Source organism: Dicentrarchus labrax, unplaced genomic scaffold, assembly GCF_905237075.1.
Source record: "Dicentrarchus labrax unplaced genomic scaffold, dlabrax2021, whole genome shotgun sequence".
Classification (NCBI taxonomy): domain Eukaryota; kingdom Metazoa; phylum Chordata; class Actinopteri; family Moronidae; genus Dicentrarchus; species Dicentrarchus labrax.
The window spans coordinates 24,103,833-24,248,011 of NW_026136719.1; the positions used below are offsets into that span (position 1 = coordinate 24,103,833).

Consider the following 144,179-nt stretch of genomic DNA (forward strand, 5'->3'; position numbering starts at 1 on the left):
GATACTAATTAAGGTTCTGTTCCATTCAGGTCAAACAGAGTCAGGGTGCTATTGTGCATGTTGGTTCACTGGAAAGGCTCTGCTACACTAAATGGAACAGAACCTTAATTAGTGTCATTGGCAACACCTGTGTTTACCTTACTATTTCGTGTCCAAATGGCTGCTGTGAAATGTCTATTGGAACCAACTGGGAAATAGTCATGCCATGCCATGGTCAACAGAACTTACACAGTAAGAATTGAATGGATCTCTGGAAACATGTTCCTGAAGTTGCTTTAGGTGAGAATTTACTCAAACACAATGTTCAGACTTCATCATTGCTGGACACGTGATATGGATGGGTGTAAAAAATATTCCACCACCACTATTCTCTCAACCCCTTGTATTTTAAATCCACAACAATTTGTCTTTGTTATTCTCTCGACCCCCAGTAACAATATTAAACCCTCTCTGGTTCACCAGGTGCTAATATGATGAAAATGTTAATCCTCTCCTATAGTGCTGAAGGCAGCGTGAATTGATGCCAGCTGTGTGTCGACAGCTGTGTGATCTGAATACACTACTTGAATGTGCTCTTTCTCTTCTCAACATAAATGAAAAGATATTTTTCTTCAAGCTGATGGCCATGTGCTGGATTTAATGCTACATCAGCCCACGGCTATCTCTGTATGCTTCAATAGAAGGATTTTAACCACTAAAGGGCTATATGAAGGCCATCTGCCTTTCTCATTAGTGCCAACTTTCCTGTGTTTCTGCCTCCAAAGGATAAAGGTCTGCCATGGGAGATGGTTGTATGATATTTTTGATTCTTCTGGGTTAAGATGAAAGTTCATGTGCCATGATGTATCTTAAGCATATAAATCTGGCAAAGGTCACAGGCACTCTAGCTCAGCATTTTGTGTCACACCTGCAAGTCAGAAAACAAAACAAACACATGTACAAAAAAACTCACACACACAAACACACAAAATGTGTATATTGACAAGGCTAGCCAGGGGTATGGTTCCCTGGCTGTGTTCCCCTGTCTTTATGTAGAGCAGTGAGTTTAGCCAGCAGATTAGGAAGGAGGAGGTAACTCGGGTAGAAGAAGATGATAAAGGGGGAAGATTTATAGTAATAATCTTGACTAATGGAGGAAAGAACAATACACAAATACAGTCTCACTAGACAGTAAGTTGGTATTGAAACGTTTCAAACTGAAGTTAGAAATCTCTTTCTTTTATTTTAATTTTACTGACTTGGCCTATCCGAGGCTTTGTGGGAAGCTGATCCAAATATCATGATGAGTTATGATGACAACATCATATTCAGTTTTCAACCTTGACCTTGAAACAGTGAACAATTTTTGCTCTGAGAACCTGAGACTTCTCTAACGCCTTGCAAAAGTAAAATTTGTGAGCTGCTCACTCAGTGAAAATAACCAATGAACATAATGCCTGAACTATGTCTTGTTTTTGTCAAAGCCTCGCTGTAAAGTTCATGACTGTTTGTACCTTTGCGATATAATAGATGAATGAGGCCAGGAAGGCGGGTTTTGTTGCAGTTAAGCAGTGGAAGATTTTGAGAAATGCCTTCTTTCATTGCAGGACAGTTTTGAACTGTCTATCTTCATTGAAAATTAAAATTACAAATTATGTTGCCTATGTGGAGCAAATACACACAACAAGATTGCACCAAGATTTGATCCCTGATGCACACTACTAAAAGAGCCAATCGCAATCTGAAGTCCCAGAAATCTGTATTAAACAAGTATTTAAACTATGCATGTGCAGTTCCGGATATGTATTTTAAATATATAGAGCCTATCCAGACAGATGCAGCACACACTAAATGTCATCAAAATGTCATTTGTGACATAAAATACAGTATACCATAATATACCATAATGTCCAAGAACAGCAGGTACTATTTTCTCTGGGAATTTTGGATAGATTTATAGTCCCAAGGGAGTGAAAAACAGAAGTATGAAGGTTGCTTAAAGTAGTTGCTCTTCACATTTGGATTGCATGGGGCCAAAAGTGTCAGGGTTTTTGAATGTTGTTACAAAATGGCATAACTTTATATTGATTTTGTTCAACAACAAAATCACAGATTGAGTGATGTTTAAAAGCCCATTGTATAGAAAAGAATCCGGAGTTTAACTAATATCCGTTTGCAATCAGCTCAAAGAAATAAACAGGTCAAGCATCCTTAACTTTATGTTTGTACAAAGCCGGGAGCTGTTTCAGAGATAACAGATGCACCTAAGGTTTTTTTCTCTTCTATCAGCATTTGACCTGACTGAACTTCTGTTTCAAAATGCACTATGGTACCTTCATGAAGAATGACTGACAACTGGAACAGACCTTGTTTTTAACGGCATATTGGAGTTTTAAAGCAAGGAAGCGAAGCTCATTAAATCTGTTTACCAGGTCCTTGGGGTGTGCAGAGGTTGTTGAAGGTTACAGTTACCAAATTTAATTTATTTATTCATTGTAGATGAGGAAATATGCAGTATTTGTCAATTGAATTTACAATAAACACAAAACATTAATAATCAAATACATGGGTGTATTTAATATGAAATGTGTTCAATTTGAAATAAAAACTAAGCTTTGTTTGTGATCATGGTCAGAGAAAAAGAACCAGAGAAAGAAATGGATGATATTTGTTACACAAGCTTGGAGAGGCAAGGGCTGGAGAGAGGAGGGTGGGAGATGGAGGTGGAGAAGACCTCAGGAGTCTTGGCTAGCTGTCCCTTGGCAGCTGAAGGCACTAACATGAGTAAGGCTCTCTGTTTCCAGAGAAGGCAGAAAGTGGGAGAGTGAAATACACAGGAGAAAAGGGAGATGGAGAATTAAACTGAAATAAAGAAAATGGAGGGATGGGAGAGGGGTGAACCCAACACAATTAGGCTTGTAGTTTTATTTTTACAGAATTGTGTCTCTACTGATAGACTGCCCGTGACACACAACTTCACAGTTGAAATACTCCATCATTTTTTGCCAGACACAACTCATTTGCTCATTTACCTCAGTCTTAGATCACATTAGAGTTGAACTGAACCATGTCAAATGCTAAAATAAATCAGCATTTGCTCTACTATCTTTGGCTGAACACAAGCCAAGCGCGCTGCAGTAATGGGAGAGAATCATTTGGGTCAGAGTGGTTCAGAGCAGCTGAGGTTCCAGCTTGCAGCGGATTTTATCACCAGCAGGGGGCGAACAGCAGCCATATACACAGCATCAGCATCCGCACCCCTCTCCTCCAACACCCCACCTGGCTGCACGCGTTTGGGCGCACAACCACACACATCCTACCTTTCTCCCATGTGACAGAGAGAGAGAGAGAGAGAGAGAGAGAGAGAGAGAGAGAGAGAGAGAGAGGAAGAGAGAGAGAGAGAGAGAGAGAGAGAGAGAGGGAGGGAGGGAGGGAAATGTGATTTCGCTGGAAGGCCAGACAATTAGTGGCTGTTGGAGGAACGCATGACACTCATCTCAGCTGAGAGGGGAGAGCAAGACTGACAGAGGGAGGCAGACTCTCGCACACGTGGGGAGAGATAGAGAGAGGGAGAGCGCTGGCTTTTATTTGAATTCTTAATCACCACCGAGGCTGGGAGGGGGGGTGGAGGGTGGGGGTCGGTGAAATGATGTGCACTATCATGTGACACTCTACCTGCAATGTTTTCATTTCAATGTGTCCGTCTTCATTTGTCCCTGACTGTCAACGTGGAATTAAAGCCTCAATTAGCAAAATGTCACACAAGGACAAATTAAAGCAGTTGGATAAAATTGCCTCTCCTCCACTGCCCTGCCATTTCGTAGCGAGGTTAAGTGTATTTTTTTTTTTAAATTCAAAAATGTTTTTCACAGCAGGGAAATTCATCCACGTGCGACTCCACGACGGTGATGGTGTTTTAATGTACAGGGTGCATCAGTGACTAATCTGCAGCGGGAACGAGCCATCATGTATGACGACATTCCCAGAGAGAGACGTAATTAGATGATGTGTGTGTGTGTGTGTGTGTGTGTGTGTGTGTGTGTGTGTGTGTGAAACTCTGCTGCGTGTGGCGCACAGATGGGAATGGTCTTCTGTAGAGACTGGAGGTTGGGCTCGGTGCGTTTGACAGTACAGATGAAAGTGCGCGCCTCGTGTCCCGCAGGCATGCCCATAAACCCATGCACGCGCGCATAAAAGCACTGGTGCGAGCGCTGACGAAAAGCTAAAGCAATCCCCCTGTAGCCCTAACACTGTTCTTCAGTGTAGCTCTGTAGTGCTCAGGGTTTGTTGGCCTATTACATCACTCTGTTTCCATCGGGATGTGTAGTTTTTTGCAGTGGTGGGATCATACTAGTTAGTTATCTAGCCGATAGTATACTTACACACACACACACACACACACACACACACACACACCCTTCCCTCCTTTTCCTCTTCCTTCCCTCTCACTCAAGGCATCTCGCGTAAGCCTCTCTCTCTGTATGTGTGTGTGTGTGTGTGTGTGTGTGTGTGTGTGTGTGTGTGTGTGTGTGTCTGTGGGCTCAATTATCTCAGCCCGGCTCAGTGAGCACAGGGAGAGAGAGAGAGAGAGAGAGAGAGAGAGAGAGAGAGAGAGAGAGAGAGAGAGAGAGAGAGAGTTTTGAACAAGGGAGGGATAGACATTCTCCAGCCGGGGAGCACAGCCTCAGTCTGGGCAGCCAGGAGTAGCAGCAGCGCTGTCTGTCTCCCCATCAGCACCACTACCACTCGTCTGGACTGGGCGCCCCGTGCTGTGGCACTGTGTACGAGCAAGAGGTGTGTTAGTGTCTGAGTGTGTGTGTGTGTGTGTGTGTGTGTGTGTGTGTGTGTGTGTGTCAATCGTGGAGCAAATCAAACCCAGCAGCTCGCGACATTAAAAGGCAACATCTTCGGCCCCCCATAACGCGAACAGGGGAGCACACAGAGGAGCGAGAGGAAGGTGGCATGGAGGAGAGGTGTGTGTGCGTTAGTGCGCGGAGGCAGGGCAGTGGGATGTGGCGTCTGACGGACGCGGAGAGATGCTGTGAGCTCTGGTAATAGCAGGCAGCGAGGCTGCGCACCGAGCCGCTCTCTCCCTCCCCTCCCCAGCTGCTCTCCTCGCACCGACCATTCGCTGAAACCGGGGAATCGGCTCCACACGGCTCGCTGTGCTCACTACCGCTGTCGTCCTGCACGGGAATTTAACACAACCAGGTATGTGCAGCGCCGGAGCCCATTTGGGCGCTGGATTGCGTGTTTGCATAGCGGGAGGGGGGGGGGGGGGGATCTTGACTGTTTGACTTCATCCTCTATCTCTTCTTGTTGCTTCCCTCCGCTCCCTCTGTGGCCCTGTCAGTGGATTAATGAAACGTTATTTGGGAATGATGCGGTTAGATGGCATCATCTGTCGATGTAACTGGGGTGAAAAATACAAAAAGATGGAAGGTGTTAATGTTATTTAATCGTTTCGTTAAGTCCAGGTGAGATACAAACACTGTCGATTCCACAAATGTCCCATTGCTCTCATTCACACCTTTCCTATGTGTTTATGCATAACGCTCAACATGAACGCATGTGAGCAATGCTGTTGTTTCACACTGAGCAAATGCGATGAGACTGGTTCTCGCCAAAGAAATGGTAATATTTTGATTTATGAGGAGAGACAATCTGTTGTGATGTTGGCTGCTTTCCTAGGGCTGCAGGCAGATATTTTACTGTTGGGAAACACAGGTTAGTAGAAGGGAGGCAGAATGTAGCGGAGGATGGGCGTGAGGGCAATATGATCTGAGGATGCACACACCCTCACATGCTCATCCCCCCGCTGGTATGCTTCGCTCGTCTCTCAGAGCAGCAAATGCATACTTAAAAGCAATCATGCACGGAGGCATGCCATGTCGCACATGTGTGTGCACGCACGGCTGCACACACACAGACGCACAGGCATGCACCCACGCCCACATGTGTGCACTAATCCACACTCGGCCATAATCCATAATCATGTGTTCTGGAGACATGACGTAACACATGAGCATCTCTCATCTATATGCATCCGTTTCTAAAGGTTTGCACAAAATATTCCCCAGTCCCACCCAGAAAGATAAAAGAACGAACGCCAATCACAGCATGTAGTCGGCTATAATTGCTTGCAGCATAATAATCCCAAATTGGCATACTTGCGTATTCATAGGGAGAAAAGAGCAGATTGTACTGTTGTAAGAAATAGGTTAGCATGCCTCCAACTGACACTCATTTTCATTAAAGGAGAGTGGCTGAGATTGTACCACTGTGAGAAATGGAGAGTTTTAGAGTGCTGTGCTAATCAGATGCATTAGGAAAAAAAGGGGGAAATAGGTCCCTGGGCATTATTGCAGGGCCTGGGGAAGCAGTGCCTCAGAGCACAGGGAGTGGGTGTGGCTGAGGTGCTCCCCCTTTCTCTGAGTCTGACTCACAGAGGGGAGGGGCTCTACCTCAGGACCACAGGAATTCCCAGATTTTTTTTTGTCACATCTATTTTTTGGATGCTCTGCTCACAAAACAAGTAATTTTACAACATACTAGACATGTAGTTGTCTTATTAAGTTACATAATAAGACATTGGAGCAGTTGGAGGTTCAGTGCCTTGCTCAAAGCCATATAGCCTCTGAATTGTGAATGGTGGAAATATATGGATAGAAAAAAACAAAAGCATGTATATTCATATGCCTTGCACAGTCCTATAGAACATATGCATGCTTGGACATGTCATGTTTATATCTAAACTCAATTATATATTGCACCAGGTCATGATTTAGTAACCTCAATAATAGCTACCTATTAAAGGGGCTGTATGTCCTGGACAGGGGCAGAGGTGTGTAATCACATGCTACTTACATAAATTAACCCTAGTCAACCTATTATAAAATCCAACTGCCACTGTCCACTTATCTCTACTTAGGTGCAACAGAACGAGTTCTATTACACTGAATTTGCTTATGCTACAAATCACGGATGAACAATTATAGCAGAGATATTGCAGATCTAGATAACCCAACATGTAATCTCATTCACACATGTGCTCATCATGGTGGCTCGGAATAAATGGTACCATTTCATTTGTAGCCCATCTGCTGCTGAGTCTATTCACAGAGCCATTTCCTTGCAGGTTCTGTGGTCAGATTGATAAAACATGCACAAGTGGGATATGGTGATCTAGTTATCTGTCATTCTTTTCTCCTAATTCTTGCATCATTACGCTCTAATGGGACGATACAGGCGATACCTAGTGGGTATTATCAAGTCATTTGCGTATCAACTCCAGCTCTGGAATAGGGCGAATGCTTCATTTGTCAAACCTTAACATGCAGATGTCAGGATGTTGGCTCTGTAAAGAGAAAGGCTGCTCCCTAATTGGTAATCAACACTCATTAAACACTAGTACTCTTTTAGTAGGATTTGTCCAGACAGAGTGCAGCCACAGTGCAGCACAGTGCTTTATGTCCAGTCACTGCTATAGTAAACAGTGACATATCCCAGACGCTATCAGGCATGATTGTGGTTGAGATTAGTACAATTGCATCACAAATGCATTAAGATAATTGGTCAAAATTAGTTGGTCATTGTTAGGTATATTTTGTGTGAACCATTATCGTTCATAATGGTTTAGTCATTCAACACGGTGAAGCTTAAAGAAAAATGTATACATGCTTTCTAAACAAGGGTGTTTTCAGACTTTTTTGACTGGGGTGGCACAATTCCCAATTTATACAATAAATACTGTTTAGGGAACCCAGTATAAAGAAATATTCAAATACACTAGGCAAAAATAACACATTTATATCAATCTATATTTTGCCCCAAACTGCATTGGATTAGCATTAAGTGGGCATGCTTGTAAAGGGGAGACTCATTGGTACCCATAGAATTTTCATTCAGATATTTTTAGGTCAGAGCGCAAGGGATCCCATTGAAAATGGCCATGCCAGGCCATCTAGTTTAATATGATATCAGTATCTGCACTCTATCTATCCAACAGCCCACTACAGCCTCTGAAAGACAGCCTCTGAAAGCCAGTGCTGAGTAGAAGAGGTAAGGACCATGGGACGACCAATCAGATTCCCCCCTTTGGACACAGAATCCCCTGCTATGCATGCCACCTCCACGTCTGCAAAGAGCAACAAAAGTTTGTATGATCTTACTGAAAGAGCAGCCAAATCTGGGGAAATACCCTGCATCGCTGATCCAAGAGTACAGTGAGTAGTGCTTTATCTCAGCCCTGACAAACAAACAATCTAGCCCTGCTTCAGAGCCATGCTCTCAACCACCGTCTTGCAAAGGCCAAAACCAAGATCTCAGCTCCATATAACATTTAAGGAAACAGTAGAACTTGATGCCAAAGTTAATCCTACTCCATTATTTGCTCTCTTTAGTAAAGAAAGGCTTGCAGTTCTTATTATCATCCACCATATTCCTTCAAGTGTTTTGCACCCAATTAATTTAGTCTCTTTAATCTGCTATTGGTGTCACCCAAATGTCTAACTTATCTATAATTTAGTGATATATTCCTTTCAATTTCACCTAATTTCGTTTCATATTAAATTCACTACATTACACTCATAAATTCTCTTATACTTATTCCATGCCCACATTCATTTCTGCTCATTATGTTATTCAAGTGTGTTGATGATAAATATATTACTTTATTATACAGTTTTTGGTGTTTCTTTCTACACCCTACTGTATAAGAAATGACTGAGTTGGAAAATATCTCACTAATTTCAGTTTGACTGATTATACGTAAAGACTAGTTTTCCAGTTATAATTCAACAGTGTCTCTTTTACAACTGTATAATAATTCATATTCTTGTAGTTCATCTTGCTGAAACTCTCTACAGTCACAGTGCTTATACATCAGCAAAGCAGTGTGCCCCCACATAGGCGTTTTCAATTACTCTCACTGATTAATTAGACTTTTTCTCAAGTTAAAGTTGTGCAGAGCCATGCTGGGAATTACGTGATGTCACCAAAGTCTAAGTACTAATCAGAATTATAGCAGTGTATGTTTTCACACCATAAGAGCTGCAATAAAACTAACAAGAGAGTGAGATAGATGCCAGTCAAGTGTCTGTACACATCCACACAGTCCTGAGAAGAGGTCTTATCAAGCAAGAAAGTGAAAACACCTGTGTTGGTGCCTTTAAATATTAAATATTAACTGAATTGCAAGTGTAATCAGTCCTGGAGGATTTTGTGTGTTATACCATTCAAAAATAATCATCAGCATAAAAATGACTTATGCACTTATCATGGTGTAGTAAGTTAATAAGCCATCACTCGCCTACCCTAAGAACTACAGATGCCCTTGAGCAAGGCACTTAACCCTAAGCTGCTCACTGATTCACACACGCTTACTGTGGTTGTATTGTGGCACCTCTCAGTTTTTACTTACAGACAGGAGTTTGAAATTCACATTAAAGCTAAAATGTCAGTGGAAGTGGTTGAGTTAATGTCAGGACACATTTAAACAATATCTGATGTGATTTATTTATGGGAGGGACAGTTTTGGGTCGTGACCCATTAGTTGCAAAAGGCTGCTCTTGGCTTAAAGCCAGTCTAAAAGAGAGCTGAGTCATGAACCTCCTCATACCATAAAATATACTGTAGTCTGTTTTTAACTCATTCTGTTTTCATTCATTGATGCAGTTTTTATTATTATTTTCACAAGTCAACCATATTGTCCAGTTATGGGATAATATCCTCTAGGACTCTGACATTTACATTAGAAACACAAGATTAAAGTACTTTATTAACTACAGTTAGTAAACTGCAGCTGACCCATTAAGATTGGTAAAAGTGCATGACACATTTCAGTATTACATATAATAAAGTTTCTTTCCACAAACATGTCTACCCCAGCTCTGCCCCAAAACCTTATCCTGTGAAGTTAACAAATAAAGCTCCTGGATTCATTCCATCATGCGTGAATCTGGCAGAAAAACATGTGCTAGCAACCCTTAAGCTCTGTTTGCTAATGCGTGGTCCTTCTTCAGAACCCAACAATAAAAGCTAACTGCGATGCTGTGTTTCACAGCTCATTTGGAGTGAGCATGTCTCTGTGGTCATGAGACTGTAGACACATCAAGCTCTAAACCCCAGAACTAATGTGGAGCAGCTGTCAGATCCTCTGCACAACAAACATCCCTCTTCTGACTCAGTTGGACAGTTCTACTCTATAGAAAACACACACACACACACACACACACACACACACACACACACACACACCTCTCAGAACCACTCCAAGCTGTTGAAGGTTTAACACTATGCAGCATGACTCAAGAAGTCTCTGGCCTCTTTTCCATGGGTCTAAGATGGCCATTTTGTCCTCTTAACTAGAGTATATGGTCTGCTGTGCATATGCAATATGATACCTGAATGGTTCAGGTGCTGAACCGTTACAATTAAACTAAGTGGGTCATTAACTTCATCATTTCAATTTGTGAAAACATCTGCATCATCCTCATCATTATAATGAATATATGACAAATAGCCAACAAACAGATTTTGTCTTGTGTTTGCTCAAGCTAGATATATTTTCTTTCTGACGAACACACTGTTAAAGTAATCCTCATCATGGTTTAGTTTGGCTCTCCTTGTGTTTCACAGACACTCTGACAAGAGTATTGTGGCACTGAGGCAATTAGAATAATTGGCTGTCTACTGCTGTAGAAGCTGGATACATCAATGCAGCCAATGGGACTACTGACCTTGACTGACAGACACACATACATTAATACACACAGTCATACATGCAATTGATAACCCCTCCAATCTCCCTACTTACACCCACACACAAGCATATACAGTAGCCTATACACACAGTACTCCAGTTCTCTCTCTTTGTCATTCCTTCTCTCTCTACATCAGTAGCTCTGGAATACAGTTTACATAAATGTGTTCATTTATGAAGTTATCCTGCTGGACACACAATGTCTATTTTATTGGTCCATTCTCAGTGTATGTCCATTCGCTTCAAGTTTCTTAATCACACTTGTATTAATTGCATACTGTTTTCTCTGTATCTGAACTAAAAATTTGGAGACTGAGACTCTTGACATTATGCATATGTATGTATTATTTTAATTTTTCCACTGTCTTCATTTCAAAGTAATAACTCAGTATTGGTTCTCTGTGCTTTTTGTTTGTCTTTCAGAGAGATGTTCCTTTTCTGGAGGAAGGCCACTGGATTTAAGAGTAATAGTGAGTCTCTACGAGGACCGTGGTTTTAGTCATTGTAAGCTGGTCGCCTTCAATCACACGTTGATTGTGCTTGGCTTACCACTGCTGTATTCTCAGCCAACGTCTTTCACTATATGATAAAAAACAGTTCACAGGATTGCCATCCATGGTTTCTGCCCTAATAAAGACTATATCATCCTACATTAATAAGATTTGCAAAGGAATGTTTACAAAGAAATTGGCAAACCCAATAAAGAAGAAAGAGAGAAGCGAAAATAAAGAGCCCAAATTGACCACTGATTTGCAAGCACACAATTTAACTCTCTCTACCACACTGAAGACTACAGTAAAAAAGATTTCTAAATGCTCTTCGGCACGTAACTTATCTCTTGAAGAAGACGACGGAAAGAACGACTGCTCATCCCTGTCACCCACTTTCAGTTATCGTGTAGCTATTGCAAATGGACTCCCGAAAAACTCTCTTTTTTTGAATAATAATGAAAGTATCTTTCCTGAGGTTCTTTCGATTGATAGTAGTTACTCTGACTTCTTGAGTGAGACAAAACCTGTCAGGAGATTGGATGAGCATAAATCACACACTATGCCAGTAAGACGAAACAGGAAGAGCCTCATCAGTTTGGCTCCCTCTGATGGCAGTTCTGAGGGTGAACGAGTGGAACGTTCCAGTCTACACACACTTAGGCTGGGTGCTCTACGCAAGTTAAGAAAATGGAAAAAGAGTCAGGAATGTGTCTCCTCAGACTCCGAAGTGAGCAATTGGAGGAAAACCCTGGGCATCCGGAGCAAGTCCTTGGACCGTGCTGGACGGCAGCAAAAGAGCTCGACACTGGAGCCTGGCTCCTCTTCCACAGGTTGCATCAGTCAGACCCAGGATGTCATGGAGATGATCTTTAAGGAGCTTCAGGGGATCAGTCAGATAGAGACAGAACTGTCTGAGCTACGTGGCCATGTAAATGCCCTAAAAAGCTCCATTGATGAGATCTCCAGCAGTGTGGAAGTAGTTCAGAGTGAGATTGAGCAGCTTCGCTCAGGATTTGTCCAGTCTAGAAGGGAAACACGTGACATTCATGACTACATAAAACAAATTAGCCACCAGGCCAATAATTCAACGTTGCGGTTCCTCAATGTTCCCGAAGATAAGTCAGAGAAAACAGAAAGTCTAATATATAAAATACTAAAAGACAAAATGGGTTTCATTGATGCCCATAAAACAATAAAAATTGAGCTTGCTCATAGGTTAGGGCAACAAAGAGAATGTTCTAATGCGAAACCCCGACCTATTATTGTTATTTTTGCAACACCCCAAGATAGGGATGTAGTCTTGAAAAAATGCTATAAACTTAAAGGAACAGGCATTACAGTCTCCACTGATAGCTTAACTCATGATGGAAAGGAGAGAAAAGACAAAACAATGTCTTCCTCACAAACCTATGAAAGCATGGATATAAAGGTCTCAGGAAAGGATAAAGTAGTGGAGAGTGATGACTGGGACTCAATGGACAGTGATAAAGAATTAGATGAATTAAGTAGAAATAAATATGCAATGGTAATTTCAAAGCCTGTTCACAAGAGCAAATCGGACAAGAGGCGATCCCATGACCATAGCCGGTCAGGAGAGGAAGCAGGCTACTCAGGCGCAGTTCACTATGCTGATGACTCTTACTATGACCCAGACAAACATGCAAAGGCTTACTACTCTGACTTGACCCCTGGCTGGCTTTCCCAGAGTGACTATTCTACCCCTAAACTCAGCCGTTCTGAGTCTGACTGCTCTAAACTTTGCCAGTCATACTCAGAAGACTTTTCAGAAAGCCAATACTTTACACGGGCTAATGGCTGCTCCCTGCTGTCCTCCTCAGATCAGGAACTGTGGCAGAGAAAACAGGAAGACATGGCCTCCTCCTGGTATGCTAGCCCCAGTCACCCACTTGGCCATGATAATCAAACCTATGAACACAATGAGATAGAGACTACAGAAACTATTGACAGTGGGGTGAGCAATGGACTTGTCTGCATGTCTGGGGACAGAAGTCACTATAGTGGGTCCCAAGTCTCTCTGCAAGGGGACCTATCACCCTGGAAAGACTGGCATCATCTGGAGCAGGGTGCTGACTCTGGCTTGGATGCGTCCATAGAAGTTAGCAGTCCCTTTGACCCATCAACCATCCCTGGTTTTCCAGAAAACATCACTAAATGTCAGGAGGTTGATCTGCAATTTGAAGGAGATGAGGAATTCATGATGCTTGACAGGGAATGTTCCCTACCACCTATAACGACCCACATTATTCCTCCCATCACAGAGCGGGAGTCTGTCATCAAGACATCTGCCCGACAGTCTAAAGAGGGATGTAAAGTGACCACAAAAGAAAGCACGAAAGTATCCCCTAAAGATGCCCCTAAAGCAGCTGCTAAAGTGATACATAAACAAACTAAATTGGCTCCGAAAGAAGAAACCACCAAAATATTGTTAAAGGAAAGCCCGAAGGTATCTGCTAAGGTTTCACCCAAAGTGACCTCTAAAGCTGCTCCTAAAGAATCACCTAAAGATATTCAGAAATCAGTAGCTAAAGAATCCTCTCAAACTCTCCCTAAAGACAGCTCTAAACTCACAGCTAAAGATGTCACAAAGACCACTGTTAAAGAAGTATCTAAAGTGACATCTAAGGTAACTTCTAGTGAGGCTGCTAAAGTCACTCCTAAAGTGACTCCAAAAGATAGCCCTACAATGACTCCAAAAGAAAGCCCTAAAGAGTCACCAAAAGAGAGTCCTAAAATAACCCCATTTGAGAGCCCTGTCTCAACCCCTAAAGAGTCCCCTAAAGAATCACCTAAGGAATCCCCTAAAGTCATTGCTAAAGAACCCCCACCAGTTGCATCTAAAGAAGGGTTGAAAGTTGCTGCTAAAGAGGTTACCAAAGAGGCTGCAAAACTACCCCCAAAAGAGGTCCAAAAAGAGATGCCTAAAATAGCATCTAAGGAGACTGGTAAAGTACCTACAAAAGAAGTTTCTAAGATTCCATCGAAAGAAGCCCAGAAGGTAGCCCCTAAAGAAGGTCCTAAGGTGCCCCCTAAAGAGACCCCTAAAGCCGCCCCAACAGAAGCCCCTAAAGAATCCCATAAAGAAACCCCTAAAGAAGCCCCTAAGGAAGCCCCTAAGGAAGCCCCTAAAGAAGTCCCTAAAGAAGCAATTAAAGTAGCCTCTAAAGATGCCCCTAAGGTAACCGCCAAAACACTTCCGAAAGAAAAATTCCCTGAACTGGATGTTAATCATAGCTTTCACCAGACCCAGAATAAGTCTTCAACTATGTACCGTAGTCAGAGTGAGATTCGAACAGAGAAGGTTGAGGAGGTTCCCAAGTCTTGGAGCAGTAGGCTCAGCATAGATCTCAGTGAGAAGTCCTTTGGTTTTGGCTTTGGCTCTACATTGCAGAGGGCTAAGTCAGCTCTTGAAGTTGTTTGGAAGTCTGGCTCTCAGACTACTCCCGCTCCTCCTGAGGAACCCACCAACTCCTCTTCCTCATTTATGGGGCGTTTCCGCACTCTGTCCACCTCCACCGCAAATAACTCTAGTACTACAATAGATTCAGATGGCTGCACAGAGCCTGTCTTCTACAAGGCAGAGGACAAGAAAACAGGTGCAGAGACAGAAGCTGGGGAGCAACCAGTGGACAATGAAACCCACTATGTTGAAGTGATGGAGCAGGTACTAGCTAACTTGGAAAACAGAACTATTGGTAGTGAGACAGAGGAGACAGATGAGATAGATGAGCCTGCACAGGAGTGTGAAACATCTCAGGACTATGATGTGTCTGATGACATTGAGGCCTCTCAAGACAATGATGCCTCTCAGGATTTTGAGGGCTCTGAAGATTTTGAAGCCACAGCAGACTATGAGGCAGGTAAAGAGGCATGTGTTTTGGAGTATGATTGCAGTTTGGATGCGCAGTATGAAGAAGAGTACAATGAGGACTTTGAAACCCAACTCACTGAGGACACTGCTGAATATGATGCAATGGTGGAATATGTAGACGTAGAAGAACCAGATGAGGACAATGATATGACAGAGGAGATGGAAGAGGGTGATGAGGAGTTAGAGGAGGTAGATGAGATAATTGAGGAGGCCACAGAGGGGTCTGAAAAAGTGGAACAGCAGGAGGATGAAAACAAAAATGTTCCAGAGGAGAAGCCAACAGAGGCCCCACCCAAGAAACGTATTCGACCTACATTCAAGGAGGCAGCACTGAGGGCCTACAGGAAACAGATGGCTGAACTGGAGCAGCAGATCCTGGCAGGGGGTATGACTCTTTTTGTTTGTCACAATGTCACTTTGATTTGGTACAAGGCTTACACTGGCAAAACATGGCAGGTCATAACTGTGTTTCTCTATGACACATATAAACATATAATCTAGAAGAGCACTTGGAGAGTGCAGACCTCCACCAAAGCCAATAGTCCAGTCTTCTATGATATGCAAGTCTGCACACCATTCACTTTTGTTACGACGGGTTCGTGCAGGTGCTGCAGTTCTTTATTAAACCGGAAATATTTGATCACTGATTGCTTAATTATTACATACCTGCTGCATGTGTTTCTACAGGGATGTTTGAGATGGCTGTTTTGTTGCATTTCTAGTCATGGTACAGCATTCACTTTAATCATGGCACCAGTGCTACACCCTACACCCTACCAAGTTTTGTGATAATCGGCCCAGTATTACAGACAAATAAACATACAAATGGCACTGAAAATGTAACCCCCTTAGTGGAGGTATTATTAATAGCAACAGTGACAGTAAGTAGTTGTCAAACCAAGCACCTGGACCTGCACTACATTAATGTTTTTGTTTTACAGCACATTTACTACAAACACTAAACATTACTTTAAAAATTTAGGCAACATTTATGCTGCAACTGTTTTAAAACCTATTAGTTTTGTTGGTGCACTGTTGGTCCATTCAAGTTTTCTCTCTGAGATTTGTCAGAAAAGACAACCAACAATCAAGCATGGACATTAGAGAAAGGGCAACGTGAAATTAAAATGTCATGTGTGAAAATGGAAATCAACTTAGATGTTGAAGTATCCTTGAAAAGTTTCTCCGAGTTGACTTCATACTATACTGAAATGACTACTAACCAAAGCTGCTTTTGAACAGGAGTTTACTTCCGCTACCTAGTATGTAATAACAATGTAACAATGTGAATACACTTATTACATGGTATTACATGTGTCACAACCACTAACGCTGTGACAGCCACTGCCAGTTACAAGCTTACAAGCGAACAATGACAATAAACAAATTAAACATGCTTAGGATTCTGATTCTTCTGCTACTCGTCTTGGTGCACACCAGACTGCTCCTGGGTCTAGCCATCTTGACGAGCACTGCTCTGTCATCGGTCAACCTAGCGCAAGCTGGTAGAGGGCAGAGCATTCAGAGATCCAGAATTTCCCAGTGAGGGAGAAAGAGTAGATGAGCTTTTTTTTTTTCTTTTATATGGGAACACCATCCAACTCCAATCCAATCCAATCCACTTTATTTATATAGCAGGATTTTAACAAACACAAGGTTTCCAAAGTGCTGCACAAAAAGATTCAATGTTCAATTCACTGTTATTTGTATAGCGCCACGTTTGGCGGTTCTGCTTTTCAAATAGAGCAGGTCTAGACCGAACTCCTTATAACATTATTTACAGAGACCCAACAGTACCACCATGAGCAAGCACTTGGCGACAAGGGCAAGGAAAAACTGCCTGTTAAAAGGCAGAAACCTAGGACAGATCCTTCGGCTCTAGGTGGGTGGTCGTCTGCCTCAACCAGTTGGGGTGAGAGAGAGAGAGAGAGAGAGAGAGAGAGAGAGAGAGACAGACAGACAGACAGACAGACAGACAGAGAGACAGACAGACAGACAGACAGACAGACAGACAGACAGACAGACAGACAGGTGCACAGTCAAACAGGACCATGGCAGGAGGCTCCACCAGGATCCATGAGAACCTGCAAGACGAGAAAAGCACAAGAACTCCGGGGAAGAAGTGAAGTTAGTAACATGCAGTAATGGGACATGAATGAGTGCAGAAAGAGAGAGGAAGAGATTAACAGAGTACCATGTTAAACAGAATATCAATCACACACTTTAAATCTATGAAGTTATAGTCTGATTTGGACAATTGTGTGAAGTAATATAGAGTACAGAGTTTTTAGTTAATGAGCTAAAAGAAAAAGCATGGTATTGTATGGTCTGGTGATCCTAGAAATCCACTGGATGCTTGATGTTCTTAGTGGGCGTCTGAATTCTGTCTAATATATTTGATGGAGACAAGGCCAAGACTTGAAACTCGGTGGTTTAATAGCGTTGGATTTATGGGAAGCTCAGACTTTGATCCACTCGAAGGGTGCTTCTTTGAATTGGTAAATTTATTTTGTGTTGAAAACTTTTGAGTTGAAAAACAGAAAGAGTCAAGAGGACTCTCTCTGAAGGTGGATGGCAGTGTGTTTCTGGTTGCATTGACTTTGCATTTGTATTCCTATGGCATAGTGCTAGATTCTCATGTAGCAGACTGTGGCTCAATGAATAAGCCTGTCAAACATGTTTTCTGGAGGTTTATCATTTATCATTAAAATGTAATAGACTTCAAAAGATAGCTGGTCTTCAAAACTATCATCAGTTCTTCACAATGAATAAAAACTTGACTACAGTCTGTTGGTTGGTGTCATTGCAGTGGCACAGTTAAAGACATTACAAAGTCTGTACATATTGCCTTACCATTGAAAATGTTCTGTATGCAACTGACTTTTGCTATACAATGTTGTAGATATTTTATTCTCTAGTTGTAGCAGAATGTTATGCTCATTTGTCTTTTTGTATCATACTTTTGCTTCACTTTTGCTTCACGAGGAGTTGTCTTGAATTAAAATACTGGATAGCGGATGCTTTAAGGCTCACTTTAAGAAGATGCAATTTAAAATCGCCATGGATGTATAAAAGGTTAAGATTGATTCATTGAAGGAAATGTAGTCTTTCAACTGGAATGAAAACAGAGACCAGGGAATTTCCACTCTTACTTAAAATGAAAAAGCTCTTGACCTACATACGTAGATGCAACTGTGGTACTCATGGTGAGGTAGGTACTGTAGTTCAGGGAATACAGGCTACAGCTGAAGACTGTGAGGCTGTCTGACAAATGTGTGTGCAACAACCCTTTTAGTGGCCACATTCACCAAACATCCTACAGGCAATAAATACAGTAGTTATTTATCAGTAGCTATTTACTTTGTTGACAAAGACTTTTATCCCCATTTGGTTTATAAAATGGATTTAATGTTTGATAATACTATAGGATGTTGTATGTTTGCACTTAAATTTACTTGTTATTTTCTTAAATAAGAAGAGCTTCCTTCTTTGTAGCATTGTTGCATATGACCATGTCTTCTGCAACCTCTTAAGACCAGCACACTGCAGCTCACATGAGGTATTAGTAGGCAAGATATAAATGACAGAAGATATCATCAAACGTATTACCATAGGCCTGTATACACTAATATTTAAATTATTCAGTTCAGTTCACTTTCAAAATGTGTGTTAACTCATCCATGTCAGCACAGTGAGAATATATACTAGAAGGGATGTACTAGTTCTCAAACATATCTTTGCAAGTACTGCAAGTTATTGCTGATTACTGGATGTGATTGCCCATTTTTACTCTTACATATTGTTTTTGCCCTTTTAACAGGCGAAAAGACTTAAGGATTGAGCCGACTGTTTGACTAATTGACTGATTGACTCACTTCTCCCTGTTGGAGTGTGCATGTGCAAGGCGACGTGTGCAGTAGACTCCGGGCATATGACTACAAATGAAAATGTATGATCTATTGCTCTCATTGTTCAATGGCTTTTGGCTCTTTCCTTCAACTTTCTATAAGTCAGTTAGTGGAGTCAGTTAGTGGCCATGTCTAGCATCTGTAGTGTTTCTATATTGCCCTGTTGTGTTTTCAGCTTCAGCAAACAGTGATGTATGGGGCCAGATGACGTAACCATTGTTTGTTTTCACTTTATCCAACAATGTAAAAGCTTTTTGAGACAGGCAGAGATGAGGAAACGAAATGTGAAGCAGAGGAGTAACTCTAAAACATTATTCTGGAGTGGAGTCAAAGGTTTTGCTCCACATATAGCTTAGCAACAAACTAGCTTTGCTTTATTATCCTAAAACTACAATGATCCAAATGGCTGTTTTGATAAGTTCATACTTATGCTGACAATAAGAGGTCATTTTAAACATTGGAGCTAGCCAATCGAAGGATATTTTTATGCACGTTATTTATTTAGTTGCAAATAGTACAATTCTACAAATAAAACACACAATCCCCAAAAAAGTTTTTATACTTATACTTGAGTTGCTTTAAACAAAAATCCAGCTATAAGATGAAGGACCTGCCCTTTTCATTGTCATCTAAAACACTCTTATAATACATTGGTTTGACCCATAATATGTAGCCAATGCTACCTGGTATTAAAGAACTGACAGTCTGCACAGTTTTAAGCAATCCTAAATTGTTGCATTACCACCAACTACCTCACATTTTACATTTTTGTATATTTTCTCTTGTTCAAACAGAGTTGATAGAAACACATTCAATATGCATTCAAGTGACAATGAGAGCAATTGTTTAAAATGTATTGTTCTACTGATGGAGATGTAGCTCTAGATGGATACACAGACAGGCACACTCTATACTCCTCTCATTAGCTTTATGCCTTCATCTCTTGTAGCTGATGTGTGCTCATCATGCTCGTTCTCTAAAGCGTGCTGGCTGGTCTGTGTTGGAGCTGTGAGGGGAGTCTCAGCAGTGCTGCCACTCTTGCCAGGCCTGTCTTCAACTGGCTACAGCAGCGTCTGTATTCAGATGCTAATTCACACTCCCAAGGGCATTCTGTAACCAGGTCAGCCTTGCTTGGAATATTTATAGAGGTCTGCTGCTAGTGAAGTTTGCTGCTTGCTCCTGGGGGAGCAAAGGAGGTAGACCCTCTTTATGCTTAGTGCACCATTTCTCGAGAAAGTGTGGATATGAAAAATGCAGATACAGGGAATGAAGAGTCGCAGTTGTTGTTTTAGGTGATACCATCAATATCGCTGCCTTCAGCTGACTGAAACAGGGAAAGCCTCTTCTCCATAGTTTACAGTCATAACTTGCAGGAGCTATGACTCTAGTGCAATACATTACCTCTGTATAAAGGAATAAAGGAATATCTTGTTGTACTCTTTCTTTAATTGCAGTGTTGCCTAGCCATCCTCATTATCATCATGCTTGTGGTTTTTCCCCTAAACTTGCACTATAGTTATATCATAATAATTCAGATTAAAGCAATACTTTTGCCTTTATTTGTACAAATGCCCACAGGGATTTTATTTTTGCACTGAAATTGAACTAAATCGACCCTCTGACATCAGCCTGCCACAGTCTCAAACATTTAGTCATAGTTGGAAAATATAGCAGCTGAGGGGAACAGTGAGTGCTAATATTGCTCATACACTGTAGTTGATGTGTTTTCTTCTATAGTAGGAAAGGGTCCGGTCACGTGGTATGACTTGAGTCATCAGAGGGAAAAGCAGTGAACAAATTGGTAGCATGCCACTCTGAGCTACCACATTTCATTACATCATAGCCTGGAGGGCGGCAACCTCTCACTACACACATCTCCCTTTAGTCCTCTTCTTTTATCACAAATCTGTTACCCTTAGATTTCAAAGTGGCTAATATGTGAAAATATGAAATGTTTTTGTTTTGCTGTCATCTGGCAGTAGCATGTATCAAGCTGTACAAATGTTAAAATATCCAATAATTCAACCAAATATGTTCAAGTTGAATTATTGTAAACATATTCATAAATAATATAAATATATATATATATATATATATATATATATATATATATATATAAAAGTATATAAAATTGTATAGTTAATCTGATCTGGCACGCACCGTGTGATTAACATACAGGTTTCATTAAGATGTGGTATTAGTGGTTATTGGTAGAATTTCAAGATCTGGAATTTACATGCAGTTAAGCTGCGGACTTTATCTGACATTTTAAGAGGTGGGCTTGTTTTCTGCCAGGTCTTACCGAGAGCTGGACTAAAACGTGCTAGCTTCCATAACAGGTGAGAGGTGGTTAGCTTCTGCCGAAGACGGGTAATAGACCTTCTGGTTTAAACATGTTGTATTTTCATCTTTGAGTGTCCTCTTGGCATCACCTGGCTTTTGTTTGGTGGTGGAAGGATGTCAGAACTGCCACAGCTTCTCTGTGAGGATGGCGCTGTGGGAGTCCATGTATCCAGTCCAATCCAATCCAATCCAATCCAACTTTATTTGTTAAGCACTTTAAAACAACCAAAGTTGACCAAAGTGCTGTACAGAAGAATAAATAAGACATCATAAATAAAAGACATAACAGCTCACAAGAGGCGCAAAATTACATATAAAATACAACAATAAATTAAAAGACATAAAACATGAGTAAAAATAATAGCCACGCAATAAAAAGCAATCAAAATAAGAAATTAAATCAAGTAAATAAAGTCGACATTTTACTAGGTGTCAAAGGCCACAGAGAAGAGATGGGTTTTAAGAAGGGATTTAAAAACAGACAGAGAAGAGGCCTGTTTAACGCGCAGAGGCAGATCATTCCATAATTTAGGAGCCGACACAGCAAGGCACGGTCCCGTCTGAGCTTCCGCTTAGTTTTAGGCACACTCAGAAGCAGCTGATCATCTGACCTGAGAGAGCGGACGGGTATATAAGGGTTTAGAAGCTCAGACAGGAAGGGCGGGGCAAGACCATTCAGGGATTTAAAAGCATATAAAATAATTTTAAAATGGATCCTAAACTGAATAGGCAGCCAGTGGAGTGAGGCTAAAATGGGGGAAATGTGCTCATGTTTACGTGTGCCAGTTAAAAGACGTGCAGCTGTATTCTGTACCATCTGGAGACGGGCGATGGAGGACCCACTAACCCCAACATACAGTGCATTACAGTAATCCAGCCGAGTGGTAACAAAGGCGTGGATTACCGTCTCAAAGTGCTGCCTTGACAGAATTGGCTTCATTTTGGCCAGCTGCCTGAAATGGAAAAAGCTTGATTTGACAACAGCCTTGATCTGACTGTTAAACTTAAGCTCAGGGTCCACTTTAACCCCTAGGTTTGTGATGCTTGGTTTAATATACTGGACCAAGGAACCCAGATCTACAGGGGGGGTCCCAGTGGTGCCGCCAAAAACCATCACTTCTGTCTTTTTATCATTCAAATTTTAAAATGTGTATAGCCACTGCAGCTAAGCTAGTTGTTAGTTGTTGATATTCAGTGAATAACTGCATCTCCCCTGTGTTAACCTACTGCATTAACATACTTATTTTAACCTAAACCATGATCTTTTCCTACACCTTATCAAGTAGTTTTGATTGAGCTGGGCTAAGAAATGAAAAGAAATGTAACTGTTGATTAATGACATTTAACCTTTACCTTAACCTTTTCCACAGTAACGCCCATATTTAAAATGGAAGTCAGCTATTAAAAACATGAATTGCACTTCTGCTTTTTCTGCTAAGATAAGTTGGTAATGTGATTATTTTCAGTGACTTAGTACAGAATAATTTATCACATAATAAATTGTTTACATTTTAAAGGAACCTGAAGTACTCTTTTTGCCCAGTTTAGGCATGCCTCTCCAATGAGCCTTGAAACTTGGTGTAAGCAGGTTTTTCTGCTCTGGTTAGCTTTGATCTATACGTAGTATGACTTGTTGTTTAAATGTCCTGTATGTTACATCTAGGATTTACTGGCAGAAATGAATATAATATTCTTTAATTTTCATTAGTGTGTAATCGCCTGAAAACAAGAATTGTGTTTTTCTTAACCTTAGAATAAGCCATTTTTATCTACAGAAGGAGCAGGTCTTTTTCTTTTTCTGTGGAAAACCACCATGTTTCTACAGTGACTCAGGTCACAGGCCATGCTCCCCTTTATTATCTTGATCTCCAACGGTGACTGTGATCATGACATACTTTGTCATTCTGCTGAATGCTGAAAAAATATCCATAAAAACTGAGGTCATTGACTTGGAGTGTCTTGAGTTTTTAATGATTTTCGTACTGTTATAGAGGATGTTCTCACTGTATGTGAACATACATAGACACACACCACTGTGTGTATGCCAGTGTGTCTCCGTGTAAGTGTGTGGCTGAATGTGTCCTCATAAGAACACACATCCCAGTGTGTGTTGGAGCAGGGGTCCTTATACTATCAGCCACGTGCAGACTTTTCTGCGCCGGTGAGCTCTGATCTATGTAGGGTGTGAGGTGTGACCATGTGTGTCGGCACTGAAATGCAGGATTTACTGCTACCGTTGATACCTCAACACTTTGCCCAATGTGCACACACACAGGTTTCCTACCAATCAATTACATTTTTGTTCCACAGATTTAAGGCACCTGTGAAATGAAGTTTATATCAGCAGCCTATAGCCTATCTTTGTGGTCTGGCTTTATCTAGTGTAGCAGCAGACTTGCTGGTAGAGTTGATGGCTCTATCTTGGATAGCAGTGCTGAAAGTAGTTGAGTTGATCACTGTCCATGGTACCAACTTAGCTCCTTTTTAAGTGCTGTGTCTCTGCATGTGTGCAGCTTTTGGTGTCACCTCACCAACGATGCATTGTCACAGCTGTACCAAAAATCTCTACAGAAATCAACCATTTCAAGAATTTATATAACATAATTAGTGTGATGCTTGAATGCATTTTTAATGTTTTTAAATTATCAGTGCTTCCATGAGGACCATCATCATGAAAAGACATGCACTTGTGGTAAACCCTAATGGCACTCTCAAGCACTCTGGGTAATAGCATCCACCAAATACTACTGTCTTTCAATCAATGCCCAGTTCCAATGTTATTAATATTTTAATGGTTATCAATTAATATGTTCATGGTATGATTTTTTAACTGGTGTCAACTTTCAAGTAAAGATAAATTAAATAGATAATGGCAAAATGACAGAAAGAAGCTAATTTAACGTTGCCTGGTGCTGCATTAGGGTGGCAGTGACTGCACATGAACAGCAGTGTGTCATGTGGTTTTAATCAGAGCAGCAATTTGATCTTTCTCTTGTGAACAGCTGTTTTCTGTTTGTAGCACATTAGATCATGGTTATGCTGCCATTCATCACCCATGGATCAATAGCACAGTAATTACACCTCTGCAGTCTTGCTTATTCAAAGGGCTTGCCCTCTCACAGTTTGTCTCTAAAATGGCAATATGATACCAACCGTTCATGTTTACCTATTGTCCCATCCATAGCTATGACTGTTAACTCAGGTATTGTTATCAATCAAAAGCATCATATTTCAATTTTTGCCACACTGGTTTAAATATTCTATGTGCAAAGAACGATATTGGACCATTAGCTGAGAGCCTTCTGTTGTATAACAGAGCTTTTTCTACTGGTTATACTTTACTCGGTATTCCTCTGTTCATAGCCATTCTCCCTGAAGCACATGTTGACTCTGTCTCCATTTCTGCATAAATTGTTTGGCAAAACAGAATTGTGTCATCAGCCGGTAATAGTAGATTAGTGTCTAACAAAGTGTGTGTATTTTCCAGTGAGCTGCTCTTTCCTAACTCTCTACCCTCCTGTCAATTTTTCCTTTCAGACAGCAGTGCTTTGGATACACAGGTTTAAGTCATTGCTTATCATTAACTACATGGCACTCATGATTTCCTTGCATGCGCATGTGTTTGTCTGTTCATAATGTGTCTTCTCTTTTGTGGTATGTGGTGTGATGGTGTGTGAATTTTGTGTCTCCTTTGAAGTGATACATCTACCTGAGTGTATCTGTGAGTGTGTGTGTTTGTTTTTCTGTGTATGAATTGAAGTGATACCTGTAGGTATGAGAAAGAATGAAGCATGCATCTTCGAGCCATATTACTGTCACTTTGAGCTGGTTGTCCTTTTATTATTCTCTTTTCAGAAAATGATTTGTGTTTCAAACTGACCATTTTGGTCGGTGAGGAGGGAGTGTTACACAATAGGCAAATCTAGCCCGAAGCACCAAGAGCGGCAAAACTCTCAGTCTTGAGCCCACAAATTACATTGATGTGGAATAATTTGGTCTTTTGCCTGTGGTGCTTCCCTCCCTTCTGCCTGTGCTGTACTCCTCCTCTCCCATCATTTATCTTACCCTAAACTGACCTCAAAATCTACTGTATTTTCCCAAATACATTATGTTGTACTGTATTTTTCTTTTGTTTTAATTTTGCTGCTGTTTGCTTTGTGTTCAGTTGTGTGCCCTTACCTTGTATTTTCTTGTTTTACATTGTGTGTTTCTTCTCTCTGCAGCCTCGCAGTGTTTTGGATCCCAAAGTGCTGGGCTTGCAGTCTGGAGGGTGAGTGGTGGCTCACTTCCTGGTCTGATCGGTTCACAATTACACACATCTGAGCTGCTGTGCTGTTTTGTACCTCCATGCTGAGGCACATGTAGCAGAAATATTACAGGCATGCTGATTATTTGGCATGCAGCCATGATTAAGGTACAATGCTCTACGTTTTGTGCCATACTACAGAGAGAAGATGAATATACATGATTCCTGATAACTGAAAGCCAACTGTCAACTTGTCATATGAAGTGGCGGGGGATAAACAGCTTATAATAATATTTAGCCTCTATTACCTCAGCATGACTATACAGCCATCTGCAGCATGCACTGTGCATAAAGGCAGCGAGAGCCAGGGGCCCTAGGGTGAGGCAAGGGCCAGTGCAGCTCGTCACGTTGTGTATCTTTAGGGTCCTACCACTGATGTTGCTGAGAGGGCTGACAGAAAAGCTTGAGGAGCTTTATCTGTATGAAGGCTTTGGAGCCTTGATGTCATGTTGAGGTCATTAGAGAGGCTCTGAGTGACAGTTGAGGTGATGCCACTTAGAGCCTCACGGGAAAGGAGCAAGACTGGTCCGCAAGCAGTGAGGGGGCTGTGGAGTATGCACAAGGGAATTGGAGGATGGAGAGAGCATGAGAACTAAAACTGAAGTGTTGCAGAAACTACTTAGTAAAACTCATCTTAAAGTGTAATTTTTTGTGAGATTTCATATTCAGTATTCATAGTATGTAATATAAATCCAGTAATCGGTATAATATGTATCAATAGGAGGCATCACTGCAACAATAACCCGTAAAAATGTGCATAACGTGAAGGAGAGGGGGAGTCTATGGGAACAGCAGAGGGTGAGAGGGATTACAGGGAGCTCCAGTGTAGGTGGTCGGCACCACGCAAAGTGGAGAGGAAGAGGTGAGGCGGGTTAGGCAGGAGGCGTGATCCATGGTGTTTGCTGGCTGTGTAAATCAAGGCCCCCCTTTCACTGTAGTAATGTCTCCCACAGCATGGCATTATTATGATATTAATACACCTTAAATCTGTCTGCTTCTCCAGGGCTGGCAGTATTCTTTATGGTATTGACAGCATGCCAGATTTACGCCGCAAGAGGACAGTGCCTCTTGTCCGAGACCTGGTGAGTCATCTGCCTCAACAAGGTTATGTGTGATTTATGTGAAATGTATCTGAGTGACCCCACACTGGTGGAATCCTACTCCCTGTGAGTATGGATCCCCTCGGAAGACAATAATAACTTTACTGGGAACCTGATAAAATGTGCTAGTGCTTTAGAGTGACAGTGTTGGTTTCTTATCGTTATATAATATCCCAGGACCAGCCTAGGACGGATAATAGCCTCGACATTCTTCTAGCTGAAGCCTCTGCAACAATAATGGTTGCAAAAATGCTTGTTGAAATGGTATAGCTTAAAAAAAACACATAAACTTTCATTGTGATAAAAACAAGCCAGTAAGGAGTTGATTGGTGATAAAAACAACCACTTAAAACTCTGGCGATTTAGTGTAGAGCATTTTCCTTTTGGGAATGCTAAATTAACCTTAGCCATAACTCTATAGCTTGATTAATTAGCCTAAAGAGGGTGTTTAAGACATTGCATCACAGTGATGCTCCCCCATTTGTTTTTATTGCAACATAATGTGTCATAACATATCCCACAGAGAGGCCTGTTGCAGTGCAGTACACTTTAGCACTGTGCCACATGGTTAGTCTGTGAGAAAGAGAACAGGCTGTCGTGATGCAAATAGTATTCATGTCTGTTTATAACTGTTTGTCCATTACGTGCTGCAATGTGTGTGTCCGTCTTGTGTATGTTTTGTCTGTCATCTTCATGTATTTTATTCAAACAGATGAAGAAAAAAAAAATCAGAACTCGTAAATGAAGTTACTTAAAGACAACCTGTTTGATACTTAAGCATTCTACACTTTTAAGATTTGGAGTATTTTTGTGAAATAATATGATTATGTAGCTTGATGTGATACACATAGATGCTGATGAATGTTTATATCACAGTGAACAACATGAGTTGATGCTGTATTTGTCCATATCTCTCATGAAATTAATAACCAACAATGTCTTGGTAAGTATGGGTTGTCGTTTAAAATTTTTATTTTTTTGGATTTTGCGTGTATATTTGCCATTCCTACATAGACCCATAACAGCTATGGGTGATATTTTTCAGTGAGTTGTCAGATTTCAGCCTCGCCGTTGCTTGGCCATTTTTCTTCTCTCTTTTTTTTTTTTTTTTTTTTTGTTGCTCGGCAGGTGTCGAAAATTAGTATTTAACTTGAAATGTTGACAACTCAACCCAAAAATATATCCGAGAGACTTCATTGACTTCTGATTTAACTGTGTGGGGCTTTTAAATCATGTAAAAGTGACACTGAGCAAGCCTTTTACACGTGGGATGAAGTCAGTAGTCAGCAAACTAATTGGTCCCCTTTTCATGCCTCTCCTTTGTCAATGTCCCCCATTTGCTGTGTGATTGCTTCAGGGCAGCAACAGCGTTTGATTGGAACAGACAGGAGGCTTCCCCCATATTATGGCGGGATGCAAAAACATAAACAATAAAAAAAAGCCAAAGTTGAAAATCGATTCACAAAGCATTGAACGCAATATTGTAGCTGAATAGATAACATCTGGACACTGGGTCATATTGTATTGCCCGTAGCATCCTCAGCAGTGCTGGTGCATGTTGATAAACTTACATCAACACTCATAGTTCATGTAGAGGTCACGTTCCCTTCTACATTCTCCATGGCTTCCATGGATCTTTACCATAGCTGGGCTGTAGACAAGAGGGTCGTGGTAAAGACTGATCCAATATTGTCAGCTGTCCATGTCTGCATTCCTCTGTTACGTAACTTCCTCTAGTATGGGATGAATGTCTATCAATCTCTGGTCACCCAAACTTAATGGAAATCAATATAGCAGCTAATTTACATGTGTGTATCTGTGTGTGTCCGTGTGTGTTACCTGTTCGTATTTGTGAGAGTGCCTTGTGTGGGCGTGTACTGTTAAATGTTTGAGTAAGTTTGTGTATTTCTGGGCGGATGCGTGTGTGTTTTTTAAGCGTGTGTGTGTGTGTGTTTGTGTGTGGCAGAATTGGTGTTGTGCAGTACAGCTGGCTTCACCCATACGTGAGTGTGTGTGTGTCTTGTGTTTCTCTGTTTGTGTCAAACTAATGTGCAGAGCAGACAGCAGAAAATATGATCATAGCTTCATCCAACAGAGAACTGAATATAAATGCCAAGCATGACTGCAGTTTAGTAACTTCCAATGCATGAGTGGATAAAGAATCATGCAACGGCTTAATAATCTCTCTTGATGAATAGTTGAATCTTTCTAGAGCTCTGTGCCTAATCAGCAGTCCTGCATGGCAGTTGAGACACCTATGCGCTCAGTATGGATAATAAATACAATTCCTCTGCTGTTTGTGCTTTCAGCAATCACCTTCCCACTCCTTGTCTAATTCAATTACTTTATTTCTTTCAATCTCTACTTATGGCCTCCTGGAAATCACAGGCTTTGGTAAGCTTAATTTCTGTTTAATTTAAAAGCAACAGATGAATGCTTTGTCTTCAGACACACCCATTAGAGAAACTTAAAAAAAAAAGTCTTGTTATGTTGCTTTGATTTATTGATTTATTATTATTTGGCTGATATAGATGTAATTCCTTTCTACTTTTTTTTCCTTTTTACAAAATACTGTCACCTATTCACCTGCTGTTTAACTCTATATGGATCTGTGTAAATCTGCTGAGATACTGCATAAAACCGCAGACAGATAAAATGAGTCGGTGGATTTATCCCCTTTCATCGTCTCTCTTTTCCTCTTCTTCTCTCAGACCCTCACTGCTCGAAAGGCAGGCATCTCGTTTGCTCTGGTGAACCGGTCCACCCTGAATAATGAGGACCTGGTGAGTACTAACATGCATGCAATGCCTGCATAAAAAATCTTTGTCTGTTTATTGTGGAGTCTTATTGGGTAATGGAGGGTACTCCGGGGGACATGAGATGCTCGACGCATGTTCTCATTATTTTTTAGGGCGGTGTTTGGAGAGAAGGGTGCTGGGACTCTCTTATAGCTGAGCTGTTTGCAGCAGTCATTGTTCTTTAGGGCCCGGGATCACGTTGCCAGGAACCGAGGTTCCAAAATGAAAACGAGATGGACTGCATTAGTTACTGGCCTTTTTTCTTTATGTACATACAGCATGCCATCATCTGTCTGTCTGCCTGTCTCTGTCTACAGTACATGCAGTTTATTAAAAATGAATCTTTCTGCTGTGCTCCTTATGTCGTATCACTTGGATCAGTTCAGAAATCAAGAGATGGCCCCATCATTTCATTTAGACTATGCCCTATGAATAATATTAAGCACCTTGCGTCGAGGAAGGTGGAGCTATAGAAAGGGCAGAATGTCTCAGTCGATTGTGTGACACTTTTGTGTTGACCTCCAAAGCTCTCTTTACATGAATTGATTGCAATTCTTCCCTCCCAGAGGGAAGATGGCGTTATAGGAGGCAAACAGCAGGAGGAAGCAGTTTCTCAGCAAGACAAACAGACAATTTCATATCCGCTGATGTGCAACAAGGGGCTGCCTAAGTCTAAAAGATTACTCGATTCAAATGTGCTCTGTACTTCATGCACAAATATTTCATCTTTTCAAACAAGAGATGTGGCTCTCAATTTGTGAGCACTGATTTTTGTACATGTTCGTATGACTTATCTATTTCGCACACTTGACTTGGTCCTCGTGGTCCACATGCCTAGTTGCCCTAAAGTGACATGGTCTTGATTGCTTACTAATAGCAATAGGGTTGATTAAAGGGGCTTTAAGGATGAACAACTCATATCCCAGATCAGGGAGGAATGACGCAATAGATGCACTGTGCTAATTGGTGTACAAAGGGAGCTGATTCCTGGGCAAATTTGGAGAGGAAGGAGAGAGAAATAGACGTCGGAGGCAACAAGGAAAGGTTTAATAGTCGGTGGTCGAGGGGAGCTGAGTGCAGATTGTGCGGTTTTGGTAAGTAGGACGAGCAGATGTCAGAGTCTTATCTGATGTATTAAATCCAGGAGAATGCTGTCCTGTGAGGACTGCGAGAGTACTCAGTAAATGACCATATGCTGTTTAAGAGTGGGAAGAGAGGAGTAAAGGAAGAGGAACGGAAGGGAAGGGTGAGAAAAGGAGAGAAATGAGGACAGAACGAGAGAAGATCAAAGCCAAGAGTGACTTGCCATCATGACCCTGTGGCCCTTATGTCACTGATCAGGCAGTCATGTTGAACAATCCGCCTTTTACTCCCTGGGGAGATGTTTGAACCTATTTAGAGTGCTCCCTTTTTCAATCCTCTTCTTGTCTCATCTCTGCCCCACCTCTTCCTTTCGTTTTTGCTCTCACATTTTAATTTGACTAAAATGTCTTACTCTGCCACTACTGACGTATAGAAATCTATCTCTCTTGATGCTCCTTCTGCGTCACGTTTCCCATGTATCTGCTTTTTAGAGCAGAAAGGAACATTATGTGTGGGCCGGCTAACAGCCCGTGTGTCCACTCAATGTTCTGAGCTGCATGTGATCTGAACACCAGAGCCTTTTAACAGTGGCTGTCAACATAAACTGGGGCGTACCTGCTTAGACAAAGACAGGGACGAAGGAAGAAGGGAGCCACGATCTGACATGGGTCAAGGAGTATCTGGAAATAAGATGTGATGCGTTGCTCTAAGTCAGTTCAGATACCATCAGGCAGGTTGTTAGCAGGAAAATATATTACGTTGATTTTAAAATGCTTCCGCCAAAGTAATCTTGGATAGTTTTGTGCATCTTGCCAGGCAGAAAAAACATATTCGACTGAATTTAAAATACTTGCAATCGACTGTATTTTATGCCAAGATCATGTGGATTCCCTGTTAGGGCTGAGATGGTACTGTAGTTAAAGCAAAAGCTTGGAGCTTGAAGAAGGCTGGAACAGGATGAGGAGGATGGCAGTGTCAGTGAAGTTGTTGACAAGGACAATAGGTGGTGAAATTGGAAAGGAGGGGTGAAAGGAGGAGAAGAGATTAGATTCTTCTCTGTCATGTTGCTCTCAGGCAGAAGCCGCCGCTGTCAATCAATTCTATCAGTGTCTTGCACAGAATCACCAGGGTTACCTCCCAGTTTAACACATGAGACACACACACGCAGCACTCTTCCCACATCTGCTGCACAGTGTGACACGTAGTGTCAGGATGCAGAGTGGTGAGACAGAGAGAGAGAGAGGGAGGGAAATTTAAAAAGACACAAATAGACAGTTTCAACAAAATACATGAATAGTAAAATACTACTCAGTGACCACCCAGTGATTTAAAGAAATGCCAAGGCAGAAAAAAGGCAAAAAAGATATTTACCAGCCAAGTCAACTCACTGAGAAAAACAGAGATTGAGAGCTCATAGAACTCCCACACTCATAAAAAATTTGGCTCACTCATCTCCTGCAGGCGGCGTCAGTATTAGACGGTCCAGTATTACATTTGGTAAGGAGCAGGCTTCCGGGTGTGGCCCTGGTTTGGCTTGTGTGTAAGTTGAGGATAAATCTCAGACATCTGCTTCATCTCATTGCTCTAAGATTAATAGGGAAATCCCTCTGTCTCCTTCTGTGTTTCATTAAAGGTCCTCCAGGGTTCAGCAAGCCTCTCTGTAGCATCAGCAAAGTTTCACAATGTTAGATAGCCTTGTTGTCCTGTCATCTGGTGTCATTTAATCATCCATGCAAGTATACGTGTGTGCATGTTTTTTGTCTGTATGTGTGTTCCAGTGGGCAGTGCAGTATCCTTCTTGGTAAAGTGCAGAGCTACTGTTCAGGTGTCAAAGCACACAGGGGCCTGACAGGAGAGGGAGGGGTGGAGGAGAAGGGTGGAGTGGAGTGGAGAGCAAGTACCTCTTGAAGATTTATTTAACCACCATACATCTCCTTCTCTTTCTCTGTCACTTTCTCTCTCGCTTGCTCTCCCTCTCTCTCAATCTGGATAATGCTCACTTTTAAAAACCTTATTTACAGCATCCATTGATTCTGCCTTCAAGAATTGGCAAGTCCCTGCTCGTTTTCCAGTCCTTGTGGATGGCAGGGCTGCTGCAGTAAACCATTCAATTTGAGGAGGCTTCTGTTACACAGCAATCTGTCCAGACAGGCCTCTGGTAGACTTTCGTATTTGGTCTGGAGGAGCTTTAGTCAGTAAACCACTCAATGTGAACAAAGCCTGTGGGCTAAGGATGCTGTTAATCTTAGCTTAATGAGATGTAAGGGTGATATACTCTCATATGCCTGACCTCTCCATTGATGATAAGGTAATCAGAAAAGGATCAACAAAGGTCCCTACAAGTTATCCCTTAGAATAATGTAATCTGTTAGATCCCTTCTCTATAAAAGAAGCTGACGAATGCTGCAGTTCTGAATAATGATAGCTGCAATTCAGCCAACTTATATAATTGCCAAGATTACTGTTAGGCAGAAGTGTATTGTAAATTCCATCCAACTCAGACTGCAGATCAATTTGAATTAAGTCCACTGTAGCTGTTAAACTTCTAAAGTTTGACTAAAACTTTGTGTTATGATATCAGGCTATTGTGGTCCCTAGCAGGTGCAAAAGTATTCCTGTTTTTCTAGTACTGATCCCAAGATGTATTCAGCATTTCTGAAAAGCAATTTAAATACAACATTGCTTTTTATTGACTCTTGGAGTTTTTATTAAGTTTTCCTCAACTTCATGGTACCATGAGAGTTTAACAATATTAGCTATACCTCCTCTGTTTCTCACATCCCCATATCTTTTCCATCAGTGACTTCATAACTTAATATTTCTTATACTTTCACAATGCCTTCCCTTTCTTTTCAGAAACTACACGTCTTCAAGAAGACTCTCCAGGCGTTGATCTACCCGATTTCATCCACAACACCCCATAACTTTGAGGTGTGGACAGCGACTGCACCCACTTACTGCCATGAGTGCGAGGGGCTGCTGTGGGGCATCGCCCGTCAGGGCATGCGCTGCTCTGAGTGTGGCGTTAAATGCCACGAGAAGTGCCAGGACCTGCTCAATGCAGATTGTTTACAAAGTAAGAAGTGAAATTCATCCCATATTGCTTTGATGTACAACTCACATGGCTTTGAAATGTATAGACTGATAGTGCTGGGTGGTTGTGTGAATCTGTGTGTATTGAAGTATTTGTGGCTTAAACGTCATCATCTAGAAAATTCATTCAAAATAATGAACTCTGGGGTGCCCAGATAGCTCACCTGTTAAAACTGGCAACCCGTGTACCAAGGCTGAGTCCTTGCTGCAGCAGCCATGGGTTCAACTTCTACCTGTGTCATTCCCTTTTTCTCTCCCCCAGTCACTCTTCAGCTGTCATTATCAATTAAAGGCAATAAAAATCCCCAAAATATATATTTTTTAAATGTGATAATAACAATAATCTTGAGTTCCATTCTTTCTAATTTTGTTACATGCTTAATGCTAATTTTCATTATGTTACATTTTGATCTTACAATTGCCATTTTTTTTTTTTTGCACTGCTGGCTAACAATCAAATAAAAAGATAAATCATTATTAAAATTAGCTAAAAACAGGATTTGTCTGTTAAGTGCACCCGATGCTAGTGTGGCACTGTGTTGTTCCTTTTTTCCTTTTTTCTTCTCCCACATATCTATAAATACTATTGTGTAAGTCCAGTACATGTGAATGCTCTCATGGGGATTTGTGTAATTCATATTACATATCACCTTGTATTCATTGCTACAAGTGACATGGTCTATTTACACTGCTCACTCAGTCACTGGCACTCATTACAGTCTCCAATCAGCTTTTTCAATCAGGCACACCCCTGTTGTTACTGTGTAGACTAATAGGAACAATGTGACATGCAGGCTTCAGGATGATCCTCACGGCAATCCTCACACACTCTAAGTGGATTAGCTACACCCTGGCTGTTATAAAACGCAAGGTTTTATAACAGTTTTAGATGAGCGTAACAATGTTTTATAGTTCAAACTGTGATTCATCTTTATCACGTTTCAATCTGCACTCATGAACACACTCTGGTTACATGATATCGTGATCAGATATGGATAATTTATTGTCACATGTGTCTCTTACAGACACACATTCACATACATAAACACACACACACCAATATTAATGCGTGAATTTGTGATCATCCTCCGCGCACGCACACATTAGTTATTGTACTCCTGCAGTATTTAGGTGAAAAAGTCAGCTCACCTTAGATATTTAAAAGAAAAGATATATGATAGATACAGCGGGACTGGATGGATCACCAGGTTCCAATTCCTGTGTTTTTAATATGCAGACCACAGAGCCTAAACACTCTTGGCTTATTTCAGGAGCGGTGGAGAAGAGCTCCAAGCATGGGGCAGAGGACAAGACCCAGAATATCATCATGGCTATGAAGGAGCGGATGAAGATAAGGGAGAAGAACCGTCCTGAAGTGTTCGAGGTGATCCAGGAAATGTTCCACGTCTCCAAAGAAGACTTCAACAGCCATCTGAAGACAGCCAAGCAGGCCGTGCTGGATGGGACCTCCAAGTGGTCTGCTAAAATCAGCATCACAGGTTAGCCTGATTCCTGTAATTATATCAGATTACATCATTCTTCAAAACATCCACTAAAATATTAATAATGAATCTTACGGCAAGGTAATCAATATTATCAATATTAGCTCTCATTTACACATTAATCATCAATCAGTTGAATAGTAGTAAATGCTTTGCAACTAGTAATGTCCTGATGTACTGCTACATATGACCTTTAACCTTTGATCTATGGCCTATAAGCCCTTTACTCAGTCCTTCAATGCCAAATCAACAAAAGTCCCACTATAAATCAGCCTGATTTCAAATGATAAACATTGTTATTATTATCTAATGAGTATTCTTTTGTTATTAACCCCAAGATCTTGGTCATTAACCTCTGACACTGAACAACAAACAGCAATGCACATTCAGTTCAAAATAGAAATAGAAATTGATTTGGGGACAGATAATTTGTTGATAATGCCATGAAGGTTACGACCGCATCAGTGTTTTGAGGACAACAATTGCAGATTTTTTTGGTCTTTGACATCAGCACTCATCTACTATCTACTCCACATGACTGGTGTACCTAGGTGGCGACATATTTTTAATAATACATGAATTGTCTTCATTAGAGCTCTGTGTCATGTAGCTCTAATGAAAACAATATTACAAGTTAAGCCGTGGGAGAGCTTATCAGTGTGCAACAATGGTTTCCAAATGTTAAACAGTAGTACAGAAAATACAAAGCATCTGAGAGGCAGTAATAAAGAGGCAATGATGACTTATTATTACAGTCTAAGAGTACTTGCTCCAGCTACCAGCGATTTCTAGCATGAGTTTATACTCTGTACTTTGGAAATTAACCCCCCACAGCGGCACATGAAGCTCTCTCAGAGATGCCAATCAAAATGTTGTGCCCCAGGGTGCAGTTTGACAACACAGCACTTCACAGCACGTTCAGAAAGGAAATTATTTTGGCTTTTTTTGAGGCAAGTTTTTATTATGCATATCTTTTGGGGCACTATTAGTTCCTTGGATTACATAATAGTTAGGTGCATTTAACAACTCAGTTACCTAACCTCTGTTGTGTTTGTATACTACCCCTCTTACTGAAAGGGAATAGAACTGAATCTCGTGTCCATGCTTCAGTCTCATTTTCAGCGTTATATTTCATATGCTGTTATAACCTGTGTTGTTCATCCCTGTTTCTGAAAACCACAGGCCTAAAAAAAGGCATTATCCTGAAGGATTACAAGGCACTTCTTTCATTTCATTACTTTATATTTCATACACATAGTACATACTGTCACTTCACTGGGCTTCATTTTATTTCTAGTTAACTGGCAGAAAGAAGGTCAGGAAGTATGCTTTGTAACCTCAACCCCCGGACTCCTATACATCCCTGTGGTAACTGTGCCAGGCCCAGCTCATTTATTGCTCACCTTGCATTTCTCGCAGTGTCAATACACCAGAGAGAAATAGAAACAGAAAGGGAGGGAGGCAAATAGAGAGGGAGGGGGAAAGGATGGGCACAGCGAGAAAGAGGACTATAAGAGAGGACAAGGAGAAGCAAGAAGAAGAAAAGAGAGAGAGATGAAAAAGGGTGTGAGAAAGACGCTGGAAAGACTCAGGGTTGCTCCATTTCCCAGGAGCTTATTGAACGTCCCATTTTAAAATGTAGTTATTGAGTTGTTATTTATTCACCATTTATTAGATAAACACTGGCTGGCATTGACTCTGCAGTAATCTGATAGCGACCATGAGATATTCTGTCTCTCTGTTAATGCACTCACTGCAAGGTATTGAATATGAACCTTGACCTGAAATACTATAATCAGCTAATTACAAAAACTCTGCTAATTACAATGTTGCTACTGTACCTGCAAATGCACTGATCACCATTAGCACACATGCCATGAGAAAAGTACCTATATCAGGTATATTCTGTTTATGGTTTATACTATTTTCTTAACTTAAATTGTCTTAGAACTGTCATATTACTTTAATATATCCTTGCTGAAGAATAGAGGCCAATGTATTCAACAGGAAAACATGTCTGTTCAGTGGCCATTCTTCATAGCACAGGTATACTTGATCTGTTTATCTGGATATGCTCTCTCTAACTCTACTCTTCTCTAATCAATAGAAATCTTACACTTTTTTCGCCTTTTGGACTAAATGTTTTTACAGTGTATTTTGTGCTTCATAAATGGGAAAGCAAGCCAGCAAGCAGTATGGTAATTAAATACAGCAACTTAATAAGAATTCATTTGGTTCCAAGTTGATGAAATACACACCAGGTCCAACAAATTTCTAGGTCTTTTATGTTTTCTAATTTTTCATTTGCAAAAGGCAATGTATAGTATGATGTATATGTCATTTAAACTGTCTGCTATCAAACCCAAACTCTCCTCACCTGACTGATTATTTGTTGCACCTGATGGTTTGTTACATGAACCATCTGGTGGTCTAAGTCTTCATTGGAAACTGTTTGGAAAAGGGCAGGCACTTTCAAAAAATACTTGGCAGGTGATTGGATGAACCATCTGTCTATCAACATCTATCATGAGGGAACAGATCAGATCAACAAACCATAACGTAGAACCACTCTTACCGAAGCCCGTCAGGAGAAGAGCGACAACATCTTTTCCATTGAGAAAAGCTTTCACGTCGTCACACACACCTAGTGTTAAACCACGGCTGTAGCTCATTCCGTAGCTGCCTGTAGTTCCTCATAGGATGCGGATTGGTATCGGATGCAGAAAAGTGGGACTGCAAGGGTCGGGGGCTTAGAGGTCGCTGAATGATCTGACCAGCACATTTGTTTGAAGCATACTGCCCCCTCTATGTATGTCGCTGTCTCACCCCTCCCTTACTTCAGGAGGCATTTGATTTTTAGTTCTCCTGGAGCAACCAGGCCACAGCTCTTCAGACCTCTATATCCTGCCCCACCAACTCCTGTCAGCATTGAGCTGAGGGATATATATGTACCCTGAATTATTTAGACTGTCACTTATGCATATTTAATGCCCCAGTGTCCTTTTTCCCTTTTATGGCACTGTGAAATACTACTGTCTCTCCTTCCCTGCACCTTCCTCTGTGTGTGTGGAAGTACGATTCTGAATCACGGATCTTTCTTTAAATCCAAGTCTTAGCTCAGCATAGACATGTAGCAGTGGGTAGACACACAGGGGTGGGGACTACATATAGCCTGGATGTAGGAATAGATGAAACATAAATATACTCAGCACTTCACAAACACACAAATAGATAAATAATGGCGGCTGTCAATGAACTGAGCTGTTTTGGTGCCTCAGCTGTTGTTGTGGGCTGTGATGAGGCCTGGATTCTTACGTTGAAACCATAGAATCAAATAAGCAAAACTCTGCCAACTGATTAGTAAGCACCAAAATAAAACATAGCGATAGATTCATGACTGGGATTGAGGTGTGCTGTAAAACCTCACCCACCAATGCTTTCTGTAACTTACTAAATAATGTATTATTACAGTAAGTTCAGGACAAGAAACCTTCCATTCATATAATCTAAGATGGTCAAATAAGTTGTGGTACTAACATGACTCCTCACTGTTCTCCAACCCTGTCTTGTCTCCAGTCATGAGTGCACAGGGCTTACAGGCCAAGGATAAAACTGGCTCCAGCGACCCCTACGTCACCGTCCAGGTGGGAAAGACCAAACGCAGGACGAAGACCATCTTCGGCAATCTTAACCCAGTCTGGGATGAGAAGTTTAATTTGTGAGTTCTCTCTACTAATTTGACCTCTATCCGACCAGATAATCCTCACAGAGATTAGGAATTATTAGTTTACGGCTATATTAAGGCATGCATTTTTTGTTTTGTGACTGACTCTTATTTAATAGCTCAGGAAATTACTATCTTTTTTTCCCACACAGCTGTGACTAAAACTATCATGAATCAGTTGGTTTGTTGTCTCTGCAAGTCTCACAGGAAGTAGATTGGCAATGTAGTGAATGATTGTAAGTGAGTTTCCTGGAGACTACTTTAAACACTGAGTCTAGAAAATGTGGAAAATTGGGCCCTTGAAGAACTCTGTACGAGACATTGCTATGCTTACCCCATTAAATGCTTTGTTTAGCAGCGTGTCAGAACTGTCAGAAAATAAGAATCAGGTTGAAGAGGAAAGTGTAATTTTCTCTCAGGAGCTGTAGAGCTCAACCCAGACCTGGGTGCAAAATAATATTTGCCAGCAGTTCATTTCCTGTGCCAAGTTTCCTGCATCAGAACAAAATTAAGAACAAATGTATGCTAAATCAATTTGCAAATATTCATTATGCTGTCATATGTCAGATATTCAGCCCCTCTGGACCTGTCTGTAGAAACAAACAAAAGTAATGTGGACATGTAATTTGATCCAGGTCTGTCTGTCCCCAACTCACTGGGGATCAGCAAAGGTGTTGTATTATTTATTCATTTATTTTTAGTTCTTTTTCTTTTCTTTTAAACTGTAATCCTCTATCTGGAGATGGGGCAATGGGGAGCCACTGAGGGTTTGTCATGCTTAACAGCAAAGGCAGAGCTACTAATGGCATTTTTTGATTTGTGCAAGCAGTGAGTTTTCCAGTGCCATTCCTCTAGAGGTATCGTAGTTTTAGGTCATGAAAGAAACTTTTATGTGAAGGTATTCTTTAAAGTATTAATAGAAATACTATTTTGTATGCATGTCACTTCCCCTTCTCAAAATGTAGGTCTTCCAATTAATGATTTAACGGTTCTTATTAATACTTTTTACAATCACAAAGAAACTCAAAGGAACACATTTGGGTACTACTATGTATATGTGTGTGTGTGTGTGTGTGTGTGTGTGTGTGTGTGTGTGTGTGTGTGTGTGTGTGTGTGTGTGTGTGTCCTATACCAGTTACTGTATAAACAAGGGTCCTCACCTGTAATGAGACTCCAGTGGTGGCTGTAATAAAACTCTTTCCCATTACTACAGGGATGTAGATTAATAGAGCGATACATTACTGTGTGCTTGGCAGAGAGCAAAGTCCGGTACTAGTGCAGCAGCAGCTGCAGCAGCAGCCAGTGCTTCCCCCGGAAAGGGATTAGTTAAAAAAAAAAAATGCCGCAGATACTGTTTCTCTGGCTGTCGCACCCAAGATGTCATTAGAAGAAAATTTAATCTGTCGGTTTTAATTCCAGAGCCGAATAGTCTGACCCTATCTGAAGCTAAGTGCTTTGGCCACCTCTGTTCTATTTAGCAGAGTCGTTATTGTGAAAAGTCTGTCAGCTGCACTGATGCAAGGGGGGTAAAGAATTGGACATAAAGCTTTCACAAATAAAAAGCCTTGCCTGAATAAAACACAGTCATTCTTGTGAAACTCAGCTCTTCTCTGATGGTTTTAGCATGCACTGGGAGAGAGAGAAATATAGAGATGCAGCAGAGTAAAGGTCATGCAGTATCTTGGGGTAATTCTTCCTCAGGCAGAGCACTCCGCATGTCGCTCATACACACACGTGATGTGATGTGTACACAAATACACACATTCTCTCATTTGAATCGAGGCAAGAACTGTTCTCTATATGTTAGAAATGAAAGACTCAGGAAGTGTTTGTGCCTGAACCTATATTTATGCTTGAATTGTACATTTGCTCCGCTGAATCCCCCGACCTGATGAGCTGTCACTGAATACGCTGTTGCTGTTGTTGTTCTTGTTGTGATCGTTCTGACCTGGCATCTTCCACATTGCAGTGAGTGTCACAATGCCACTGACCGCATCAAGGTCCGTGTGTGGGACGAGGACGATGACATCAAATCACGTGTAAAGCAGCATTTTAAGCGAGAGTCAGACGATTTCCTGGGCCAGACCATCATCGAGGTTCGCACTCTCAGTGGAGAGATGGACGTTTGGTACAATCTAGGTACGTCACCCAGCTAAGGTATTGATTAACTGAATATTATAGTGGCGGTCATCATGCCGTTTATCAAGATAAAATATGATATATTGACATATATTGAAAATGTAAAATGCAGATATGATACCTGAGTTTTTGAGATTGATGCTGAAACAACAGAAGTTTGGCTCGACAGGGCGTATTAGTTTTATTATTGATCTGATGATTATTTACCACGAAATGTCACATAAAAGTGAAAGAAACGGTATTCACCATTCAGGCCATAGAAATGTCTCCAATTAGTTTTTTGGACAAAGCAGACAATTCTCACATTTCAGAAACTTCAGAATTTTTGCTTGAAAAGTTTCTTAAATGATTATAGCTGCTAATTCATTTCCTGTCGACTGACTTCACTAATCGATTAATGCGCTAATTGTTGCAGCCCTACTTGGCAGTTTTGATGCCCAGACCACGTCACCATTGTTGTGAATGACACATTTCACAAAATGTACATTTTATGTACAGTACATATACATTTAAACATATATATTCCCTTACACATTACTATTACACTGTTAAGCCATTAAACAGGGCATGAGGATAAATGTTTGGTCAGATAAAGTGTGGTCCAGTTGAGATCACATTACTATGCAGGGTCTTCCACTGTTTCTGCTCTTGTACATCACTGGTTTCTCTGTACTGCATGAGGTTGGCAGCATAATGGGAGCTCCCACTTCTGTTGAAGTATTATGACTGGCGGGTGCTGTCTTTGTTTGCCTCTTCAGCTAAAAGGAAGCAATTTGTGGTAATAGTGACCCCCTGTCCACTCTTGCTGCTCTGTGCCTTTTTAAATGTCCACAATGAATGTTTAAACAGGCTTTTGCTGGTGTAGGTGTCCACCCCTCCAGCTCCTCTCCTCTCTAAGCCTCTTCAGCTCCTCTTCAGTCTGGGCTTTTGCGTTTACAGCTCTAGTCTCTGTCGCTTTGTCACGTTATTATTTTTCACTTGTCTGTCTCTTGACCAACTGACTTTAGAGGAGAATATCATCATGAATATCATATGAGAGTGCCGGGGGGAGGGGGTGCATTTAAAGTCTGTTCCAGACCCCAGCAGCTGTGAAGTCATTAGCCTTCAGACATGTCACAAATGTGTAGGCCTGCATCTCTGTATCTGTGTGTGGGAGTGTGGTTGAGCATGCAAGAAACATACTGCATGTGCTAATACAGTGTGTGTGTCTATATTTGTATGCACAGAATAAACTCTCCAAACCTACAGCCCTTCATAGCCAGTAATATATTGTTAATGCAAGTCTGTCCTCATACATTAAAACTGCATGACTGTGAGCGTAAACATGATGTCATTCGTGTTTTACAGGATATGATGTCATGTCATTGATGTTTAATGTTTTAGATTGTGTGATTTATGTCTTCTGTTTTTATTTGTTCAGTGTTTTGTATGTAATTCTGTTAGGGTGTGCTCAATGACAGATTTCTACTGCAGTGGACAATCATTTTATTTACTCAACTGTTCATTATTTCATTGACAAGGCATCAAGCCTTATGTGTGTTTGAGCTTTTTTAGATTTTAGACACATTTTAGAAAGGCCTTCTTATACATAGTAACTGCACTGTATTATCCATGAGAAAGAAAGCAGAGATTCTGTGTTACTTTAATATTATAGTTTGTTTGGATTTAGGAAGGTTAGCCAACATGTGCCACCTAAGATGTGGTTTGCAATTGGTAGATACTTTCCAGTAGATTTTCAGTTATGACTAACCTGGCTTGATTGTGTGTTACAGATAAAAGGACTGACAAGTCTGCAGTATCTGGTGCCATCAGACTCAAGATCAGCGTGGAGATGAAGGGGGAGGAGAACGTGGTTCCTCCTCACGGCCAGTACACCTGTTTACATGAGGTAGCCATCATTATGGGATTCAGCAATGGGCAAATCATTTATCACTCAACTCAAACCATCGTCTTCTGGGGAGCTAAGCATTACGTTTACAAAGGCAGTTACTAAAGAAGACATCATTTATTAGCAAACTAACCAGATTTTTATCAATCAATATTTACAACAAAAAAAGTTAGAGATAACTCCAGCTGTGATAAGGGTCTTCATTTGTTGGCGTACAGTATATCACACAAAGAAAACTCTTTTATGACTCATTGTGGCACTGTGCTCCATCACCGTAACCTGTTCTGTTTTATCTCTCGTGTCACTCACAGAACCTGTTTCACTACCTGACCGAAGTGAAGAACAGCGGGGTAGTGAAGATCCCGCAGGTGAAAGGGGACGAGGCGTGGAAGGTCTACTTTGACGACGTGTCTCAGGAGATAGTGGATGAATTCGCCATGAGATACGGAGTGGAGTCCATCTATCAGGCTATGACGTTAGTACCACCCTGATCTATGGCCTTTTACCTCACCAATCTGTCATTGTCTCATTTGACTGAGTGGAGGAGAGAAGGAGATGGGAGAAGGAGAGCAGAAGGAGAAGAGGAGTAGTAAAGATGTCTCCTCAGCAGAATCAGAGCTTGGTGGACTATCGAGCTCCTAAGTTTGATTGATTAATTGCTGGTCTCCTGGAAAAACTCCCAACCTGCCTTGGTCACATTGATCATGGACACACATAAACAGTCTCGTTTCCCTCTCTCTCTGTCTCTCTGATCCTCTCTGAACCCATCCATCCATAAATGTCTCTATCTCTGTTTCCTTCACACACACACACACACACACACACACACACACACACACACACACACAGAAACATGAAAAGACACATCACCTGAAACATTAAAATGATTGAATATTGATCAAAGACATGCACTGCCATGTTACATGTTACATGAGCAGTGTTGATGTACAGTAATGTTTACCACTACAATAGTCTGCATCAAGCATCTAACTTTATATGTATTTAATATTTAGTGCACTCTTGGCCGCTGTAGCTTTATTTTTTTGTCTTTATATAGCAGACATTAATGGCCAGATTTACTCAGTCATGTGCACTTCACTTCAGGCGCAGTGTTTCCCACATATCATATCTTTTATGCAGCCCTCTCACATATATAAAATAACACCAGACAAAGAGGATATGAGCAGTTGTACCTGTGTGGTCATAAAACTTGAGCATTAAACTCAAGGTAACTTAGCGGACCTTGAACTACTGCAATAGTTGTTGTTGTTGTTTTGAATGTGAGTTTTTGAAAGTTTAAGACAAAATAAGTCCTTAGAGACACCATCATCTACATCATCTGTCTGAGCTCTCATCAGGGTCATTTTTTCAATTTTGATCACTCTAGCTGCTTGTTTTGTCTTTTTTTTTGCAAGCTATCGTTTTTATTTAGCTTCTTAGTATGTTATTATGTTTTCTATGATAAGGATACCATTTGAAATCGGAATGCAGATATATTTATTAAATAAACTGAAACAGATAGCAGCTTTGCATTACACCCCTTATCTCATTGTTTGCATATGACTTCCATTGTATTTCATGAACTGTGAGTAATAATGAGTTAGTAAGAATCTGCAGCATCACCACATTGCGATTTCAGTCTCAGCTGCTGCTGAAAATCTCAGATCAAATCACCAAACTGCACCTTTTAAGCTCTTCTTCTCTCGCAAAATACGCTTGTTGGGCAGTCCCAGTAGCTGACTATGTAATTAGCTGCTGCCTTAGTAAATCAGTGGCTAATTACACACAGATTGTGCTGGCAAATTGAATGAAAGGCGCAGCTCACATTTGTACTTTCATGGTCTTTCATATTATTGGCTAAAAAATAATAAAAATATAGCAACATAAAATACTCATATGGATGGCCTGTAGCAAAATAGGACCAATGGTTCCTTCAGCAGGTATTTGGATGACAAGTGAGTACACTATACACTGTTTAGATTTTTAGATTTTTCCCACTAGGCCCCAAGCATGTTTGATCGTCCACCAACTACTGTTTCACTTTTCTGATCCCAGTGATCACAACTCAACCTCACATATCCCACAGCAACTCCTTTATTTACCCTCCTACCGTTCCATGTAGGGCATACATGTCCTTGGATTTCTGTTGAGCCCTGTGAAGCTTAATTTAGCACATAAGTAACAAGTGGAACTGCTACAACATATATAATAGCAAAAGTGTTGTTGACACATTGAATTGTTTTGGTGCTGCAAACTGGTTTGGAGTTGCTAGGTGACAGACTGTTGTTTCAGTGTGACATGATATTGCAGCATATGAGGGATTGCTCGGTTATTTAAGTGCAGACAAGTGAAGCAGTTAGTAGCCTTGTTTCCACATTTCTCAGGTGGAGTTAATGCTTCAGGCTTGAACCTTGTTTTAAGCTTGGCGTTTCTCATATCAGCGCTTATTATGCTTCATCAGGAATTTATGAAAGGCTCTCCCTCTCCGTTTTCTTCATCATAGAACCTTGACTTCCAGTCACTCCTGACGTGATGGCTGTATAAATCACAGCTGCTGCGAAGAGTCAGAGACTCTCTCTCCTGTGTCCCTCCACAACAACCCCCAACATACCTCACCCTCATGTTCGTTTTTCTTCATCTCACTCAATCACCACTCCCTACCTCCCATCCCCGTTACTCATCATCTTTTTCTCATTTCTCCCAGAGACTGTAAAATGATACAATAATGTGCGTAGTGCATCTCATCCACTCGTAAAAACCATGGCAGGGTAACACTGGGACAAGCAACGTCTTCCTCTTGAAAATTGGCTCAGGAGATCCAGCTCTAAAAGCACCATGGGAATTCAGCGGATGCCATCATCACTCTCTTTGCATCACTCTCTTTGCTCGCATAACCCCAAGTGCTCCTGGGTAATTTGGAGGCTGAAAGCAGAGTAATTAAATAGGCCTCCCGATGAGAACAACTTTGTGTTTCTATTTGTGAGTGTGTGTGTGCATGTGTCTGTGTGTGTGTGGGTGTGCATGGGCTGCACTCAGGAGGGGGAGTAAATCTGTAATCATTACTCCACATAACCCGGTGCCTTTTCTAACACTTGGGCTTTATGAAGCAATGACTCACTGTGCAAGTTGTGTTTAGTTTCAGAATTTCTACACTCCAAGCTCAACATCCAGCTTCAAGCATTTATAGAAAAACATGTTTATTACAGTTATTTCCTCTAATATTGTATAAAAATACCAAATATTATTTATATTATCCACCACTAATGTCTGTCTAATGCAATATGTAATTAGAATATAGTATGTGAAAGTAAGATGTGAATAATATTATTGTCCTTTTTTGGTGACATATGTTTATGTAGGCTTAAGTCTTACAGGAAATCTGTTTTTCCATAGATTTCAGAATAAGCATTGAAAAAATGCTATATTTATAAATCTCAGCCTACTTTTCTGGCGTTAAGCTCTCAGGCATCTTGACTGTAAAAAGCATCCAATGCATCCAGATGTTTGGTTGCTATGGGTCACGCCGGAGGCTGAAGAAGTCCTCGTCTGCTCCATTAAAATAAACATATGCATTATTGCACATATATTTTTTATATGTGGTGTATTATCTAGAATAACATTATCTTTTATGTGCTCTGTGAATAGGTATGAAGATAGCAGCCAGTCTGTTCACTATAGGTAAATTGTCATGTAGGAGGTATTGCACATGGCTTGTGAAGCGTCAGCATGGAGTGTTAAAGGGAGCATATGCTCTTCAGTCAGACAGAGATCTCTGCTCAGACCAGGCCTCTCAAGCGCCAGCACTTAATTACTGCTGGGTAGCGCTGTTGGAGATGTGTTTCTGTGTGTGTAGGGAATAAGAGAGAGAGATCATCGCAAATCTGAAGTGGCAACACATGTGCCTCTCTCGCTGTGTGCAGTTTAAAGTTCAGTGAGTTAAAAAGGAGCTGGAGACCAGAGAAACAGAAGACATAAAGTTTGCAACAGAAAAAGGCCCCCCGCTCCCCTGGGAAGGATGACTTAAATAGTAGATATGTAGTTTATGCTGGGTTGACATATGTGGATTCACCTCAGCGGCAATTGCGCACTTTTAGCTTGAGGTGGTTTTGGAGGAATTTATTACGGAAAACAAAAGTGTAATGGTATCCAGTAACATTTACATTCCTCTCGTCTGATTATATCTCAGCACCCACACAATCCCTTGGTTTGCCATCAAACTTACTTGCTCAATCTACTTTGCAGGCTTATATCCTTAGAGGTATATCTTATTCTTCTATGATGTATGACATAATTTGCTATAGAGAGTCATTGTTTTACTACATGAATAGGTCAGTGAACTACTTATGCACTAACTCTGCCACCAGGAGTAATCGTTTGCAACATTAAAAATATGTTCTCTCTTCAGAAGCCAGAAGGTGAAAATAGAAGAAATAGTATACTGCAGTGGCCTCTATACTTTTTTTTTTTTTAATAGCAGTTACTGCAGTGCAAAGCAGTGGATAGAAGCAGGGTATGGAATATTTTTTGAGCTATATATTTAAAGGGAATGTTTTCTCTGGATGTTCAACACTGTCTGCTACCTTGGATTTTGAAGATTACTGGAGAGCATGCTTGTTATTTGATCATTCTCTGGAATTGTCTTGTTGATGTGGGGTCTCAAACTGTCTGTTTTTTCATGTGATTGTCTGTTGAATTTTGTTTGAGAAATGACCTCTGTGTTGCCCAGAAATGGCTACAGCACTGCCCTCTTTATGCTACGTAGAATAACCGCTGTTTTTTCTCCTCTGCAGGCACTTCTCCTGTCTGTCCGCCAAATACATGTGTCCCGGTGTGCCAGCGGTGATGAGCAACCTGCTCGCTAACATCAATGCCTACTTTGCCCACACTACCACCACCACCACAACCACTGCCTCCGCTTCTGACCGATTTGCTGCCTCTAACTTTGGGGTGAGTGCACCTATTATTGTCTTGTAGAGTGACATCTGCAGACATTACAGCAGAAATAAATAGCAATATCATGCTAAATGAAAATGTGGGTTGCCTACATGGTTTCAAGTAACATCTATTGCTGTCTTATAGTCAGCTATTTACCCTGTGAGATCAGTGCTTCAGTTGTCATTCTCATTTAGAGTTATTTGTCTAAAGCAAGTTGTGCACTTGAAATCAACAAAATCTCAGGGGTTGCCAGTGCTTTCCGATTCAGCTTTTAATAAGCTAATGTTGTAAGGCATCAAATAATATTTCCAGGCTTTAAGCCGAGTCTGGCAATGGAGCTAAACCACTAAATTTTGTTCCAGGAAATAAAAATGAATCACTGCCGGCATAGCAATGCTACCAACCACGCAGTGTTATAAATTTTTAGACACAATGCTTTGGGTGTGGTGATACTCTGGACTGAATTATGGAATTCTCATCCTAACAGAGGGAGAAATTTGTCAAATTACTGGACCAGCTGCATAACTCACTGAGGATCGACCTCTCTAAATATCGGGTATGTATGATCTTTTTGCATGTGGTGTGTTTGTTAAATGAAATCATGTCCACATTTGCATCTGTGACTTTTGTCACTTCAAAAGAAGGATCATTCCAAATTAATATCATGTAGACAGACTCAATGAGCATTGTGTCTGTATTTTACCCACGTAGCAGTTCTCCCTCTCTCTCTGTCCCTCTGTGAAAATGCAGGTTGTCATTTAGTATGGTCTGTTTGGTATTTACATCCTTTAAAACTGTACTTTTGATAGAAGTGTTGCCATATAAGCTATCTGCCTCCTGGTTGATTTGATATATTCAACTCTGTTTACAGTACACCCTGTGCTTACTATATCTGGCTTGGAGCAGCAATTTATTTACACTTTGATGTTAATGCCAAATGTCTCTGTCGCCCTCCCAACGTGGTTATTGACTGGATTCTCGTCTTACTTGGATACAGTTCAGTGTGTATTTTTTGCCCGTTTGCCTTGTTTGAAACATGCAGTGTAATCACACAGGATGCCAGTTAATGCCAGGTGCAAAGGTGTTATACTAAATGTCGGGATTAAGACAAAGTAAATGTCAGTCCAGATGTGTTGATATCATAACAAGAATGATATTTGATAATATCACATGATCCACATTTATGTTCCAATAGTATTAACAGCATAAGGTATGTGGCTTTGTAGACTTTGTGGTTTTAAGCTGTGATAATGAAGGAGGTGATAAGGAAGACTTGTGTGTGTGATTTCTCAAAGCAGAAATTACAGATAAATACATATAAACACAGACATGTCAGACATTGTGTTTAACAAAAACATAATTTACTGAATCAAATTCCATTTCAAATGAACTGATTGATAAATACAAAAAATAAATAAAAACAGCTTTTGCACTTTTCAGCAGACTGTAGCCAGTGGTGTAGCCAGGCACATAAATATTGATAATCAGCCTACTGTGTCAAGGGGTCCATCAGCATTTCCAAAAATAGTGGTCCTCATGGTCAAATAAATAGACCCCGTCATGAGTGTCCAGCACTCTGTCTGCCACGGTGGTTCTTGGATTTAGGGTACTGGACACCTTGTAAACATCTAGGCTATGTACTCCCTTGTTTCCATATGTAGGGTATACCAACTAATGCTAAAATAAATATCAAAGAACATTTAGTTTCAAAAGAATTTCTAACAGCTACATCCTGGAGTGTGCCCAACAGTAATAAGACTATGTTTACCTCCTGCTGTGCATGTTTTATTTAACTTCAGAGACACATTTTATATGTCGGTAGTTAAGCAGCAGCATCCAAAGTCAGAGGCTTCATCTTTAACTGCTAACTACTTAACCGTACATAATGCAGCAAAAACCAAGGTGGTGCGAAGAAGTGGAAAGAGGGAGGAACAGCTAAACTCTTTAAACTCTCTGCAATGAGGCAAAGTGGCCCATTGCAATAGCTATTACTATACATAATCATAATGGTTATTTATTGACCAATCTATTTGAAAAAAATGGGAAAAGACATTATATACTGATAATTATATGTGTCAGCTAATGTAGTCTATAAAACAGTGCAGCCTCAAACCTTATCTTTGTGAATGTTACTGTCAGACAGTGTGTTCGCTGTTGTCTCTTACATACATGCTGGGGAAATACATTTTCTATGTAAACAGGTGTAATGACTTTTCATCCCCCACTGAGTCGATCACACTTGTAGGCCTGTTTGTTGTATGTTATAGGTTCATTGTTCATGGTTGTTTGTTTGGTGATTGTCACTGGATGATGAGAAGCAGTCTATTGGCAAGCTTCACTGTACTGTATAGAGAATTTTCTGGTTGACCTGTTACATCTATATCCGTATCCATATATACATCTACATCTATATGATTTTGATGTTTACTGCTGTCACCATTTGATGCCTCAGTAGTCTGCATGCTGTCTGTATATGCAGAGCTCCGCCATTTGGTATGTCTTCCATGACATTTTGTGTATTGCACATTTGCTTGTTGTCAGCACAGTGATAGATACATGTGAAGTATACTCAAATAATTATATTTTTTACATTATTTGTAAAATGACATACATGTAACTAATATATAACATACCTTAAAATACTACATTAGATAAAGAAAAAAAAATATATAAGAGTAAGCTTAACAAAAATACATTAAATGTGTTTGTTTGTACTATTTTGAAATGGTTTGAAAGAACAATCAAAAACATCGTCACCCTACCCTAACCCAAAAATATATTATAAAAGCAAATGACACATGGTTTTGATTATATAACCGGACTAAATGTTAAAATTAAGAACCTAGAATCAGAAATTCATCTCTAACTGCCAGAGATCTGCCAGTCACAGGCCACCAAAGGTGCTGCTCTGTTCTACTCATGTAGATTGAAATCCTGACACGCACTACATAATCTTCCAGAACAATCCCAGGAGAGCTAATCCTGTTAGATACCACACACCGCCACAAACGTAGTCACACGCTCATTTGCCTTTCCCTGTACACGTCCATACGCATGCGCTCATATGCAGGTACATAATACAAATGTGCAGAGCTGTGGACATGCACACAGGTACACACAAGCCCCCATCTCTCCCACATACTCTCCCAAATGTGCAGATATCAACAATGCTGTTTGGCTGCAACTGCTCACTGACTCACACACAGGTACAGTATGCACCTGAGCATTCACACACACACACACACACACACACACACACACACACACACACACACACACACACACACACACACACACACACTCTTCACACTTTTCCCCAGCTGGTGGCAGAACACTGTGAACTGTAACTGAAAGATGACCCTCTCACCTTTAATGTAACATGAAAGGCAATGTGTCGTTGAGCTGGTGAGTGCTTTAGTTGCCTTGTTCTTTGCCACGGCTTGCTGTGTGAAGCCACATGTGATTACAGAGGCACACCCTGCTGGCAGCAGATCCTGCTGTCTGTCTACTGAGGGGAAAAAGAGAGGATGAGAGAAGGACAGCAAGTACATAGTAAAAGAGAGAAAAAGAGAGGACTTGAGGGAGACAGAGAATGAAGTTGCAAATAGTCAGAGAGGGGTAAAGAGGATTTGGAGAAACGAGAGGTGGATAAAACAAACAGAGAGAGTCAGTTGGAGTAGCTGGGATTTGGACATAAAGGGAGAGAGTTGGAGGGAAAGAGAGATGGATTTGGAAAGAGTTGAGAGAGGAAAAACAGATGAAGAACGAAAGGAGGCATGGTGGATGGGCGACAGAGAAGGAGAGAGAGGGTTAAGTGAAGGAGAGATGGCCTCTCTTATTTTCAGATGGCCTGACTGTCTGGCGATGACACGTTCACTGAGAGCAGTCACACAATATCACATTGGCTTCACCTGCCAGCACTGCCATGCTGCTCTCTTGTCAAGCCTGCTACAGACCAGTGGTTCACGCACACACTCACGCACACACACACACACACACACACACACACACACACACACAGTTCATACTCTCTCTTTCATTCTCTCACTTTCTCAAGCCGTCCCACAGAGCCAGCCTGCCACTATTGGACAGTAATAAGATTCAGATCTAGCTACTCCACCCGTTCACTGTATGGATTTCCCCTATAATGGTATTCTGAGAGAGATTGAGTTTGCTTTTGTAAAACAGAGGACTGGAATCAGCAGAGAGGGAGCCAGGGTGCAGCTGCCACTCTAAATTTTGCTACATATGCGTTTCTTCTCTTTAAACTTTCTTCTAACAGACCTGATACACGGTGACACCTTGTATAGCCAGTCTGTCCCAGCTGGGATTTGCAGGTTTCTCTGGGTAGAACATAAAATCTCAGTATTCAAAGCATGCTGCGAAGGATTTGGTCTGTTGGCTTAGTTCGGACAGTTTGATATAAAGTGCTGTTTGTTCAGTAAGCACCCCTGGGAGTTATGTGCTATTCTCTTAAAATGGAACTCTGTGCAGTACTACAGTGATGCCTTCAGAGAAAAGGTTACTTAATGCAAACAGCTGGTTTGTTGCTTTCTACAGTGCAGTAGTTCCTGTTGCCTCTTCCAGTAACAGAGAACATAGAGAGTAAAATTGTTGTTCCACATTGTACCTGTAGCTTTCTACAGCAGGGTTATATCATAGTCAGCAATACTGTGATGTTAACAGAGCATCACATTAACAACACAATTATACTTCTGGGATCATATCCACAAGGATGATCTATAGTACCAACAAGACATTCTTAAGCATATCACAGTCTGCTATATATAGAAGCATACAGCCAGCCTCTGTCATCCTCATTTTCTAGTTTCTGGAGGAAGAAATGTTTAGGGAACAAAGCTGCATCTGCATAGTTGCAAATATTTGGGATAATCTTGTTCTTTGCAGAGCAAAACCTGCATAATCCAGAGCTATCCTTTTAAAATTTATGACAGACAATGCAAGAAGCTAAGCACAAGAGACAGGCTACTATCACCTTTCAGAGTGCTGAAGATAAGGAAAGTTTAGTAAAAAAAAAAATTAAAAAAGTTTTTGAAAGGGCACAGAACTCAAATGTGTGAGGTTCTGCTCCAGGAAACACTGATATTATTATATCATACATGGGTAACAAGAGTTATTTTCTGTGTAACATAACATTGCTTCATATCTAGACAGTTGTAACACTTTATGTGGAGCTTAAGAGATGCCCCCCATAAAACATCTCAAATGCATACACATTATCACTTCAATAGACACACAAATCCATATACACAGACACATACTGAGCGGCATATGCCTCCGCTCAGGAGTTCAGGGAGACCAGTGCAGTGTTCCTGTGGCAGTTTGAGGTCCAGTGCCCATCAGTGCCTGACTGCTTTTGATCCCTTTTTCCACATGATTACCTGCACTCGCTCCACTTGTTGCCCGGTGTTTGACCGGCAACTTGTTTTAGCCATTATGCTGCCTCTGTAAAGAGCATACTTAACATTTATAATAACAGCAGTTATAATCGTCCATTTAGATTTTAACCTTCAACCCAATGTTACATCACATAAAGGGCATGCAGTGATATTCATACACACTAATCATGAAACTGTACAGTGTATTGTCTACACTAACCTTAGAGTTAAATGCATTAGATATGTGTGAATATGTGTACGTGGAATGTGCTGACCTTTTTTTAATTTTGATGATAAGCAGTCACTGCTTTGAAGGTTTGCACTCAGTGTAGGCAGTGGCCCAACATAATATTCAGTGTAGACTAGAACAAAGACAAAAAACTAAAAGCTCATCAGCATCACTCACTCCTCGTCCCATCTCATAATGGACTTTCTGTCATCTTTGGAAGGCTCTGCTGATGTTGTCTCTACTTTTGGCTCAGAGATGGATGCCTTGGTTTTTTAGTATGCTTGCCTGCTTCTGGGCAATAAATCTGTTTTGTCTTCCTTTGTTTTTCTGCTGATAAAGGTGGAGTTTCTCATTTCTGGTCTTTGTGGTTTCAAACATAGTGGCTGTTAAGAGGTAGACAAAGTTTTTCTTTATACCACTGTCACTACTTGTAAAGTACGACACTGTAGTCATCATTTTTGTATGTTGGCCAGAAATAGCGAGTTTTGTTAGTAATGTTTCACTGGCTAAAATGTTGTTTTTAAGCTATTTAAGCATCCCAAACTTGCCTGGTGCTGTGATCATAATTTAGATAAATACCATTCAGTTGCTCCTTGCTTTACAAAGATATAGTCAATAATGAATGTGTTTCTGTGTATCCTTGCCATCTGCAATCAGAACAGGTTGTGAAATATCAAATTAGATTGGTAGCTGATATCATAACATTTTGCATGTAGACATTTGTTTTTTGTGAGGAACCCACCTACCTTCTTTGCAGCAATCATGATGAGTGTCAATGAGTACTTGACTTTACTTGATTTCAATCACTGTAATTACCCAGCAAGATTACCTTTTGATGTCAGAGAATTCACTAATTAACAGATTTAAAATGCCACACTTTAAAGCAGTTTTTCCATTCAAATGATAGAATAAAATACAATTTTGTTGTAATTTGAATTATTAATTTAATTTCCAAACCAAGTGGACTCTATGGATCAGACCTCCCCTATCACTGAAAGGCAGACTGGCAGTGAAAATTGTAATGTCTTTTTCTGTGCAATTTCTGCTCCTTCATGGGTGATTTTGCTCCCCTTGATAAAGGTGTTAATGCCTCTATTGGAAAAGCAAGAAGACACAGATTAGTTTGACATTACTTGAGGAATGGATAGACCTCAGTGGATTAGCTGTCTTTATTTTTCTGAACTGTATTTTACCAACAAAATCACACCGCAGTCTTAATTAGTTTCACAGTAAAGCTTGCAGTTCCTACAAAAACATATACAAATACAAACGGATGAAACACATTCTGAAGTGTTGTTATAACTGTTCCAGCACAGTGAGTTCAGGAGGTGTACAGATGGCAGCATTCAAGGTTGCAGTGGAAGCTATAAAACGCATGTTTCAGACGGACCGATGGTTTCACTTGTTTCTGAAGGCTACATATATGTGAGTTTATTGTAAGAGAAATTTCCCCTTCAGCAGAGAGAGAGAGCATAGTGAATGATGGCATTAATGGCACCATGCTGTGAAAGAGACTGCCGGTGGTACAGTAGCTGCAAGAAAATTCTTCTCTTTGCCTGTAATTGAAGGATTTATATTAAAATGAGTCTGCTGGGGACTGGGTGAGACAGGATGCTCAAGTTCCTTAATACTATTTAAAAATCTTTCGGTTAGAGACAAATGATGAAATACTCTAACAACTACATTGTTCATATAAAAGGTAGTGATGCAAACTTATTTTTGTCTTCGGCGAAAAAATCCCCAGCTCAAAACTGAATTTCTTTCCTTTTTTCCCCCATCAGAAGCCAAATATAGTATGACTGGTCCACATTTGCCTGTGCAGAATGTGTGTCAAGCTTGTTAGCCTAGAGGCTGTTTAGTTTATCTTTACTGGGGACTACACTTTCACCTCTAAACTAGACTGCTCTTATTAATCATGGGTTTAAAAACATATACTGTATGCTCTCAGTGGACAGCTGACTGTCCGCAAAGCATTAACAGGCCAACCGCATTTTCTTTGTTTGTTTTCTACTTTTCAGACCAGTTTCTAGGTTGTATGGAACAATTATGCTTTAAACCTTCATTGTCTGTTTTGTGTTTATTGCTTACTCCTTGAAAACTCGTCATCTTGAATCATTTATCAACCCAATAAAAACCTCTATGCTGCTCACGTCCAAAAGATGTCAGTCGAGTTTTGCTTCTGCTGATCAGCCTTGATCTCAGACAGACCTTGTGCTGTCAAGCCGACAGGCTGCTGTAAAGATTTGGCTCTATTTCCTAAATCTCTGTTGTGCATTTATTGACAAGGTAGAGGAGGGATAGAAAACAAATAGAAAGCAAAAAATTTTATTAGAGCAATGAGAGAGTAGGAGAAGTAGGATAATGTATGGGGCAGTGATGCCTTTCCTCAGGGCTGTCAGGGCTTTATATGCTCCCCGTCACGGTGCTCTGCCCTGCCTGATGACTTCATGGCCCCGAAATAGAGGTTTTCATCAGCAGAGACCTCCCTTGTCCACTAAACGATTAGACAGACAGTCATTTCGTTATGATTGCTGGGCGTTGCTTTGTAATCAATTTCAATGTTTTGGGCGAAGTGATGTGATGTGGTGGGTGTGGGGGGGTTCGACGTTAAAAGGCTGCTTTCACTAAGATGCCCTCTCTCCTCATGTTACCCCCCCCCCATCTCTGTCTTGCTCCAGGATAATTTCCCAGCAGGAAACCCAGAGCGTCTCCAAGATCTGAAGTCCACTGTTGATCTGCTGACCAGCATCACCTTCTTCAGGATGAAGGTAGCGTGTGTGTTTGTGTTTGGGAGAGTAGGTTGTATGGGTGGGGTACAACTCTATTTTCTATTTAAGAGAGATTGAAAGAAGCATTACAAGAAATAAATGCTGTAGTAAATAATTATGGAACACTAACTAACCATTGTAAATGTCTAACATACGTGTCATTTAGCTTTTATCTGACAACTTCCTTCCTGGTCATGGCTGTAAAATCTCCCCAACATTCAATTATAAGCATAAACCCACATTGATTTTAGGCACATGTCATTTAGGTGAAATCAATTCCAGCTCATAATTCCTGAAAACCTTACCCTCTTAACTCCACTGACCACTCAAATCCAAATGAATTGTTGTTGAACAATTTCTTTGTCTGCAGGTTGATGCAGTGGGTTTGTGTTTGTGCAATGTGTGTGTTGACCTGCATACTTCAGTAAGCCTCTATGTTAAAAATGCTTCTAGCTCTGTCTTGTTTCCGCTCCCTCCCTCTCCCCCAACAGAATGCCTTGTGTGGACTTGTCTTCCGCTATATAAAAAGCCTGGGCTCCATTCAAGTTCTCTTTTGGCGGGAGTGGGGGTGTAGTGCTGGAGCACTGAGGCATAGCTAAGATGGCAGCTGTGAGCAAAGGAATGAAAACTGTCAGTTTAGGTTATCAAAGCTTTCACTCGGTGCCATGCCCATGCTGAGCTGTACAGTGTATACGCACTGCCACTTACGCACAGGAGCTTCGGTGTTACTATACGATATGCTGCACACACACTTAAATGCCAGTCTGGCCACATGTCAATTATGATATACATAATGGATGTAAGAAGGTTGGTCTTTTTTCCGCAAGGAAGTGAGATCCTGGGGTTAATATTTCAAATGTAATATGATATCATTACGTTATCGCTCCACTGATGGATGGTACTGTACATAGAAACGCATTTAAGACACAGTAACTGTCATTGATTTGGATAAACTGCTGTGAGTCCTAGGAGAACACCCAGCCTTGACATCACAGATTTGAATTGTGTGTGTATTTATGTGTGTGCAGGTACAAGAGCTCCAGAGTCCACCAAGAGCCAGTATGGTGGTGAAGGACTGCGTGAAAGCGTGTCTGGACTCCACATACAAATACATTTTTGATAACTGTCATGAACTATACAACCAACTCCTCGACCAGGTAAACAGCTTCCAGATCCTTTTGAATAACCAGATATTGAGATCTATGTATTCCTCATGTAGATATAACAATGCACACACTACACAATGTGTAAGTTCAACACGTAATGACCTCTCTTGAATTTAGTTCTCATATATCTTGAAATAAAATTTCTTGAAGTCAAATCACACAAAAACTTGATTTAGCTAATATACCAATTGGACAAGAAGAGTTACTGTACTAATAGTTGTATTTGTATTCATTTGTGTCAAAAAGATGAAGAACAGGGTAAGGTGGCAGGTTTTAAGATGTGGATAGTGTTAGAGGTGAATCAAAGTAAGGCCTGCTGCATGGATCCAGTGTGTGCGCTCAAAATCTGAATCACTGCCTTCTTCTGCTGTCTGTGCATAGCAATGTGTTGATAACATGACTCGTTGGTCATTTGCACCCTTGACCCAATCACTTTCTCCTTTGCCTTCTTGCTAAGCACACCAGCAATCAGATAGGTATTGTATTTATTGTATTAAGAACAGGGGAGCAAACTCTCCTCTGATGGTTTTCCCTTTTACACCTGGTTTCTGTCTTGAGGGTCCTTCTTTAAACTCATCTTAAGGGACTTTATACCTAAAATAAAAACAAAAAAACCCCACACTGCCTGGTTTGGGCTGAAGCAACATATGTACATCACAAATGTTGAAGCTGAATATTAATGCAAACTGCAATTGTAAATATGCACTTTTTAGTATGGGATTTGTCTGCCAGCTGTTCAGCTTTAGTGTTCTTTTGTTTCTTTCATTATGGTTGTTGTGGTTATGGCATCCCTGGGCTTGAAAACCATAACCCAGTCCAGTAGTAGCCCATCTAGACTGCAAACAAACACTAAACAAGATATTATAAAAGACAATTTCTAACAAAAGGATGCATATTTATGGATAGCACACACAGGATAATGGCAAGGAGAGTAATAAAATCTAGGCTGATGTGCTTATTGTTATTGTAAAGCTTCTTTAGTATCATTTTCTGCATTTCTAATCTTTGATTTGATGAGTAAACACAGTGTTAGCCAGAGCTGCTAAACTTCAATAAAAGCAACTCACAGCATACCTGCTCTGCTGATTCATGCAATTACATTTAATGAACAAAGTAGCTACTCCACATCTGGTAATTAGCCAGGCAGATAGACAACACTAACTAGATAACTGACACTCAATGAGAGCTTTATGAACGTACTACCTGCATCATTGCAAAGAGTAAATTGTTTAAGTTTGGTGATGTAGCTTGCTTAAATTCTGTCTTTAACGGGACATTGTGTAGGAATTTTTCCCATCTAGCAGTAAAATTGTATTTTGCATTCAAACGAATAGTGCTCTCTAGTGCCTCGCGTTTTCAAATGCGTATTGCAACTACGGTAGCCATTATGTACCAAGAAGCCTACCTGTCCAGGAGAAAGCAGGCAACTTCAGCATCCCTTTGAAAGTCTTTCTCCTTCATTAGCTCTTTCCACCTGGGAAAAGCTACCCCGATGTTTACCCTCGTTTTTTGAATTTGCCGGTCACGTTGCCTTTTTAATTCCCTTTTTCGCTTTTTTTTAGCGAAGAGGATTCCTTCTCCTGTGGCTCGGCATAAGTATGATCCTCCATTATGAACTAAAGTGCAGTGCAGACTTTCAAATGTGCCGGGGCAGTGACAAGCGCCTCTCACTGATCCCCTTCTCCGTTATAGCGGGTTTCAGTCACGTGACGCTGGCTCTGAACGAAAACGTGTTGTGGATTAGCTAGACAGGTAGGCTACTGCTTTATGTCCCTCTCGGCAATTATAGTTTTTCAAAATGGCGGAACGACATGGAAGCCTCCATGGACTTGCCCGTCCAATGTATATACAGATAAGAAATTCTTCGCTGACGAGGATAAGTCAGATCATTGGCAGAGGTAATTTTACACCAATGAGGACACATTTATGAATGAAGACATTGACTTTAGCTAATAAAATACTTAAAACACTACACAATGTCCCTTTAACTACTGGTATTCCTTGAAAAGCTACATACAGTTATCACTTCAAGGCAACTTCTAATACTATAAATATGATAATATTTGTAAGAAACTCTTCTTTCCTAAATTATTTGGCCAGGTGGCATCCACTTTCTATAACCTTCATAAACCTGAGATTACACCTTTCCCTTCAGCTTTAGTGTGCTTTGTGTTGATGCGTGACAATGGCGGGAAAATATATATTCAATCCAGCATGGCTGGAAATCAATAGGCTATATATCATGACTGACATTTACCTGACAATAAAAATGTACACTGCCTCTATTGCAAACTTTGCATGAAGGACTTCAACCTTCTAAGAAAGAAAGAGATGGCGGTGAGGAGCCATATAAAAGCAGCCAAGGACCAGGCAGCACTTACCTGATGCAAATCACAATCTCATCTGTTTAGGGCTCTTTGTGCCAGATGGATAATGTATGAGCACAAAAAATAGGTTTCAGCATGGACAGTGTGCAAAAACTGGCTTAAAACTATACAGCCATACTGCCTTCTCATGTAAGAACGTATCACAAGTGTGCCATGAGCAGCTGCAGGCATGTTCTCATATTGAGAACTGACAGACTCACATAATTACATTTTCAAGAAATACAGCATCACCCAGTCCTTGGTTTGCTTCTCCGAACACATGAAGATTTCCATGTGCTGGTTGACTTGCTTTGGCCTCGCCCCAGTAATAATCAGGCAACAGGCAGCTCCGCCTGATTATTTTACGGTTTACTTCCCAAGGAGAATGGCCTGCATGCTACAGAAGATAATGTCTTTTAAGATAATGTGTGCAATCCGCTCAAAAGTTGAATAATAAGCTTCCTTTGTTTAAACAGCCTGAGGGGTTGTAAGCAATTACCAAACCGGAGAGATAGACACTTTGGCTAATTACATCTTCGTCCACCACAGTTTCACAATTGACAGCCTCTCCATCAGCGTTTCCTCCACGGCAGGAGAAAAAGGCTTCGGTGTCACCCCAAAGCAAATCTCACTGTGACTATAAATTATTATGTTCACATACACTAGGTAGCCTTTGACTCAGCAGATAGAACACATTACAGACCCCAATTCTCCAGTTGCTAACAGTGACTGAGTGTGGCGACACAAGGGCTGACACGGTGGCCAGGCAGGCAGTGAAATATCCCAGCCACAACAAGGCATCTTGCATAACATAACAACAAAGCTCCCTGCTTCTGCCGGAGTGTAAAGTGACTGGGGGGAGGAGGGGCACGGGGACTCTAGCTTAACAGTTTCTTAAGTACTGGCAGGAAAGGGAGGATTTTGTTAAGCATAATGAAGGGGAAATGGAAAGAGAAAAGGAATCATGGAAAAGGGCAAAATTAAAAACAAACATAATTCCCATTCTTTCTGGCTCAGGAATGTTAAGATACACATGAAATATATATACATATCTATGAAAGAAATGTATGTACAGAAAATATGCACACATGCATTATGCATATATTAATGCATAAGTAGACAGACGATTAGAAGCGATATGGTTGGAAGAAAGACGTTGGTGTTCGTTGACAGGCATATGCACAGGCAGGAATCAACTGTGCAGAAGAGCCACAGAGGAGCTACAAGACTACTCCACTTGTTACTCAGCGAGCAATTCAGATTGATTTGATAAGCATCTCTCTCACCGACATTATCACATATTTGCCAACAATACTCAACTGGTTGATTTTAACTGTTTGAAGAAGACGCTGTTTGTTCTTAGAATGCATATCTTTGAGTGTATTTGTCCATACGAACGATATGTACACACATACTGAGCGTATGTACTACTTTACTGAGCTTTAAAATGCACTGCAACAGCTTCAGTTCCACCCACAGCTATTTCTCTTGGGAATTTGATCACATTCGCTGAGAACATCCTTCAATCAGAGACTCTGTAATTTATGTCACATTTTGAGAATTGATGAGGAGCCAGTTGTATGCTAATGCTGAATTCTCCCACACAGGGACTGAAAGTGCTAAACAATAAACATAAACCACTAGCTACCCTCTAGAGGAGTGATACGCTCCTATGAATATTTCTGCTAGTGCCCCCACCACCCCGTGCACTGGAAATAGTGGAGTTACACTGCGCTCTTACTTCAGTACAGTATTCACCTCCTAGTACAACTGAAGCCCATGGGTGTGTTGTTGACTGTAAAACGACAGCAGGCTACTTAATCACCTTTAACAATGTGTTTGTACCTACTTGAGGTGAATACAGATGAGCAAAGGGAGGCTACACTATGTTTTAGTGGATGCATACTGCATCCCATTTAGTAGGGATGACACAACCTTCAGTGTCCTTCATACAACCATCCAGCTATAAAGAGCTTTGCTCACACACACAAAGGTACAGTGCATGCAGTTTTGCATAGCTGACTCACCTCGTGCAGAGATATTTGTGTCATTGTTCATGCCTCCAATTTAACAGAAATGTACCTAGCTGCATGCACTTGCATATCTCCCCCTGATGGCCCAGTTCTCATACCAAGGCATACCTTCCTCTTTGAAGTAAGCATCACATCATTCTAATTTGTTAAACTATGAGGACCAAAATGAATTGCACGCCTTTTTCTTTCCTTCTTCTGCTTTGATCTAAACTGATAAATTGCTAATTTTTTTTCCACTGGTAATCATCACTTGTTAAACTCCCAATATTTTGAATTTCATGATAAATGGACCAAGAAGATCTGTCTTTGGCACTGCTTGCTTTAATTTATGATCACTCTGACCAGTATTATTTCACTTCTCCGCCATTCTTCATCGGTTCTAGTAGCACATACTGTAGATGATTTATTCTTCTGGGTACATGTGAACCCAGGTTAATATGTGTCCAACTTAAACAGTCTTTAATTTAAGATTCTGTTACATGTAAAGCTCAGACTCCCTGTTGCTTCCACATTGGAAATCAGTGCATTTTTCATGTCTTGCTACATAGCAAACATAAGTGAATATGCAAATGAGAAATTCATGAGCCTTTGATCAATATGATGCCTCGGAAGCCTGGGATGGACCCTCCCATGGAATGAGTAGTAGTCTGTTTTCATGACCATGACACACAAAATGATAGACTTAACTTTTACAGCTCCAAACCCAATGATTAAAGAAGTGAACCCTGGGTTGACACTGTCACAGAATCAGCTGTAAGCCCTGTCAGTGTTTCTTGTTCCTGTGAGATTAAATTCTGTAGCTCCTCCAAGACATGCAACATCATTATATCCCTTGCATCACCAGATATTTAAAACAAGAAGTACAAGTTGATTATTGTAAGAATTGATTAGATTCTAAGGACTATATTTATGATAAATGAACTCGTGTTGCATTACCATTTTCTCAGCTCTCAGTACAACATCTTCTCTGTGTGCTGCATCAATGTCAATACGCTTAAGGTTGTTAAATAAGTCAATCTAAATTATTCAACAACTGATTTGAGCATGTTTCATTTTAAACACAATTTTCTATTTATCAAACATGTATTTTGCTTCAGTCAGAGTTGTATACACAAATGAAAGAATGTGCATATGTGCAATAATGCATCCTCTTGGGAGGGTATGTCCCCATAGTCCATGGTATATTTGTCATTGTCAGTGTGCATAAGCAAGGGTGTGTTTGCATTTAATCATGTCTGTGGATGACACAGATCTGTCAGTGTGACTGAGTTTATTCCAGCATGTGCACTCAGCTCTGTGTTTTCTGTGGAACCTGTTCACGACAGAGTGAAAGACTGTGACAGTTACTTGCTGACTGGAGATCAGTGTGATTGCACTCAGTGTGGGGTGAACAGATGGTAGAGTCAGTGAGAGGTTTTAGATTCAACACCTTTCACCCCAGGACACCCACACACAACACACTTTGACGCACACCCTCATCTACATAAACTCAGTACTGCAGTGGTTTTCTTTTAAAAATGTAAAGTTGTAACCCTTAAGATTTTAGACTTAGCGACACACCCCGTATTGCAAGAGGTAATAGCAGGTGTGGTTTAATACTACAGGTCCCAGAATTCTGTAGGCAGCAAACATTTGAGCAGCTACTTTGTCAGGAATACAAAAGAAGAACAACCAGTTTTACATTTCTTGTAATTAAGAGGTCTGTCAATACTACCGTTTTCTATCATGCTATAACCAACCATGGTCTGTTAATCGTGCCTCAAGTTTTAAATTGTTCAATTTTATTGTCCTGTCATGTTCCTTCTTTCTTATTTTGTTCTGTTTAAATAAACTGCAATATCAATTGCATAAAAATGTCATGACACACACAACACAGAAGGAATAAATACTCTGAAAAGTCTGTAAAGTACCACAACCATCTTTGTTTGACTTTCTTATTTACTTATTATTTGATCCAAATCCCAAAAATGCTTCACCCTCAACACATAAACTGTCTTCTGACTCTCAGCGTTCTAATTTCCTTCTCCACAGAGCCGGAAGCAGGATATTCCCAGAGAGGAGCAGGGTCCTTCAATAAAGAACCTGGACTTCTGGCCAAAACTCATCACTCTCATGGTGTCTGTAATCGATGAGGACCGGACAGCTTACACCCCAGTCATTAACCAGTATGTACCATGTATGCTTTTTACCAAGAAATCCAAACAAATACATTTTCAAAGTCTATTTAATTGGTTGGTATGCCAGATTTTGCCGTAAGCAGTTAGGTATTGTTATTACACACGCGTTGTTGAACATTGTGTTCACATCATTTTTGCATGTAACTACAGTTCGCCAGTATTCAAATTTTTTGGGGTCCTTAATAAGGACCATGCTGATAGAATATTTCCTTATTTGTTCAATATTATATATTCTGTATATATTTATTTGATTTAACCAATGCCAATTCTGGCTTCATTATTTATAACATAATAGATGAAGGAGAGAGATCCTTTTCAAAGTATCACCATTAATTATTCTTATTCTTTATTTTTATTTTTTAGAGAATGTGAGGGGGAAAAAATGTACATACTGATTGTGCAGACATAGATGAGTGCAGTGTTGCGCAAGAAGGCTGTGAGGCAGCCGGAGAAGCCAGCAGTAAAAATGCTTTGTTTGTATGGTGAGCCATGGTTTAGATGGATAAAAGGGGAACATAGTGTTGCTGAATTATATAACAGATGAAAAAAAGGATGGAGGGCTGGTTATGGTGATGGTGTTGAGGGAGGTGCAGGATGTTTATTTGCCTCCTTCGGATGATTTGGTTAATAAAATCAAACAAATTACACATCCTGAAGAAAATGGAGTGGAGCTCGCCTTAGAAGAAATAAGATGAAGCATATTTTTCTCTTTCTGTCTCGCTCATACATATCCTCTCACACTCTCCCCTTTTTGTTTTCTCCTTCCTCTCGCTGATTTACGATGCTTATTAAGACTCTTGTTTATGCCCTGAGCTTTCTTTCTGTCTAATGATAGATTTGCAATATTCATGCCCATTTCCTCCACATTCCCCCGGTCAAGTTCCAGGCTGACAGAAACCTCCGTGCTTTTTCACGATTAACCCAGGAGTGGACTTGTTGCCTTTAAATAATGGGAGCTGCTGAAAAAAAAAAAAGTGAAAAAAATGCTTGTCTGTTGCTCTGTGCTGAGAATATTTACTTGGGAATCTAGCCTAGAAATGTTTGAGCCAATAGACTGATCTACAGAATGTATTTTATGATTGGAAATATAAAATTGGATACGACCGTTGTTTTTAAAAGTGTAAAGGATAAGAAGCTTTAGAGATTATTTTCCAGAAATACTCGTCATGTGGATTGTAAACAACATAACATAATTTGTTTCACCACGTAGAAATAGATTGTGAACCATCTACAGGCATGCACAGTAACTGTAGATCTTAGATTAATTTTGGCCATGAAGTGTTTTCATTGTCTGTCTCGGCTGCAGTGCACGATGGTTGCATGACGAGATGGAAGAATAACCAAGGTTGAGAGAAAAATTGTGAGAGTGATAGAGATGAAAACGGGGCCAAGTGTTTTTGGGATTCTTGTTTTTGTTCCTCCAGTTGCCAGTGGGAGCACAAATCCGCCTTTTAGTCTCAGTGTTTGTTCCTTTGCTTCATAAAAGGATGTTCAGGAGGTTGGAGAAAGGAAAGAGGAACCAGTGTGTCTCTGTGTGTGTGTGTGTGTGTGTGTGTGTGTGTGTGTGTGTGTGTGTGTGTGCGCGTGCGCGTGCGCGTGCATGTGTGTGTGTGTGTGTGTGTGTGTGTGTGTGCACTTGGACATTGGTTTCCTGGCTGAGCAGATGATTACGGTTTCAATAGAAATCGTCAGACAAATGTGTTTATTGTTAGAAAGAGGGCGGTCTCCATTGAAAGTAAAACATTTCCACATAAACTGACCTTTTTCAGGCCAAGGCCCCGTCATCTATAAATGTCCTCCCATCAGTGTCTGAGGATATGGATAATTAAACCATTGACATCTCACAGTCAAGCTTTGACTGAAAATCTATAGGCATTCAAAATAGCAGATTACTTGCCAAATAGGCTGCCACCCTCTCCCTCTCTCCTTTGCTGTGTCATTTCCTCCTTCATTTTTTCTCATCTTTAAACCCTGTGCATGCCTCTCCATTCCGCCCCAATTCTTCCAGGTTTGGAAATGACGGCAGATTATTAGATTATGAAATTCACCAACCATGTCTTCTTGCACATTTGTTAAGTCATTTGTTAGAGATCCAGGCTGGGCCAAGCCATCAGGCCAACCAGTCGAGCGTGTCATCATACGGAAATGAGTCTGATTGGAGTCCGTTTCAATTCCACCAGGTTTCCACAGGAGCTGAGTGTGGGCAAAATCAGCGCTGAGATCATGTGGAACCTCTTCGCTCTGGACATGAAGTATGCAATGGAAGGTCAGTAATGCTGCTGGTCAGACGATAGTCTCTTGCTTGAGGGTACGTGTGTGTGGGTGTATGTGAGAAGAAAATTGAGAACAGAAGATAAATTATATAAATTGATTGGGTGTTGGTGAAGAAAAATAGGTTACACTTTCTAACAAGGCACACAACATTTCTGAGTAGTGTCCACTGAAAGTGAAACTACTTGTTAGCTCTTTACTAATTAGCTGTTACTTCTAATTTTGTTTCTCTCTTCATCCTGTGTAACTACTCTGGAATAAGTGTTAAGTGATACTGTGTCATACCTCTTTGTATCCTTGCATTTGGAGTGTTGTTTATTGGCTGGAGTCAGGGTTTTGTTATCAGCAGTGTTTTGCTGTGGTCAGCTCTACTGCCCATCTAGATTACACTTCCCTGATTTCACTGTATTGATCATTATAGAGAAACTGGAACTTCTGTTAATGAAGATAAACAATTGATCAATGGTATATGGTGTGTGTGAATGTGTGTTCCTGTATTGTGGTACCTACGTGGTCCAGTTGTTTACACAAACAGTGTAAGATAAGAATAAAATCTCCAAAGTATACACAGTTTTCATTTAAGGGTTAAAATGATTTACAGTTCAGTAGTAGGTAGGTAGATAGTAGTTAAGTGTGAACCTTGTGGGAGGTTACCCTTTGGTGATTTTAGGTGAGAAAAAGGCATTGCACTACAAGCATCTTGATTCGTATTTGATCAGCACCGTTTGACAGTTTGGTGTGAGTTTCATGTGGTGCAGTGGGCAGGCTCACTGAGAGCTGTCAGTCACAGGGTAGCCACGCCCTAAAGCAGATCCTGCTTTATTGCCTATTTTACTTGATCATAATTTACAAAATGAACATCATGCTATATGGAAGAAGACTTAAGCGTAGTGAATGAGACCATAAATTCATTAGGAAATGGTTTACTGAGCTAATAAATCAAGTGAGAAGTAGGGTCATTTTTCCATAAAGCTTAATCAGACTTATTTATTGCAGCCCATGGTGCTGCCCCCTGCTGGCCATTAGAAATTATGCAGAATGCAACACTTCTACTTTGGCTTCACTTCACAGACCAGGAAGCTCCGCCCATTATTACAAACAGTCGCTAAAGTACTAATTGTTTTCTATTCTTTTTATGGCCTTAATAACACAAACTTATTATATTAATTGTAACGGTATATTGCTGTTAGTATATAAGAAGAATTCCCTGCAGTTAACAGGGTAGAGACATGAAAAGGGAATTTCGCACCATATAAACTATGTGATTTGCAATCTGTAATCTAGCATGAAGTCTAAATCTGTCATTCTGTAGCTGCCATATTGCGCCCAATTTAAACAGTAGATAAGAAGTGTAAATTACATTTAGTATTCTTGTAATCTTCAAAAGTTTACTTTGTTAACACGAATAAGTTGTTTTCTAAAGACAGCAAAGACTCACAGTGATCAAGCAATAAATCTCAGATCTGCTCTGCTGGCAGGAAGACAGATGTGCCTCGTTTTAACGTGGGGTCTGACTTCAATCCCCACCCCCTCTATCTCCAGCTCTCCTCCCAAGCAGCAAATGCCTCCTGGAGGTTATTGAACTAGCTGTTTTTTAAGGTTTGAGGCTTCTGGATCAAACCCCCAGGATATCAGAATATGATGGGAAGGCAGAATGCAAAAGGGAATTAATGGGACTGGGGTTGTGAATGCATGTTAAAATGGCTGTGTGTGTGTGTGTGTGTGTGTGTGTGTGTGTGTGTGTGTGTGTGTGTGTGTGTGTGTGTGTGTTTGCACTGAAAGACTCAGCAGGGACACAGTCATGTCTCAAAAAAGTGTAATGAGGCTTTGTGAGCTTTATTTCCCAGAAATCATGCAATTATGACATTAGTATGCAACACACACTATACATGGTTACCAAATCTTCCTGTTTTTGTGATCAGTTCATGTCAAAGTGAGACTTTTCTTGGGTGCTACGAATGAATTTGTATTTAATGTCACTATTTTGAAAATCAGAGCAACTGTGTTGCACCTCATATAAGGAATTGTGGTTGGTAGGTGGATGAACAGTGTGTTTTCATACATATCTTGCCTGGTCTACGTTGGACCTGTGAACCATCTCTATCCTGAACAAGTCATGACAGAGAGCATAACATTTGTTAATTTAATGATGATAGAAGAGGTTGAGAGGGAGCAGTAAGAGAATCTCAGATTTTATTGAGGTCAAAGATTCGAAATGCTCTTTAGAATGTGTGTAAGAGAAAAGGCAGAGAAGCACCAAAAGAGCTTATTGGGGATTTATCCTCATCTACACAGCACATACCTGTTGATTTCTCCATGCTAAGCTATGGTTGCTATGGTGACCAGGTGCCAAAAGTCACCCCAAAGCTGTAAGCACATACACATACAGTAGGAAGCATATAGAATTTGAGGTATGAGGTGGTTTTAAATGTAATCTGCTTTTGGGATACAGAGTGTGTATGGACCAATATGCATATCAATGTGCCCATCCATTAGGTAATGAGGAGCTATAAAGCAGCAGGAAGATGTCTGGATTATGTGAAGATTAACATTAAATCACTTGTCCTAACCTTTTTTTATGATTCCACATGTATCATTTTTAACATGAACTATTCTTGTAAAATGAACTATGATGCCTTGGTGTAGGATTTACTGAAAACAAAGGAGGCAGCAGTCAAGACATCAGTAGCCTCTATTTCACTCTAGTGGTATATATATATATATATATATATATATTTAGACTTCCATTGCCTTCTGTCATAAATAGGATGTTGTTACTTGTTACACCATCTCCTTCTGTATTTTGAAAATTATTCATCACATTAACCTTGTTTCATCATCTGGCAATGCAATACTCTGAAATCCTGTTTGTGATATTCAAGGACAGGATCGAAAGGTGCAGCCGGGCTAAGGAGGGTGTCAAGTTTGGGAATGTCAAAATGGGGTGGGTTGCAGTCGAGTGGGGTCAACATGGAATAAGGGTCCAAATCTGAAGCCATGGTTCTCTAGGGGAACACAGTGGATTGCTCCCTCTGGGTTGGGAATGAGTTGCTGCCCCAAGTGAAGGAGTTTAAGTATCTCTGGATCTTGCTCTTGTTGGTACAATGGAGCATGAAATGGACTCGCGGATTTGTGTGGCATCAGCAGTGATGGCAGCATTGTACTGGACCGTTATGGTAAAGAGGTAGCTGAGCTGGAAAGCAAAGCTTTCAATTTACCAGTTGATTTTGGTTCCAACCCTCACCTATGGCCATAAAATTTGAGTAGTGAGCAAAATAATGAGATTGCAGATACCAGCATAAAGTGGGTGGGCGCAGCCTTAGAGATAGGGTGAGGAACTTGGATATCCAGAAGTGGCTCAGAGTAGAGCTGCTGTCCCTTTGCGTCGAATGCAGCCAGCTGAGGTGGTTCGCGCATCCTAATAAGATGGATATCTATAAATTACGATAGTACTTATCTATTGGTGAATATAATGTATTTGGAGTTATAATACTTTGAAGATGAAGGATATAAAATGCTTTTTGAAGTGCAGAGAAAAAATATTGTATTGATTTTAATAGAGAACAGTGTGTCATCAGCAAAAGACAACATAAGTTTATTCTGAAAGCTATTAAACCACTGACAACTCAATTAATTACCTAAACAAAAGCAACACCATAGGTTTATTATTTTAGTTATTTTGCTAAACATCACAGTTTCTTCATAGTACAATAACAATTTAGATCCTTAAACTTTTATGAGGGATAATTTACAGAGTTGAGTAGATTAATAAAAAGTGAGATGGAGAGAGCAATTGTGGTTGTGGTGTATGTGTGCATATTTGAGTTTAGGGCAGCTGGGCATGTGACCACCTAGGGTGTTACTGACTGCTGTCACAGCAGGTTTGGGCGGTGTGTATGTTTGTGTGTGTGGGTCTAATTTGCCTGAGGTTGTCCATGTTACAAAAAGAGACAGGAATCATGGATGCACTCAGTCACATATACCCTCTTTCTCGCTCCTTGAGCCTGTACCCTTTTTCCCTGTTTTGCGTCCTCTTGCCTCCTCTTGTCAGTACATCACTGCCTGCCCACAGCGACACGTGCCAGGAGGAGGACATGACTGTCATGTTCCTCAAAGGAGCACTTTGTATGAATTATTGCTGGTCCTACTGGCTGTGGAAGTTCTAGGTTTGGTTTGGTTGAGACAGGCAAGTAGTTAAATGAAGGAGAGTTTGACAGCTTATAAACCTCAACATTGTGGTGCAAACATGCACATTGTAAACCACATAATGTGTTTTACTGTATAGATTGTAAAACCACATAAAAAAGACAGATGGTGCCAGTTGCAACCTGTAAAGCCCGCTTTTATTGACTGATCCTGTGTATTACTCACAATTAATATCCCAAGTATGTGAGTATACTGTGTTTTTGATGCTGTATATGATGATGATGGGAATCTTTAAAATGCTTGGATGTGTGATACGTTCACGTTAATGTCTGACTTTTCTGTCCTGTGCCTCATAGTACATTGCTGCTGTGTAACCAGTGTGGCTACATATCACTTTTACAGGTGGATGATGTTGGTGTGAATCACATTACGTATTATCAAACACATTTTACAGGTAAAAATGCCCCACCTAGATCCACCTGCTAAAGTTTACCCAGCTTGTGGTAATTTACCATCATAAGAAAGTATACTGTATATCAGATAGTATAGTAGATACATTACATGTTTATTTTTTCAGTTTAAATCAGTAACACATTGGGCCTTACAACTTTTAAACGGTCTCATGCTGCACTGGAAGACACTCTCCATACTCTCAAGGAGATAGAAGTGGAGCTAATGACTTCTTGAATCATTTGATTGAGATCCTTTGATCTTTAATTGATAACACTGACATACAGAGTAATATTTGCACTGTACATTACCCAAATGAATGCTCAGTGGAGTTTAATGGAAAATTAAATAGTTCTTTATACTGGGCTGGTCACATACATTTATCTGGCACATACATACATTTATGTCTGTGCTAAAGTTCCAGAAAAAAACTAAGTGTGGCTACAGAAGAGAACATGTATGTAAAATAAACCTGTGCAATCACAGGAAGAAAGCTTTAATTGACTATTGTCATATTTCCTGTCTCGCCCATCATAATGTCGGACTGAGATAATCAATAGAAAAGCTGCAGAAAAGTGCACAAATGAATGCCGTATGTCTATGCAAACTCACATCTGTAATCTGCATCTGCAGTATGTATGTTCATATTACTTTATTTGTGCATGTACTGTTAGTTCTTTTACACAATAAATTACTATAATGAGGTGGTAGGAGTAGGTGTACTGAGCCAGTCCACGTTACTGTCTTTTTTTTTCTCAGTCAGACGAATGGAAGTAACTCATAGTGACCTGTTTACATAAGAAGGCACACAAAACTGGCAGGGCGGCTGACAGAGACACCCTGAAGGAGGCGGGCCAGAATGTCCTGCTTTGTCAGTCTATGGTTCTCCGTTTGTGTGTCTGTGCACGCAGGCATGTTTGTCTGTGCTTTTGTGTAGCCGCACATTTGTGCAAGTGTTCAGTTGTGCAAAGTAAAAAGAATGAATGAAAATAAAAGAGGAATCCGGTGTATGTGCATCTGGGTGCATGCATGTGAATGTGCATTACTTAATGAAGTCTTTGATGCATCCTCTGCTTCCTGCTCGGAGGCCTTTGGTGGCAGTGCTGGTGCAGAAATGGATGCTGCTAATTTTAGCATCTCTGTGTGAATCTCTGAATGTGTGAGAGGGAGAGAAAAAGAGAGAGGTAGGAGGGAAGGCAAAAAGCGAGAGGATGAAATAGGAAACGGAGGAGGAGGATGTGAGAGAGTGAATGGCTGTGGCTGAAATCTCTCTCATTAATGCTTTCACTCTTATCTATATAATAAACACTCAGAAGGGCACTCTGTAGTTGTAAATTTAGTTTTGATAGACTTATATAAATAGATCCTATGGCACCTAAATCAAATCATGTGTCTTAATAAAGGGTTAATATCAATAACTTCACTGTGTTTTAGCAACAAACAAGGACTCCTTATCAAGAGCAGAAAAAGTAGTGCTACTTCTAGACTTGTTTGATAAAGTTGTACAGTACATGCTATATATCCACTGTATAGCTGTTTAATGCCTGTGGTCTCTGGAGCATGTCATTAAAGATCCAATGCTCCAGCAGCCCATTAACTCATATTCAGCCTGTTGGAACAGCTTCACTCCGTAGAATATTTTAATTGCTTTTCAATTAATGTACCTCTTCAAGGAGAGTTGTGTTTCCACAGAAAGACGTTGTTTACAGGGTTTGGGAATGGCTAAAGGTTGGGTGTTGTCCTGCAGTGTGATTTTAATAAGGTAGCCTGTTCTCCAGCTGTTAGTCTCTAATGCTGTTTTTCAGTATTCAGCATTGCGCAGCACACTCAATTCTGATCTCTCTGTGCTCAGCTAACAGCTTATGGCTTTTTATATTGATTTATAAAGCGCTGAGTGAGCCATGCAGGTGGTGCATTGATTTCAGACATGCAGATCTCATAAATACTTAATAAATGATCTCCATCAATTGAAATAAATTTGGTTAGTGCAGTTAAAAAAGGATAATCATCTGGTGTAAAAGATTTCATGACTTTCCCATCGGTTGGAAATTAGGAAATTTTGTGCTGCATTGTTGTGGGTTGGAATTATTGTAAATGCACAGATCTTGTTTATATATGGTTCTTGTAAATTCCCTGTCTTAAAGATGTCCTTGTAAAGCTGATAAAAATAAATATTGATTATAAATATGTGTACAGATTTTAAATGAGAGTGTAAAAATTAAACTTAAATAGGGATTCACTACACTGAACCAGAGTGGGCTCCTTCATTAGTAAGTCTTAGGTTTGGCTGTGTCCAAATGCATTATGTTTGAGCCACATCAACAGCAGTTAGTGTCTCTGTGGGCTCTGGTGTTATAGCAGAGCTGTGTCAGTAGGCCCCTGCGATACAGCTTAGGAAGCCCTTTGACAGAACTGGGTCAGAAGCCAAGATGAAGGAATTATGTCACAAAGGGAGCTATACCGGCCTTGGCATGCCGTTCTGGTCCTTTAGCCTTTCCTTTGTCTCAAGTGAATCTGTCCAAGCACACTCTCCTATAGATATATTCACTGAATGGTAATTGGAGGATGGAAATTCTGTGGTGAACTGCTGCAGTTAATCATAATATCCACAGCATTTAAATCAATGAGGCAGAGAGTGAGTGAGTCTCCTGTGAGTTTGTCTGTCCCTGTGGGCCGAGTCAGACAGGATGACATCCTCACCAGGGACCTTGAGCCTACTCCTCCCTCAGGACAGAACCACGCTGTTTACCACCAGCAGGGCACAGAGGCACACACACACACACACACCCACACACACACACACACACACACACACACACACAATGGCGTGTACATGCACAGATGCGCACACACAAGCATGCACACATGGATATAAGGGGTCTAGTTTACCGGCCTGATTGCAATTCTAGGTCATGAACGTACAGACAATAAGAGCGCATTGATATTCTCATTTGTTTATGTTTTATATATATTAGCAAAAGTGTGGGTCAAGTGGAATATAAATAGGATGGGTTTGGTGATTAATCATTATCTTCTCAGCCAGTCACATTATCTATTAAGCAGCTGTGCCAATGACAATCGCCCCTAATGAAAATGTCTCACTAAATGAAGAAGAGAGGCCAGACTGGCTTCTCCTGGCAAAGTAGTGTTTTCCAGGAAGTGGAGAGTTGCTCGGTGCGAATATACGTTTGGCTTAAAATATAAAGGGAGGATAATAGGAAATACAGGTGAGGGAGTTAAGGTGTTGTGCTTTACAATGCATAATTACAATACATTGGATGTGTAAAGAAGACCCTCATGGTTATCTTGTGGTTGCCTGTGCATCACTTTCTTTGAAGTGGAAACTGTGGATGAAGCCCATATTTGGATGACAAACGTCTTGTCTTGAACTCACTACTAAATAAACCTTATTGGCATTCCTGCTATGATTACATTAAATTTGCCTTTTCTTTGTCAAAATATGTCAACTAGTTAGAAGAAATTGTCAGTCATCTGAACATGTTCCACATATTAACAGTGCAGTAAATATAGTGGTCTTTAAATTATTATTCTCAGTGCACTGTCCACATGTGTTACCTTATTTGCATGCCACTGCTGTGTTCCTGTGTCTCTCTTCAATCCTTTGCATCATTCACAAAGAGCAGGGCACAAAAATACCACATGAAATGTTAAAGCATGTGTAATTGTAGCACTGCTTGCCCCAGTCTTTGTGGGGTTACGAAAAAGAGCACACATTCAAACATGCACATGCCTGCACATACACAATATAAAAGCTTTTGGATTTTGAATGTGACAATTCATGTGACACCACGAGGAGGCTCCAAGAAGCTGGATTTGCATGCACAGTATAAATAAATATTAACTGACTTACCTTCCAAAATGACTGATTGCCCAGTTGAAAAAATCTGACACATAACACACATCACAAAATAATTACTGTCATAGTGAAATTCTTCAGTGAATGATAAATTATGAATTGATCATATTAAGTTCAACAGTAATTAGCCTTAACTGTATTGAAAACAGAAGAATCGCCTTCAACATTTTCAGCTGGAATTCTCAGAAAAAAAAAAAATGTAAAGCAACTTTCTGAAAAAACAAACAAACCCAAAAACAGATGACTCATTCTGAAGTCAGTGGCTTCTGTGCGTTTTATTACAGTATTTTTTTAATACACTGCCCCCTATGGCCTCATTTCCCTCAGATTCCATCTCCTCTATTCAAACAATCACATAGGACCCAGTAAATGGAAAATTATACCCTTTGCTTTCATTCAGAGTGCAAAGAAGCTCATTCTGTTGTTCACTGCTTCCATTTTCGAGAGAGAGGATATGAGGTTTATGACGCCCAAACTGAAGAGTTTTGAAAGACGAAAGCTTTTCAAGAACTAAACGCTCTTTGAATCTATGGCAGATATTTCTGTCTTCGTACCACAGATTTTGAAGCTTGAAAGAAAAATGTTGATGCAGAATATTAAGCTGGCACAATGAACCATTCCATTCAGTGAATGAAATGTATTTACCAGTAATATAGACCTTTGTGTCTTAGAATATATTTGTAATTAATAGCCAATGCTTTAGTAATGCTGATCTAAGACAATGGTGCTTACTCGTCATGCTGTTCCAAGACACTTTGGTATCAAATTGAGTTCCTCTAAGTATGCATGCAAATATCTTTGGTGACCCTGACCATTACTCTAGTGCCACCATCAGGGCAACATTACCACTTGCAGACAAGACATTTAGACATATTACAGTCATATCTTTACTTATGTGGAACATCCATGATCTACAGGAGAGTTACATTTCCACTTTGAATGAACTTTCTACTAAAGGTAGAACAAACGTTGTACTTTTAGCCCCACTATTAGTAAAGAAAGAATTGTACAATTATCAGTACAGTTTGTTGATGTTACTGTAAGAAAAACCATAAAACGTGTACATGTAACAGGGTTATGTTATTGTTATATGTTATGTTACTCAGACTTGCTGTATGTACATAGTCTTGTTATAGTAAATGACTCTCCCTTCTTAGATTTTATGTCTAGTACAATATCTGTAGAAAAAACAACAACAACTTTTGACCCTGTTGTTCTTTTCACTGATGTGCATATCTCAATGATATATTCATATATGAAGATGGGGATTATGTGAATCACTGAAGCATTCTAGTCAAGCAGTAGCAACAAATTCCTATTTTGGACAGAAACTTATTACATTGATTATGTAGCTATGTATACAGTACATGTGTTTGAGAGGGTGTAATGTAGACACACAGACCCTGCCAACATTCACACATAGCAAGCTAGCAGAACCTGGCTGGCAGCACCCAGCTAAAACACCTGCTGACCTCTACTTTTCTGTCTCCCAGCTGACCTCCATCTGCTTCCTTTGTGTGACAGCGAGGGTGTGTGTGCAGTCAGAGCTTAGTGCAGAAAGGTTGACAAACTGATTGTGTGTGTATGTGTGTACATGACACACAGTCCATCCTATATGCGTATGCGCTGCCTTGCAGTGCCAGCTCAGTTATTAAAGTGGCACTGCCACAATGGATTCCTCTGATCAGGTATTACGCAGCCTCTGCGGCAGAATAACTGCAGGTCTTCTCTCGTAAAACAACCTCAGCTCAATATTCACAGTGTTTAAAACCCCTGCTCTGTCTATGACATAGACTGACCAGGTGAATCCATGTGATACCTTAAATCCCTCTGCAATTTCAGCCATCAAAACCACTTCTGCCATGAAGGTTAGGTGTAGATGAAACCTGTGATCTGTGCCATTTTCCAGTATTCAGCTCCAGAAGAAAATAACAGTGAGGTGCTGGGATCATTGTGGCTTCTCATATCAGTTATCTTCAATGCTTTAAACAGTCCCCTAGTGTTGCTCCTGGGATTTATGACAAGATGTTAAAATCTATATGTGCAAGCTGAACAAACTCCACCTCAGGCATTTACTGTATCAGTGGAGAAAATGACTTGACAGGCTGGCCAACACAAAAAAGGTATTTCTCATATTAGGAGATATTTCAAGAGGTTTCTTCTTTGCTGTTTTTGTAATGCATTTCCCAGAGACATTTTCTCTGTTATCGTGACCAGTACTGTGTTTTTCTGCTAATCAACATCATATTCTCTGTTAACTACAGTATGTGTTAAGGCATGGTTGCTATGGCAACTATACACTTTTTCACTATTCTACATTTTCACACCTACTGTTTCTGCTATATTGAAATATTTGTAGGCGATACCAACACAATACAATAGATTGTCTTTAACGCTAATTTGAAATTAAGCCATAATTCTAAATTTACACCTGAACATACATACAGCACATTTTGTATATGACTGCCTGCCAATGTTATTTTGATTTAATGTCAAGTTTTTTTTTGTTAAATGCAGTCTAACCTTAGTTTCAAAAGTGGAGCGCTCAGTGTCTTCTCCATTCTAAGAAGTGAAATATTGTTTTGTGCATTTGAATATATTATCTACAGGTAACTATGTTAATTACACATATGTAAATATTTTCCTCTGAGCTTAGAGAGGAGTGTAGGCTGGCAAGCGTTGCACTATTCATCAGAGAAAGCACCAAGGTTCTTATCAGGATTAAGGCTCGACAGCCAGGGTGCAATGTGTGGATTTAGAAGTCTTTGATGTGGCATGAATGTACAGTATGTTGTATCTGCAAAAGAGTGTGTGAATATGTGTGTCTTTATTTCTGCTTTGTATTTATGAGCACCTGCTGTAAAAAGTAATAAGAAATCCATCACACTCATTTAAATTCCCTGCTTCTTTAGCCCTGTGTAAGACTTGTGGACTGGAGTTCACACCTGGCATGAAGATAATAAGCCTTTATGATCAGATGAAACTTCACCACTCCCACATTTTATCTGCGGAAAACTGTAATCAAAAATAGATGTCTGCACACTGCCATAGAAAAAGGGTTTGTATGGCTATTTGCATACTGAATAGGAAGTACACAAAAAACTCAAAATAAGAAAGAAAAGGTTGGACAAAGAAGTGAAACGATGAAGAGTCACAGAGAGTGGCTAAGACACACACAGGGAGGAGTGGAGTGAGACAGGGAGAGGGAGAGCATGGGGAATTGCCTCGAGTAACTACAAGTTTCTGAGGTTTGTGATGCATTTACAACGTAACTGTTCTTTGCAGCTAATGATGCCTTTGTGTTCCCACAACAATGTAATGTTAACAAATGTGAACTCCTCTTTTATTTAGCTTGATGTTTTGGCTCTCCAGTCTTCTTCAAGATCAACAGATTTAGAAAGAGAAATACTGGAGCCAGAGTGTGCAACACTACACACTTCTCGTACTCTCAAGTCTACTTCCAGTGATCAGAACCTCACGACAACTCCTGCCTTACTTTCATATATTAACAAATGTGGACTGACAAAGCTAGGGGTGGCTGTGGCTCAGGAGGTAGAGTGGGTGTGCATTAATCAGAAAGTTGTCAGTTCAATCCCCAGCTCCTCCCGCTGTCCAAGTGTCCGTGAGCAAGATACTGAAACCCAAATTGCTCCCGATGCTGTGCATTGGTGTATGAATGAATTAGTTTACATTTGTGCTGGCCTTTGCCATTACTGAATATGTAGTGCACAGTGCTTTGAGTGGTGGGAAGACTAGAAATATAAGTGGAAGCTGCTACAGTCCATTTTACCATTTACAGTGCAGAATGTGACACGAGATGTGGCTGCCACCTCTATGGTTAAGGTTTGGTTTTATGGAATTAAAGCTTCGTGGTTAAGGTCAGGGGAAAATGATGGTCTTAGTTCAGTGAACTCAGTGTTTACTGTTAGTTTGCATGGCCACAAGACGTCATTTGCCAGGAAACAAAGACCCCCCTAGTTTTTTCTGTGCTAATAGCATGGCTCAAGGTATGGATGAGCTCCGTGGATTAAAATATTTCGGTTAAACACAGCTATACTGAATTTACTACTGAATATACTACTAATTTGCAAATGTTAGAATGTTAATATAGTGAACTGGTAAACATTATACCTGCTAAACATCAAGATGTTAGGGTTGTGACTGTGAGCATGTTAGCCTACTGACATTAGAATTTAACTCAAGTAAAGCCCCACAGAGCGGCTTCTCTTGTCAGGGTCTAATGTTCACCTGCTCTCTTGTCTTTGATCTATATTCTGTTTTTATCTGTGTTGCAATGATTCCTCTATTTTATCGTCATGATACTACATTTGTCTGATGATCCTATATGCTGCCATGCTATTTCCTCCAGTCCGTTCCTCCTACCTTCTCAGTCTTGGTCTTTGGTCTTTTTCCCATGGTCTTTTCTCTTTCGTCTCATATCCCTCTACTGTTTCTACTTCACTGGTTTCTTTTCTTTTCCGTCATGTCTTTTTTCCTTCTTACGCCATCACCATCCATCTCTCCTCCAGGGGATCCCGTAGAAATGTTTAATTGTTCTGAAATGTCTACAGTGAGCTGGACTAAATGACTCAGAAGCCATGTCAGCTGACATGAAAGTCTAATCCATTTTAGCTTCAGTTTGTTTGCAGCCATCCAAGGACTTTCTTTTGAAGGCAGTTGGAAGCATTCACAGGATCAGTTTTATTTTCTTATTCTTTGATAGCTAAAGGCTGTACATAGCTGAGCCCGTTACGATGTCAGATTAAAAGCAACCACTGCTGCCCAGGTCTTTTTTTATGCTTATTAAGATATTAGTGTGTGTGTGTGTGTGTGTGTGTGTGTGTGTGTGTGTGTGTGTGTGAGTCTCTGCTTGTGCTTTTCGAAGGAAGAAACTGTTCAAAGAAACTAAGGTGCTGTTTTTGTCCAGGACACCTGCAAGACATTTACTATATTATAGACTATCTTAGATGTTGCCATGCTGCCCTACAATTTAACATGCCCTCCTATGTGTGTCAAGAATTGTGGTTTCAGTTAATGTACGGTGTATGCTAACATGTATGCTTCTCATGTTTTAATCTGCATTACAGAACATGATAAGCACCGCCTATGCAAAAGTACTGAATACATGAATCTTCACTTCAAAGTCAAATGGTTCCATAATGAGTACGTCCGTGACCTGCCGGCCTTCAAGGGTGTTTCGCCTGAATATTCTCTGTAAGTGTCCTCTGATTTTCACACACACACACACACACACACTCACACACACACACACACACACACACACACACACACGTAGACACCCCCCCCCCCGAATATCCCTCATCAGTGCATCTGCATACTTTTGTTCATGCAGTAATGTATATGTCTTTAAATAGTAGTAGCAGAGACAAAGGGTTAAGATTGACTACCTCTGAGTTGAGAGAAACGTTGAAAAAGAAAAAATGTGTTCAGTTGCTTCGTGATTTAATTTTGTCGACAAATACAGATCATTGGTTTACTTTCAACGAGTGTCAACATTACACATGTCAGTGTTCATTTATGCCACTAATTATTGTCCATCTTTACCAGATTAGAAATAGTTTTTGTCATTGGCCAAACAAAATTACAAAAATCCTCATAATTATACAGAGATTGCGGAACTCTGTAGGAAACTGTTTTGTAGTCTGGTGGAAAAAAAAAATGTCTGCAGCAAATTTGTTTATTTGAATTACTATTTTCAAATAATTTTGAATACATTTGAAATCATATTTCAGTACCAAGGAGACGATTCCGTAATAGCCAACTATGTGAACAATACTTGTCAAATAATAATCTGTAAAACTGTCATGTTCGTATAATCTGTGCTGGCAAGATTTTAAAAAAGCTGATCATAAATGTTTTGGATGAGAAAGCAAATATATAGTCTATAAGCATGTTTTTGTTCTTCTTTTCACATATTCCTGTTTTCCATTGTGCATGTGTAATCATGTGCAGCAAAGCAGTGATAGCTGCAATATAAACACGTGTAATGCAAGTAGGGAACGCAGTGCCCTCTCCCATCCCGCCAGTCTATCAGAGTAATGACTCACCCTCCCCCTCTCCGACACTGTCACTCAAACACCATCTTTCGCAGGATTGATTCTTCTAGTGGCATACACATCATACAAACACACACATTTTCACACACACTATCTTTCTCTTCTGTCTGCCTGTCTTCCTTCGCTTTCTCTGTCGCCACGCCCACCTTATTTATTGGCTTTCATGCGGATGCCCTTAGCCAGAGTACAAAGCAGTTTTGGGGGGACATCCGTTGCTCTGAGGACAAGCTCAGGCACTATATTAAACAAGGAAATGGCAAAATGAAACAGAAAGAACAGCTTTATTATTCCACTAACAAATGTACTTCCTTACCCGACTCATCTGTCCCTGCCTGCCCTGTCCTTTGCTGTCCTCTGTCTGAGCCTTGCAGTCTAATCTGTCCGTCCACAAACTGAAACCTGATATCAGTGCCTGCATGAATTGCAGCCTTGGCCAACACCACACTGAAATCTGCTTGGTCTTTTCAGGATAACTTTTTGAGTTTAACACGATCAATTTTCATTGATTTCCCTTAAATACAATGGTTCCCCTAAAATAGATAAAAAGCCTCATATGGTAAAGCCTGACTCCTCTGGCGCTCCGGAGAGATGAGATGAACCACAATGCTAAAAAATACTTCCAACTGTGATTTGACCCATCAATGATAGAAGGCTTTTTGTTTTCTAGGTGGTTTGAGCCATTTGTCATTCAGTGGCTTGATGAGAATGAGGACGTTGCCATGGATTTCCTCAATGGAGCACTGGAAAGGGACAAGAAAGACGGAGTGAGTATAGCACTGAATTATTTCTCAATATGTAGCTTTATATTTAGCCAACCGATCCACTTAAGACTGCTGTCTTATTCACAAGGACACCCTGCTAACACCGGATTTACCTCTTAAGGAAGACAGTGTGGGGGATAAAGGAAATTTCACACTGTCAAAAACACTCCTCACCCTGAAACATCACAAATTTGATAAACATGATTTATTAGGCAGTAATGAGAGGAAATGTGTGTACGCTTCAAAAGACAATTTTGGCACAGGAAGTACTGCAATATATTGATGCACCTACGTGTGTATTTGTGTTCATATGTTTTATGACGTTTCGTGCAGCTAAACAAATAAAAGCATTACATAGCATTATACAGTTTGGTGAAGTTAAAATGTTGTTATGTTTTAAACTGAACAGTGAAGCATTTTATTGATGATTATTTGAATCTGCATAATTTGCCATGTCAATAGTACTGTAAATATATAACCTATAACCTCCATCGCTGTCTCTACCCTCATGTCCCCCTCTCTCTTTCTTGCAACAGTTCCAACAAACTTCAGAGCACGCCCTCTTTTCCTGTTCGGTGGTAGATGTGTTCACTCAACTAAACCAGAGTTTTGAGATTATCAAGAAGCTGGAGTGTCCAAACCCACAGGCTCTGGCTCACTTAATGTGCCGCTTTGCAAAGGTCAGGCTCTTTGGAAAAGCCCCACAGTGAACCCTGAATACTCCTGTGGGGAGTAATAACTCACAGTTAAAGAGTTTGCCATTGATCTAAGGAGACTCTGTGGTCTATTTATTCTGTTCGATATTATCTTGTTATTAGGTTGTGACTGCTTTGATTTTTTTCAGTGAAAAATTGAATAATAGAACAGCAAACCAACTATAATTATAAAACTGTCTCTCTCCCTCCCTATAGACTATCAACAAAGTTCTTCTGCAATATGCTGCAATCATATCCAAGGACTTTCCATTGTATTTGAGTAAGGAGAACGTGGTAAGTGCCCACTCAAAGCCTGTAAATGTTAATAGCAAAGGTTACATTGAGTTTTTTTTTTTGGTTGAAATGCAAATATGTTAAGTCAGATGGTGTGTCATGATGACTGTCCCTAACTGCCTTTTGCATGGAGACCAGGTGGAAAACGTTTCAGATAGCAGCACAGTCTGTTCTACGCTAAGCCCTGCCCCGTCTTCTGTAACGCACTTAACAAAGTGTCTCTATTAAACAAGATGCAATTATTCATCTCGCAGCCCTCCGCTGATAGGGAAAAGTCATTGGTATTTTCTGGGCTCTCTGTCCATTGTTTAATGTGACGGATGACTAAATGCGGAGCCTTCAGAGTGGCCCAATTATCTACAGTAGTCTTTGAAGTTGAAGTGAGTGATAACATACAGGGTATGAGCGAAGGAGGCAGATGTTTCTTTACAGTGTTGACAGGCTCATTACAATTGACCCAGAGAAAACATGAAATTCCCTCCTCGAGACAGGGCTGAGCAGACAGATGATGGAAAAAGGATATAAGAGGCAGATGGAGTTGAAGAGTGTCAGGATAACATAATAATGAACCTAATCACTAATTTGTTATACTGTCACATATACACTATATTACCTAAATCATAGCTATTTTTAGCAGGAGCGTGTGTGTTGGCTTTAACACCAAAACAAACTTACTTTAAAAGAGAGCAATAGACCCCTTACATCAAATCAATGTCTACTTTTGATCCCCACATCAGTGGTCAGCATATCAGTTCAGTTCAGCTTCTTTTTGCTTGAAGGATTTTCAAAAGCCTAAGGGGGTTCAGAGTATACAGTATTTGACATAAATAATAATAAAAAAAAGTTTTTTATAAGCAAAGATTTCAGTAATCATTTTGTGTACCCTAGATTTATCTTTGGACTCCTTGTGGCATCCCCAGCTTGGGAACCACTGATCTAGAGGACCTGCGGTTGCAAAGATATAGTAGTTCAGATATTAATGCAATTCATGATATTGATCAAATTTGCAGAGATTTGCTAGCCTAGCATTCCATATTCAAACATCATTGCCCCATTGAATACTGTAAATCAATAAATCAGCCCCTGTGCAATAGCTGTCTTTTTTTTCTCTCTTTTTTATCTGCAGTCCTGACTAATATCATAACAGCCCCTGGCATTTAACTGATAGATTACAATATATCCAGTGTAAGTGTTAGTGGAACAAATCCTTTATTCTATATTTTTCACCCTCTCTCGAGCTAAAAAATATGCAGCTGAGGGAAATCTCCATTGCTTTTATTCAGATTTAGAATATCTAATCACTCCCCTACACATATGCTCATAAATCTAGTAGAGAGCAAGCCATTATATGTTACCACAGAGACACTATTGCCTGCTTTGTGGATTCAAAGACACCAATCATCCTTCTCCTGTGGGGCACAGAATGATCATTTTAGTACTATCCATTACCACTATCATAATTTTTAGGGTGTTGTATGTTTGTCAGTTGAAGTTTTGGGCAGATAATGCCCATAATTTGTGACTGGCTGAAAACTCTGAAGAATTACTCACAGTCTCCATAAAAAGCAGTGAGATTAATGTCTGTCATCTGTTAAACTTGTTGTGGAGCTGAGAATCGATAATGCCTGACATATTCAGTGCAGACATTTCTCTCCCTCTTGTATTATGTATTGCGTTTCCCCGCTGACTGTCGATGTCGTGCAGAAACCTTGCATCTTTGTATAGATGATGTGTCAGGAAATCAAAACTGATGGATTTGACTGTTCTTACCCATTTGACGCTCTACAGTGTGTTTTCAATTATATGGGCCAGTCTCAAGCTCACAGATTTTTACAGTACCATGTCAGTAGCTGTAACAATTAAAACATTGTTGTCACATGTAGAATCAAACCACTGTACTGTACAAAACAATCAGTTGTATTAATTGTTGTACTTTTGCAGCCCTGCATCCTCCTCAACAACATTCAGCAGCTCCGTGTCCAGCTGGAGAAGATGTTTGAGTCCATGGGTGGCAAACAGGTCTGTGCCTACCTAAGTGTATCTGTCTGCTATGTCTGTGTGAAGTTTTGAGGCATTCACATTCATTCATGTGAAATTTTCTATCCTCTTTTGGCATATAATGTATTTTTATTAAACAATATTGAATTAATCTGCGTCCTTGGGCTGGAAAGTCAAACCACAAGGTTACCTAAAGAACACCATGCCCGGGGCTTCAGAGGATTCAGTGTCTTGCTAAAGGACTCTTTGGTGGTACCAATTAATACGGAGGCTTAAACCTCCATCTTTAGATCAGTGCCCTGCTGTGAAATAAATGCTGTGTCATGATTATGTAAATGATCATTTCAGATGACATTTATATGAAATGAAAGTGAATTGACCTCAGAAATGATGTGCTGTAATCCTTCCCGCAGTCCTATACTTAACCATCTAATAGACTAATCTGACATGAAGTTCAGTTTGCTAGTATCACCTTCTCAACTTCCTCTACTACAGTTCCTCAATAACTTCCTTTGTACCCCATCATTTTTTCCCCACCTCCAATTCCCCCCCCCGTGTATAACATGTGTTGCCTTTTTGTAAATAATGAGTTAAAACCCTATAAATCTGTGTTGGGGTTGACTTGTTCCCTGTCGACTCGTCAGTCTGTCAGTCTAACCTGAGAAGCAGCAGCCACGGCTTCTTATGACTTACACGCATGTTTCTCTCCAGTATCTAACGCCTGTCTTGCCTTGCGTTTTGTCTCCTGTCGTTGTGTCTTCTGTTTTCCCCCCCATTTCCTTTCTGTGCTCTCTCTCTCTGTCTCCAGGAGGAGGGGGTTGTGTCCTTCTGTAAGGTGTGTGCAATAGGACTCGTCAACACCCCTTCCCACCATTAACCGAATGATACGAAAAAAGCACGCCCCCTCCCCCCTATGCCTCCCCGCCACCCCTCACGCTCCTATGCTTCTCACCCCACCCCCCCAACCCCTCCAGCAGCATGTGCCACAGAGCATACGGAATCTGAATTACCCATCACGCCTCTGGACAGGCTGCTCAAGCTCACCATCCCAGGCGCTCTGGGGATAGTGGCTCAACCCACCCGATCCCATCTTTATTTTTAGCTTGCTTTTTTTTCTTGTCCACCACTTTTCTATCCATGGCTAATTTAGAAGAACGATATTTATTTTAGTTTGTAGTTCCCCCTTTTTTTTCTTGATGCAAAGAGCGGAGTCAGATGCTCACCAAGTCGCTGGCTATGGTTTTGATCATCTCTATCCATTCCCCAGGCTGCAGCCACAAAATGCTTCAGACAGGATTTTTCCAGACCGTGTTTAATGAGCTTCTCAAACACTTACAAATCTTTCCAGCTGTGCCTTCAGCTGAGGTGCTCCTACCTTCCCACCAGTTAGCAGATCGAGACCTGGATCACTCCCAGGCCATTATTGTTTGAAGAATAATGACATCAGAAGTCTTTACATCCCTTCAGAAAGTAGAATTATGAGTATTCATTGTTAATGGACAACTAAGTTCATCTGTAAGGGCTGTAAGTAATTTTTATTAAATACTAATTATACAGCCAAGGTGTATTTCAGGTGAAAGTTTTCCATTAGTTTCCTCTCAGCACAGTAGCCTATTTGTTACGGAATAGTTCCCTATCAGCAATTAACTCCCAGAGAGCCAATGTAATTACCAAGAGTTGTTATCATAGCATTACCAATAACAGAGATTAGCAATAATCTCTTACAGTGCCCACATTTATGGAATAATCATGGACTAACTCCCCAGACTGGTATCAGGCTTTATTTTGGGTGTCGGCCCTGTTTTTCCTTGTTTTCTCACTTTAGAGATGGTGGTTTATTAAACCTTTATTTACTTGCCACTGTTTAGGACAATGTATGTTTCAGAATAACAGCCTGCCAGTGAGTAGATATTGTATTGTTGAAACAGGCAAAGGGAAGCAAAGCTGGGCTGCTGTTGATAGGCCGTCAGCCAGGGGAGAGTTTGTACACTCTGGATGTTCATTAGTGTTGAGTGAAACTAGCTGCCATGGAGGAGCCAGGTGCTCCATAGATTCCAAAATTGATGTTTCCATTGCATAAAGTTTAATTACCATATTGAAAAGTACAATATGTGCATAAGAATTTTGTTGGGTGTATATTGACAACTTAAGTTTCTGGGTATGAAAGACATTACACACCAGATCTATTCATAGTAGTCAGTATGCATTTATGTAAATACCTTTCAGCATTTTATTCTCAACATTATGTCCCATTTCTGGGAGAATCCAAGACTTTATCTTTAACCTGACATTTCAGAAGCTGAATCTTTGATATTTTCAAATGACAAGACCGCCATACTTGGTGAGTCAAAGGAATGTCTGCGGCTACCTTTCAATTGGGGCCTGTCTGACAGGATTGCAGTCTTCAGGTAGAAATTTGACTCAAGCATCGGGGACCACAGAGAGTCAGAATGGAATTTTCTTCCCACGTGAGGTGACAGGTGTCTTGGTTTATCTAACAGCCAGGTGAATTTCCTGTGCCAGCATTCCCATTAAGACTCGGTGTTCTTGAAAAAAACAGAGAATCTCAATTTCAGAGACTGCCAGGCTGAAGATTAGAGCCCCAGTCTAAAACTTTCCCCAGGCCAAGGGGAACTGATAAAAGACCAAGGCCTACAGTATTTTTCTGCTATCACTTGAAAAGATGTTATCCGTTACTCAGACAGTAAAATAACAACTCCAACCTCTATGGGCAATTTTCTCTGTGACAGAAAAATCTTGCATGCTGCAATCCTTTTCATTGAGGTGACAGCAGGCTGAACGTATACGCATGTGAACACACACACATACATATAAATCTATCCCATCTGCAGAATAACAATGTTTATAAAAAGGTGTAGTTTACACATCCGCTGCCCAGCTGAGCCATCCGGCATTACAATGTGTGAGATGAGCGGCTCCATGGCTAAGCTTATCGGGTCTAATATGACGATCTGTAATGCATGTGGTGCGGTGCCTGGCCTCACACATCCATCTCAGGCACTGAGCCTCAGCGACGTGTTCTCCACTCCCATCCAAAACATCAATATTTGGACATTTGTATGTGGCGAATCTAATTCATAAGCACTCAGACAAACAGTGACACAGATGCACTCATATATGCAGTTACTGACACATAAATGTACTAACAGACACACACAGCACAGCACAAATCCAATATCCATCCATGCATTTTCTCAGAACATGCCCAATACCACAGATGAACACAAACATGCACAACCATCACATGCACATGCATAAATATGGCTCCACAGAAACACAATTCATGCCATGCATGGGTACATACATGCTGTGAATCAATTTTGCAAATGTGTTTGTGTGGGAAGGTATTGGAAAGTGTTCATTGCAAGTCTGATTTGTCAGTATACCATACTGTAGATATTTAGGCACATGGTAGATGGGTTTAAGAGGCTTATTGCAAAGTATAGTCACCGACTTCTGTATGACAAAATGTAGAAAAGTTGCACTCTCAGTTTTCATAGCCAAAAAACAAATTACCAATATATTCCCCTGCAGCAACCATTTTCTTCCTGAACATAAAAAGTCAGTCAGAGGAATTCAAGTATCGGAACATCTGGATTTATGTCTAAATGACAGTAAGCTTTATTCCCCTGAGATGTTACAATGTCGAGGCTGCCTGACAGCATACTGTCTCCACCGAAACTTGCGTAGTAGTGCATAAAAATTTTCCCTTTTGTGAGACCACTAGCTGGCTGCTTCTTTGCTGACACCATGTCTCATGACTCGGCAAGCAGTCATCATTGCAACGCTCGGAGGTGAGCCGTCCATTTGTATTCAGATCATCGCTTGGCACAGATGGCAGGCAGAGTGAGTGGGAGGCCACCAGCGAGGCAGGTTATTCCTCTGTGCCTGCCGTCCCCCCCAAACCCCCCAACGCTCCCACCCCAGTTGAGGCAGAAATTCAGAGGTCTAGTCAGTGTGGGGATAGTGTATGGAGTGTAATGATGTAGTAACTGTCTGTCTTCCACTGACAGCTGGATGCAGAGGCCAGTGATCTGCTAAAGGAGCTGCAGAATAAACTCAACACGGTGCTGGATGAGCTCAGCGGAGTATTTGGCTCCAGGTGAGCATTAGTGGGACTCAATGTGTGGGATCATTTTCATTAAGGTTAATGTCTCCATTCATGTCTTGTTCTGTCAAAGAAATTGTACTACACGACTGCTTAGTTATTGACAGCCATGCACTCAAAATATAATTGACTGGAGCCCTTGCTGTGCACCATGCTTAGCAAACACAGCAAGTTGCTAAACATTTCAGCTATAACAAAGGACACCCCTGCTCTAAACACCTTTTCAATCATCTAATAGGACCAGCAAGAGTGAGCTAGCACCCTCTTAACGTTGCCTCACTGCTACAGCCTGAAATATGGACGCAGTAGCAAAGGATTTTAAGGATTGTTGTTTTTCATCACACAGTTTCAAACCTGTGATCGAGGACTGTGTGAAGCAGATGAACCAGGAGCTGGTTCAGATGAAAGGTTCGGCCAAAGGGAGCAACGCTGCCATGGATGCAGAGACTGTCCTCCGGCCTCTTATGGACCTTCTGGATAAAAAGTGGGTATATACTAAATGAAAATCACAGTTTAACCTTAAAACATGTAAGGCGGTTTTGTACTTTGGTCTTCAATAAGTGCCACCCTCTTTTGCAAACCAACCAAAGACATTAATTCAAAAGTCAATAGGTTCAGGCATCCACCGCCATAAAGTTTTGGCCTTAAGGTTACATCAGAATAGGATTTCGCCAGGGGACATGTACTCGCCTGGTGTGATGAAAAGCAGATGGGACAGAAAGTAGCTTGGCCAGTGGGCTACCAACCAGCAGTCCACAAAGTTGTAAATTATACTTATTAATCAAGGGAGTTGTTGTTCACCGTCATTGCAGTCAGCTTCTACCGGTTAGGATTCCTTCAGCATTCATTCAGGAGCCGAATTATCTGCAGAGTTCTCCTTCCCTCCAAAATAAACAAATCCAGTGATTAAAACCAGTAAAAACAGCAAATAAAGATAAAAGTCAGTGTTTCTCTAATGCCGTTCATTGGACAAAGGACGTCCCGAAGGGGCTGCGAGCCGAGCTGCCGATAATATTTTCTCAACTTGGACGTCACGAAGGGGCTGCGAGCCGAGCTGCCGATAATGTTTGCTCAACTTGTTTCTTTGATAAGACGTCCAATAAATAAAATCCTTTATTTGGTTAAATTATATATTTAAAAACCACTATTTAAAAATCTAAAGAGCATATTGCATTTTGTAAAAATGTTGCCTAAAATTAGATAAAAAGTCAATTTATGAACATCTGTTTGACAGCAACAACAATGACACATGCAAAAGGGGGATATGACCCTATTGATAGGTGACTGATAAAACGCACCGTTACCTGAATAAAATTACAGATTTCTGTGGGTTTCAACATCATTGGAAACATGTGGGATAATATTAGTACATAACTCAACAAAATATGTAACATAGGTCTAGTGTTTTTAGACATTTAAATGCCCAGGTGTCTTCAAACTAAAGACCGTGTTCTTGTTTGATAAGGTGGACTATCCAACTAGACAAATAGGACAACTCCTGTGAGACCCTAGCCACTGCATGTCAATTGATTTTGGTTATTTGATTAATAGTAAAGAGTTAGGGACCACTTAAGTACCACTAAAGGACAATATCAACTATGGCAAGTCCTGCATTGCTACCTGATGTTGGTCCTGTCTTATAGAGGGCTCATGTGGCAAAATATAGTTTTAAGAACTTTATTGTTTAAGTTGAAGCAACAGGTACTTATAAGCAGCAACAGCAAAATATTTTCCCTCGGGTTCCTAACAGGTTAATCCAGCCATGTGTACCGGTCAAGGATCAGCTTCATGTTCAACCTAAGGGACTTGACAGAAAGTTTTGTACAATAAAATGTAGAATAGACATCCTTTTCTCTACAACTTCTCTGTCACGGTTGCTCAAACGTTGCTCTATTCACTATTTCTGTGTGTGTTTATTTTTGCCCCTTCCAATATTATTATTATAGATGGCTCTCTGAATGGGCAAGTAAGCCATTATAACAATAATGTTTCTGAACAAATTAGTTTTTATATTGTACAGACAAATGAATAGAACATTTCTTGTATTTGCCAGTTATCTCAAAAGTGTCACTGGTGTTCGACAGATCAGTAACTAACAAATAACACAGAGCACAAAGGTTTTGTGCACAGCAGGACTACATACTGAATGATTGAAGGAGTTTTTTTGGTTCCATTTTTATTTTTGATTCCATTTTATTTCCGTTTCTAATTCCAATTTAGTTTTGCTAAATTAATAAAAAATAAAATTGCTTCAGCGGTATAATAATCACTACCATTTTACATTTGTTTTCAGTAAAAAAAAAAAAAAGAAAAAAGCACCAACAGCATTATCTGTGAATGTCTATTAACTCAACCCAGGAACTGTATTTACTTCTGTGGCATTCTTGAAAGGCACATAGCGATGATATGGTTCGGCTGAGCTCTGGGAATTGCTCTCAACCATTTGTCAAAGAAACATTGAGGCCAATGGGGTATTACAGGGAATCCTCTTAATGATATGGAAATGCCAAATCCTTCTTCCTGTCTCTGAGACCCTGCTTGCACAATAGGTTGAGATTAAAGCATAAAGCTGCTGCATTTATTCTGTGAATCGCAGGTGTTGTTCTTTATTAATCATATTATTTATGAGGACGTCATCACTTCAGCCTTAAGCCGTGTTGGCTCAGTGTGAGACCCGTGATTCTCACTGTTGACCTGACAAATGCTCTTCTTTTGCCGCTTTACAGTTTGATGTTATTTGCCAAGATTTGTGAGAAGACTGTGCTGAAACGAGTCCTCAAAGAGCTTTGGAAAATTGTGCTGAACACCATCGAGAGAACAATTGTTCTGCCTCCACTGAATGACCAGAGTGTGAGTTTGATTAATTATCTGTCTCTTTCCCTTTTCTGTTACTCTTTTCATCTCTCAGCCTGCCCTACACCTCCCTCCTCTTTCCACCTGTCTCTCTCTCATTTCCTCCATCTGTTCAGCTCTCTATCTCACAACACAAATTACTGTACAGGAGATGAAACAACATGGCACCTCTAAATCTTCACACACATGGAGTGATTTTTTCATACTGTTAATCCTTCTGTAAGAGCTGGGTAAACATTTTTATTTACTGTTGTTTTGTTGTCGTCGGTGAAAACGTAAAAGTGCAGTTAAGGCCATCATATCAGGCAGTTTTTAAACAATTTCCTTTATCTGCCACTTGTGCACCTTTAAAACACAGTGACAGTAATGAGCTCACATTTCAAATGTTGCACTTTCATCTTCTTTTGCTTAGTTTGCTCATATAATTATTTGTTTTATATTTATCTATTGAGTGTTTACAACTTTATTTTCCTTGTGTATTTTGCCATAATGGAAAAATATCCATCTTTCTAACAGCAAGGAGCTCAGATGATCTTCAATGCTGCCAAGGACTTGGGACAGCTGTCCAAATTGAAGGTAATTTTTAGATGAACACAACGCGGGTGTTGCTAAGCACACAGAATCAATATGTGTACACATTATATTGTCCGATTCCAAAGGGATTCCTCAAAGCTTAGCCTACTCATTGTCATCTCAGTAAAACATGCATTATACATATAAATATACAAATAGACTGAGATCTCTAATTATGGTGGGCATGCATTATGGAATATATTGTGAACAGTACATCTGACATCATAGATAATACAATACACAGATGAAATGTACTACAAGAAACTCACTACAGAGCATATTCATCCATATTAAAACATTTAAAATAAAGTATTTTATGTAGCTTGCCTGATATAATTAAATTTGAATATGAATAACATCATAACAAGCCAAGAAAAATATAAAATAGCTGTTCATTTTTCTCTCATCCACACTCACCCAAAATTGTTTGGATGGAAATATACCAGTAGAGTCAGTTAGCAGCAGCAACCAATTGTGTACTTGGATTTACTTTACCTACAAATTTGGATAGATGGATTATGTCGATCATGTAAACTACTGTAGGCTTGCAGTGCATCAGTGCAACACTATAGCCAGGCTGGTTTCTAATTGCCGATGTGACCGGAGGATGTTTAATCCCTCGAGCTCTGTGTAGTGAGGCGTTGGAATCTATCAGTGGTTGCACTGTAGTTTCACTAACAGCTGTGGTATGACAGTAGCTCAGAGTGATATTTTAGCTCAGTCATACAGGGGATGCGAACTTAATGTGTGTTTATCTTCATTTGTATGGGTATGTTTAACAGCTAGGTGTGTGTTGTGTGTGTCAGATGTCCTTTGAGGGAACTTGGGTACTGTACATCAGTACACAGATGTTTCTGTCTGTTCTGTCTGCTGTATCATCCTCTTGTTATTTGTGATTTTGGATACTTTCTGTCATGTAGTCCAGTATGTGTATATTCTCCAGAGTGAATTTTTTTTTTTGTCAAATTAATTGTGAGACATGCTAGGTTGTTAAGTTAAAATTAGTTACATTCTTGTTGTTAATCCATGTGCGTAGCCTAATTCACTTCAGGAGCTAATATGCAAAATGAATACCTCTTAAATGAATATGTAAGTACATAGACCCTTGGTGCATGTAATGGCATGGATTCATTGAAACAGCAGAGTTATTAGGGCTGATATGTTGTTTGTCTGAAACAAATAATGGTCTGTGCAGGACAGCTTTGACAGTCATGTCCTTTGACCTTTACAAATCCCAGGATCATTTCAGAGCTGCACTTATCTGCCCAAGCAAATGTGTTATGTAGAAGGATTTGTTGTTGTTGTATCTTCTTTCCCTCCTAAATATGGTAGCAAGATTTATTTATTTTATAGAAAATAAAATTCTGCACTTTTTAATATTGGAAATCAAGAGGGAAAATTCTATGTGAGCAATACAAATTCACTGATTCCAAATAACATAAAATAACAAGCACAGTGTCCATACATCTGCATCATGGGGTTGTCATTAGAGATAAATATTTCTTCCTGCATGCAGCCTTTAATTATTTTGGGGCTTACCATCACATTGTTTTCAAAGGTTGGCGAGATTACTGGAATTGAGTCAATACAAATCAAGAGGGCCCAGTGAAATTTTGGCATAAGAAACAGACAGCATCTTAACACAGATGTTGATGAAAGTATTTTCATCTCACACCAGCTCTTTAGAATCTGTTTAAAACAGATTTGTGGTAGATTAAATCTATATCATATTCTGAATACAAAAGACCTATCACTGTGTTCCATCTGCAGCCTGTAATTTGAGGGATGGAATGTGCATTAACACAGCGCTGCACATTGTACACGCCTCTTATAGTGTGGTTATGCAAAGGTTGCCAGACTTTTGTGCTTTTGCGAAGTGGGGCATGACACATTAAACTGTGTAGATCAGGACCAATGTTTGTAGCAAGGTTTGCGTCTGTGATACAGTTTCCTCACAGCACCATTTTGTTAAAACATTAATGCCATTTTTTCTATGCTCTATGGGAAACACCTGGGAAATAAGGCAGTGCCATAAGTGATTTGCTGTCATCAATTCACAAATCATGAAAACTTCTATTTGAATTGACAAAAAACATTTTTCTTGATTAAAATAGATTTTTAGAGCTGGTGTAAGACAGCAAGGTTCAACTTTATCAGACACTCCACAGTTTAAATGACTGCAATGGGGGCTGTTCTGTAAACAACAAACGCTCAATCACGAGTACCTTGGCTCATCCAAGGTCATTAACATTATGTTGTAAAAACATCTTGACTTTATCTGATATCCCTCTAGGAGCATGTCATTCGAGAGGAAGCCAGAAGTCTGACTCCACGACAGTGTGCAGCCATGGACCTTGTGCTTCCCACCATCAAGGTGAGTTTTATGTTGATTATACTGTTGCAGAAGAGACACTTGGATGGCTAAACCTGACCTTTAAAAAAGTCAGGAGAGCCACATAAGGCCTATCAGAACAGAGATTTGCAAACAGACTTTAATGAGAATTTTGAAAATCAACAAAGCTGTAAACTGGGAGGCCAGGACGTGTGCTTGGGACGTTATGGGCTAGAACTTTGTTGATCCACCTGTTATGATTTATCTAGGCAGGTTTAAGCAGAAATCTAAAGTTTGGCAGACATATGCCGTAATGTAATTTTACTGGGAGAGTAGAAATGTCGTTTGGATATTCACAAGCTGGAAAAAGTGTATTTACAGTAATGTTATATCTCAAATGGGAAAAATCTAAACTAATTTCAATGTCATCATGGAGAATATTTAATCTTCACAGTCACCTGACAACAGCGAAAGAGCCTGATAACGGGGGCTGGTATGCATTTTTCTAAATCCCCACTTTTTGACAGTGCTTCTATCTCCTTGATTTTTCTTAATGAAAAACAATGTATTTGCAAAAGGGTAATGCACCCCAATTCGAAGTTCTTTTTAACATGCTTGAAAATTACCATTGTAGTTTTAAAAAACACATGACAAAATTAAGCTTGAAATGCAGCGCTGTTAATTTACTACCATATGACTGTTTGTTGTAAAGGCATATGAGACAATTTCAAGACCAAGCCTCTGTTCTACAGGGACAAAAGGAGAGTTATGGTGAGGTGCCACTGGGGGAACACAGCATCATAAAGTGCTGAGAAAACTAATTGATTCTGCTGTCTCCAAGGAAACTACCTGCAGGTTTAGATCAATCGTGTTGCTGAAATTCTTTTCATCAGTATTCCAATGAGAACATATCCAAACTGAACTAATGGCTGAAAACAAATGATTAGGATAATGGGTAAATGCACTGGCCCATATAGGAGTGCATATTTGACAAAGATACAGTCAGTTTTACTAATTCCAGATAATGGACCATTTGTTCCTTTCTGTAAACTCTGACCTGTGAGTGATTGTAGAAGAAAGACAGCTGTTTGTTTCCCACCAAATCCAGCTTTGTTGTTGTATATAAATAAGTGTGTATATGGATGAACTACACATGTTGTGTATTCCAGAATAGATTATTTTCTTCAAGAATGTATCAAAAAATATAACACCCCCTATCACCTGTTTTATGTACTGTATGTATTACATGCTGTATGGAAAAGATATGACAGTAGTTGTTCATGTAGATTTATCATACTACACTCAAGTGTAACCTCACGTGGTTTGTCACAAGATTCAAACCCCTGATATGTCCCGAGGATAGAGGAGAGGTAAAGAAAAAAGGAAATGATGGAAAATAGGAGCAAAGGAGAAAAGAGGAGCAAATGAATAAATTAAAGAAATAAGGAAGGATATAAGGAAGAATGGGAGAAAGGAAACCAGACAAGGAAGGTATACATTTAGGAATGATGGCAGGTTGGCAGGTAATTTTGCCAGAGGCAGGGGAACATTTTGTGCTTGAGGGATGATTCTGCTGGAGAATGTAGCATTGCAGCTGAGCTGTAACACTATGGGCATCCTCCATCATTAGGCAACACCTTCCTTGAGTGAACTTCTCTGTATATTGAGGTGATTAGAATATATATATATATATAATAGCATATCCACAATATGAAACTTTATCAATACCTTAAAATTGCCCTAAAAATAAAATAAGAACTATTGAATACACACATACACTTATGAATACTGAATAATTAATTCTTTCTGTATAATGTTGGGACATTTTTAAAAGCAGCAACCTAGATTATTATCATTTTTTTTTCACATGTTCATTAATTTATCTATAAAATATGTTTTCTGTAGGCTACATTTTTGATTAATTATATGTAGTTTCCCTATTTAGTGCATGCAATTTTGTTATCTTTTACTTCACTAAACTCCAATGACTCACCTCCTGCATGCCAGATTATGTATAGTTCATGAGAGGCATGTGTTGGTCATATTTTGTGACTCATGAGACATTAGCGAGGCAGAAAACAGTGCCTCCTACTGTGCTGAGTCACAGTCACACAAGTAAAAGAATATTCACTAACATCTTATAGGGATGTCATTCTGTCTAATGAACATGTTGTGACCATAGAATGTGTGGATACCACCTCTCTTTTCTGTAGAAGTGTATCAGCTTTTTGACTTAGTTCACGACAAGAGACTCCACGCTAACACCCCAGCACAAACTCCTTTGTCCCTATAATGATGGGGGAGAGCGAGCAAAACACACAACAAGCCCAAAAGAATAAAGGCTATATAGGGTTTAGAAATGTGCCTCCAAGTTTATATTCATCTTCACACCTTTTAGCAACGCCTCCTTTCTTAATAAGATCTGTCCATGGCCACCCTCCCACCTTCCACATGTGGGAGTGGTGACAACATTTGAAAAGAAAGCAAAGGCTCGTCTGTCCTCAGCTATCAGGCTTATCAGCACAAATGGGCATTAACCAACCAAGCATGGGTTTCAGATTTAAAAGCATGGTAATTAGCTACAAACGTGGCTATTACTGCTGTCTCTTGTCTGGTCTCTTTATGTGTCTGCTCCTCCTTGTAAAGTGTATACTGTCCATATAATCCTAGGCTTTTCTCACAGGCAACTGTAACCTGCTGTCCTGTAAAAACTCAAAAGAGGTTGCCATCATCCAAGTTGTTCCAATCTTTTCATTTACCTTGCAAAAGCATATGTCTGAGCTGCTCTTTCCTTTTATTTTGCAGCAATACTTCCATGCTGGAGGAAATGGGCTGAAGAAAACCTTCCTCGAAAAGAGCCCCGATATGAAGTCCCTCAAATATGCTCTCAGCCTTTACACTCAACCTACAGATGCCTTGATCAAGAAATATATATGCACCCAAACCTCTCAAGGTAAGGAGCTTGCCAGTTAGGTTACGGTTAATGGGGTGGAATTACCCTCAGCATTCAAATACTGAAAACCTTATGGGTTAAGAGCTGTTGTGTGACCATACAAAGTGTCTCACATGGGTAGGTTCAGACTAAAAGAAAGCTATAAAGGCAAGAAATGTAAAAAAGAAACAACAACCAAGTGATGGTAAAGGATATTTAGATAGTAAAAGTGGCTGGAAAGGTGTGAAAAAAAACTGTGGCTACTATTATGTAGCAGCACTTTAGCACCTTCTCCAGACACTAGTTAATGAGCATATTCTAATTAAACTTGATAAAATCTGGTACATTACATGTCTGCAACATTTCACGACTATAACCATATACTGCTTACAATAAGAGAGAAAGCTGTGTTAGCACCAAATCACTTGCTGCTTCTATTCGTATTTAGAATTGAATGAACACAATGTGACCACATTGAAATCTCCAGTTTTCCCATCAGTCTTAGCTTCCTTTACATTACAGTATGTTTGTTCTGAGGATCTCTGCGTCACTTTATATTCTTTAGGCTTATATGTGCAGTGGACATTGCAGTAATTGCATTTATACCCCTTACTGTATAAGTCGTTTGTCTCTTTCACTGTGAATAAATAAGAAAAAAAACAAATAAGCAAAGTTATCTATGGCCTCCTCACCCCATACCCTGAAGGGCTTGAATGCTCCCACGCTCCTTTTTTCTCTCTCTCATTAGAAACACATAAAAACACTGTCATGATATATTAGATATATGTGTATTGTGGATGTACAAATCCTCTCTCTTTCTCTGTCTCTCTCTCCATCTCTCTCTCTCTCTCTCTGATATCACCGACCCACTTTTATGTGTTGCTGCCTCATTCATCAGTTTCTATATGGAACTTTGTTTTCCCCGTCTCTCTTTAACAAGGCGGAAATACCTTCAGGTGTCCGGACAGATTCGAGAGGGAATTCAGTCCAGTGGGGCGTTGAAGCTTTAAGCTCCCGGTTGCCTCAGTGTGTTGCAGAACACTGCATAGGCAGGCAGCAGGAAACAGAATGGCAATGGGAGAAAGCTAGTCAGCCAGGCAGCCAGCAGGCCCAACCAGCGCTCTCGTTCTCAGTGACTGGCAGATGGGCATAGACGCACAGCGCTTCACTGTGTGCTATTTTGAGATTGCTCAATGTGTTTCTCCCCTTCCTCCTTCATCCCGTCCCCTTCCCGCCTCTGAGTTCACACCATGTTGTCGCTCTCTTTCTGAGGTGGTCTAATGTGATGTCTCTAAGTGGAGGTAGTGAGGTGCTTGATGTGCATTAGGTCAGTAAACAGCGTGGGGATGTACTGATGCTCCATGTAGCACGGTGGACACTGTTTCATTAATCACAAACCCCTGTGCTCTGGCAGCGACACATTTAGACCACGGCACGCACTGGTCTATTCCTGCCAAGTGTGCGTCCTGAAGCATACATGTGTCTTTCTGTTTGTTAGGAAGCAGGATGAAGCTGTATAGCTGCCTTAAGCTTTAATGTAAATACAGTATTGACAAAAATGAACACATCTTTCTTCATGCGGTAATTTTGTGAATATTTCACAGCGTTCTCCTTATAAAGTAATCTGCTGTTGATTTGTCACTTTGTGTGTGTTGCTTGTATAAAAAAAACCCAACGGGGATTCAACCGCAACTCTTAAACAATTAATTCCTACTACTCACCTTTCTTATCTGTTTGTTCCTTTTGTTAGCATTTGCCTCACTTAATCTGCTGACCCTACTCACTGCCACTTTTGTTTTATCGACTTCTGCTTTCCTTTATCTTCCTCATGTACCATTCATCTTATTTGCACTCTGCTCTCCCACGTCCCTCAAACTGCCCCATTCCAGTGTCTCCTGTGTGCACGCCTGTTTAAAGGCACTAACCGACTCACCCTGTCTCTGATTCCAAGCAAAAAAACAGAGTTATATTTTTATTTATTGCATTATTTCAGCCGATAGCTGAAGGAAATGTGTTGTGGCATTGCTCCGTTAATTTCCCATAAGTCCAGGGCTTAATTGTGCAGCAGCAATGTTTTGGAGCCCTCCCCCAGCCTCTCAGGGCATCATTACAATAAATCAAGAGGCTTGTTTCTTCATTACCAGCTATAATGGGCAATGCATGTTTGGCACATATTGATTAGCTATTGGATCAACATGCCCCTTCATCAACTACACCGGCACATTTGCTTTCCAGTGTTCAACATCTGTTTGTCCCGGGCTGGGTGAAACACAAGGCAGTTTGTAGTGTAGTGGCAGCTGAAATGGGCAGGATTCCCTCTATCAGGCAAAGTGAGACACATGGTCAGCAATCAATTCTAATTGTTTCCTGGCAACAACATGTCCCTATGTGATTGAAACTATAATGGTGACGTAAGTGCGCAGGGTGTGATGCCCAAAAGGGTATTTCCTCCATTACACTTGATATTTTTGTTCACTCTTGTTCCCTCTTCACCTCGGCTGTTGTTCCACTTGTCTGCATGCAGTCAAATCCATTGTTTTGTTTGTATTTCTTTCTAGTTGAACAGTTTGACAATTTCATTGTGTAGAACATTATTTATTTAGTGATCCCTTCAAACCATCTGCCTCCTCCATGGCCTTCAAACTTGGCAGATTATTTCATGTGTCTTTTTCTCTTCTTCTTCTTCTTCTTGTTCAGCCTCAAGCTAAAGGAAACCATGACTGTGTTTGCTACTGGGCTGCCATGGGGGTGAAATCATGTCTACTCCCTCACTGTTTTTCTTGGGTTTAGTTTTTTTAGCTTTGACAAACAGGGAGGTGTTTGTACGCCACTTTTTGGATCAATTTCTGGATGCCTCATCTACAAAAAAAGCTGCACCCACAATTTTGGATCCCGTCCTTTCATCCTCCCTCTCTCTCTCTTTTATTTTTGCTTCCTGATCTCTCTATTTCTCTCCCTGGCTCCCTTTCTGCCACTCCTCCATTCTCTCTGATTTTCATTATGCCTCTTACCAATTCTCCTGTTGTTGTTTTGGTGTGTGTCCAGGTCAGTCATCCAACGGATCGGTGGGGGAGGTGTCGATGCAAGTGAATCTCATCTCTCACCCTGGCACTGGAGAGCACAAAGTCAGCGTGAAGGGTGAGATTTTCCTATACTCAGACCTGTTTTTTGTTCTATTCAAATGTATTCACACTTGCAAAGACGCACCATGGGCAGCTCATGGTGGTAATCTCTAGTGCTGCTGGGCCACGCGCAGTTGCATTGTTTTATAGTCCTGGAGCTTGCATTAAAGAAAAAATAAATAAATTAACGTCTGAAAGATTGCTGATAACGTAATTACAGCCATCATACAGAAAACCACAGCCACAACTGGGTTTATACTGTCAATTGCTTATGTATTTATTAAAATGTCATGTTTTTTAGCCATACTTGTCTCCATGGCAATCTGTCAGTCTGTTCGCCGCTTTGATCCAGACTGAAATATCTCAACTATTTCATTGATTGCTATGAAATTTTTCTACAGGTATTCATGTTCTCCAGAAGATGAATCCCACTGACTTTGATGGTCCCTGACTTTTCCTATAGATCCACCATGAGACAGATAATCTATGAAAAAAAATCAGATTCCTCTGGCTCCTCGTAGTGCTCCTAATGGTATCTTTAAGAATCCACCGTGCGTGAACGAAGGCTCGTCAAATACTGACGGGACCTGGGAATCAGAGTCAACAATCAATTATCTTCAAGCCACCGACCCAAAGCATCGGTATTTGATGACCTGGCATTGAGACTCAGCAATCAAATATCTTTCTCGGCTCTGATTGATTGTTTTCTTTTAGATGCAGTGGATTCTTGCAAATGCCATTAGGAGCACTGGGAGGAGCCAGAGGAATCAGATTTTTATCAGTCTCATGTACTACTGTCTGAATATGGTGAAATTTTCAGCAAATATTAAAAAAAATTGCAAGTTGGAGAAAAATTTATATAAAACAATGATTTTTTCTTCTGCAGTAGCAGAATGCACTACAGCTGGCATTCCACTGTAATCAGCCGACGACAGTAACATGACAGTGTGATTGCCTGTGTGGTTACTATGGCAGTCATATATGGATGTTTCTATTAAAGGAAAATCCATTATTACAGGATGAAGAGCTGCAATTTAGCTTTTCCATGTTTTTTTTCCATACTTGTCCATTCTGTTCTTTCTGCGTTTCCCAGTATTACCTTTGACAACCACCACAGAGGAAAATGCAGAATGCAAAAAATAAATAATAATAAATATTGCACTATGGTTTGTTGAAGCCGCTGTGCCAATCAGCATCCCTGTCTCCTTCATGTCAGAGTGCAAAATAGTCTGCAAAGATTCATTGGCACTGACATCCAAAGATGTTTACCATCAATGTTCCAGATAAGTGGAAATGTTTGTGCCATCAAATTCTTTTGTACTTGCTCTGACAGTATCTTAGCATAATAAGACATTTTCTACATTTAGCCAGTTATCTGTGGAAATAAGATATGTACACTTCCAAAAGTAGAAAATGGAGCCAGGAATACCCTTTTTTAAAAGATCATTAGTGTTGTGGGTTTTCCTTTACTTTCTCCCAAACTATACGTACAATTTTGCTGAATATTATTTTCTGTGCATTTCTCAGTGGTCGCAGTGAACAACCTCATCTGGCAAACCAACGCCATGTTCCGACCATTTGTAGAGGTCAACGCCGTGGGACCACATCTGGCTGACAAGAAGCGCAAATTCAGCACCAAGACCAAGAATAACAACTGGTCACCAAAGTACAATGAAACATTCCAATAGTGAGTAATCATGCTTCCTTTGCGTTAGTTACAGAATTTGAGGGATTATTATTATTATTATTATTATTATTATTATTATTATTATTATTTAGAATTTTACCTACCTGCATACAACCTTTAAAATAGTTTGCAACATTCTGTACCGTATTTGCTGCCATTCCTTCAAACTAGTATCCAGTATGCTATCTGCACATTACAAAAGAGCCTCCAGAAACGTATATACAGTACCACATAATACCTTACAACTGCTCTATGTAGTGAATAAAATTGCTTTAACACTGTGTTCATTGCACTGAAACTGTTGAAGGAAGTCAAGTGACAGCTGTAGCAGTCTGTTGGCTTTTCGACACACTCTTCGTTCTCTGAGCTGATCCAACTAAAGTCACAAAGCTAAAGTGATCTTAGACTGAGTTGTAGCAACACCAGTGTGATCAGTGCAAACCCAGTGCCGCCTGCATATAGATTATCATTTTAAATTTAAAGAAGCCGTTTAGTTGCTATGGATAATTAGAAAACAGCCTAAAAAAAAAAATTGTCTCAGAATAATGGCTCATTTGTATAGAAACATTCATTTTACTTCCAGAACATGGCTGAATTGTCTTATTACAGCCACACATATAATAAGTCAGCCAGAGACTCTTACTGACACATTATATTCAGCAGCGAACAAAGCTGAATGTCAGTGTCAAAAAAGCAATTGGGTTGTACTCATGTACAATCAGACACAATGAGCCTTTGGGTTTTTCATTAAGTTTGGGAAATAATTAAAAAAATACATCAAAGTCAATAGAGTATACTCTAAAGTAAATTACAACTTACTTAGCAGTATCTGAACTGTCATCATAAACCCAACATTTTTAATAATCCATGCAGGTTAAATCATTTCCTGTTTGTATACTGCAGTGCTACACTCGAGTAAAAGTAAAACATCACTGATTTTGGATCATGTGAACATATCTGAATTCTTGAGTTCAACCTTTCTGATCTCTCTGTATCATTTCTCTCAGTGTTCTAAGTAATGAACATGGTCCGGAGGCCTATGAGCTGCACATCTCAGTAAAGGACTACTGCTTTGCCCGGGAGGACCGCATCATTGGCATGACGGTCATCCAGCTCCGAGAGCTGGCGGACACGGGCAGCTGCTCCGCCTGCTACCCCCTGATGAAGAGCGTCTCCATGGACGAAACTGGCCTCACCATCATGAGAATACTCTCTCAAAGGACCAACGACGAGGTGGCCAAAGAGTTTGTGCGTCTCAAGACAGACACACGGTCGTCAGAGGAGGTGTCGTAATGTGGAGCAAGAATGCAGTATTTAAAGAGTTGTGTTGTCTTAAGTGAGAGATAAAGAGAAAAAAGGAGAGAGTTTTTCTTGAGAGAAAATGAGATGAGATTGTCCAAAGAGAAGTGAAGGAGGCCCAAATGTGGCGAGGCAGGAAGACAGCGAGAGAGAGAGATAGAGAGAGAGAGAGAGAGAGAGAGTTGTGTTTGTTTGTTTGTTTTTGTGCATGTGCGTAAAACATCTGTTGGAATGTTCATTTTAAAACTACAATATGTACAAGTGTTTACTTACCGTATGCTTACTATTAAGTACTATATTCTACGAGTTATGTTAACGAGACATGAAATACCTTTTGTACAACATTTAGTCTTTTTGAACAGAGATTTGTTCCAATAAAGTGCCAAACCAGTGAAAAAAAATAACAAAACCAACGTATATGAATTATGGTGAACTTAGTATGTTTGAAATTTGCTCGATTATTTTGTCCGGTGTAAGTCATTTTTTTGACTGTGTGGCGTTTTGATTGTTACAAAGTCTTTCATTTTGCACCCTCGTTTTTTGGCTTCACGTTGTTCCACACAGCACTGTTGTGCATGTCCTCTTCTCGGTCATGTCTCTCCCATGATTCCACAGTGACCACCGAGCAGGGTCCCGTCCCCTTGCCTTCAAACTGTTTGTATTTTAAGTCGACCTGAAAATAGACCATGTTTTTTTAAATGGCGATGACTGCTATGTAAACCTTCATAGGTGTTTGTAATTTTATAACCATGACAACAATGACGACAGCCTCCAGTGCTAACAGTCTTAGCAGAAAGGATGGAAATGTTTTCTTTTTCTTTGGCTTTTTGTTCTTTCTTTTTGGCCATCAGCTTCCAGCCTTTCTGAATGACCACTGTGAACATGAGCTTTGGAAGGCAAGCTTACATGACATTGCGGACAGTTTGATATTATTGTTTCCTATTTTTCCGATAACTTTGTTCCTGATAAACTGCCAAAGTTATATAATATATTTGTACAAAAGCAATCCATTACATGTATGAAGATATATATGTACATGTGATCTATTACTTTTTCAATGCTTAATATTTGATTATTAATAGGGTGGTACTAAGATTTTATTTTTTTTATTTCCTGTGAAGCTGTTAACCAATATGAAAGTTGCACATGTTACTTTACACATTAGTTATATCAGCTTCTGTCATTGGAATTATTTTTCTTCATAAAGGAAAGAGTCTAACATTTGGTAAATATGCAACATTCCTATGTATTGCACTGATGGCGAATTGTATGTCATGTAAATATATTTAGTGAGATATTGTACAAAAGTCTACTTTTCTTCAATGTGCATAAAGTATGTGCAAATGTGTTAAAACATCTGGGTCATTTTGAACAATTCTCCAGTAAGACTCCCTTTAACACTCAGCACAAGTGTGAATCAGTTATGAGGTTATTTATAATTGAAGCTTCAGGTGACTAAAGTAACTGACCTGTCAACTGCTGTTCATACAAACTGACTGCACTGGATTACTCACATTTGTGTTGATATCTGCAATATGAAAATCAGACGTAATCATCCGTTTTGGGGAACAATTGGACAACGTTTGCATGCAGGTCTGTCCTGTTAAATCTGAAATAGCTTTAGTTGGGGGAATAGAACTGTAAATATTGTGACAAATGTGGTCAGTTGCAAGTCCAATCAATGCCAGTATTTAAGAAACAAGGTGAAATGTTCAATGTGAAAATGATTTTTGCTGGTTTGCAGATCTGTTTGTTGTTGTATGTTTGGGTATTTTACTACAGTACAACCACTATGAAAAGGATATAACCTCTTAAACAGTACTCTGCCCATTCTGCATCACACTTAAGTAAGTTTGTGGGAGTCAAGATGGACAGTAAAAAAAAGGATCAGAACCAATTCATCAGAACCAGAGATATATATACTGTAAGTTTTTTCACATATCCAGTAGGACTCCTCAAGGCATGACAGTCTCTGGTGTGTATATTTGGTGGCATTTCCCTTTAAGCGTAACAAACATCTCTCAATACACCATTACATTACCTGTTGTAAGATTTAATGGCATCTAGCAGTGAAACTGCTCGCCTTCCAAGCGTGTGGAAGAAACTAACGGTGCCTGCAGTCCTCGTGAAAAATGCAAAAGGCTCTACCGAGAGCCAGTACTGGGTTTATACATTCTGGGCTACTGTAGAAACATGGTGGCTCAACATGATGGACTCCGATTCTTATTTTCAGGTGATTATACACTGATCAAACCATATGAATATTATTTCCCATTTCTGCCATGACATCCTCCTAAATGTTACACACACCTTTAAACAAAAATGTTAAATTTGTTCACTTTGCTGTGTTGCTCTTTCAAAAGTACATTCAATGGCTAATTTCACAGATGAATTATACAGATTGTACGTAAACACACTCAGCTCAGAGATAACCTTGTTCCAAACTCACACTAAAGAGCATTATGGCATTGTAAAGCATGTAAAGAATGCTCATAAAAGGTAAGAATCATGACAGGTAATGTGTTCTATATGGGATTGACTGAAAGGGTAACATATTTTTAAATCGTTTGAAGTTCCAGGCTGAGACAAACAATGCAGCTGGATAGAAAGCGATTTCCTCCCCACCTACTGCATGGAATCTTCCTGGCGCTGTCTGCACATGGTATCTATTTGATGCCTACTCTTTTAGAAACACCTACAGATACTTTCATAAGATACTATAATCCTCTGTACTAAACATGAAGGCCTTACTTTACTGTCAAAGTTTCTCTTTTTTGTGATTTCATGGTGGCTGAGATGAGTGTTTTCAGATCAGTTCCGCTCTACTTACTGTCAGTCATTCGACACCCACAGGAAGAGATGCACTTCCGTGACAGGAAATAATCCCTCAAAAACATGTCACCTGACAAAACTTTAATGCTACGTTCATGTCTTTGTATTTGGACCATCTGTGCTACTTCAGAGAGCTGTTAATTTCTGGCTTAATGTGAGAAAGTAGACTGAAGTTCAACACTGTAAAGCCCTATGTAATGAGTCGAATTCTATAAAGTATACTTGTACATGATATTGCTTATACTTTAGGGAAACGCAAATTCAACATGATTTTAAAGAACCACTCCTGAAACCACATTACAAATAACTATTCAGAGATGACAGAAAAATTACAGTTAATCAAAAGCTGAGTATCCTAGCAACTATCTAATCACCTGGAACCAGGAGAAGGGTTTATGTGCAGTCTTGCAGACACACCCATTTCACTACACAACACACCCCCTGAGATATTAGGGACATTAACCTTGCGAGGCATCTGAACTGAAATCAAAATCAAGCAAGAATCCTCGACTGCAAGCTATGCGCTTGTGTCCAACCACAGTGGTACTAGACCAGTCAGCATCCCATGAGGAACTTCTGGCACTACAGTATGGGCGTGGTTTAACACTGGGTGTGTATCACCACGTGTGTGAGAAGTGACAGTTTGCTCAAAAGCAACCATGGCAGCTGCTAAAGAGGTTAGGTCTTCATTGAAGGAAGAGCCAAGAATGCATGGAATGCTTAATTCGCTCTTCTCCCGACTGGCTTTGGTAAGAGTTTGATTACGTCACAAGGTTTGTTGAAGATTACCAGTGACATGCGGTCATAGACAGTTGGTTCAGCTAATCACCTGCCAAGATTTTTTTGGAAGTGCCTTCCCACATGGTTCTGTATAACAAATCAAGCACATTAAGGTTACTAGGACAAAGTAATTCCATTTGCCAGTGTCACTGTTTTGTCTTTTCCTTACAGCTGCGGTCCAATTCTTAAGGAGAAGGGGAAAGAAATACAATGAGAGAGATTTAGAGATTTTAGAAAAAGGGATATGTCGGAGATATATTTAGTCCGGAGTTGCAATTCAGCCAGTTCAATGAAATTCTTTCACACTTATATGACAGCACTGCTAGTGTAACATGTTTCCCCACAGAGATTTCAATATGATACATTTGTGGTTTGTATTTCCGTGTTTTTTAGTGTACTGATTAATTTGAGTCCGTGTTTCTGCACACTAAATTATATCTTTAACATCCTTTCATTGACGAGGTAACAGCAAGTGGACAGATGAGTCATATATATGACTGTTTTCACAGCAAACATTATACAAGTGTAACATTAAAGGGCATCACTTTCTTGGACACTTGATGGAACTGAGCCACCGTTAATGAATTTGTGTCAGTTACACTTTTCATGCTATCAGAAGTCAAAACGTTGGCTGAGAAAAATGGCTACACAAACCAAAAAAAGTGCCTCCCCTCCCCAGCACTTTTCTACTTATGTTAACACACCAGCAAAAAAGACCATGACAAACTGACTTTAAAAGCTTAAATACCTTAAAGCAGTACACTGTTGGGATGTTGCCAATTTCAGTAGTATCCCAATGTGTTTACTGAAATGTAAATGCTGATAATGTAACAAACTGCCTCCCGCATCAAATGTGTGGGAACAGGATACTGAGGTAAATAACAGTAACTTGTGGAGCCTGCGTGTTTGTTTTGTGTCTTTAAATTGTGCTCAAGTTTAACAGTTTTCTGAGTGTTTTACTTTTAGACTAGTCCACTCGTGTAAATTAAACTTTTCGTTTAATTGACAACAAAATTAGCCGCCAGGAAAATCCCTAGTACAGTGCGAGATGTTATACTTTGTTTTGCAGCCATATTAGCTTATCTTAGCACAAACAATGGAAACAATTGAAGCTAGTCTAAGTCCAAAGGTAAAAAAATCTTCGTAACAGTAGAACTTGAACTTAAATTATATCTCTTTTTTCATTTCTGAGCAAAAAAAAAACAACTACTGGCTGCATTGATGTAGGAGACATCTTGTGTCCTGCAAGAAAATGTTAGAAAAGAACAAAAACAGCTGAAAAAACATGTCAAACACTCTATTGTTCCAAAAAGACTATTTGTTTATGTCATAATGAATGTCTGAAAGGGATCTTTAACTATTGCTGGGCTATTATTTTGCAGTTTTTCTGGTGGTCAAACCTTTAAGGAGAACTTCCACCAACAGCCATAACTCCTGGGAATTATGTTTCTTCTTAACTATTTTGCACTTGCAAATAAATGTTTTAAGTAACATATAAAACATTAAATTGTGCATACCTGCAAAGTGTTTGTTTTCATGTGGCAATTAGGCATGGCTTAACATCGGGTTAACGATTGTCAAAATGTCAGAATGACTGCTGTGAAAAAGGTCTAGTTTAACATTACAGAGTCACAACATTTAGTCCATTTGAATGTGTCGAAATTTAGATCAAATTACAGGGAATTGCATCATGGTTTAAAAAAAAATACCATAATGCTCCAATTCCCCACCCTTCCTAAAATTGTGAGCAATTTTTAATTTTCTATTCTTTCCTTTTCCTGAGCCAATTATGACAGTCACACCAGCTTGTTTCTACGCCATGTAATCGAGATTGTGGTGTAGGAAGTTAAAAGAGGAAAACAAACACAAAAGAGCAAAAATGTAGCAGAGGGAGCAGAAAAGCACTCTCACTCTGTAGTCCCAGAAGGGATAGGAAACAGAGGAAAACACTAACCTGACTCATCCTACAGTAGAGCTGCCAAGATGCAAAATTACATCAACTTTGACTTTCACAACCTTGACCTCTCATTTGCATACTGTCAACTCCTCCAGGAATTTTTAGTCATCCTGTGCAGCACATTTCAAAGGACAAACTGATGGTGGGCAAATTACGATCTCTGAGGATGAGCTGGTTGATATAATTTATGATAAGATGACGACCACATTGTTAACCCCATGGTCCTATATGTGTGTGTGTGTGTGTGTGTGTGTGTACGATATGTATGTACACACACACCCAATCTGGCAAGGAGCCAACCTAGGCTGCTGATTTCTCCTACTGACAATACTTTGGATTAAAGTACTAAAATACAGCCTAGATGAATTCCAGGGCAGCTAATTGAGCATATGACAGGAGGATAAAACCGCAGCGAAGCTCAACAAGAGGAGGATACATTATCTAGAAGTTATGGGCCACAGGAACATGTCCATCTCTGTGATAATGGAATGCAGCCAGCTGTTATGTATGAGTAACAGCCCAACAGACATGAAGCATCCAACCTGGACTTTTCTGTGTCCTTCAAAGCAGAGGACTGTTTATTCTTCAGGGGAAGATTGATGAAGCTCAGCCCGAGGGAGGGATAAGTCATTCACAGAAGGGTGTTTTTGAAGCCAGGCCGAAGATCTAAACTGGTGGATTTCTAACCTTTAGGCACACATATAACTAATATATAACACTGCTTAACATAATATGAAACAACATGATGCAAGCTGAAAGAATGCAGCCTAATGAAGCTTGACACAGTTTGAAATTGTTTAATAAAAGGCAGTTGGAATACAAAGAAACTCAATGTAATCCTAAATTAAAACACAACATAAACTCTGGAGCAATATTATAAGATATGACATAGTTAGTTATAATACCCATTCTGCTGCTTTTGATTCCCTCAAGCAATAGAATAAAATATAGGAGCCAAGTAATTTCTCTAGAGGGAAAAATGCTAAAAGGGAAACTTATTCAAATATTTATCAGTCTACTTTGCATGAATGCAGACTAAATTGAATACAGTTACTGAAGGTATTTATATAAATGTTTATTATTGTGTGGACTTGAATTTCAATACATTTTAATGTTTCAAACATTTTATGACCTTCAGGATAAGTAAGACTGTACTGTATTTTACCATCAACTCCCAGCGTTTGATGCCAGTGCTTAGCTACCTGTTGGGAATGTCGGAAAATATTAAGCTTGAAACTCATTATGTGAAGTATATAGTGAGTTTGTACTGTAGTAAGAAGGAATGTGCCTGATATCTATGGGAACAAATAACAAATTCTTATACATTCTCACTCACTCCAAGTAGTAACCAAGTGGGATAATGTGAACGATTTATTTTTCGAAAAACTAGTTTGTAGATTCACTGTGAATGGTGTAAGTTGAAAAAACAGCTGTATCATACTGTATTCGTACTCTTGAGATGTATTTACCTGGATAAAACCTGAAGATTTTTCTTTTTTGAAAATGGAGTTTCTCAGCTGGGCCCACTCACACGCTGTCCAGTGTAACTGTGACAAGTGTTCCAGGTCCGCACCCCACTTCATCTCCCCACGGCTTTCACCCTTCTCCCTATCCTCACTGATGTCTGGTGCCTCTCCTTTTCTCCTCTCACTGCTTTAATAAATCATCAGGACCATGTGTGGAGAGGTGTGTGCGTCTGTGTGTGTGTGTGTGTGTGTGTGTGTGTGTGAGAGAGAGAGAGAGAGAGAGAGAGAGAGTACCATATACAGTATATGCTGTAAGAAAGGCATCATTGTGTGACCTGCATGTGGATGTGAATGTGTCCGCTTGCAGTATATGATGTATATGTGTGTGTTTTGAGTGTGTGCTATTGGTGTATACTTGCCCCGCTCTCCCTAACCAATCTGGCTGAGCATAATTACAGCTTTTTGTGTCTCAGTGGGCACGGGAGAGCCTGCTCCTCCTCTCGCCATTAGAGAGAGAAAAAGCAGGTCTCCAGCCCCAGTGGGGAACCAAGAGTCAGCCATTAAAGCACAGAGGTGGACACTATACTTGTTGAGCACTAAGTAACGCACCACCCTAGAGGCATGAGGTGGGATCTTAAGGTCATTAGACGTGGCTAGGGATTGCCGCAGCGACCTCTGTAACGGCGTGCAGGACAACAGGGCTGCCATTTCGACCGTGATAGATGAGATGTGGAACTGCACCATGACACTGAGCATCCAAGCGTTAGCGTGTAGTTGGCGCAAACAATGCTGTAATTGCTTCTGCTGCTTGACAGTTTTATAGCAAACACACATGACAACAAGGGAGGGGGGGACATAATTTATTTCCTTTTGCGATACAGTCATGTGGGTGTAGTTTTCAGATGACTGCGCACAGTTTCATTTTGCAGCTTTTGATTAAAAGGAAGTGCCTGCATCTAGAATCTGGTCACCAGATTGCTCAATGGTAAGTATATCACTTTGATTTGACAAAATCATTACATTTTAAAGCCTGGAGCTTCCCTATCTCTATCAGGCATTTTTTTTAAAAAACTGCTCAATTGGGCCCCTGACACAGTAAATATCTTCAATCTCTTGTTTGTGCCAGATCTCTGGGGCCCCTGACTCATTTGTGTGGTGTCCCTGAGTCATTTGCATGAAGCTTAGGTTAAGAGGTAAATAAATTACATTGAATGTGTTCCTGTTTTTGTAGCCTTTCTATACATTGTGTTTCCGTGAAGAATAATCAGAGCTGGACTGAAATATGTTTCTGCTTCTCTTTGCACTGGGCCACTGATACACAGCAAAACACAACAGAGGCATTATTTGTATTCCTCACTCGTAAATCACCTGCATGATTTCAAAGAGAGAACAAAGGACATGGCTAGCACAGCAAGCATCTATTCCACTCTATCTTTATCTCATGGGAGTCCACAGAAAGACTCTCATAAAATGCCAACTGCACTGTACTGTGTAGTGTTTTTTCTTCTCGCTGCTGCAGTCAATGAATGCAACATTCATTTGAATCTGAGAGAAAGTAAATGTTTTTCCATGTTATGCCCAATGGATGTCTGTCCCCATCAATAGGATGTTCAGGTTCAGGGATGTCTCCTCTTGGGGACATTTAAGACCTCTTAGCAGAATGTGCATAGGAGCGATAACACAATACACAGCTCTAGGACCCACATTGTTTTATATACTGCTCAAAGATGGTAAGCCATGGGGGTCGTGATGGTTTGGCTGTTTCAGTGATGGAGCTCATAGCTCCCTGGTAACAAAGCCATCTCTGTAACTGTAACGCCAACCTGCAACCCCCCCCTACTCCATTTACTGTGGACAATAATCTATGTGCAACAATGCTTTGAGGGCAGCGAGAGCTTGGTGCGCAGCAGGTAGTAGGCCTGAGAAAAGGAGGGATTGAAGGAGGAGAGTCCTCCAGCAAGGCCATCTGTTCATGTGTAATTACAGCTTTGGATCTCAGTTGGCTCAGTCTGAATCCAGGGCCCCCTGACCAACCTATAGCCTGTCTAAGAGGTATATGCTGGCTCTGTCTCCTGCATCGCGACTTACAAGGTTTTATGTCAGGAGCAAGCTGTTAAATACCTCTCTAGCTCACTGGATTGAACAAAAATCAGACAGTGGTTTATTATTTAAGTCAAGACATAATGTTTTTACATGTTGGTTTATGGGCTATATTTCCTGACAATTTATTCAAAATAACCTATTTACAGTTGTTTCTATCTACCAACCATTAAGACGCCCTCTGGTATTTTCTGTCAAGGCTATAGGACAACATCATGGACAACCTGACAGTAATGTTTGTAATGCCACATACATTTGTGTGTAGTATGAGGGCTTTCCAACATCTGAAATGTAAATGACAGTAGAAAATGTTGTATGCATGTGCTGCCTCGGAAATCCACCACCAGTGTGACACAGCTCCACAGAGTGGAACATAATCTTATATGCAGGCACTCAGCCATAGCTGTTGCACAGTGACAGTTTTGCTATTAATCATAATCACTGGAATAGCGCCACCTTTCACACTTCATTCACACATTGTTGCATGTTGCCCATTTGCTCAATGACATATGTTGTGATGGCTTTTATTTATTTATTTGCATATGTCTATGTTTGAGTGCTTATTTGTACATGCATGAGGGCGTGTGTGTGTGTGTGTGTGTGTGTGTGTGTGTGTGTGTGTGTGTGTTTGTGTAACATTGCGTCTGAGATTCGGGCAAGTTTTCAGACTGAAAATATCAGCAGTGACAGTTTATGATGTACAACTTCCTTGTGGCTACATCTCCCACTCTGACCATCAATAACTGGGCAGGGATGTACTGCCCAGTTGGACGGCAGCTATGTCTCAGTTTCAACATTAGGTCACCACAGTCTGCCCCTGTTTCTGTCCAGACTGCAGAGTATAGAGGAAAGCCCTGTGGCAGATGGTCAGAGAGAGAGGTCTCATCACTTTCCACCAAACTGCTTAAGTGTCTGTGGTTCTCTAAATGGACATGTGGCACTCCCCAGCCATTGATTCTACACTCTACAACGTGTCCATGTACACAAGTCAAACTTAGAACAAGAAAAACAATATAATATAGATTGAATTTACAACATTTGTTCATACAAAACTTTGTACAGCCTTTCCCCCTAGTGACCCTGAAGCTGACATTTGTTATTGTGAAATGTCTCAACAACTATTTGATGGATTGCCATGAAGTAGGATGCACACATGGATGAACAGTAATAACTTTAATGATCCCTTAACTTTTCCTATAAGTCACCATGTCAACATTTGGTTACACTTTTATTAAGGTACACACATTGACCGTGAACTAGGTCCTTATTGACATGCATATTGGCTCTTTATTAGTCATTATAAATCCATTATTAATCCAACATTTTGTATAACCATAACCTACAATTATCAGGCCAGTAACTAAGAGTTTTCCGTCCACTACATCCTAGTTACTGCTTATTGATAGTAAGTAAAGAAGTTAATATGCTTTGCTCAGTATGGGCCTTACAAGATGGAAGTACCAAAAAAACACTCTTTCTCCCTTAATAATACTCAATATTATGACACAGCAGTTAGATTATCATATTATATTATATCTAATATAAACATGCTGTAACATAAACACACAGTAATAGGATTCTTGTGCCTCATGAAGCAAGATCATTGAGCAAATTAAGATCTGAATTAACTCTGGATGATTCTCTTGATGGTCGTTCATTTTTAAATCAGGTATGTCGCCATGGTAACTTAAGCTGCACAGTTTACCTACATCATGGCATATTTTCTTCAGGCTATTACATCCAGATAAGAAGCATAAAGCCAAACTACCAGTAATCAACTCCCTCTGGTTGATTTGAGGGCACAAAGAAAATGTTCCTCTTTTCCTGATGATTCATTATATCAGATACTTTGCAATAAATGTTTCCATTCACATGCAACAGTGGATATTAATACTTGCAATAAGGATTTGACTTTTACAGCATGTTGTGCACTGAAAAATTCATAATATTTCCACAACTGACTGATGCAATAGATTGCACCCAGATTTCCAGTCACCACAGCCGTGGTAATCCTGAGGCCAACTCTTGAACTGGAAATAATGTCAGTTCTAATATGATTACACAATCTTTTATGAATGAGAAGTACCTCTATTCTGCCTTAGTGCCTGGGTAGCAACAAATCTATTTAAACTATATGAATGTATCCCTCCAGTAATCCTCTTTAGGCCTCTAGTCTAAAAGTATTACCTTTCACAGTTAACAATGTTTGTTTCAGGCCTGTGTAGGTTTCTTTTTGAGAGAAAGACATAAATATTAATCCATGCTTCCCCAAACTTTTTATTTAGCTAAATTTTATATTCTATTTGTGCCTGTCCTTATATTCCATTTCAAATTCTGATGATGAAGGGAATTGATAAAGTTTGGTGTTATCTTTAAACTACTGCGTAACATAAGGCAGCATATAGGTGGTGTGTTGAGACCTAAGGCTCTCTTGAAGAAGCCTGCCCTGAATCCTTCTTTGATTCCTAGAATTTGGACACCTGCGCTGTCTTCCTTCCAAGTTTTCTGTTTGATTGTGTTCATTTCTTCTTTTAGGTCTCTTTGTCCACCTCTGCTGTGAGTATACACGTGTTGCTTCTTCTAGACTACTTAAGTGAGCTTTCTGAAGGACATGGTAAAGCTTTTTTTTTTTTTTTTTTTTCAAACTGTGTCAATCTGTCAATTTCAAGAATCAGTTATTTTATGCACCTCATGTGATGATGATGTGAAGTCCACCTTTTCACCAGTCAGTTCTCACTGTTCTGATTTGGCTATGGCCACTATTAGATTAGCTCCTAGCTTATTTCTTACTGCCTTGCAGGCTGCGTTTCAGGTTTAGTTTTTCTGGATATTTTTGCACCAGACAGCTATGTGAATTTACATTATTTATGCAGGGAAAAAGGGTTACTGTGGAGCACCACCCAAACACATCATCATATGTCTCTGCCCACTAGTGCCCCCATTAGCCAGGATATAGGTACTGTAATACCTGCCAAGACACCCTGACAATTCTGAACATTTTTTATTTCAGCTTTAAATATTCCTACTCCTATATGATAAATATTCATGAGGCACACAGTAGCTCACCTAGCAGAGCGAGTGTTTACTGCAACAGCCTGGGTTTGATTCCAACCTGCATCCCTTTGCTTTTTATATTTTATATCACTGATCTTAAAAAACATGTTAAAGCCAAATGCTAAGTTAGGCAAAGCATTTAGACTTAAATAAACGTGTTAAATTTGGGCCTCCACCCTGCAAATACCCATGTGGAAAGGGAAGAGGGAAAAAAATCACTTCCTGTATCAGACAAGCATGAGCCGCCTACACATCCCTTTGATTTAGGGGTCACAACTCATTGAGCTGATACACATTGCATTGTCTAAAGAATGAGGATTGGTTGCCTTTACCTGAATTTAAAAAGACTTGATGATTTGTGGCACGCTGTAGTTCAGGCTCGTCCATAGGCTTAAATGGATGTCTGGGTCATTAATCTCTATAAGTAGAGGAGATGGCACAGGTATACAGGCCATGTTATTGAGCTCCCCTCTTCGAATGATGCATCATCACCAGCAGCCAACCTCTCCACACACTCGTCTTTGTTTCCTCATCTGACAGCATCCCCTAACACCCACAGAGCCTCAGAAGGCCAGAAAAAGTCTAAGTAGCAGAAAGATCAGACCAAAGTCGGTCTCTGGCAGACTAACTCTTGTGAATAAAGATAACAAGTGTCATGATCATACATTTTTATTGCATATATAGTAAGTAATATATCCAAGAGGAAGGCAGAGAAATTGTCCTCAAGAGATTATGGGGCCTTTTAATTCCACCTTGGTGCATAAAAAGAAAGACAATGCCATTATATAGAAGGATAACAGAAGAGTAAACTTTAAAAACTAGAAAGAAGAAAGACAAAATGTTAATTGTATCCAATGGAGACATTGGCATTGATTTTCCTGGTCTCATTACCATTATTAGGCTCTTAACGGAATAGGATGGAACACATTTCAAATTGGGAATAATGCTTATTATCTTCTTTCTTGCTGAAAGTGAAATGAGTAGTTTGATACTACTTTATTGTTTTGCCAGCAGCCAGTTAGCTTAGCGTAGCATAACGAGTGGAAACAATAGGAGCATAAACCCCTACAAAACACACATGCCTTTTTTATACTTTAGTTTTTTTTCAAATCTGTCATGAACTAATCTTTTATTGATCTCTCTTTTATCACCTTGGCCATACCTGTATATATTTCAGTTTTATTAACCAATTTGATTGACTTATCCAGGAAGGCTTACAATAGAGGGAATTAAGAGTTTCAGTATGTTATATGAGGAAAACTTAGGAAGAAACTGAATTTTTGTCTGATTCACTATCTCTTTTTGAATTTTGGCTGTGGAGTAAAATCATTTTAGTTCAGTGACTTCACACTGGATTTACCCTTAATTTCTAAATCATCAAAATCACAGGCAAAAATAGACCTTTAAAGATCAGAGTCCTAATCATGTTTGCTGATTATCCCTGGATTAAAGGTGCGAGGGAGATAAATAGAATGGTTGAGTAGAGTTGGGAGTAATGTGATGGCATCCAGTGGGGAGAGAGAGGTTCAGGTTCAGGTTAAGAGATGAATTTCCAACTCATGATGGAAGATAAATGGAACATAGTAAGGTTGAACTGTAGGATGGTCTTTTAAAACCACAACTCAAGTCCACATTTTCATCTGAACAATTCTAATTTAGCCTACTGAAAAAGTAGTCCTCTTAAGTCTTACAGATAAAACAGCAGTCTGCTGTAGCAAGGAAATGAAGGACTATGTGAGCTGCAATATCCAGGCAAATAATTGGTTGTTTAATCCTCAAGTGCTTAGGTAGACTATTTTTCTCTTTATTCTATTGTTTTCATTTTTGTCAGTGTAAGTGCTCACCCACTGAAAATGATTGAGATTCTTTAGGGATTGTTGAAAATTGTTTATGGTTAATAAAAATTATATTTCAATCGCATAAAAGGGAGTAACTGTCCCAAATTGTACCCTGTGCTCTAATGATGGAAAAAGAACTACTCTTGCTGCTTAATGAAGGCGACTCACCATCTGTACGTGTTGCCAAAAAAAAAAGGGTCAGATTTGCACATGTTCAATCTGAGCACACTGGCTGTGATTTAAATGTATATGCCCTTAAACAAGTTTGTGTTTGATCTGGAAATACAGGGATTGAATAAAACAGTTGTTAATGCCATGATAATGGCAGCTAAGATGCAACACAGACCAGTAAATCTGACTGCAACAACATTGCTTTGCATTCCTAATTGGTGGAAGCAATTACCATACATTTAGACTTCTTAAAGAGCCTCAAATACACCCTGCTGCACCAGTAACTGAGGTTTTTAACCTAAATTATCTCTGGCTCAATTAAAAGCCAACCAGGGAGCTTTACCCAGTCCTTACAAAACTTGCACATGTTGTTTATTATTATTATGTTTTTATTGAGGAATTCAGAGCATGTCAATATCCACATCCACGTGTCACTAACTATACATATAGACTTAGTATATTGTAATATATTCTATTGTAATATCTTATTGAAGATCAGCTCAGCAACATTTAATAAAAATTAAACTGCATCAGATATAGTAGGTGGGTCTTTCAGTCAGTCCCCCCTCTTTGATTTCACCAACATCATATCTAAAGCTGCAAAAGCTTCAGCAACAGGCTCACCACTGGAATTTAAGTAAATTCAACATGATGCCAACCAGGATATCCAAGATGCAAGTGTTGTAATTGTAATTTAAAGCAGCATCAGGCAACCTTCAATTTGTGTTGATTTGGGCAGCCTCCGTGGACAAAAGAGGTGGTATTTCCACTACCTCATTTCAATGATTTCAAGGGGGATGAGGCCAAATCTGATCCGACCTGATCTGGTGGCAGGCAGACCAGTTAAAAACTCTTTGTAGTAGGTTTAAGTCAGCTATAATCATTTGTTCACCAGTCCTGGAACTAAAGTGAACAGAGATGTGATGCTGTGTTGGGATGAAACTTTATTTCTGCTGACCTTGGGGAACAATTGGGGAAAAATTTTGTGCCTTTTTTCTGTCCATATCTACTGTGATTGGACTGTGTTGTTGTACATATCTGCAGCCAAGATACATCTATTAAAACAATGTTGTCATTAGATTGGAAATCAGAGGACTTATTGTCTTTTCACACGAGTCCAAGGACAAATGTTTAAGCTTACTTACACTGGTACATACTCTTATGACATTTCTAAGGCGTCAACATCATTAATACTACAGAATTGTAGAATGTATTATTATTATACTAATTACATACAAATTGGGATTTTTACAGTAAAATCTCACTAGCTACTTGATATAATCATCAAGTAATGATGAACTACATTACTCAGTATGATGTCACTTTACTTGGGTGTGCACAAAAAGAGTAAACTAAAATTTATGTAATGAGTTATTAATGAGTCATGACCATGATCCATAGTAAATCCGGAACTAATCATGAAGAAAGAGGTCAGTATGCATGTACAGAGGTATTTATGAACTAATCATTACCTAATGATTCATTAACAGTATCTCTAGTAACACATCATACAATAGTCCTCAGTTCTGAGTTGTTTAGGAACTACTTATTAATTGAGTTATATAATCAAGTTTTTCCTGATTTGTTCTTCACTCGTTCCTCAGTAACTACTTACATTTTTGCACACCATATTTTAACGTGTTACCCAGCTGGAGCCATAAAGGGAAAAACACTCACCATCAGCATCTACAAATCAAAGAAACTGCTCTCAATTTCTATCGTAAATCATGTAAAGAAACTCTCCTTGGTTCACAGTGAAAATTAACTCAGGCATTGTGCAGCAGGGCTTATTGCAGAGAAGGGCCATCTACCGCTTACCCAACAGGTAATGTTACGGTGAATTGTTAATGACGGCATGCCTGATGGTTTGTTTGTTTCAGCTGCTGAAGTGATGGCACATTAGAATGTCATTAAAGATATTGGTTGTATTCAGCCGGGGCTGCTACTGCTGTATGATAATAAAATGCTTTCGAATGAGCCACAATGAGTTGAAAAAGGTTAGTGCCCTGGGGAGGACAGCTATTGTTATGCTTTGAGAGGAGCTGTCGTCAAAATAAATCACACTTATGACAGTCTAGCTATTGATTATCCACCACGTTTATTGATAATAAATTGATTGGATGATTGAAAGTATACTAAGCTAAAAAGAACATGTTCACAGAAATGTATTCTTTCATTTTCCACACTCACATATTTCTATTCAGGGTCACAAGAGCAGGAGATTATTTGAATCAACATTTAAGCTTTACACAGAGTAAACCGAAGCCAAAGTGAGGTCATGGTGCTAGCAACTGAGCCACTACACCACCTGTGTCCATTACAAATTATACAGCATTACAGTATCATTTCAATTACACAATGTTCACTCTGTGGTCAAATTGATTTAAAAAAAAATTGTAGACTAGGAACATTTTCATGCAAAACACCTTTGATACAAATATTGTTGAAAATGTTAATCTATTGTATTATTATCTCAAAGTGAGAGTAAAACCAAAGTTCTGTCCTCTAAAGTGTGGTTCTAATCTGTGCACAGATGTGATTGCATGTTGGTTTCTCCAAATTGTTCAAGACAGGACACAGAGGTTGTCCAGATAGAGATTCATTGCCTTTTAGCGTCTGGTCATTTGTTTTCCTTTATCGAGCCATTGAGAATAACTTTGGTGATCTCTCTTAAGCCATGGGATATTGGTGCAGGCTGACTAGCAATAACTGCAGTCCCAATAAACACACACGGCAAAGAAAATTACTTTACATGACAGAGCCTGGGAGGATCAGTACAATCGGGGGAGAGTCAATCCCACATTGATTCCCTCTCTCCCCAGGGGCCCTGAACACAGTCCTTTGGCATGAGCTAGTCAGGTTTTCGGTGGGAACCACATAGATAGGATGATAGCGGCTGTGCTGTGAAAAGGGCCAAGCTCAGCCTGAGATTAGAAACTTGTATAAGTTGTTAGTGCTGTATTGAATTCTGCTGACCGGCCGTATAGAAGTGATCCCAAACCCCTTTGAGGGCTTAGATCTACAATGTGGCAGTTAAAAGCTCATCTCTCCATGGTCTCTCCATATGGCTGGATGTGGGATTGTGACACCTCTAATAACCTTTACGGTCCTGCTTGGGGCCCAGGGAGGTGCCTGCATAATCATCTCAGCTCAGGCAGAGTCCTGAAATCATAAATCAGCTGAGCATGCCGGGTCGAGCCAGTGTCCTCGTGGCCTCGTGGCACAAGTCATCTGTTTGGCTCAGAGTGTCTCAGAGCCTTCTCTCTAGGACAATGATACTCTGTTAATGTCCCCGTCTGAAAAATCAGTCTGAGATGAGATACTTTTAAAATGATTAGAGCCTTTCAATATGTCATCGTGTCCTTATTGTGCCGACCGAAGTTCCTAAATGCTTTGTTCACTCCACTAGAAATTGCAGTTACAGGGCGGGGAAAAGGTTGAGCCATTATATTATTTGGAAGTCAATTTTATGGACCTGTGTGTAGAATTTAGTGTCATCTAGTGGCGAAGTTGCAGATTGCATCACAACATAATTGGACAAAAAAAATGTATACTATTTAAATGTAATATCTAGGACAGACACATCACATTCAACATCAAAGCAAACTTCTGAGACGAGGTTATCACCTGAGGTGAGAACATCTAATCTAAGATTCAGAGATTCTGCTAAACTTGACATGTAAGCCATGACATGCAGATTAACTGAATACCAATAATTGTCAACCAGGGAGTGAGAACGGGCTGTGAAGGGTGTAGGAGAAACTACAGTAGCTGCAAAACTGGCAAGTAATGCAAAACTCCCTAATTACAGCCAGTGTTTGTACCTCCTGGGCTAAGGTTCAACATGGTGGACTCCATGTAAGGCGACCAGCAGTGTCTGTAGATGAAAATGGCATATTTCAAGGTAACAAAGACACAACACTTATATTCAGGAGATTATATACTAATGAGAACATATCTATGAATATTATATTCCATTCCTAACAAAAGATCCTCCTAAATGTTACACACTGGACCTTTAATATAGGGATTGACAATTTGCAGTACCTAGCACTGTCACATTACTCATGGTGCTTGCAGCGGTTTGCAACAGCTTCTGGTTGAATGATGTTTCCTCTCAATGGTGTGCAATGTTTTGCAGCAGCCATTCGAGAGATGCTTGCTCTTGTTTGGTGAGTATGTCAGGGGTGAAAACGATACATCTGCAGTGAAAACCAGCTGAGGCATTGATTTATGCACATACAACAGTGTTCCAAATAGCCATCAACACATCATGGAGCACATTTTGACCTTTAGACTGTGTATTTAAATCTTCAACTAAACCGTAAACTTTCAATCTTCTCTGATGGTAACCATTTATCCGATGTAGCACCCAGTAGAAATGCTTCCAAATGGCATGTTTAATGTATCGATGCTAAAAAGAAGGGGGAAAAAATAAAGCAGTCTCTTTTTACATTACTCGAAACTCCTCTTATCTGAATATTCCTGATGAAGTGTATGCCAAATATCTGTGTCTTTCTACATTGTAACCTGGAGTGGACATCTGGAGGATGTCTCCCTGGAAGATTTATTAACAACAAGGTGTAGAGTATTTCTCCAGGGTGCTGCGCAGGAGCCAAATCGGCTTTACAATATAAACAGAAAATGAGGGTCAAGCGCAGGCCATTCCTGCATCAAGCTTCAGTGAGATTACCAGCAGATGAAATCTGATGACTAAAAAAACACTTCCAAAACCCATGATTCAAATCATGTTTTGCCTTTTGTTTTTTTTTTTACATTGTTTTATTTAGTTCTCAAGTTAGACCCAATAGCAGACAGCCTATTAGCTCCTTCTAAATTATAAGTGGAACAATGAAATTGAAGTAACATCCAAAGACTCCCATAATGCAGACTCTTATGAAGGTTTCCAAAGATCTCTTGGATCTAAAATCCATCAGAGAGATGCAGAATGATGCAGAGCAGGCAATGCATCTCAAATACGTAATTAACCTCTGCCTCTTGCTTCCTGTATCTTTCCACACAATGTACCTGCTGTTCTTGTCAGGCAAGTGGAAGGGAAGGTGCAAAGCATCTTATTATTTTTGAATTCCACATGCTTCCACTTGAATGGGTATTATTATGACTTTCCATATTTAGAGCTATTGTTCTTGCATGTATTTAATTAATTTCATTTATTTATTTTTGCCAGCACCAAACGCTACCATATCGTATATGTCTCTGTCTGTCTATCAAACATGATAATATTGTCAAAGTCTACTGCTGAAATGCTCAGGACTGACATACTTACCCGGCTTCAGAGCCTCTGGTGTAAACTTCAAGGTGAGAGCTACACATGGGCCCTGTCGATCTGTGAAGCAAGGATACATCATCCTACACCCAGTGTTTTGCATTAGCGGTGTAAACCAGATTAGATATGCACACTGTAAATCACACTAAGGAGCTGTTTTCACAGCACCACTTCGCATCTCATACATCAAAACAGGCAAGCCATGTTTTTTTTTTTTTACTATAGCAGTCATGTCTGCCATTACCCCTAATGACTGATACAATGACACACAGAGGTTGCCAAGTAACGAGACTCGTCACCTCCATTATTTCTAGCCTCATGTATGAATGGCTATAATAATAATGGGGCAGATAACGCTGCAATTCCATAACACATTTTACAGACACATGGCCCTAAAAGCGTCTCACAGGCATCTAGTGTAAATAAGCCCAGCAATAACCAACAAGCTATGCATAAACTACTTAGCCCTTGATCAATTCTCTTGACTGCTCTGTGTGACACCTTAGGGTCACTGCTGGATCAGTGCAGCTTGAACAAACTCAAATGTAAATGAAAAGCTTACTGTGCAATTGTATAGTTTGCTGTAGCTTCAGAGAGGCCGCCAAGTCTGCTACCTATAAGTCTATAAACTGGCTATACACGGGTGATGCAGGGAGAAAGTTTATATCCATCTCTGCAGAGACCTGGGATTATGTGTTCCAAAGAAAACATCAGGTCGTGTTTGCTCATGGGAAGCCGGTGAGGGTCCTTTTCACTGCACTGACCATGTACTACTGTGTCATGGAGGCAGCATCTCCACGGAAGGTAGCAGCGAAAAGGACAGCAGTGTTGAAGGAATTAGACATTTCAGAAAACAGGACCAAATGCTGAATGCTTTGTTAGCGGACTTGGTTGTCTGTTCTATATTTGATTACCCGAAGAAAAGAAAAAAAGGATTATGTGAGTGTAACAGTGCTTTGTGAGTGTTTCAAAACTCACACAGGTACAATCTATAGGTCTTGTTTAGTCAACTTGCTCCCAGTTATTGGTATAATGGCTGAAGGCAAGGAGGCACTTTGACCCCATTGTTACATACAATAATGACACAGGAGATATTTTTGGGAATGTTGTTTAGCTATATTTCAATTTAAGTTTCCATTTCAAGATCATTGTTGTACAAATGTACAACAAAAAGTTTTGCAAATGTGTGGTTTGCATTTTAGGGGTGTCACTAGATTGTCACTGAAATGTCGTTGCTGATTACAATTACCTGTGTAAATTGTAAAGTTATGATTTTCTAACTGAAAAAAAAACTGCAGTGGATTTTAATTTAATCAATTTTTTATTATAATTTGTATGTTGCCAAACCGTATTTAACTTTTTTTTTTATGTGCCCTAAGTGATAAAAGTAGTGGGCAGGGGGTAACCGGAGCACCTGGAGGAAACCCCAGCAAACATGGCTGATTACAATTACCTGTGTACATTTATTTCAGAGTGAAAGCCATGACTTTCTAACTGACAAAAATTAAAGGGGATTTCAATTTAATCCCATTTTTATTATAATTTTTATCTAGCCAAAACGTATTTAACTTTTTTTTTATGTGCCCTAAGTGATACGAGTAGTGGGCAGGGATGGGGTAACCGGAGCACCCGGAGGAAACCCCAGCAAACATGGCTGATTACAATTAACTGTGTACATTTATTTCAGAGTGAAAGCCATGATTTTCTAACTGACAAAAATTAAAGGGAATTTCAATTTAATCCCATTTTTATTATAATTTTTAACTAGCCAAAACATATTTAACTTTTTTTTTTATGTGCCCTAAGTGATACGAGTAGTGGGCAGGGATGGGGTAACCGGAGCACCCGGAGGAAACCCCAGTAAACATGGCTGATTACAATTACCTGTGTACATTTAATTCAGAGTGAAAGCCATGACTTTCTAACTGAGAAAAATTAATGGGGATTTCAATTTAATCCCATTTTTATTACAATTTTTATCTAGCCAAAACGTATTTAACTTTTTTTTTATGTGCCCTAAGTGATACGAGTAGTGGGCAGGGGGTAACCGGAGCACCTGGAGGAAACCCCAGTAAACATGGCTGATTACAATTACCTGTGTACATTTAATTCAGAGTGAAAGCCATGACTTTCTAACTGAGAAAAATTAATGGGGATTTCAATTTTACCCATTTTTATTACAATTTTTATCTAGCCAAAACGTATTTAACTTTTTTTTTTATGTGCCCTAAGTGATACGAGTAGTGGGCAGGGATGGGGTAACCGGAGCACCCGGAGAAAACCCCAGCAAACACTAAGAGAAACTCCACACAGAAAGGTCTTACCCCAGCAGAGTTTCCAACCTTCTTGCTGTGAGGCGACAGTGCTAATCACTGAGCCTCTGTGCTGCTCATTTTTATACAACCTGAACTTTATGAACTATTTTAATAAAGTCATACAAAACCCATGTGATAAGGCCCCGCACTCAAGCGGGCAAGGAAAAACTCCCACAAAACCCTTTAACAGGTTAAAGGTGGAAGAAACCTTGAGAAGGATCACACAAGAGGGGACCCCCTTCCAAGGCTAATGGGACCTGGTGGGCAGCATGACAAACAAAAAAATAGATAAGGGCCGAATTATTCTGGCTGTTGTTTGTAGGAGTCCTCGTTATATTCCATAAAGATGACCTGAGGTTATTGAGGGACAACTGTGGCCTGAAGGTGAGGCCCTTACCTGCATGCGCCTGTACCGTATAACATGGACAGCATGCGGTACATGAGGACAAGTGGGGTATGTGCCCTGTGCTGCAGAAGCTGGGCTACCAAAGGCTGTACCCTGGATGCCACTTACTGTCATCTTTAGCACTGGCTTTACTCTCTCCCTGTCGATCCACAGAACCCTCTGTCCTCTGGCCCCATCTGGTGATCTATTCGGTCGAATCCTGTTCTTCTCTGGCTCCTTTGGTGTCGATCTCTCCATTTCAGGTTCCTTAGTGCTTTCAGGCCTTGGTGTTCCGGCTGTCTTCTTTGGTTTTCCTTCCTTTTCCTTTGCTGGCCTCACTGCTTTGCGTACTGGAGAACTGCTACTGGTGTTCCCTGACACCACCTGCCTGGCCATTGGTGACCCTTTCCTGGGTTTAGAGGTTATACCCTTACCCTGGACCACAGAGACCTGGTCTGCTCTCGTAGTCCTCTGTGGAATAGTCGGGAGAACAAGCCTTTGCGTAGTCTCTGGTACTGGCATACAGGGAAGTCTGGAGGGCTTAGTGGCCCCACTGCATTTAGAAACTGAAGCATCTGCAGGTGTTGACGATTTCTTTAGAATCGGGGGCAGTGTGCATGTTTCTGGCATTTTCTTGATGTCGTCAGTGGTTCCTTTCCTGGGTTTAGGGGTTATATCCTTACCCTGGACCACAGAAACCTGGCCTGCTCTGGTATTCCTCTGTGGAATAGGTGGGAGAGCAAGCTTTTCTGTAGTCTCTGGTACTGGGATACTGATAGATTTGGAGGGCTTAGCGGCTGCACTGCATTTAGAAACCGAAGCATCTGCAGGTGATTTTTTTAAAATCGGTGGCAGTGTGCGCGTTTCTGGCATTTTCTGTTTGTCAGTGGTTCCTTTACTCTGCTGCTGAACCCTCACTGAGGACACTCTACGTGTCTTTGTGCTGACATCGCGCGGTGGTGGTGCAGGCTTAGCTTCTCCTTTAACAACAAGAAAAGGCGGTGGTACATTCCTCCGAAATCCGCTTCCAACACAGGGAGGTGGTGTCGGATTGATGGGAGTTGCAGCAGGCTTCTTGCCTTTTCCAGACTGTTTACTCAATGTCTGTCTTTGACGTGATGTCACTACATTTTTGTCTGTAGAAGACGCCAAATCTGAGAACAGAATTTTTAGAGCACTCTTGACCTCAGCCTGAGATGGAACTTGTGGTGATGCTGCAGACGTCTCTGTGGTGGCGAAAGGAATCTCTGTTGCCTTCATATTTTTTAGGAAGTTATTTTCTGTAGGAGGACAAAGGACAAAAACATAAAATTAGTACACACTACATCTTCTCCAAAAACATGTATCTTGAGTGAAAACATTCAATGATCTTTTATTATTATATTTTAGTGATGTCTCAGTTTTGCCCCCATCCTGATTAAAGTGCATTTGTGATTATACTAAATAGCTTTGTCTGAAATTAATCTGTAAAACTGTTTTGATGTTAAGTATAAAACTTTAATCGCAAGAATATTAATGTTATTCCCTACTTTAAAACCTAAAACTAACATTACTTGACAACATTACAAATTACAAATATGATTAACTTGGGACATCACTAATTATTAAGACTATATCTGATATATTTGAACAGTAGCGTACCCCACAGCTCTTGGTAGTCGAAGGAAGCAACCTTGGGATCAGTTTCAGGATGAGACCTCCTGAAGCTGATCAGCTCCGACAAATACTGGTGTAAAAACTCAGCAATGTCGGTAGGTTGTGAAAGGAGTGTCGCTCTGGAAATACTCTCCATCAGGCTCTTCAGTCCGTATGGACACCAACTCTGAACGCTCATTCTTCAGTCTTTTAGAAAGCACTGTTTCTTACTGAGAAATTAAACTGTGTGATCTGAGTGAACTAAGTTCCACTTAGTGAACCCCCTGCTTTTGTGATGTCATAGAATGTTCTGACATAGTTGAATTGCCTTTGATGTCATAGAATGTTCTGACATAGTTGAATTGCCTTTGTGATGTCATAGAATGTTCCAAACATAGTTGTTTTTTAAAAATGTTTCACTTTATTTTCATTTAAACTGGTTTCATTCATAATATTCATCTCACACAAAAGTTTTGTCAAATATTTGCAGCCACACTTATTTCTGCTGACATTTTATTACATACTAAGCAGCCTTTGAATAGGCAATGCAGTACCTAAAATTAATTTATTAATTAAATTAAAGTCTTATATTTTATTTTTCTGAATGTAAAACTCACATGCCCATAAGACTAACTGGTTGCTATAGTTATTCCTCATCTCTACTGGCCTTTAAAGTAGATAGGAAGCAGTCAACAAAGTTAAGCTGATTTAGTAAATGGATTTAACCTCCACTCAATAATTGTATAACAATAGTGACAAATGTAAGCATATTAGAGAAAAAAGAAGTCCCTTTTTTTTTAGGCTAGGGGGCGGCCATCTTGTAGCACTCTGACCTACAACACACAGTAGTACAGAGGCATCAGTCCGCCGCAGGTAAAGGGTTAACGAGACGAGACAAAATGTTAAACGTTATTTCGTCTCGCTATTGTTATTATTTGGAAATATTTCTGTTTCCTGAGTCTCGGGGCTGCATCAGCGCACTGCGCAGACGCAGGCGACGTCACTTTCTCAATCCCCACTCGCGGCATTATTTAGAAGATGCAGCTGCGTTAACCGACTCAAGAAACACAGTCTGGCACAAAGAAAGGGACCAATGGCCGGCCAGCCAGGGGGTCGTCTTTGGGAGAAAAAGAAGGAACGACATTGGGACACACTTTCATTACATAGAATTGGAAAAGAAAACCGAATGTGTTGTGGAAAAAGATGGGGAGAAATGCGGCCACAAAATCGCACAAATCTTAAGAGACATCTCAAGGCATTCCATTATGAAATCGAGGTAAGTCAAGATATTAACGTAATGTTACTTTCTATTTTAGAAAGCTCATGCCAACTCATGAGGCTGTGTTTAATGTGTCACATTTTAACGTTAGCTTTAGCTTTAGACGTTAGCCACTGGAGCTGAAAACGACTGAGACAAATGTGTGTGTTTGTGAGTGTGAGAGTGTAAAGCGGGTTTCTCCAAAATATCTGCCAGTCAAGTCACTCACTCAGGATTGATTTAGTAAGGTAAAAATCATAATAAGGATTTATGCTACTGAATTAGATTTTCCAGTGGCTGCATCTGTCCTGAGTGACATTGTATCTATTCCTGTGCTAGATTCCAGATGGAGCATCAGTGAAGCAAGTCCCGCCCAAGAAGATGGACAAGCCAACTAGTGCTCAGGATTTCTTTGCCACAAGGAGGTACAACGACAACTCCCCAGAACAACGTACCAAAGAGGAGTCGATAGCACAGTGGATAGGCCGCACAGGACTCCCAGCATGAATTGTCGAAGATGAGGAGTTCATCGCCATGATGACAAAAATGGACAAAAAGTTCAGAGTGCCAAAAAGACATAAAACTTTAAACTTGATTGACAAAAAATTACAAAGAGGAGAAAGTAAAGCTCAAACAAAACCTGGCCACAGTACGTAGAATAACTATACAGTTGGATATTTGGACTAAAAAGGAGCTTACAGCATCCTTCTTGGGAGTCAGTGCCTGTTACTTCAACCCTGAGGACAACAAGGCTGAACATAAACTCCTGAACCTGAAGGAGATGGTTCACCCTCACACCGCAGAGTCGATTAGTACACTTTTGGAGGAGTCAATCGAAGAATGGGGGATCCCAAGAGAGAAGGTCCTCACAACGATTACTGACAATGGCAGCAATATGGTTGCTTCGTTACACACACATGCAGAAGTTGCCACAACTTCTGAAGAGGACGACGATGAGCATCAGGAAGGGGAGGATGACAGGTCAGTCTGTGTATGAAACTATGCTATTAATTCATTCAACATTTATATAACTGGTCATAAATGGGTTTTTTTTAATAAAAAATAATTCCATAGAAAGTTACAAGATTAAAAGTATGCTATTCATTTATTTAGCATTTATGAAACTGGTCATGATTTAATTCCATATACATAAAAACTAAATAAATTCATAGGAAGTTAACTACAACTATTTCATTTGGTTCAACAATGTAAGTAATATGTACATTTGTTTTTTTAATATTTCCATGTAGATACGACTACGTAGCCATAGAGAGGACCCCATGCGTTGTTCACACCCTACAGCTTGTAGCGAATATGTTGCAGAAGGAACCCCCAATCCAAAGGCTGTTGGAGAAAGTAAGGCACTTGGTGAACAAGTTTAGGAAGTCATCTGTCACCACAGAGCGGCTGCTGCAGAAGTGTGCTCTAGTTCTGGTAAAAGACTGTCCCACCAGGTGGTCAAGTTGCTTTGCTATGATGTCACACTGTCTTGAAGTCAAGGAGAACCTATCAGCTGTGGCTGAGTCCATGGGCTGGGACAGTCTGCCCAGTGAGTGGCAGAAGATCAGGATGCTGAGAGACCTTCTTCTGCTGTTTGCGGAGCACACTAAGATGCTTGAAAGTGACACTCAATCACTTTCCCTCGTTGTGCCAGCACTCCTGGATCTCAAAAACCATCTGTCGGAGCTCACTTGCACATGGAAGAACCTACAAAGATGCAGCTACTCTGGCTCAGAAGATTCTGTCCAGCATGGATAGGCGCTTTAGTGTGTTTCTTGACATAACATCTGACAACTTCTCACCACTTCCTGCAGCAGCATGCTTTGTGGACCCCTCTGTAGCTGAAACCCTTCTGGAAAATGATGACATCGAAGTACAGGATCTTGTCAGAAAGGCAGAGGACTACATTGCTCATCTTGTGCCACAAAGAGTGCAAGTACGAGAAGAGCAGTTGACCGATGATGAGCAAGTCGCAAATAATGAGGGTACAGAGGCTCCAGAGTCAACTCCCGCAAAACGGCACAGATTTAAGATCTTCAGTGCCAATCGTCCATCAAGGCCTAAGACAACAAACATTAGACAGGAGATTTTGAATTATAAAGAGAAGCTGTCCGAGTTCCACCAGACTGCTGCTGAGGTTGAGGAATCCGGCATTGAGTATTGGTTAATTCAGTGTTCTTCCACTGCGTTTCCAACACTGAAACCTCTGGCCTTGGACCTCCTGTCGATGCTAGCCTCTCAGGCATTTACAGAGAGGGTCTTCAGTGTAACTGGTTACCTCTCTCTTGTGGCCGCAGAAACAGGGCTAGGGCCATTTTGGAAAGAAGCGCTTTCCTCAAAGTAAACAAGCCTAAGTAGTAGTTAATGGCTGGCCTGAACAGACATGCAACAAGCACACACACACAGACACACACACACACACACACACACACACACACACACACACAATCACACTGTCCATCTCCTGATTTCCTGCCTAGAGAGGGAGAACTTTATTTTTTTTGGTATGTGTGACAACCAGTCTAAAAATAACACATCCAGAAGGTTCCAGTTTATGCATTTGCTGTTGAAACTGCTGGTTATTTGGTTCAGTAGTTGGCATAATTCAGTATCTGTTTGTTCTTTTCTGTCAACGAATACAACAATCAACAATACAAGTCACAGACACACATTTTATTTGCACTTTTTATTGTGTTATTGTAGCTCGACCATTCAAGCACCTTGTTTCTCTTTAAGTTAAACTTGAATGTAATGTCAATTTTTTCTTTCATTGTCATTTGAAGCTATTTTATTTATTTATTTATTTTATTTAAATATATGTGTGTGTACATGTTTGGAAGGTAAAATAAATATGTTGTAAATTCAAATCAGAGCGTCTTCCTTGTCTGGAATTGAATGTATTCTTGAGTCTATAAGGTAACGATAATATAATAATAAGATAACCTTGTTTGACTTGTGAAATGGGTGACTGACACTGAAAATTTTGGTTTTGTTTATACTATACTAGATACTTGTACTATATTAACTTGGTTAAATAGAACTGCATTACTAAAAAGAGACTAAAATACAATTTTTATTGACTAAAATGTCATCAGTTTTCGTGGACTAAAACTAGACGAAAATAGTCATGGATAATTCTGACTAAAATAACACTAAAATGCTCAGACTTTTAGTTGACTGAAACTTGACTAGACTAAAAAGAGTAAAAACGTGACTAAAACTAATAAAAATTAAAATGACAGTTTGACACAAACACTAGGCTAAAACTAAAATTAAAACACGCCGCCAAAAACAACACTACACACCACTCAATTACAGCCTCATAATTATACGTTTGTGGTCCATCATAGGTGTATAAATGTACAAATTCTTCTGTCAAAACTAGCATTGAATCGAATATATAATAATAATAATGTGGACCATGACACACAATAGAACTGCAGTCTAGTTGTCATGGTAATTGATTATGTCCGACTATTAAGCACACCCCCAGTCTCTGTTTTAGAAAGAATTGAGAAAGAAATTGGCTGGAGGGGGGCTTTAAAGTCTGCTGCTTACTGACATGCAGGATATAGGGGTAGCTTTTTTCTCTTCCTCTGGCTGGGTGGATCATCTCAAGGTCCACTGCTTTTTTTTATCCAAACCACAAGCTTCCTTTCCCGATGACTGTATTTCTGTCATAGGTAATACTTGTTTTATCAATGATGTTTGGAGCTACCAGCTGCTGCATGTACATGTATTGTCATAGCAACTTTTGTTTTAAATTATGTTGCTCTGCTTAAATTAACCTTATTTTCAAAACACACAAAGAGCAGAAACATTAGATGTTAAAGAAGAATGGTTGCGCTTTCTAGTGAGTTATGAAATGTAGTGAAGCAAAATTATATGTAAGTAGCAGTATTAATACACAAGTAATGTACAAATATTTTAAAATTGTGCAATTGTTTTTGAAAATTGTTCTTTTCACCTTTATGTTGCTGATTCACAAATGTAAAAAAAAAATACTCTTTGAGAACCTTCAGTGCTAATATGAACTATGTAAATACAACCTATGGGTAAAAAAACAGAATAGTCACAACAGGGGTGGATATTTACTTTTTGGCTCACCTACCAAAGTGGCTGGTGGATAAAAAAATCCACCGGCCAAACTTATTTGTTTCCGTCCTTTTAATTGAGATAATAAGGTATTATGTCAAAAAAAAACTTAAAGAAGAGGCCAGAGTGAAATTTGAAGCAAAATTATATTATTGCTATTAAATGTACACACGCATAGTTTATTTTTAAGTATTTGCATCTATTTGATTTTATTTAAATAATACAATTTTAAGAATTTATTTATTCGGATTCCTTAAAATCAACATAAATCTGTTAATTGTGAAACCAATGAAATTGAATCAGTTAAAACGTATGAATATAGTTTAAATATGAGGAACTGTGGCTCAACCAAGATTAATTTAGTTAAAATTTATGAGATTGGTTTCCATTAGGTTTACGTAAAGATTTCAGTACATCCATGCTCCACACTCCAGTCCAGTAGGTGGCGGTAATGCAACTGGTTTGTCAATGGCCTTTGAAATTCAAATTCAGAGTCACTCACTAGAGAAGAAGAAGGACTTGTTCCCCGCCGTCTGCACCAATACATCCATGGTCTACTCTGCTGCTCACACCTCGCTCAAGCAAGTTGAAGCAACTACTTTATGCGTCTTGCACTGACTGATAAGTTACATGTGCATTTGTCTTAGTATAACCTGCCAGTTATCAGTGTTTGTACGTTATTAGTGCAATTTACATCATATCACACTGATATAAATATATCGACTATCAAATATAGCCTACATCATTGTAAACATTTTTTCGTGTAGTCTAGTAGCTTGCTAACTTCAACCTAGCTAGTGAGCTATTCTTGTTTAGCCAACACAGCTAATTTTAGTAATTAAAATGACTCATTAGTTAATTTAAAATGAGCGACTGACTTTTGTGCTTAATGAGATATTCTCACAAGCGTGGGGGCAGTTAATTAGCCCTGCACGGCAGACTTCAGGTGAGTCTCAGCCAAAGATGGCTCAAGGCAGCCACAGCGGGCTTGACCGCCTGCTTCATGTTCAGACAATGTGTTGCTCCACTCAATAGTGCAACACGTCCGGTTGAATTTTAATGGTGCTGGTGGTCAGTCGGTGGGAAGGTTGCAGTGCGTGTGACTTTGCATGGCGGAGTATGTTGTTTTTATTAATTTCGCGCTAATGGATTAGAGCAGCCACACTGTTGTGTCATAACAAAGTCTTACTTTCAAGATATTAAAAACTACATGTGCAAATTATTCAGTGTTAAACGTTTGTTATTGATTGTGAAATTCATTGTGTGGTCACTGCCTCACAATTTTAGAGCAGGTTAACATAATCCATTTTGAATAATGTAAAACAAATATGGGCAACTGTGACTATAAAAACTATTACTATAAAAACTTTACATGATCAAAAACATAGGCTTATGTAGTCAGTAAATGCATACAATTTTGGTCTAATGGATGACTACTGTTACTAAAAATATGTAAAAACTGATACTTTGTGATTTCATGAGCAAGGAAGGAGTTGTAGAATTGATTAAATGCATTTTGTTTCTAATTAGAACTTCTTGTCTTTTACAGGTACATAATTCTAAGAACCATCCTCTTACATCAAGTGTATGCCGGGGCAACATATTTGATTTTGTAAGTATGGAGGCTACAAAGATATAGAAAATAGAAAACTTACACATATTAGAGTGAAACTCATTTTGATGTTCAGATGAATCAATATAAAGAACATAAAAATCCATTGCTGAGTTACGTGACCCTTTGTCTAAAGGGTGTGCTGGCTGTGTTTAACCATCCAGCTGAAAGACAGTTGTTAATGACTACAACTAATACATTGTTTTTTGTCTTTGTTCACAGATGCGTGAATGTGGCCATGTAAAGTGTGTAACATTTCATTATCTACCAGGTATGAATTGTTAAAACATTTTAGGTTGAAACATATCCACAATGGCCGCCGGTATCCATGTATATATCCAGATTGTCCATGTACATTCACAAGTTGGAAGAACCTTTTGAGTCACACATACCAAACACACAGGAAGCAAACAGCACATGCTCAGGTAACTACCTTCTTATGTCAGAGGTGTGGATGTGAAGAACTTTCAACTGAGAAGGAATACTTTATTCATATAAACCAGCATCTTAAGCAGTATGAAAGTATAACTTGCATGTTTGAAGGATGTACATTTCAGACTAACATATATGGTACGTTTAACTCTCATAAAAATCGTTAACATAATCCCTACACTCTGAAAGTTTTTACAGCAGGTGTTGTTAAACTCACTGCTCAGTCTAACGAATCTGGTAGCCCTGTGGATGATAATCCGTCATCTTCTGCTGACATAGATTTCTATACTCTGTCAGATGCAGATAGTGATGTTGATACTTCTGAGGACCTTCCAAAAGTAGTAGAACAAAAAATAGCTTTAATTTTATTGAAGTTAGAAAACATTTATCATGTTCTATCTACAGCAATAGATGGATTACTTGATGAACTACACTACCTGTTAAGTACTGTGTCTGCGCCTGTAACTTGTAACAGTCTTTCTGAATTCTTCAAAAACAAAAACCTAGAAGTTGATAGCTTAATTCTCAAGGAACTAGCTGATGTACTTTGTAAATCTAACCCTTTGGTTAAGGTAATAGGGAAAGGTGGCTCCCTTGCTACAGCTTTTAAGAGGAAGGAGTACTTCAAGGAATTGTTTAATGTTGTTGAGCCAGTGGAGTTCATTCTTGATCAAAAACAGGGCAGGACATTTCAATACATTCCATTGTTGCAGTCTTTGCAGCAGTTATTTGGTTGTACTGAAGTGTTTAATAGTGTCATCAATAGCCACAAATTACAGGGAAGTAATACACAGCAGCAAGGGAACCAGCAGTATAGCTCTATAAGAGACGATGTGTACTCTTTCTTGTCAGGTGATGAGTTGAAAATTTGTTTAACCTTATACGTAGATGATTTTGAACTATGTAATCCCCTGGGCACATCGCGAAAGAAACACAAATTATGTAGTGTATACTGGATTCTGAGTAACTTGCCACCAGGCTCTCATTCAGCACTCTCTTCAGTTTATCTGACAGTTTTGTGCAAGAGTGATGATGTAAAGGTATATGGCTATGGTAAAATATTAGAGCTAGTTTTGCAAGACCTTTTTACTTTAGAAGAGCATGGTGTGTTCATCTCAAAGCTTGGAAAGTGTGTTAAAGGAACAGAACACAGTGTTATAGCTGACAATTTGGGAGCCCACTCACTGGCTGGTTTTGTTGAGCGCTTTTCCACACATTATATTTGTAGATTTTGTACTGCTGCTAAATTAGATATTCCAAGAAAGGATGTTCAGTCAGGTGCATACCAAAGAAACATACAAAGCACATGTAAAGTCTGCACAGGAAACTGAAACAAATTGCTTTGGCGTAAAGACAGCGTGTGTTTTAACTGAACATCTCAAACATTTTCATGTTAACACAGGCTATCCTCCAGATATAGTGCATGATTTATTTGAGGGTATTGTCCCATTTGAACTTGCACTGTGTTTGAGTTTTCTGATCTCTAAGAAGTATTTCAGTCTTGAATGTCTGAACACACTAATTCTCAAATTCCCCTATAAGTGGAGTGACAAAAAAATTGATCTCACATCATACCAAATAGCTATTCAAGTAAGAAGACAAAAGGAGGCAATGCCCACGAAAATTGGAACTTAATACGATTGCTTCCATTTCTGGTTGGGGACTTGATACCAGAGGGTGAACTTGCTTGGCAAGTGATATTGGACCTGAAGGAATTAGTTGTAGCACCTGTTCACACTGACGAGACAATTGCCTATCTTGATGTCAAAGTGTCAGAGCACAGACAGAGACTACTTGAGCTTGACCCAGATGGAAAGATTTTACCCAAGCACCACTATCTTGAGCATTATCTACACCTGATAAGGTGCTATGGGCCTCTTGTAGGTTTATGGACAATGAGATTTGAATCAAAACATACCTTTTTTAAACAAGTTGCCCGGCACACAAATAATTTCAGGAACATTGCACTCTCGTTGGCAGCCAAACATCAGCAAATGATCAGTTATCACATACATTCATCCAGTCTCAGTATATCAAATTTGCAAGTTACAAATGTATCCACAGTCCAGGTTGATGTTTTGAATGAAGAGGTTGTATTGGCTCTAAGGCAGAAGTATCCAGATATCAGTCAAGTTCATCTTGCAAAAAGTGTCACCTCCAAGGGAAATAATTACAGAAATGAAATGTTTGTTGCATCTGGTTCAGCTGCTGGAATGCCTGAGTTTGCTGAGATTCCACAAATGTGCATAATGGGAGAGGAGTTGAGTTTCATTGTTCGTTGATTTTTTGCTTGGTATAGAGATCACTTTAGGGCCTTTGAGTTGACCACGTCACTAGGTAGAGAGGTTGCCCTGGTTCACTTTGAGGAGCTGACTGACTGCTATCCACTTGCGGCCTACATAGTTGGATCTGAACGTATGGTAACCCTAAAGAGACACATTGTCATCAAAGGTTTAATTTAGATAAGTTATTGTGCCTTGTACAAGTACTGAGAAGCTTGAACATTTCTTTTGTTGTGACAGATGTTTAAATGTGTACATGCTAAGCACTTGTGCGTGTATATGATCTGTTGATTTGAATTTGAATTTCAACAGTAATTATAAATTAACCTTGATCTCTGCCTCAAACTATAACACTTGTGGGGGATAACACTTAATCATGTTAAAATTTTACTCACTAATAATTATCAGCTTTGTGTGTTTGTGTCTTCACTCTAGATTGATAAAGCAGGATGGCAGAACCAGTTAGCTTCAGAGTTCTTTTGGGAGGTGACGATGATGCAAGAAAACTAATCATTCAATCTGGAATGCCGACATCTGTGGATGAATTTGCTCTTGAAATTAAGACTTTTTTTGGTGTGACTGAGCAGTTCAGGCTTCAATACAAAGATTTAGACTTTGGAAATGATTTTATGAGCCTTGTCAATTTCTGACATTCAAGATCGAAGTACTTTGAAAGTGGTATGCTTGCCCTGTGAGGCTACCGGCTCAGTGATCTCCTCAGATTCACCCACTACAAACATCTGGTCCACAATGCCAAAGACTCCCCGAAATGCATCTACTAGCTCCTTCTCACAACAACCAACTGATTCAAAATCTGTCGACTCCCATAGCAACAACGATACCATCATTTTGTCATCTCCCTCTCGGTCCTGCTCTTGGCCTCAAGTCTTTGTCGTGCCATGGTTTTCATATTGTGCTGAGATGGTGCTCCAGAAGGGAAATGATGATTTCAATGCAAATTGAACTCTTCTTTCTCTTCCTCCAAAAGTCAGATCTGATATTCTTGAAGGCCTTGCAGAAGAAATCAGGTACACAGCATATCCAAGGGATGAACAGTTTGAAGAAGTTGCTGAGGCCTTGGTAAAGACTCACCCGTGTTTGTGTGAGAAAGGAACTCACAATGGAAGTCATTGTCAACTCACTTAAGAACAAACGGAAAGGTCAGGGGAAACCAGCTGCGAACATAAAGAAGCCCAGGAAGGCAGAGGTTAATTTCTGTCCAAGCCATCCAAGAGGTGAAACGACTGAAAACCTAGAGGTGGAGAGGGTTGCTCTATTGACTGAGGTAAATAAAAAGAGCAACGAGGCAGTGATCAAGGAAAAGATGCAGCGTACCTTCTCGTACAGACAACAAGAAATTCTTCAGGAGCCAATGATTCGGAGGTCCGAAACAGATGGCCAGCACTGTTTGAAGTTGGTGAAGTAAGTGTAGTAACCCATTTACAACAAACACACAAACATTGATGCAACTTGCATTCAGTGTTTAAATCTTTATTACAGTCAGGTATATCCTGTCTTTTCTCCTCTCTTTCAGGTCAATTTGGAGTTCATGCGTATAACAACTGTCCCTCTGATATCAAAATTCATTGGACAACTGGACAGATACACTGATGACCTGATTAAGGTTTTCCGTGTCAAAGGAGGATCTGCAGGGCAGAAAATTTGTGCCATAATGGCATTGACAGCTAGAGTAAGTGTGTTTCTGTCATTCTTAATTTTTCTCTCTTCATCCTTGTTCTTCCTTCTCTTTTTAATAGTTAAACTGATTTGCAATTTATATTAATTTAATGTAGCAAATATGGGTTTGTGATTTCATAGCCAAACATTCACCACCTTCTTGTTCTTGGAGACCTTTAATGATCTTTGTATTAAACAAGCTTAATACACACAATCAACATTTTTTCTCTCATGTAAAACATTTATTATACAATCAGAAAGTGCATATTCAAATTTTTTAGTGACTCCATCAAAGTAATTCAAGTACGGCAGCTTTTCAACTTTACTTAAACTGTAAATCAATGCGGTAGCTAATGTAATTTGCTTTGTGATCTTGTTGGTATGTTTGTTTCAGAATGAAGACAAATGTCAAGCGTGACTGTATCCTGAGGAGCCTCAGTGTCTACCTCAATGAAGACATGGAGACACTCATCAAAGAGTACCAAGTAAGTGTATGTCAACCTGCTTTCTTTATATCAAAATATGTTGGATATATTTACATTGGTAGTTGCGTTAATTTTCACATACTCATCACAATCTATGTGTGTGTAGTGTACACTGTAGAGATTAACCTATGAAGCTGTTAGTGTGGAGCATGATGGAATATGTAAGCCAAATGAGAAACTTGTCAGCTGTAAATGACCCTGGTAAAGTAGAAAACAGTTGACGGTGCAAGTATAGAACAGAATCAGAATCACAACATGTCAGATCTGGTACAGCTAGGGGTAATTTTACTGGCAAATTAAAACTAATATCGACACAACATTTTTATGGAAGCGAATCGTGACCAAAATTTAAATTTAAATGCATTTGCTGAAATGCTTTTTCATTTTAAGAATGTGGCTGCATTATTTGACTCATAAATAAAATGAATAATCAATCATCCTATTTGCATTTTAATTTTCTTCTTCAAGACTGCTCATTCTTCTACTTAATTAAAATGAAAAAGAAAAAGACATTTGAGATTTAAGTTTCAAAATATGCCCCAGCAAATAGATACCAAAATTCAATTTGAAATGTAAAATTTGAAAATTAAAATGCATTTGCAGAAATGCTTTTTCATTTTAAGAATGTGGCTGCATTATCTGACTCATAAATAAAATAAGTAATCAATCATCCTATTTGCATTTGCATTTTCTTCTTAACGGCACATGTTATGCCATCATCAAAAAGAAAACAAGAGGAGATTGCTATTTCGTTTTCGTGGTCTGCCCCGCAAAATAGTGCCCACAATTCGAAAAAGCATTTGGCAATCTGAGCGGCGCAGGAGAGTGACGTCAGTAGCCGCTCTTCTTCAGCTCCGTGCTGACTGTGCTACCCACAAGACAGACCAGTGTCTTTAGCGCCCCTAGTGGTAGTGACCACTGGTCCGTGCCAGGTAGGAGCTGGTCAGGACTGTGCGGCAGGTCACGAACACACTGACCTGCATGATCGATAGTACTACTCATACAGCTACGACTAATAATAACAATTTAATCATTGTTATTATGATTTCTATTAATAATATTGATCAATAACATTGGATAGACAACCGATTATGACTTCTCACATTTAGGCTATTCTGCTAACACAGTGAGAAATGGGAAAAGTTGTATTAAAAATAAATACAAACAAACACTCCACAGATCACTCAACTGGTCCAAACAACAGAACAGATCACAGTGGAGGTGGTCAGGACCAGTCATTTTAGTGTCCTTTGTGCCAGTAAGAAGCTGGTCAGGACCGCTGTGCCACTGGTCGCGACCAGTGTCTTTAGAGCACGTACCTAGTGGTTGACCACTGGTCCGTGCCAGAGACCAACTGATATGTGCCAGAGACCATGGTCCCGTGACAGACCACTGAATCAGCTACATTTGAGTGTACATGTGAGACCATCAAATCGAGGGCTTGGAGCCAGAGGGGCGTAAGTGGCATTTTGGGCGAATATGAGTTCTTAATATCAAAATAAAGGTCTCGATGAGCTCTATCCAATGGTACCAAAAAGACCTATCTGAGATCAAACTGTATTGAATAAAGCAACAAAACAACAAAGACCTAACACAAACGTGTGAGTAATGTTTGGAGCCAGAAGTCTATAAGTAAGTAAGTCCACTTACGCCCTTCTGGCTCTGAAAAATACATGTAGGACCCACATTTTTGTTCAGAGCCAGAAGGGCGTAAGTGTAGTTGGTGCCCTAAAACAGCATTCAAAATGGCTGACACAACTGCAGACATGGAACCGTCTGAGGCAGAAAAGATTTTGATGAATATTATGAAACAAACTGATGAATCCTATATTGAAGAAGTTGAAGATGAGTCAGAGTTGTTTTTGAATGCATTTCCTCACAAAAGTGATGACAGCAAGACATAATCATGCCTTGAGAGCCTTACCTTGTTAGCCTAGCCTGGCCTAGCATGGCTAACGTTAATCCCATTGTTTTGGTTTGGTTTTGTTTTGACTTGCATAGAAAATAAATTTGAACATTCACTTTATCTAATCCTTAATCCTGAATTATTAGTATCAGGGCATTCATGTAGGATATTAATAAATATTAATGATATCATTTAGGGACACAGCATGAGATGAGGGAGAGAGATGAGGAGATGGAAGAGAGACAGGGACACATGGAGACAGCAGAAGATGGAGGGATTGAGACAGTAGACATTGTGCTAGAATTTGTTCAGGAGGGAGGGGCTAACAGTGGCCAGGAAGAGGAGACAGAAGAAGATCGAGGGAGTGAGAAAGTAGACATTGAGCCTGTTCAGGAGAGAGGGGTAGAAAGTGGCCAGGAAGAGGATGCCAACACACCACAAAGAGGAAGAAAAAGACAGAGATGTTGAAAATTGGAAAAGAAACCAACGTAAAAGGTTAAGAAATTCTGGCCAAAGCTACATTAATTCACATGGCATTCATGTTCCAGGAAGGAAGGTGAGGGAAAAGAACTGTGCCTCTTGTCGTTACAAATGCAATCAGAACTTCCCAGAGCCAGTGAGGGAAAGTATATTTCAACAGTATTGGGAGATGGGAGATGCAGCAAGGCAGAAATACTTCATTGTCAATCATGTTATCAAAAGAGGGAAAAGAAACAGTGAAAAAATCTCAAGAAAACTCATTTGTCTGAGTATTATCTAACCTTTGAGGGAAGACAGATAAGGGTATGCAAAGACTTCTTTTTAAAGACCCTTTATGTGTCTGAGAAATTTGCGAGGTCTGCAGGCGACCATCCGTCTAGTGAATTGGGAATTTCCCCTCCAAGCAAGAAAGGGCGGCATGCCCCTCAAAACAAAGTGCCTGAGAGTAGCAAAGACAAAATACGAGAGCATATCAAGTCTTTCCCAAAACTTGAATCCCACTACTCCAGGAAAGATACAAACAAGCTCTACTTGGAAGGATCTCTGAATGTGCCAAGAATGTATGCGCTGTATAAAGAGAAATGCGAACAGGAGTGGAAGATTAAACCAAAAAAACAAAGTCTTTATAGAATGGTGTTTGACACTGAGTTCAATCTAGCTTTCCACACTCCAAAGAAAGACGTGTGCAAATACTGTGAATGGTACCGACGTTTAGAAGACAGTGAGAAGGAAAGTCATAAGGATGACTTTGAGGCCCACCAGTTAAGAAAAAAACAGGCCAGAGAACATAAAGATAATGACAAAAGGAAAGCAAAGGAACAGGAGTCATACAAGGCTGTCACTTTTGACCTGGAGCAAGTGTTAACCACCCCCTGGAGCAACGTTAGTAGCCTGTTCTACTCACGCAAGTTAAGTACTTACAACCTCACTGTTTATGAAATGGACAGTAAAGATGTTGAGTGTTACATGTGGCATGAGGGGGAAGGCGGCCGAGGATCATCAGAGATCAGCACTTGTGTTTACTCGTACCTTTCACAACTTAAACCTGAAGTCAAACATGCAGTTCTTTATTCAGATACATGTGGTGGACAGAATAGAAATGCTGCCTTTAGCACAATGTGCCTGCATGCAGTCAGCACATTGCCCCTCTCCACTACTGACCATAAGTACATGGAGTCTGGTCACAGCCAGATTGAGTGTGACAGCGTGCATGCTGCAGTGGAAACTGTGAGGAGAAAGGTTCTAATCTACTCCCCTGATGGCTACTACACCCTTGTGAGAGTGGCAAGAAAGAACAAACCATACACCGTACATGAACTTGGTCACAAGGACTTCCTGGACTTCAAGTCTTTCTCCAATCACGTACTCAAAAACAAAACCAAAGATGAGGAGGGAAAAGCAGTGCATTGGTAGAAGATTAAATGGTTTCACTACACAAAAGAAGAGCCCAGAATAATCTTCTTCAAGTATGATTTCACTGACCCAACCTTCCGTGAACTGAAGGTGGCAAAGCAGGCAACCAGAGGCACCAGAAGCACCCATTCCGTGTCCAAACCAAGTTCAATGTATGAAAGCCCTCCTGGGATCAGTGCATTAAAGAAGAAAGATCTACTCACCCTGTGCTGCAATGGGAGTATTCCTCACACATACGCAGAGTTCTACAATGCTCTGACAGTGGACAGTGAGTAGAACTAAACAGACTAGTGAACAGAAAAGCAAATAAGACGCGACTTGATTCTTTGGATGTGGTCAATGAATAGACTAATTAAGAGTAATTGAAATGGTTGAACCAAAAATAAAAGTGAAATGAGTAAAAAGACGAAAAAAACACAAAAAAAACACGAGAGAACTGTCAATTGTATGTAATGAAATGAATTGCCAATCAGAAGTGTGTTTAGCAAGTTTAGTGACTTTTATTACAGTCTGTACTGTTCAGCAGATGCCCAGAATGGAAAAGTGAAATGAGAAAAAAATAAAAAATAAATAAATGAATGAGTTAAATGAAAATGAATTACTTGTTCAAGTGTTATTCAAGTGTTAATTATTCAATCAATTCCCCTTTTGACCAATTATTTTCTGCATTGTTCAGCAGATACGCCCAATATGGCCATAGAAGACTTGGAAATGTTTGGTGCCAAAAAGGCGTATCTGACGTTTTTGCCATATTTTTTTGATTTTAAAATATTTTAGAACATGTTCATTGTGTTAATATGCCATAGGTTTATTACTTAAATACTCATTCATGTAAGTATGCCTGTGGTTGCAATGTTTGTGGTTTAAGGTTAATAATACAGGTGATTGAAGTGTGGTCAAAATTTTTTGTCTCTCCTGTAAAGTTTGTCAAAAGCCACTTACGCCCCTCTGGCTCCAAGCCCTCGAAATGTACTCCAGGGAAAAGTTAAAGTAACTCTTTTCCGGGAGTTGATTTTTTAACTCTTTTCTGGAGTTAAAACTGAACACTTGTGGGAGTTAAAAAACTTATCCCATGTGGGGTAAAATACAACTCTCACCTGGAGTTCATTTTAATGTGAACTCTTTTATGGTGTTAACAGTCAACA

The 144,179-nt window shown here is 40.0% G+C and overlaps 1 protein-coding gene across 3 annotated transcripts; it reads left to right on the forward strand.

The window, feature by feature from the left end:
• Nucleotides 1-4,569: 4,569 nt before the first annotated feature.
• On the forward strand, nucleotides 4,570-104,928 carry LOC127351190 (protein unc-13 homolog C). 3 transcript variants are annotated; one of them, XM_051378487.1, is made up of 33 exons: nucleotides 4,570-5,190; nucleotides 11,165-15,506; nucleotides 24,910-24,932; nucleotides 25,596-25,642; nucleotides 26,682-26,760; nucleotides 29,490-29,561; nucleotides 33,516-33,735; nucleotides 35,024-35,251; nucleotides 38,831-38,972; nucleotides 40,948-41,117; nucleotides 42,890-43,005; nucleotides 43,317-43,480; nucleotides 47,796-47,952; nucleotides 48,428-48,496; nucleotides 56,247-56,336; nucleotides 57,365-57,493; nucleotides 63,933-64,066; nucleotides 66,259-66,344; nucleotides 79,910-80,036; nucleotides 81,567-81,663; nucleotides 82,197-82,340; nucleotides 82,572-82,649; nucleotides 84,591-84,668; nucleotides 85,456-85,482; nucleotides 88,682-88,770; nucleotides 89,123-89,260; nucleotides 91,503-91,626; nucleotides 92,146-92,205; nucleotides 94,496-94,576; nucleotides 97,340-97,487; nucleotides 100,512-100,604; nucleotides 102,116-102,275; nucleotides 103,283-104,928. In XM_051378487.1, the coding sequence occupies exons 2-33, from the start codon at nucleotides 11,357-11,359 to the stop codon at nucleotides 103,566-103,568; spliced, it is 7,806 nt and encodes a 2,601-aa protein (XP_051234447.1). In that variant the 5' UTR covers nucleotides 4,570-5,190; nucleotides 11,165-11,356; the 3' UTR covers nucleotides 103,569-104,928. The 3 variants fall into 3 exon arrangements, with proteins under 3 accessions (XP_051234447.1, XP_051234448.1, XP_051234449.1); XM_051378488.1 differs by having other exon boundaries at nucleotides 29,508-29,561; XM_051378489.1 differs by lacking the exon at nucleotides 85,456-85,482 and having other exon boundaries at nucleotides 4,571-5,190.
• The last annotated feature ends 39,251 nt before the right edge of the window (nucleotides 104,929-144,179 follow it).

Bases quoted from the DNA above. Each gene is read 5' to 3' on its own strand.
- LOC127351190 (XM_051378487.1), top strand. From the start codon at position 11,357: ATGGTTTCTGCCCTAATAAAGACTATATCATCCTACATTAATAAGATT. The intron at 80,037-81,566 runs GTAAGTGTCCTC...TTTGTTTTCTAG, and splicing joins GTTTCGCCTGAATATTCTCT to GTGGTTTGAGCCATTTGTCA. The intron at 94,577-97,339 runs GTGAGTTTTATG...TTTATTTTGCAG, and splicing joins TTGTGCTTCCCACCATCAAG to CAATACTTCCATGCTGGAGG.